The sequence below is a fragment of the Mesoplodon densirostris genome, chromosome 14, assembly GCF_025265405.1.
Source record: "Mesoplodon densirostris isolate mMesDen1 chromosome 14, mMesDen1 primary haplotype, whole genome shotgun sequence".
NCBI lineage: Eukaryota > Metazoa > Chordata > Mammalia > Artiodactyla > Ziphiidae > Mesoplodon > Mesoplodon densirostris.
Genome location: NC_082674.1, coordinates 79,609,658 through 79,726,696, shown reverse-complemented (window position 1 = coordinate 79,726,696; position 117,039 = coordinate 79,609,658). Strand labels below are relative to the sequence as shown.

The window sequence follows — 117,039 nt, the reverse complement described above, 5'->3', positions numbered from 1 at the left end:
CTGTTTCAGGGAATTCTCTGGTGGTTCAGTGGTTAGGACTCCACACTTTCACTGCCAAGTCCAGGTTCAGTTCCTGATTGGGGAACTAAGATCCCACAAGCCTCACGTGACCAAAAAAACAAAACAAAACAAAAAATAACAAGAAAATACAAATGATCTGTTTCATACTGAGCAAGTTGTGGTAGTCTGTGTTTTTGAGTAACTGGCTCATTTCAGCTAAGTTGTTAAATTTATATGTATAGAGTTGTAGTATTTCCTTATCTTTTTGATGTCTGCAGAGTCTGTAGTGATATCCCACTTAATTCCTGATATTGATAATTAGTGTCTTCTTTTATTCACTGTCAGTCTTGCTAGAGGTTTGTTAATTTTCTTTCACTGATTTTCTCTATTGTTTTCCTATTTTCGATTTTATTCATATCTCTCTTTATATTTACTATTTTCTTCCTTCTCCTTGCTTTCAGTTTATCTTTCACTTCTTTTCCTAGTTTCTTGAGGTGAGACTTTTCTTTGACCCATGTATTATTCAGAAGTGTGTTTAGTTTCCAAGTGTTTGGAGATTTTCCTGTTATCATTCTGTTATTCATTTTTAGTTTGATTCCATTGTGTTTGGGTAACATACGCAGTGTGATTTCAAATTCTTTTAAATTTACTGAGAATTGTTTTATGGCCCAGGATATGATCTACCTTGATATATATTCCATGGACGTCTCATAAGAATGCATATTTTGGAACTTCCCTGGTGGTCCAGTGGGTAAGACTCCGATCTCCCAATGCAGAGGGCTCAGGTTCGATCCCTGGTCAGGGAACTAGATCCTGCATACATGCCACAACCAAGAGTTCGCATGCCGCAACTAAGAAGCCCGCATGCCGCAACTAAGAAGTCTGAGTGCCGCAACTAAATAAGATCCTGCATGCCGCAACGAAGATCCTGTGTGCCGCAACTAACCCCAGTGCAGCCTAAATAAATAAATAAATAATAAATTAAAAAAAGAAACGAATGCATATTTTGCTGTTATTGGGTTGGTACCTATAGATGTTGATCAGATCCTACTGGTTGTTGGTGGTGTTAAGTTCTTTTATATCTTTGTTTATTTTCTGTCTAGCTGTTCTATCAACTATTGAAAGAAGGGTGTTGAAGTCTCCTATTATTGTGAATTTGCCTATTTCTTCTAGCTCTGGTAGTTTTTGTTCCACATAACTTGCAGTTCTCTTGTCTGGTGCATACATATTTTTAATTGGTATGTCTTCTTGGTGGATTGACCCTTTCATTATGATATAATGGCCACCTCTATCTCTGGTAGTTTTATTTGCTCTGAAGTTGTCTTTATGTGATATTAACATAGCTACTCCTACTTTCTTTTGATTAATGTTTGTATGATATCTTTTAAAATTCTTTTACGTTCAGTCTACTTATATGATTATATTTGACATGAGCTTACTGTAGACATAATATGGTTAGGTCATGTTTTTTAATCCACTCTGCCAATCTTGTCCTCTAATTGGTGTATTTAGATCATTTACATTTAATGTAATTAATGATATGTTAGAGCTTAAGTCTGCCATTCTAATTTTTGCTTTCTGTGTCTTCTCTTTGTTTTCTATTTCTCTGGTTTCTTTTTCCCAGACATACTGTGGATTACTTGAACTTTTTTAAAAATACATTTATTTATTTATTTATTTATGGCTGCATTGGGTCTTCGGTGCTGTGTGTGGGCTTTTCTCTAGTTGTGGCAAGTGGGGGCTACTCTTCATTGCAGTGCATGGGCTTCTCATTGCGGTGGCTTCTCTTGTTGCGGAGCATGGGCTCTAGGTGCGTGGGCTTCATCAGTTGTGGAACGTGGGCTCAGTAGCTGTGGCTCACGGGCTCTAGAGCACAGGCTTGGTAGTTGTGGTGTATGGGTTTAGTTGCTCTGCGGCATGTGGGATCTTCCTTGACCAGGGCTCAAACCTGTGTCCCCTGCACTGGCAGGCAGATTGTTAACCACTGTGCCACCAGGGAAGTTCCTACTTGAACATTTTTGAAGAATTACATTTTGATTGATCTATAGTGTTTTTCCCCAACTTTACAGATATAATTGATATATAACATTCTGTAAGTTTAAGATGTACAACATGTTGATTTGATACACTTATATATTGCAAAATGATTACCACTGCTATGTTTTTTTAATTACCTATGTTTAAAATTTTGGCAAAATATACATAAAACTTACCATATTTAATCATTTTAAATATGCAACTCAGTACATTCACTGTGTCGTACAGTTATCACCACTATTCATTTCGGTAACTTTTTCATCATCCCAAACAGAAACTCTGTATCCCTTAAACAGGAACTCCCCATTTTCCCCTTATCTATAGTATTTTTATTTTTATTTATTTATTTTTTTGCAGTATGCGGGCCTCTCACTGTTGTGGCCTCTCCCATTGCGGAGCACAGGCTCCAGACGCGCAGGCCCAGCAGCCATGGCTCACGGGCCCAGCCGCTCCACAGCACGTGGTATCCGATTCCTGGACCGGGGCACGAACCCATGCCTCCTGCATCGGCAGGCGGACTCTCAACCACTGCACCACCAGGGAAGCCCTATCTGTAGTATTTTTAATTTTACTCTTTGTAAATTTTTTTTTAGTGGTTGCTCTAGGTATTACATTATACATACTTATCACAGTCTACTAGTGTCCTTTTACCAATTCAAGTTAAGTATAGAAACCTTATCTCCCTTTATGTGTTGCCCTCCCTGTTAATATAATTGTCTTAAATACTTACTCTACATACATTTAGAACCACGTCAAACAGTGTTATAATTTTTGCTTGCACTGTAAATTTAGAAATTTAGAAAACCCAAGAGGAGAAGGAAAGTCTATAGTACATACCAATATTTTTGCTTATTATGTTCTTTCTTTCTTTCTGATGTTCCAATTTTCTTTGTTTGGAAAATATTCTTTTTGGTATGTCTGCGGGTGACAAATTCTCCTTGTTTTCCTTCACCAAGAATGCCAAGACTTCCCTTTCATTACTGAAAAATATTTTCACTGGACATAGAATTCTGCATTGACAATCCTTTCCTTTTAGTACTTGAAAAATGTTGTGCCGAGATTGGTTCAAGATGGTGGAGTAGAAGGACGTGTGCTCAGTCCCTCTTGCGAGAGCACCGGAATCACAACTAACTGCTGAACAATCATCTACAGGAAGACACCGGAACTCACCAGAAAAGATACCCCACATCCAAAGACAAAGGAGAAGCCACAATGATATGGTAGGAGGGGCACAATCACAATAAAATCAAATCCCATAACTGCTGGGTGTGTGACTCACAAACTGGAGAACACTTATACCACAGAAGTCCACCCACTGGAGTGAGGATTCTGAGCCCCACGTCAGGCTTCCCAACCTGGGGGTCCGGCAATGGGAGGAGGAGTTCCTAGAGAATCTGACTTTGATGGCTAATGGGATTTGATTGCAGGAATCCAACAGGACTTGGGGAAACAGAGACTCCACTCTTGGAGGGCACACACAAAGTAGTGTGCGCACTGGGACACAGGGAAAGGAGAAGTGACCCCATAGGAGACTGAACCAGACCTACCTGCTAGTGTTGAAGGGTCTCCTGCAGAGGCAGGGGGTGGCAGTGGCTCAATGTGAGGACAAGGACACTGGCAGCAGAAGTTCTGGGAAGTATTCCTTGGCAGGAGCTCTCCCAGAGTCACCATTGGCCCCACCAAAGAGCCAGGTAGGCTCCAGTGTTGGGTGGCCTCAGGCCAAACAACCAACAGGGAGGGAACACAGCCCCACCCATCAGCAGACAAGTGGATTAAAGTTTTACTGAGCTCTGCCCACCAGAACAACACCCAGCTCTACCCACCACCAGTCCCTCCCATCAGGAAACATGCACAAGCCTCTTAGATAGCCTCATCCACCAGAGGGCAGACAGCAGAAGCAAGAAGAAATACAATCCTGCCTGTGGAACAAAAAATTCATTCACAGAAAGACACACAAGATGAAAAGGCAGAGGACTATGTACCAGATGAAGGAACCAGATAAAATCCCAGAAAAACAACTAAATCAAGTGGAGATAGGCAACCTTCCAGAAAAAGAATTCAGAATAATGATAGTGAAGATGATCCAGGACCGCAGAAAAAGAAAACAGGCAAAGACCGAGAAGATGCAAGAAATGTTTAACAAAGACCTAGAAGAATTAAAGAACAAAGACCTAGAAGAATTAAAGAACAAACAAACAGAGATGAACAATACAATAACTGAAATGAAAAATACACTAGAAGGAATCAATAGCAGAATAACTGAGGCAGAAGAACAGATAAGTGACCTGGAAGACAGAATGGTGGAATTCACTGCTGTGGAACAGAATAAAGAAAAAGAATGAAAAGAAATGAAGACAGCCTAAGAGACCTCTGGGACAACATTAAATGCAACAATATTCGCATTATAGGGGTCCCAGAAGGAGAAGAGAGAGAGAAAGGACCCAAGAAAATATTTGAAGAGATTATAGTTGAAAACTTCCCTAACACGGGAAAGGAAAGAGCCACCCAAGTCCAGGAAGTGCAGAGAGTCCCAGGCAGGATAAACCCAAGGAGAAACACACTGAGACACACAGTAATCAAACTGACAAAAATTAAAGACAAAGAAAAATTATTGAAAGCAACAAGGGAAAAATGACAAATAACATACAAGGGAACTCCCATAAGGTTAACACCTGATTTCTCAGTAGTAACTCTACAAGCCAGAAGGGAGTGGCATGATATATTTAAAGTGATGAAAGGGAAGAACCTACAACCAAGATTACTCTACCTGGCAAAGCTCTCATTCAGATTCGACAGAGAAATCAAAAGCTTTGAAGACAAGCAAAAGCTAAGAGAATTCAGCACCACCAAACCAGCTCTACCAAAAATGCTAAAGGAATTTCTTTAAGTGGGAAACACAAGAGAAGAAAAGGACCTACAAAAACAAACCCATAACAATTAAGAAAATAGTCATAGGAACATACATATCAATAAATACCTTAAACGTGAATGGATTAAATGCTCCAACCAAAGACACAGGCTCGCTGAATGGATACAAAAACAAGACCCATATATATGCTGTCTACAAGAGACCCACTTCAGATCTAGGGACACATACAGACTGAAAGTGAGGGGATGGAAAAAGATATTCCATGTAAATGGAAATCAAAAGAAAGCTGGAGTAGCAATACTCATATCAGATAAAATAGACTTTAAAATAAAGAAGTTTACAGGAGACAAGGAAGGACACTACATAATGATCAAGGGATCAATCCAAGAAAAAAATATAACAATTATAAATATATATGCAGCCAACACTAGAGCACCTCAATACATAAGGCAACTGCTAACAGCTATAAAAGAGGAAATCAACAGTAACACAATAATAGTGGGGGACCTTAACACCTCACTTACACCAATGGACAGATCATCTAGACAGGAAATTAATAAGGAAACACAGCTTTAAATGACACAATAGACCAGATAGATTTAATTGATATTTATAGGACATTCCATTCAAAAACAGCAGATTACACTTTCTTCTCAAGTGCTCACGGATCATTCTCCAGGATAGATCACATCTTGGGTCACAAATCAAACCTCAGTAAATTTAAGAAAACTGAAATCATATCAAGCATCTTTTCTGACCACAACTCTATGAGATTAGAAATCAATTACAGGGGAAAATTTTTAAATACACAAACACGTGGAGGCTAAACAATACATTACTAAATTACCAAGAGATCACTGAAGAAATCAAAGAGCAAATCAAAAAATACCTTGAGACAAATGACAACAAAAACATGACGATCCAAAACCTACGGGATGCAGCAAAAGCAGTTCTAAGAGGGAAGTTTATAGCAGTACAAGCCTACCTCAAGAAACAAGAAAAATCTCAAAGAAACAATCTAACCTTACACCTAAAAGAGCTAGAGAGAGAAGAACAAACAAAACCCAAAGGTAGTAGAAGGAAAGAAATCATAAAGATCAGAGTAGAAATAAATGAAATAGAAACAAGGAAAACAATAGCAAAGATCCATAAAACTAAAAGCTGGTTCTTTCAGAAGATAAACAAAATTGATAAGCCATTAGCCAGACTCATCAAGAAAAAGAGGGAGAGGACTCAAATCAATAAAGTTAGAAATGAAAAAGGAGAAGTTACAACACACACCACAGAAATACAAAGCACCCTAAGAGACTACTACAACCAACTCTATGCCAATAAAATGGACAACCTGGAAGAAATGGACAAATTCTTAGAAAGGTATAACCTTCTAAGACTGAACCAGGAAGAAATAGAAAATATGAACAGACCAATCACAAGTAATGAAATTGAAACTGTGATTAAAAATCTTCCAACAAAAAAAGTCCAGGACCAGATGGCTTCACAGGTGAATTCTATCAAACATTTAGAGAAGAGCTAACACCCATCCTTCTCAAATTCTTCCAGAAAACTGCAGATGATGGAACACTCCCAAACTCATTCTATGAGGCCACCATCACCCTGATACCAAAACCAGACAAAGACACTACAAAAAAAGAAAATGACAGAGCAATATCACTGATGAACATAGATGCAAACATCCTCAACAAAATACTAGCAAACAGAATCCAACGCACATTAAAAGGATCATACACCATGATCAAGTGAGATTTATCCCAGGGATGTAAGGATTCTTCAATATATGCAAATCAATCAATGTGATACATCATATTAACAAACTGAAGAGTTAAAACCATATGATCATCTCAACAGATGCAGAAAAAAGCTTTTGACAAAATTCAACACCCAGTTATGATAAAAACTCTCCAGATAGTGGGCATAGAGGGAACCTACCTCAACTTAATAAAGGCCATATATGACAAACCCACAGCAAACATTATTCTTAATGGTGAAACACTGAAAGCAGTTCCTCTAAGATCAGGAACAAGATAAGGGTGTCCACTTTTGCCACTATTATTCAACATAGTTTTGGAAGTGCTAGCCACAGTAATCAGAGAAGAAAAAGAAATAAAAGGAATCCAAATTGGAAAAGAAGTAAAACTGTCACTGTTTGCAGTTGACATAATACTACACATAGAGAATCCTAAAGATGTCACCAGTAAACTACTAGAGCTAATCCATGAATTTGGTAAAGTTGCAGGATACAAAATTAATACACAGAAATCTCTTGCATTCCTATACACTAATGATGAAAAATATGAAAGAGGAATTAAGGAAACACTCCCATTTACCACTGCAACAAAAAGAATAAAATACCTAGGAATAAACCTACCTAGGGAGACAAAAGACCTGTATGCAGAAAACCATAAGACACTGATGAAAGAAATTAAAGATGATACAAACAGATGGAGAGATATACCATATTCTTGGATTGGAAGAACCAACATTGGGTAAATGACTATACTACCCAAAGCAATCTACAGATTCAATGCAATCCCTATCAAATTACCAGTGGCATTCTTTACAGAACTAGAACAAAAACTCTTAAAATTTGTATGGAGACAAAAAAGATACTGAATAGCCAAAGCAGTCTTAAGGAAAAAAAACGGAGCTGGAGGAATCGGACTCCCTGACCTCAGACGATACTACAAAGCTACAGTAAGCAAGACAATATGGTACTGGCACAAAAACAGAAATAAAGATCAATGGAACAAGATAGAAAGCCGAGAGATAAACCCACACACCTATGGTCAACTAATCTATGACAAAGGAGGCAAGGATATACAATGGAGAAAAGACAGTCTCTTCAATAAGTGGTGCTGTGAAAACTGGACAGCTCCATGTAAAAGTATGAAATTAGAACACTCCCTAACACCATACACAAAAATGAACTCAAAATGGATTAAAGACCTAAGTGTAAGACCGGACACAATAAAACTCTTAGAGGAAAACATAGGAAGAACACTCTTTGACATAAATCACAGCAAGATCCTTTCTGACCCACCTTCTAGAGAAATGGAAATAAAAACAAAAATAAACAAATGGGACCTAATGAAACTTAAAAGCTTTTGCACAGCAAAGGAAGCCATAAACAAGGCAAAAAGACAACCATCAGAATGGGAGAAAATATTTGCAAACCAATCAACGGACAAAGGATTAATCTCCAAAATATATAAACAGCACATGTAGCTCAATATTAAAAAAACAAACAACCCAATCAAAAAATGGGCTAAGATCTAAATAGACTTTTCTCCAAAGAAGACATACAGATGGCCAAGAAGCACATGAAAAGCTGCTCAACATCACTAATTATTAGAGAAATGCAACTCAAAACTACAATGAGGTATTACCTCACACTGGTTAGAATGGGTATCATCAGAAAATCTATAAACAACAAATGCTGGAGAGGGTGTGGAGATAAGGGAACCCTCCTGTACTGTTGGTGGGAATGTAAATTGATACAGCCACTAGGGAGAACAGTATGGAGGTTTCTTAAAAAACTAAAAATAGAATTACCATGTGACCCAGCAATCCTACTACCGGGTACATACTCAGGGAAAACCATAATTCAAAAAGACACGTGAAACCCAATGTTCACTGCAGCACTATTTACAATAGCCAGGTCATGGAAGCAACCTAAATGCCCATCAACAGACAAATGGATAAAGAAGATGTGGTACATATATACAATGGAATATTACTCAGCCATAAAAAGGAACGAAATTGGGTCATTTGTAGAGATGTGGATGGATCTATGTCATACACAGTGAAGTAAGTCAGAAAAACAAATATCATATTAATGCATATATGTGGAACCTAGAAAAATGGTACAGATGAACCGATTAGCAGGGCAGAAATAGAGACACAGATGTAGGGAACAAACGTATGGACACCAAGGGGGAAAAGTGTCAGGGAGAGTGGTGGTGGTGGTGTGATGAATTGGGAGATTGGGATTGACATATATACACTAATATGTATAAAATGGATAACTAATAAGAATCTGCTGTATAAAAAATAAATAAAATTCTAAAATTCAAAATAAAAAAGAAAAATGTGTCACTTCCTTCTGGCCTGTGTGGTTCAGGTGAGAAATCTGCTGCAATTTGTTTTGGTTTTCCCCTATACAGAATGGTGTCATTTCTTTCTGGCTGTTTTCAAGATATTTTCTTTTTCTTTATTTTTCAGAAGTTTAATTGTCATATGTCTTGGAGTAGAATTCTTTGGGTTTATCTAACAGTATTTGGTATTTGTTCAACTTGAATTCGTAGGTTTATATCTTTTGCCAAGTTAGGGAAGTTTTCAGGTATTATTTCTTTGAATACTTTTTTGTTTTGTTTTGGGTTTTTTTTGGCGGTACGCGGGCCTGTCACTGTTGTGGCCTCTCCCATTGCGGAGCACAGGCTCCGGATGCACAGGCTCAGCGGCCATGGCTCACGGGCCCGGCTGCTCCGCAGCATGTGGGATCTTCTGGGACTGGGGCACGAACCCCTGTCTCCTGCATCGGCAGGCGGACTCTCAACCACTGCGCCACCAGGGAAGCCCTCTTTGAATACTTTTTAAGTCTTCCTCTCATTCTCCTCTCCTTCTGTGACTACAGTGATATGATTGTTACTTTAAAAAACAAAACACCCCACAGTCACTGAGACTCTGTCCATTTTATTCCAGACGATTTTCTCTCTTTTGTTCAGAGTGGGTAAGTTCTACTGGTCTGTTCCTCAAGTTCACTGATCCTATCCTCTGCTATCTTCACTCTATTATTGAGCCCAAACAGCAAGTTTTTAATTTTACTTATGTATTTTTCAGTTCTATCATTTCCATTTCATTCTTTTAATAATTTCTATATCTTTGCTGAATTATTTGTCTTTAATTTGTTTCAAGAAAGTCTATAAATGATTGAAATTTTTTTTGATAGCTTTAACATAATTATCAGGTAATTCCACCATTTGATTCATCTCATTGTTGGCATCTATTGATTGTCTTTTCTCATTCATGTTGTGATTTTCCTGGTTGCTGGATGAGTAATTTAAAAAAATTGGATAGTGGACATTCTTGATAGCATATTAACAAAGCTCTGGATCACATTTCATCTTCGTCTTCTTTTTCCTTTTTCTTTAGCAGGCAGTCCCCTGTTGAGATTTAGCATATGGGCGGCTGCGTATGTATGTTTAGTTTCTCTCTAAGCCCTGCCAACACCACCTTGGCAAAAGTGGCGCACTGACTCACGCTGCCTTGTCACAGATAGGTGGGGTGGAAGTTCAGCACTCCCCTTGCTCCACTGACAACTTCCCAGTGAAATCGGGGCACCACCTCCCACTGTCTTGTTGCCTCTTAATGGGGTTGTAAGCTCAGCTCCCTGCTCAACGTGTTTGATACCACTTGCTGGGGGAATTGGAGCACCACCTGCTTTTGCCAGGCAGGAGATGGAAGATCAGCTTCCTGACTCAGCCCTGCCAAAACCATCCTGCAGAGCAATTGGAGTGCTGCCTGCACGTCCATGGATTAAAGGGTGTTGAGTGGAAAATTAAGTCCCTGCTCAGCTCTGCTGATACCATGCTAGGGGGAGAGGAGGCAGTTTTTTGTGTGTTTGGCTGGAGTAGGACGGATATTGCCAACAAAGTTTTCATTGTTAGGCCATTCTTTTTTCCATTTGTTGGTAAGGGCTTTTCTTGGAGCTTCTGTCTGTGCCTGTTTATGGTGCTGGGTTGAAGGCTTCTGCAGTGCCCCATCTGAGATATGAGAGGAAACCTGTGAATTTACCACCATGGCATTTCTCAAGTTCCAAGACCCCTACGCAGCCTAACTTCTTCCTACCTTTCAAAACATTCCTAAGTTTGTTTTCTGTGCTATGTCCAGAGTTTTTAAGGAACAGCCTGGAGGAATGGGATTACTTCATGTCTGTGGAACTGGAAGTCTTAAAAGGCCATTTTTAAGCACTTGCTTAGTTTACTATCTGGAGTCTCCCCCAGGTTGTCAGAAGTCATGAATCTTGTACTTCAACAATTTACAACCTAGACTCTGCCCTGAAGAGATGCACAGTAAGATACATGAACAGATGAATCAAACGTATACATAATAAGAGGACATAACGGCACCCCAAATTTTTATAGGGCTTCATGGTTTACACTTTCTATATATCTACATATACATATATATTCTTCTACATTTACTAATTACCTGTATACATTTACTACTGAAAACATATTTATATTACTTTATAAATAAATATATATAACTCAGTGATGTTGCAAGGTGGGTGAAATAGATATTGTTATTAAAAAAAAAAAAGGATGTTTGGTTAAGATTCTTACCAAAGAATCTTAAGTAGAAGTGTTACAATTTTTGTGAATTTTAGCCCTAGACTCCTATTACCTAACCACACTACTTAGGATAAATGATCTTTTGTTTTATTAGAAACTCCATGTTAACAAGTAATCATGGAGCATAATTTTGCTTTTTTGAGGTACACTGCTTATGGGTTTTGGAGTCAGACAGATTCAAATTCAAATTCCAGCTCCACTGTGTATTAGCTGGGTAATCTTCGAGAAATTACTTAACCCCTCTCTGCCTCAGTTTCTTCATCTGTAAAATATGGATAAAAATATTTACTTCAAAAGATTGCTTTGGATAATCACACATTTAAAGCAAAGTGCCTGGCATATTGTAAGCACTCAATAAATGGCAGCTATTATTATTACTAGGATAAATAAACAAAGCCAAGGTGGGTAAAAAACCCATTGCATTTCCATAATGAGGAAGTAATGATTCAGAATCAAAGCTTTCAGAAGCAGGGAGGGTGCACCTACCCATTCCTGTTCTGCTGTGTAGTACCTCCCATGTTGCTTAATAAACACTGACATCTCTGCAATTCTAGAACTGGAAAGGACTTAAAGGTCATCTATTTCAAGCTTCTCATTTTATATATAAGGAAACTGAGCCTGAGAGGGGTTGAATGAATTACTTCAGGGTTACAGCGCTAGCACCCTTCTGGCTACACCTGACCTGGTAAACCACACAAAAGAGTGAGCAGGAAACGAAAGTACAGAAAGACACCAGGATTCCAAAAAGAAAAAAGATTCAGACCAATAAAACTTGAGGGAGCAGGTCCAAAAGGTGTAAATACCTCCTTACGGGACGTCATATATGAGGGCAATGCCTACATATCATCCTCGTAGAGATCTATAAGGGGGTATCTAAACCAGAAGGCAACCAGTGAGTGGCTTACAGAAGGGGTGAAGGCTACATTGGGATGGGCTTTGCTGGAGAGAGAGGCTGTCTTCTACAAACATTACTGATGCTGAAAGAAGGTGGTAATGGATACAGAAAGAAAGGCATTATTGTCAACACTGCCTGTCCAATCCCTAACAGTAGGTTATTACGGCAGGCAAGTATCATCCATGTCGGCCAACAGGCATGTAAGTGGCCATATGCCCCAAACCACAGAGGAGATATAAAAGAAGTGAAAAACATTCAGATCAATATTTTTTGCTAGTAGCTATGCTTTCACCCATTTCTTTTTTCAAATTTTATTTTTGACTGCGTTGGGTTTTCGTTGCTGCTCGTGGGCTTTCTCCAGTTGAGGCGAGTTGGGGCTACTCTTCGGTGCGGTGTGCGGGCTTCTCATTGCTGTGGCTTCTCTTGTTGCAGTGCACGGGCTTCAGTAGTTGTGGCTTGCAGGCTCTAGAGCACAGGCTCAGTAGTTGTGGCGTACGGGCTTAGTTGCTCCGGGGCATGTGGGATCTTCCCAGACCAGGGATCGAACCCGTGTCCCCTCGAACCCGTGTCCCCTGCATTGGCAGGCAGATTCTTTCTTTCTTTCTTTTTTTATTTTGTGGTAGGCAGGCCTCTCACTGTTGTGGCCTCTCCCGTTGTGGAGCACAGGCTCTGGACGTGCAGGCTCAGCGGCCATGGCTCATGGGCCCAGCCGCTCCGCGGCAATGTGGGATCTTCCCGGACCGGGGCATGAACCCGTGTCTCCTGCATCAGCAGGCGGACTCTCAACCACTGTGCCAACAGGGAAGCCCGTGGCAGGCAGATTCTTAACCACTGCGCTACCAGGGAAGTCCACCCATTTCTTAAATTATTCTTAGTAGCAATTTCCAGAAATGTCCATGTGGAGATTATTTTTTTGACTTAAAAATGATGAAAATTGATGTTTAAAGAAATGATGAAAAGGAATGTTATTTTTTGTAATCCAGCATTTCATAATAACGCATTTTGTCAATTTAACCTTACTTTCATATTGGCTGTCAGCTAGAACAGTCAGTAAATGAGCAAGGTCTCTTTCACAAGGTCTGTTTTTTACAATTATAAACATAATCTTTCTTACTCATATCTGAAAGTGCATTTTGCATAAAAGCATATTTTTAAAGCAGTGTTTTTATAGATTCTCAAATCTGAAAGATCAAATTTTGACTTTTTCTGTCTTACCTCTGTCTAGTTTCAAGCTAAGAATAAGTCAAAATGAAAAGAATACATATGAGAATAAGGGTGAATGCTAAGTTATAGTTAACTATTAAACATTTCAAAAAGATGGCACAAGCAGTTCTAAAAACTTCTTTTTGTTAGAGAAATGTTAAGTGGACAGTAAAAGCGGTTTACAAAATAGTTACATATAACGAGAGCTACATATGGGTCTGTGTGTATACGCAGGAAAAACTCTGGAAATTCACCCCAGATGTTAAAACTGATTTTTTTTTTTCTGGGTCTTGGGATTTCACGGGTTCATTATTTCTGCTTACCTATTTGTGTTTTCTGATTTTCTTACAATGAACATGTATTTTGGTCATAAGACAAAGGGGTTTTTTCCCCTCTTCTTTCTTTCTTTGGATTGTTTTCTTAAATGTTACAGAGAAAGGAATCTGGAGTGGAGGGGAGGACCAATGCAAAGACCAGAATAATTGCAAATGAGAGGTTCTCTAGACTGAACAAAATATGGGGCAGGAGTCCATTTGATACTGGACGGGGTTTTTGTTTGTTGGCTGGTTGGTGTTCGTGTGTGAGTGAATTATTTTTTGTTGTGTGGTAAAAATGCAATCATAGAAAAATAATGTGCAGTTGTTCTGAAAATGGAATTTTTCGGTTGTTGCTTCTGGAGACCCTTCTCTGAGAAATCAAGGTTTAGGCTTAAAGCAACTGTGCACTGGGTAGGAAGGGCCAATACAAAGTAGGGAGAGAACATAAAGATCTCTGTCCTTAAAATTACTATTTTTCTCTCCTCGGTTAAATGTGAGGCCTCTTCTCTTCTTGTTTATTTTCTTTCCTTTAACAAATACCTAGAGCCCTATTTCTGTGCTGATTAAATCATAGGAGAGGAAAGAAGAGTCAGCCCTGACCTAGGTGCTAACAATTTAGTTGAGAAAACAAGGTACACACTGGAAAAGTTAACTAAACATACAGGGGCGGTATGCATTTAAGCATTAAATGACTGAAGAGCGAAGTCCTCCAGCAGTTAAAGGAGGGGCTGGTAACTTTATTATGGTCATGGTCTAGGTCAGTACTGTTCAACTGAACTTTCTACAGCAATGAAAATGTTCATACTGTGCTGAATTAACACAGTAGCTACTAGCCATGTGTGGTTACTGAGTAGTTGAAATGTGGTTAGTACAATTGAGAAAATGAATTTTAAAAAATTTTAATTAAAAAAAAATTTTTTTGCATTTCTGCAGGTTGCTTATTCCGTGATCATCATTTTTTTTACGTCTTTATTGGAGTATAATTGCTTTACAATGGTGTGTTAGTTTCTGCCTTATAATAAAGTGAATCAGTTATACATATACATACGTTCCCATATCTCTTCCCTCTTGCGTCTCCCTCCCTCCCACCCTCCCTATCCCACCCCTCTAGGTAAATAGCTACTTATGGCTGATGACTACCATATTGGGGAGTGGTAGACCAAGATCTGGAAGGTATCGATAGTGAAAGGTATCAATAGTAATAGGAACTGTCCTGTTACATGAAGAAAGGGGAGGATCTGAGTAGCTGAGAATAAAGAAAAGCATTCTAGAAGAAGAAAAAGCATGAAGAAGCTGTACTCAATTCACCTTGAACGTGTGAGAGTGCCCAGTGTTTGGAAGGGGGATTGTGATGTGTCACTATGCTGGGCAGACCATGCAGCTGAGAATTAGGATCTGAAGCTATAAGTCATGGGGAGTCGTGATTACTTCTGATCAGTGGATAATAATAGCTCTTATCATATGCCAGTCATTATTATATTGAGTGCCTTACATGGATTGTCTGATTTAATTCTTTTGTTTTTTGGTCTGATTTAATTCTTATAACCTTTTGAGGGGAATGAAGATTCACCTGGTGGGACTGTAGAGGTAAGAGATAAAGGCAGGTAAGAGAAGCAATTATAACCTTGGAAACATGTCAAAAGTACTAAGGGGGCTTCCCTGGTGGCGCAGTGGTTGAGAGTCCGCCTGCTGATGCAGGGGACACGGGTTCGTGCCCCGGACCAGGAAGATCCCACATGCCGCGGAGCGGCTGGGCCCGTGAGCCATGGTCGCTGAGCCTGCATGTCCGGAGCCTGTGCTCCGCAACGGGAGAGGCCTCAACAGTGAGAGGCCCGTGTACCGCAAAAAAAAAAAAAAAAGTACTAAGGAAGGTGAAGGATGCAGAAACTAAAAAGCCTCATTTAAGACATTAGGAAGTTAGACTCAACAGAACATGTGGAGGGTGAATGGAAAAGGGAGTGAGACAATCTTTATCCTTAGGGATACTGATGAGGACAAAATCCTGGGAAGCACCAATAATTCTGGGGTGACTGAAAGCAGCTTAGTAAACGGATCTTGAGAAGGATGTAGTTGGCAATGGAAACAGGTTAGTGGAGTCCAGAAGTCTGATGGGGAAAAGGTTTTCAAGAATCCTAGAGGTAAGTTAATGATGAGGATGGTGAAGTGACAGAGGACCATGGGAGAGTTAAGGTAATGCTGACAAAAACTGAGGAGTCAAGAGGAGGAAAGTCTGTTGTAGAAGGGGAATACGGATTCTGTTTCTGACATGTTGACTGGAGGTAATGAGTCCTCTGGATGATGATGTCTTGCTAGTTGGGGGGAATGTGAAGCTGGTTTATGAGACAGGTCAAGGCTGGAGAAGGGCAATTTTAATGTGTTCTCGCAGTATAGCAGGTAAAGGGAAAAGAGAAGGTTGAGGATAGAACCTGGGATGAATGCTCATCCACATAGGTGACTAAAGGGAAAAGAAGAGCCAGCAAGGGAGAAGGGTGACTGAACCATACCATGGCAATACCCTGAAGGTGAAGGAAGAATTTTAAAAGTGATGGTAAGTCACAATTTTCATGTGTTACAGTGAGGTCAAGGGAAAAAAAGAGTGAGAAAAGGGTGACTGAGCTTATCAAGGAAATCCTTGGAGAAACAGGAGGAACAAGTGCAGAGGATTTGTTTGGGCAGTTTGGCCATGAAAGGACTGAGAGGAAAAGGGAAACAGCTTGAGGAGGGTTACATGAAGGTTTCCCCCATGTCCCCAGGTCAGCTGGCAGCTTAGGAAGGGAGAAGGGACTCTTCCTCCTTTAGGTATTTGACAAGTTAACAAAATGGATGCTATAGGTAGACATACTTTGAGAAGAGTGGCAGAGGGTGCTGGAGTTGGATGTTTTTCACTTTCTCAGTGAAGCCGGAATCAGGGCCACCTGCCAAGAAAGGAGAAAGGAAATCGGGTTAGGTGGGGAAGAGAAAGAAGATATGTAACAGCAACAGTTGGGGCTGCCCTTGAGAACTACCAAGAAATAAAGGATTGGGTGCTAGACCAACATGATTCCATGACTTTAAACTGCCATCTCAGACTTACTCCTGGGAACTGACAACAAGAGTAACAACCACCATCACTATTTATCATGTGGTTATCAGGTGCTTCTGGGTGTTTACATAAATTATCTCACTTAATTTTCCTAACAATGACGTGAAGTATTATTAATGCTGATTATTTCCAAATTATAAAAAAAGGAAATTGAGGCTCAAAGAGATTTTACCTTAATTAAAAAAAAAAAAAAAGATTTCATACTATGTTGCCGGGCACTGTTCCAGGCACAGAAAAGACAGGCAAGGGGGCTGCCTTCGTGGAACTTTATTGAAGAGGTGCAGACAGAAAAGTAAACGAATAATTTAATCCGATCATTTCGGATTTTAATAAGTAGAGCAAAAAGAATAAAACTGGTAGTATAATAGGTATTATAATAAATGATATAGTTTATTATATCCAATGGAGGAGGGAGTGCGGGAGGGTAGAAGATACATTAGTGTGGTCGGGGAGGACCCTCTGTGGGACAAGTGAGCTAATGACAAGGTGGATGACAAGGTGGAAGAGCTTTCCAAGGCCAAAGAAAAGCTAAGTACAGAGGCCCTGAAGCAAGAACCAGCTTGGCTCCTCGTGCGGCTGCAGCTTAGTGAGCAAGCAGGTATAGGCCAAGGTTGGAGGCGCCATGGCAAGTCAAGGAAAGGATTTACGCAAAGGGGGTAACTCCATCCGATTCAAAGGAGAAAGGCGCCGAAGAGGCAGGGGCCAGGCCGTCAGGATCTCCGACGCGAGTTTGCATTCCGCGAAGCTGCCCTCATTAGACGCGGGGTGAGGCAACCGGTCAGGAGAGGCTCCAGGCCTAGGGGCCAAAGGGCCGAGGCCTGCGGGGGTGGAGGTGTGAGGCATGTGACCTTCCGGTGTCGCAAGAGTCGAGCCAGCACTGCGGACCGCGCCCGGCCAGCAGGCAGCCCCCCTCTCCCGGCCCAGAATCACCCCGCCTTTCATTCTCGTTAGCGACCCTCGCCTGAAGCACCACCCACCACTCCTGGCCAGGCTTGATTTTTCCTCCGGGGCGGAAAGTCCTTCTTCCAAAACTTCGGAACGACAGTACCCCCAGGAGTGATGGGGAGATGAAATAACTCAGGGCTCGAGCGAAGTCCTACGGGAAACAGACCTTTTTATTTCTGCCTTGTTTTCCCTCTTAGCTTTCTAGAAACGACTTGCTTCCCGGGATGCTCTCCAAGTCACCCCCTCCAACAGCGAGTCTATTGGTTTGGCCCCTAGTCTCGGATTGGCTGAAGGGTTACTCCTCGGCCAGGGATTGGAGGATTTTTGTTCCTTATGTATTCCCGGCGCCCATTGGTTCGTTTTCCCCGTTTCTGGGCGGAGTGGTTCGGGACGGTTTCCACCCTCTTGTTTACGGAGCGCGTAGTTGTAGCGCTCTCGGATCGCTGGGGCTGTCTTCAAAGTTCCCTATTTAGCTCTTCGGACCAATTGGGTCCTTGCTCCACCCTTTCCCTCTCCCTTGCACACCTCCCGCGTGGTACGGCCCACAGCTTTAGAGCGGCGGCGCAAGCGGATGCTCGTCGCGTTCCTCCGCCCGCGCTCGCCGGATTGCCCTCCCCTCGAGGGTGCGCTTGGTACGGCCCGCGCCTCCTCCTTCTCTAGCTGGGGTGGTTGCTTCCCCCTCGGGTCGGCGGCGCTTGGTGCCGCCCGGGAGAACCAGGTCATCGGTCGGTTCCCGTGAAAACAAAAACAATCGGCGGCGCCCCGGCTGGCATCCGAACGCGGGGAGAGGGGGCGCGGGGTCGGGTGGGACCAGCGAGCGGGAGCAGCGGCGACGCGCCGGGGTCGGGGCGCCATGGGGCAGGCGGGCACGGGCTTCGCCGGGGTCCCCCGGCGCCGGGGCTAGCGCGTCCGCCGCCTCGGCCGCCCGCGCCGCCCGCCTGGGGGACGAGGAGCAGGACGCGGCCTCGGCCGGGCCCGGGCCGAACGGCTGCGGACACCCGGGCGCCGGGCAGCCGAACGCCGCCGCTGCCGCCTCCGGGATGGATCAGTGCGTGACGGTGGAGCGCGAGCTGGAGAAGGTGCTGCACAAGTTCTCAGGCTACGGGCAGCTGTGCGAGCGCGGCCTGGAGGAGCTCATCGACTACACGGGCGGCCTCAAGCACGAGATCCTGCAGAGCCACGGTAGGGCGGCCCGGGTGGGCGCGCGGGGCCGGGCCCACCCGCCCGCGTCCCTCAGGCCCCGGCGGGCTAGGAGGGTGCCCTCAGGGGGGCCCGGTCCCGCCTTCCCCGTGGCGCGGAGACCCACCAGGCCCCTGTGACTTTTTCTCCTTCTCTCGCCCGATTTGTCTCGAACCTTTCCCCGTCCTCGTTGTTAATTACGAGTCAGCGCGAACCCACCCGGAAACCCATTCCGGAGCCACGGGCTCCAGCCCGCGTTAAACGGGGATAGGGGCCGGTCCTTCGCACCTGCAAACTGCTACCCTCCCGGGGTGGGCGCTCCTCGTCAATTGCCTTGGGCCCAAGTATCTGGGCCATGAGAGGGTCAGTGCAGCGAGCCCCCTCCTCCTCCCCCGCTCCGAACACTTAGCCTGGGGACTTACTTTCCTCGCCTTTCTTCCTCTCTGTTTTTTTCTTCTTTTTCTTAAATTAGAAACTCGAGTGTTATTCTTAGCTGTGGATTAAGGGAACAGCCGCTCCTGCAAGTCCATAATTTGACTCTGTGTAGAAGTAGCTTTTCTTCAGCTCCGCAGCGGCACCGACACGATTCCTAGGAAACTGGCTAAATCAAACTGTTCAGCTCTCCTAACGTAGCCTGCGAAGAGACAAGAGGCAGCTCTCGGGAAACACATTGTGACATAAGTTGTTAGTTACTTGCGTTACCTGGTCAAGTTTTTACTTGATTTCCTTTCAGAAAACAGATTTTCTCTAGAAGGTGTTTCCCCTATATTATTATTGCCCTGGGCCCTGGGGGCAGATACGTTGCCAGAGTTAACTTGTGGAAGCTGGTTGGGAAGGGTTTTGGGTTTTGGTTTTGTTAAAGAACATTAAAGGTCTGGTATCCTTAGATTAAAATATCCATAGTGTTGATTCCTTCTGAGCAAGAAGTAAAGGACTTTATTTAATGGATTTATTGAAGAGGTTGGGGGGCCTTCTCAACTCAGAGGCTGAACAGAAGTTTCTGACGAGGGAGGTTTGGTAGCTGGGGTGATGGCGATACTGTGGCAGGTGCGATTGAGGACAGTGGCAATAGCCGAGCTTCTCTCCACCTCTCCTTCCTTCTTGTACATCTTCCTTTCCCAGACTGCTTTCAGTTGAGAGTTAGTGCTCATCCATGGTGAGGGAGTCTTAACAGCAGCATCTCATCGTGGACACTGGCAGTCACGTTTGAACTCCGGGGAAGAAGCAAACCAGAGACCATAGTGGGGGTAGGACTTGGGATATGAATATGGAAAAATGAGCAGACCTAGACGGCTGCCTGTGATGGGGAAGGAGAGGTGGAGCGGGGTGGGACTCCTGGCACGGCTCTGGTGAACTTGATTTTGGACAAAGTTGGCCTTGAAAGGCCAATGAAGATCGCCAAGGGCGTAACGTCTACTGGTGGCTGAAGATGTATAGATGGAGTTTGGGAGGAAAGTAAGGTTTAAGATGGTTTCCTGGTGTCATTCCTACGGAGGAGAATGAAGGAGATGACTTAGGCTGCAGGGAAGAAAGACTCTAGGATCTAACCACAGCCTTGAACTCCTCTTGAAGAGCGGAGGGCCGGGAGGTGCCCCCAGAAGCAGAAAGGACAGGCTTAGAAAAAGAGGTTGGTCAACTGGTATTTGGCTATTGGGAGTCAGTGACCCTCTTTGCTTGCAGTTTCATAGAATTGTTAAAATAAACTAGGTGACTGGGAGTTAAGAAAAATAATGCAGATTGAGGGGTGAGGGGCTGCTTAAGTAATGGGGCTGAAGGTGTGCCCCCTCTGCCTTCAACTGGAGAGGAGATCTTTGTTTTGTTAAAGACTGAAAGGGAAGGAGTGGGTGCAGGGTGCAGACTTGGAGCGGTGGAAGGAACATTTCATTTTTAGGGACCAGGTCAGAGATTGAGGGCTTGGATAGGCAGAGCTTGAGAGGCAGAAGATGGAAAGTAAAATCCCTTTCTTCCATGAGAAGACAGAGGGCATATTAATTGAAGGGGAATGTGATTGTGAGCCTCATTTTAGGGGATTTGGGGCCCATCCCAGATGGATAAAATAATTTTGAGAACTTGCTGAAGCTTTAGACCTCTTTGCTTGGGAACTTTTCAAGGAACTTACGGTCAGCGGGGTATTAGCCACAGAGTTTGCTGTGCTATTCAAACAGTCTGATGTGGTGAATTGTGTGTGTTCCCTCTTCAGTCTCCTATTTTTTACCTTCTTGTCTACAAAATTGCAGTCTTAAATTAATAATCTCTTTGACTTTTAAACAAATTCTTTAGTAATAGGATTAAGTGACTAAAGGCAGCTATAAAACATGAAAGAAAAATAAGTACCACAAGCGCCAGGTCTAGTTTTCAAAATAAAGTCTACTTTCTTATGGTGTTCTTATGTATAAACACAACAAACATCATGCTTTATTATCTGGGTTATGGTATTTTTCAAAGCAGATAATTTCTAAAGTTCTCTGCAGGGTATTACATTGAATCTTAGATATACCCTTCTCAAAGTTATATCAACTGAAATCTGAATTTGGAACTCCATTTTCAAGTTTAAAGGGAAGTTTTCAAGGCTCTGAATGTACCTGTCTGGGCAAGTGATCTGGTGGCCTCTGGTGACCTGAGGGAGGGGCTCCAATTGGGACCCTCCATTAGGGCTTTGGATCTCATTCTCTGGGCTCATTTGTGGTGATATTCTTGTAAGAATGTGGTATGAATAAAGTAGAATCTTGGGGACTTCATAGATCCCCTAGTTTGCATCATACTCTTGGTGAGTGACTGCCTGATTTAGAAGTGTCCATTAGCGAGGGTCAGGGGATCAGGTCAGTTTTGGAGGCTGAATTACACTTTCTTATGTTTAAATTTCTTTTTTCTAAAGTTGTGAGCGGACAGCTATACCAAGTGAGGACAGTTAGGATGGTTTGTGGTAGAAACTGATCAAACATCAGTGGAGTTTAATTTGTAAGCCCATTGACAACCCAGGTCCACTCTCACCACTCTGATTCCAGATCGAAAACACTGCCCAAAGGGTGCTTGCCTGGCCTGCCCTAAGATCTCTCATTTGCTCTAAATTGCCCCATGTGGCATTTCCCCAACTCTGAGGGAAGAGGAGAGCTCTGCTGTCATTTAGTTGTATCAGCCTTTCAATGAGAGTTTCCCTGTAAGTGTGAAGTTTGGACTAATTTAAGATTCAGTATAGTTGATGCCGTTGATGCTGTTTGGTGATTGTTCACAGAGTGCCCTTGATCTAATTTGGGTGATGTGCTGGTTCTTCTCCAACTTCCCTCACACATGTGCACTCTTATTTTTCAAATGGATTCACAATTTCACTTAAGTAGATTTATCCCCATTTTAGGCAATGATATTTGTGAAATCATAGATTTGGTGTGTTAGGGATAATCAACTATGTATTGAAAATAAATTGGTAACTATTAAAATATTATTTCACATACAACTGAAGTCACCATTCACATCAGTGGTATTGGAACCACACTTTGGACAGCCCTTGATTAACAGATAAATGGTATAGATACATTTTGGTGATTTGACTTGTGATTATTTATTATCTTTTTTTGTCAGGTATATTTGTATTTTGTTTCTCATTGTACTTCTATGGTGAAAGGGAGAACATAAAAGAACTATATATCATGTACTGCTGATACTCTAAATTCATATTTCGTGATAGAAAATTAGGCTGAAACAATTGGGTAACAGTTTTATGACATGTATGTGGTATATTTGAAAAAAATCATAATCCTTGTAAGTGTAAAGGATGTACAGTATTTTTTAAAATTATTATTTTTAGGCTGTTATTAAAGGGAGTTCTAATATAGTTTCTGAAAGTGATTCTCAAGGAATTTTCTAAATTTAAAATTGTATTTATTTTGAGTAGATATTACATGTAAATGGTATAAATTCAAATGATAAAAAAGGATACCCAGTAAAAAAATCTCCATCTCAGTCTTTCTTATTCTTGGACCACTTCACAGCCAGAGATGCTAGTTTCCAGAAAAAATTTTAAGAGGATTCAGGGAAATGATAATTTATCACTGTTTATTTTTTCTTTGAGGCATTGGACATGTGGTTCTACTTACTGTGATTTAGGCTTAGTATTATCTCAATTTGCAAGTTGGTAAAGACAATTTCATTTGTGGGTGTGATCAATACATATTATCATCTAAAACTCCTTTTGTGTGTGTGTGTGTGTGTGTGTGTGTGGCCTGACGCTTAGTAATAAAACTCTTTTAAAGTATGATCCTCTATCTTTATTTATCTCTTTGGTGAATCAAAGAGAATTTAGTTACTACCTGCAGAATTGCTTCCTTTTTTTTTTTAATTTGAGGATGACAAATGAGAAGTAGGCAGTTAAACATGAAAGAAAAAACAAAATAGATGGTCATGTTTCAAGCTAATTTTTGTGGTATTGTGTCAGTAGACAAAAACCAGAGGTCCATGGTCGCACGTTAGGCATAACTTGGCATTCTAGAATTTGGTTTGTATATATTGCATACATATTGAAAAGTATGTTTATTTATATATGTAAATTCTCTGCTTTTCAGAGCCTACCAGTGTTGAGTGTACTGTGTTGAATGAATTGTAAAAGGATCAGGGTTTGGTGGACTGGTGCTTTGTCTATTTTATTCACCCTTATTCTTTGGTGTACTTCAAGTAGACTCATAGCTTGGTCTTCCTTTTGTTAATCAAACTTTTTGCTAGACAAGACACTCTTAACATTTTTTTTTTTTTTTTTTTTTTTTTTTTTTTTTTTTACGGTACGCGGGCCTCTCACTGTTGTGGCCTCTCCCGTTGCGGAGCACAGGCTCCGGACGCGCAGGCTCAGCGGCCACGGCTCACGGGCCCAGCCGCTCCGCGGCATGTGGGATCTTCCCGGACCGGGGCACGAATCCGTGTCCCCTGCATCGGCAGGCGGACTCTCAACCACTGCGCCACCAGGGAAGCCCCGACAAGACACTCTTGAGAGAATAATGCCTTTAAAGTTCTGAATTGAATAAAATTTGACATCCACGTTGAACATCTAGTCTGGAAGGTAGCAGATAAGTAGGTCAGAGAAGTTTGCGTGGATTAACAGTAGCCATTGTTCAAATACTCAAGGAAGAGAATAGACCAGTCACCAAGCTACTTGGGCCTATTTTATAGATGGTGAGAATAATAATAATAGGTTAGTGTTGGTGTTTCCAGTTGCGTTTAGAAGCAGTTGTAACTGTCCGCCATTCCTTTTCAAGCTCACTTAGGAGATAATCCTTTGTCCTTTGGCACCTTACTCATTCAGACTAGTATATTACTCAGGACCCTTTTGGTTGCAGGTGGCCGAATAGTTTTAATTAAGATGGAATTTGTTGACTCATAACTAAAAAGGCTGAGGTTAGGTCAGCGGCTCCAGGGGCACAGAGGGTGTCGTGAGGACTGGTTTTGTTCTCTTCCTCTCTCAGCTGTGCTTTCCATGGTTGGCTTCATTCTCAGCAGAGCTTTTTCCACATGGAAGTAAAGACGGCCAGTGGACTCATGTCACCCTTGTACTGCTTGTGTTCCCAGATACAGGAACTTGCCTGTTTTCTGTATTTCCAACAAAATTACCGGGGAATATCTTTATTGTCTTGGTTCAGGTCATAAACTTTTCCTGAATCACTAACTGGGCCCGGTGGGTGGAGTCCATTAGACACCTTGGGCTGTGCTTAGCAAATGTCAGATGTATGGCCATGTGATCCACCGTTGCTCAGAGGAGAGAGTTCTAGAAAGGAAGACTTGCACCCAGACAGAAGTGATAGATGTCTGTGATAGTTGAGCAGCTACACGTTACATTTGATAACAGTGCTCTTTTTTTTTTTTTTTTTTTTTTTTTTTTTTTTTTGCGGTATGCGGGCCTCTCACTGCTGTGGCCTCCCCCGTTGCGGAGCACAGGCTCCGGACGCGCAGGCTCCGGACGCGCAGGCTCAGCGGCCATGGCTCACGGGCCCAGCCGCTCCGCGGCACATGGGATCCTCCCAGACCGGGGCACGAACCCGTATCCCCTGCATCGGCAGGCGGACTCTCAACCACTTGCGCCACCAGGGAGGCCCGATAACAGTGCTCTTTGAGGTGGTTTCTTTATTTCTCAGCTTTTGCCTTGGCTCCTACCTGTAATGTTCATATAATTCAAATACTGAGGTGCTGGTATGACTTAATCTGTAGACTAGAGAGTACAACTCAATTCATGTTACCTTTGGGAACTTATTTGAAATTGCTTTAATGCTTGGTATAATAAAATAATTTTCCTAGGGTTCTCTTATCTCTTAAGTAGTTTCTAACTCTGGATAATAACATCGGTAAGGGGGAAACTTGCCAACACTTCTGTGACACTGTCGTACTAGAGTTAGTAGAGAAATCTCCATTGTTTTCATGTCTTAATCTTAGTAGTTAGAATAGTGAGAGTGGTGTTTTAGGCAAACTGCTATTCACTTGGGATATTAAAACTGTCTTGTTTTTATTTGGGGCCCTGCTTCTTGATCTGTAAAATCTTTGAAAATGACCCCAAAATGCAGTTGAGGGGAGAACTGTGTGGGGGGTGGGCCTGGCCCTGAGCTGTGTACTTGGAGTCCTGTGGTGCTCCATGTAACTCGCAGAAGTTGATAGATACCAGGGAGGTGATGCTCTTAACAGGGCATTTCGTCTGGCCTTCCTCTTAGATTACGTGCAGTCTAAAGCCTCAAAGAACAGAGACTAGAATCTCTGGCAGAACTTGAGGCTTTTAGAAATAAGCTTTCACCTTATTTGGGAACATTGTTCACGGAGTCCATAAGGCTTATGTTGCCAAATCTTTCTCCACTTAAGAGGCCTGGGCACAGTGTGTTATCTTTGATGAGTTTGTTGTATCTATGGAATCCATATAGATTTAATATCTTAGTATTGGTATATGAAGACATTTGGGAGGAGATAAAGAGAGACTTCTTTAAAAAGAAACATTGTATTCATGGCCTCAGTCCTCCAGGAAGGTGGAGGCTAGTTCAGGAGATAAGAGGATGAGTCTGCGCTTGTGGAGAAGAACATAAAGCTTTGTCTGTCCTTGAGCTCAGGAGGTCTGGATTTGAGTCCTTGTCCACCCACTTCACTGGTTCTACAATCCTGCTTAGCCTCTTTCCTCTTCAGTAGACTGGTAAGTTATATTACGGAGTTATGGGAATTAAATCGATGATATGAACTGGCTTTGAAATCTGTAAAACAAGGTTTACTTGTTATTTTTAAGGTCTGTACCTTTAAGCAGTGTTAAGCAGTGTTTTAATTGAGACACTCTGACTATTTAGTTATCTTTATTACTGGTGTTTGTTAACTACCATTCTGTGTCCAGTGGTCTGCTTAACACTGTAAGGCAGGGGTCCCCAACCCCTGGGCCAGGACGTAGCCGGTTAGGAACCGGGCCGCACAGCAGGAGGTAAGTGGCGGGCCAGCGATCAAAGCTTCATCTGTATTTACAGCCGCTCCCCATCACTAACATCACCGCCTCAGCTCCGCGTCCAATCATCAGGCATTAGATTCTTGTAGGCGCTCAACCCCTACTGTGAACTGCGCACGTGAGGGATCTAGGCTGCGCGCTCCTTACGAGAATCTAATGCCTGGTGATCTGACGTGGAGCTGAGGCGGTGATGCTCGCGCTGGGGAGCGGCTGCAAATACAGATCATCATTAGCAGAGAGGTCTGACTGCACAGAGACCGTAATAAATCAATGGCTTGCAGACTCATATCAAAACCCTATCAGTGAGTGGCAGGTGACAATTAAGGTGCATCTTACGCAGTAGACTGGACGTAAGCACCACACTTCAGATGTCGCTGTCTCCATCACCCCCAGAGGGGACCATCTCCTTGCAGGAAAACAAGCTCAGGGCTCCCACTGATTCTGCATTATGGTGAGTCGTACAATTATTTCATTATATATTACAAAGTAATAATAACAGACATAAAGCGCACAATAAATGTAGTGCACGGTAAAGGTAATGCGCTTGAATCATCCCCAAACCAACCCCACCCCCCGGTCCGTGGAAAAATGGTCTTCCACGAAACTGGTCCCTGGTGCCGAAAAGGTTTGGGGACTGCTGCTATAAGGAATATTCAAAAGGTATACAAAACAGAGTCTTCAAGGAGCTTTATTTGGATGATGAGGCCAGACTTTTACATTTGAGAGGGGAAAAAACCATGGCCATAGCACAGTACACTATACTAGATAACAGTGTTTCTGCTTGGTATATTTACCAGCAATTCAGAGAAATGGGAAGAGCGGACTCCTTAGAAGGAGCTGCTTGGAGGTGGGCTATTTCAGTTGAACTGTAGAGCCCTTGATCAGTAGTTATTGATCACCAAGTATATGTGGAACTAGGCTAAATCTTGTGGGAGTTACAGAGGACAAGCAGTCGTCTTCATCACACTGTAAGAACTTCCTGAGAAGTTGGGGAGATGAGCCCGGTGTTTTTACAACGCAAGGCCGTGTGTAGAGGATAGGCCACACGCTGATTGAATGGTACCAACAGTAGGGTAGGGTTTGAGACAGGGACAGACTCTTCTAACCTGTGGGAAGTTTCAGTAACAGACTGAATGTGGAGAGTGGGAATATAGGGCGGGGGGGCCAGGAGAGAGGTTGGCGAGAACAAAGGTGTGGAGAAGTGAGAGTACAAGAGGCGTCCTGGGAACAGTGAAGGACCAGAGTGGGGAGATACGAGTAAAAAGAATGAAAATTAAATTGGAATCAGGTTTTATAGAGTCATGGCTCTCAGGGAGGGCGGTAGCCTGGGAAGATACTGAATGACTTGGGGCAGGGGAGGGGGGTGCATTTTGAACAGGGAAGGGACAGGGACATGATCTGAGACCAGTTAGCATTTAAGTTGATCGGAGTTGGGAGTGAGGTTTGACTAGAGGCAAGAAGCCTAGTTAAGGTTTATTGTCAACCTCGATCTGATGAAATAGGCACCTGTTTTGGGGTAGTGGTGGTAGAGATGGAGACCCATGCGCGGGCTCTCCTGAGGGAAGGAGTTACCAGGACTTGGTGCAGAGTAGGAGAGAAGGGCTGGAAAAATCAAAGGTTAATCTAAGGTCTGAGCATGAATGACAGGTAGACAATTATAGAACCAGGAGGAAAATGGGAGGTTTAGGAGAGGGGAAGGTAGAAATTTGGGTTTGATTTTTAAATGTGAAACCCACATTCAAATGCTAAAAGAAGCCCTATCTGGTTCACTTATTCATTTCAGAGATAAATAGATGTCTAGAGATTAATTCTCTATATTTCTAATTTGAACGGAGCGAACAGGCTCTCTAAAAATATCTAGCAGAGGGGCTTCCCTGGTGGCGCAGTGGTTGAGAGTCTGCCTGCCGATGCAGGGGATGCGGGTTCGTGCCCCAGTCCAGGAAGATCCCACATGCCGCGGAGCGGCTGGGCCCATAAGCCATGGCCGCTGAGCCTGCGTGTCCGGAGCCTGTGCTCCGCAACGGGAGAGGCCACAGCAGTGAGAGGCCCGCGTACCGCAAAAAAAAAAAAAAAAAAAAAAAAAAAAATATATATATATATATATATATATGTATATATATATCTAGCAGACATTTAAAAACTTGTGCCTGCCTCCTCCTCCTCTTCTTCTCTGGGTAGTTCTTGCCTCACAGGCTACTGTAGAGCGTCACCGTTCAAACTTGTGCCCATCATGTTGGTCTTGCTCTCTGCTCCAGGAGCGCTGTTAGTCTGTACCATGTCACTTAGCTCTTAAAGATAAATTTTTGTGTTTTTGTTTTCGCCTGTGGTTGGTTTTGCAGCCCACTAGGCTGTGATTTGGTGCAGTGGATCAGAACACCTATCTGTGAATCTACCTTTCTGTTCAGAAAGGTCAGAGGTTGACCAACAAATACTATCCTTTACTTTGTACATTTGCCAGCTATTAACATACCAAAAAGTTTGTTTTGTTTTCAGGATGTACTGCCTCTAGAAAAAAAAATGAGTGTTTTCTCTTTGTGCCTTTTCCTTTTCCTCTGAGTAAATCTCTGTTGAGCAGCTGCTGTGTTCTAGGTGCTGAGGTAGCTCATAAGAAGCTCAGGACGTCAATAGGCCACAGTGTAGTTTGCTACTCACAGTATGAAGTAGCCCTTTTATTATTATTTTTAATACCAGCTTTACCTTTTAGAGTTTCAAGTTTTTCTATTTTAACATTTTGTAAGCACATCCATGTTCACCTTGTCAACAACTTCTTTAGAATCAGTCTTGGACTCTTATCCTTCATTCCCTTTTATTCCCATCCTAAATTTCTTTTTTTCTTTTTAAGCTTTTTTGTTTTTAGTCATGCTTACTGAGATAATATTTCATTTTATTTTAATTTGGTTTGGTTCGGTTTGGGCTTTTGGGATCTTAGTTCCCTGACCAGGGATCGAACCTGGGCCCCGGCAGTGAAAGTGCCGAGTCCTAACCACTGGACCACCAGGGAATTCCTCCCCATCCTAAATTTCTTAATTTGTATAGAACACTTAATCCGTACCCTCAACGCTGCTGACAAGGCATTCAGCACTCAAATGTTCATTGACTCTTAATGTTGTGATTTCTCCCTCCCCCTTTTTTTTTAAAATAAATTTATTTTATTTATTTGTTTTTGGCCGTGTTGGATCTTCGTTGCTGTGCGCAGGCTTTCTCTAGTTGCGGCAAGCAAGGGCTACTCTTCATTGTGGTGCACGTGCTTCTCATTGTGGTGGCTTCTCTTGTTGTGGAGCATGGGCCCTAGGTGTGCGGGCTTCAGTAGTTGTGGAACGCGGGCTCAGTAGTTGTGGCTCACGGGCTCTAGAGCACAGGCTCAGTAGTTGTGGAGCACAGGCTTAATTGCTCCGCGGCATGTGGGATCTTCCCAACTAGGGCTCGAACTTGTGTCCCCTGCATTGGCAGGAGGATTCTTAACCACTGCACCGGCAGGGAAGCACCCCTCTTTAATTATTTTTTAAAGGAACTAATCTAGAATGAATTCTGGAGTATAGTTCTGTGAGGTCTGAGTTTTCATTTAGGTACAGTTAGGATTATGTTTAGTAAATGGATTTCTTTCTGTTTATCTGTATTAAAACTTGTGTGCCATTTTGCTTTCCCCTTAATTCCAAATTTAAAATCTCTGTCCATTTTATGAAAGCGGAGTTAACTTTTAATAACTCAGAAGAGCTCAAATGCCATATATGTATTATTTATAAACTTGGATATTTAAATTTTTTCCTGCCTCCACAATATTCATAAGAACGTTAAGTCAAGTCTTAGTGATTTCTGGGGAGTCTTATTTATTTCTACCAAAATGTCCTAATCCTAGGTGGTGAGGTTTTCAGCTTTTTGGGAAATGTTAATAATTGTCATCATAGCAATACCTTTCTGTGTTGTGCCTCACCATCTTTTATAGAGTGGTCTCAATTATCATGAGTCTCATCTCTCATGTGTTTGACTCTTAGGCAGCATGTACTTTGTGGTGTAGTTGATACCTCTAAACTGCCTTTTATGGACCAAATTAGAACTTTTCATTATCTACTGATGAGCAGACATATCTACAGATGGCATTTGTAGAGCTACCTACCAACCAGCTGTTCAGTTTCAACAACACTTTCTTAACTGTGTGGGTGTAATTTTTTGTGTTTTTTTCCCTGGGCTACCATAAAAATAAGTGGCAAACAAAATTGAAAATGCAAACACTGAGTAGGGATGCAAGCTTAGTTTTCAGTCTTAATGATATCATTGTCTTGCTTGTATTAGGTGGCCCAAAATGATGAGTAAATCATGTCACAAAGTTGTTCACATGGCTGTTTTAAGCCATGTGACTAGTAATACAGGAAAATAATGGAACAAATATATGAGCAAAATGATCAAACTGTATTAAAAGTTATTTGTAAAACCAAGTTAAATTAGGAATTTTATATATATATATATATATATATATATATATATATATATATATATATTTTGGAGGGGGGTACGTGGGCCTCTCACTGTTGTGGCCTCTCCTGTTGTGGAGCACAGGCTCCAGATGCGCAGGCTCAGCGGCCATGGCTCACGGGCCCAGCCGCTCTGCGGCACGTGGGCTCTTCCCGGACCGGGGCACAAACCCGTGTCCCCTGTATCGGCAGGCGGACTCTCAACCACTGCGCCACCAGGGGAACCCAGAATTTTATAATTTTTTGCTTTGTGGGAACCAAATACCCTTTTTAATGTGCAATTTGTTCTACCTTCCTACATCCTGACTTTGGGTACACTTTTATAGGAACACATTATGTACTAAAGTTGAGAAGTATTTCATTTCTTTGGCAAGCTTTGGGATGATTTTCTTTTAGAAGCAAGGAAACTGTGGCTCAAAACACAAGCCTGTGAGTTCTTATTCCAAGTCTTCACCTACATGTGTAAGGGTTTTTTTTGGGGGGGTGTCGTTTTTTGGAAAAGAGAAGGAACTTATAACTGGGGGGGCTCTGCTTTGTGAATGTGTTTTATTTGAAAACTGGTGTGTGTATTGATTGGTGTATTTATCTGGTGTCTGGAACATTCAGGGTGCAGTGCTCTTGGGAGTAGTCCAGCCTCAGCATCCTGGGAGAGAGCAGGAGAGCAGCGAGCAGCGAAACGTGGACGGTTGGCAGCGAGAGGGCGTCGGTTCACAGTGTTGGTAGTGCCAGAGTTTCAGGGCTGGGCTTGAAATTGAGACTGTGTAATACACGATCTGTTATTTTTCTGTTCATTCAGTAAATAGTTATTGAATGCCTGATATGTGCTGGTTGCCATGCTAAACGCTGGAGATGAAACACTCATATTTTCTACCTTCAAGTAATTTCGTGGGGGTGATAGACAAATAAATATTTACAATGTAGTGTGAAACCCTGATAGAGAAGTACAGGAAGCTATGCAAACACATATTTTTCTAATTTACAGTTTCCGTGAAATTAATGGACGTAAATCCTGAAATGGCTAGGCAGTGAAGCTGAGGGCAGAGCTTGAAGTCTTCGCTGGGCTCTATAAAAACAATTTAGGAGTTAACTCAAATATGTTCAATTTAGTTTGGCAGATGTCTGATTTTGGAGGAGACCATGCCTATTCCAATTTCTGAGAATATCATGCTTAAAAGTTGTTTATAAAAGGTACTATTCTATTGCACTAAAAGAAAAATTATCTTTAACTTAGACCAACCATGTGTGTTGGTTCTTTGTTTGGATTTAAAATCTCTTACTGACATGCTAATTATTTTGCCTGTTGAATCAAGTCTAATAATAAAAGTGACCTGAAAAAAAAAGAGGTACTTTTCTGGTACAGCCACTTTGGAGGACAGTTTGGTGGTTTCTTACAAAACTAAACATTACTCTTACCGTAAGATGCGGCAATCAGGGCTCCTTGGTGTTTACCCAAAGGAGTTGAAACTTAGGTCCACACAGAAACCTGCACATGGATGTTTATAGCAGCTTTATTCATAATTGCCAGAACTTGGAAACAACCAAGATGTCCTTCAGTAGATGTATGGATAGGGAAAGTGTGCTTATATCCAGACAGTGGACTAAATAAAAAGCAATGAGCCATTAAGCTGCACATGTAGAGGGGCAACGTATATATGGAAATCTCAGTGCCTCCTCGCAATTTGTTGTAAACATAAAACTGCTCTCAAAAAATAAAGTATTAGAAAAAAAAGTACTCGTGGTGACTAAGTGGTGCGCACCGTCTCAGAACGATTTCTTTCATGTTTGTGTATGGGTTCTGAGTACAGGGAGGTTTATCTCATTGCCAGACACAGTTGGCACGGGACTCCATCCTGGGTAAAAAGTGGCCACTCCAGTGGCAAACCTGGAATCCAGCGTTCACCTTCATATCTGGTTTAGTTATGGTAAAGATGGCTGTCACAATAATTGCCCAGCTTTCCTCCTAGGAACTGAAGCCAGTTAGATTTCTTTCACAGAATTGTTCCCCTTGAAGCAGGTTTTGTTTTCAGACAGATAAATCAAAAGAACATTAGGACATTCCCTTTAGGACTTAGGAGTTTGGTCTCAGTCAGTTTGTTATTAGAGTGATTTTCAAACCTGTTTTTACCTTTGGCTGCTTTCCACTGAATCCATTTGAAAATGCATTAGTGGAATCCTTTTCTCTTAACAGGGCTTTCCCAAGGTTCTCTTTCAGATTATTCCATTATACTTTTCTTGTGCTTCCAAATAGTTTGTAGAAATTATTTTTCCTTGGGGCATACTGAAGACTCTCTCAGTGTTAATTAATTGACCTTATATTACTAGTATCTATCATTTATAAACTTAGCAAACTAAGTTGCTACCATTCGAAAATATCGATTGATTTCAAGGATGGGGCATAGAAGTTCAGCTGGTAAATTCCAAATGCCCTCTCTCCAGCTTGGGCTCTGCTTTTCTGTTCCTTAACCTTCTGCTTACTTTGTTGTCTACTGACTGTAGAAACAAACATGTCTGGATGGATAGGAGTTATGGTTTGCATTTTTTAGTTTTTTTAAAAAATTGAGTTAAAGTTCTCATACCATAAAAATCACCCTTTTAAAGTGTGTATTTCACTAGCTTTTAGTACATTCAGAGTTGTGCAGCCATAACCGTTATCTAATTCCAGAACATTTTCATCACTCCCAGAAGAAACCTCATATCACTAACAGTCACTCTCTATTCCACCCTTCCCCCACCCCCTGGCAACCACGAACCTCCTTGCCTATCTGGACATTTCATAGCAGTAGAATTAAAGAATTTGTGGCCTTTTGTGTCTGGCTTATTTCACTTAATGTTTTCAAGGTTCCTCCATGTTGTAGCATATATCAGCATTCCTTTTTATAGCTGAATAATACTCTGTCATATGGATTTGCCACATTTTGTTTATCCATTCATCATTTGGACATTTGGATTGCTTCCATTTTGGAGCCATTAAGTGCTGCTATGAACATGTATAAGTTCGTGTACGGACATACGTTTTCATTTCTCTTGGGTGTATACCTCGGAGTGGAATTCTTGGGTCATGTGGTAACTTTGTTTCACTTTCTGAGGAATGTTTTCTACCACTTTTGCACCATTTTACATTCCATCAGCAATGGATGTGGGTCTGAGTCTCTATATTCTTGCCAACACTTGTTGTTGCCCATCTTTTTTGTTAGAGCTATCCCAGTGGATGTGAACTAGTTTCTCACTGTAGTTTTTTTTTTTTAATAAATTTTATTTATTTATTTATTTATTTATTTTTGGCTGTGTTGGGTCTTCATTGCTGCGCACAGGCTTTCTCTAGTTGTGGCGAGCGGGGACTACTCTTCCTTGGGGTGCCAGCTTGGAGCATGGGTTCTAGGCACGCAGTCTTCAGTATTTGTGGCACTTGGGCTCAGTTGTGGCTCACGGGCTTAGTGGCTCCGCAGCATGTGGGATCTTCCAGGACCAGGGATCGAACCTGCGTCCCCTGCATTGGCAGGCGAATTCTTAACCACTGTGCCACCAGGGAAGTCCCTTTCACTGTAGTTTTGGTTTGCATTTCCCTGTTGATTAAAGATGTTGAGGACCTTTTCCTGTGCTTATTTGTATATCTTTTTTTTTTTTTTTTTTGACTGCACTACACAGCTTGTGGGATGTTAGTTCCCTGACCAGGGATTGAACCCGGGCCACGGCAGTGAAAGGACCGAGTTCTAGCCGCTGGACCAGCAGGGAATTCCCAGTACATCTTATTTGGAAAAAATGTCTATTCAGATTCTTTGCCCATTTTTTAATTGGGTTATTCATCTTAATATTGATAAGTTGTAAGAGTTCTTTGTGTATTCTAGATACTAGACCCTTATCTGGTATATGATTTGCAGGTATTTTCACCCATTCTGTGGGTTCTCTTTTCATTTTCTTGGTATTGTGTGAAGCACAAAAATTTAGTCTTGATGAAGTCCAATTTAATTATTTTTTCTTTGGTTGCTTTTGCTTTTGGTGCCATATCTCAGAAACCATTGCCCAATCCAGGATCAAGAATACACCCACTTTCTTCCAAGAATTCGGCAGTTTCAGCTCTTACATTTCAGTCTTCATTCCATTTTGATTTAATTTTTCTCTATGGTATGATTCTTTTGCATATGGATAGCTCGTTATCCCAGCACCATTTGTTCAATATGACTTTCTTTTTAACTTTTCCCCCCTTTACTTACCATCAATCCAAATACTTATATTAATAGTGCCTGCAGATGTGCAAGGCATATAAGACTGTGGAGTACACAGTTTACAATAAGAACTTGTCTTCCCTTTGGGTCTTACATCTAGTTGAGATTGATGGTGGCATATATACATGAAATCGTTAAATAGTGTATGATTCCGTGCCAGAGGAGTGGTGGAGAGAACAGAATTCATTAGGAACTGAGAAGACTGAGTGAGTCTGTGTGGGCAGAGAAGTGCATAGAGAAGATAAAGCCATTGACCTTAGATAAGGTTTAGATACAGAAAGACCAGAAATGGTCAGAGCAGAGCTTACTGAAGCAGTTAGATTCTTTTGGCCCCAAGTATGTATGGGACACCTTTTAGACAGATTTTAAAATTTTCCTGGATTACCAAGTATTCTCTTAGCCTAAACTGTGTTATTAGAAATTGGAAGCACCTGATATGTACTTTGTGCAGTTGTATTTAGAAGTAAGGGTAGTTTCTATTTTGGCCACCCCACATTGGATTGGGTACCTTACGGGCACTATCTCCAGTTTACTTATCTTTTTACTTCTCTCAGTGGTTGTCATTGAGCCAGACTTATTATATTCCCTCTTCACAGTCCCTACAGTCTTTGAGATTTCTTTTCTTAAAACTCTGGAAAAACTATTCTTGTCCTGGTCACTGATTACTTCTGTACTGTAGGTCAGTGGTCAGCTCTCAGTCCACATCTTACTTGATACATAGCAGCACATTTAACGCAGTTGGTTACTCCCTCCTCCTTGGCACATTTTCTTCACTTGGCTTTCTGAACACCATACTTCCTGATTTTCCTCCCACACCAGCGTTAGTATTTCAATAGTCTTTGTTAGTCCCCTCTTCCAGTTCTACTTTGTCTTGGTCTCATAAACTTGGAGTTCCCAGGACTCTCCCTCCTTTTATCACTTCTGGGTGTCTGCCCCGGCTCTCTCTTGTTGATTTCATTTAGTATCTTATGTGTATGTATGCCAGTAACTCACAAATTTGTATCCAACCTTGACCTTATTCTTGAACTCCAGGTTTATATATCCGACTCACTTTTACACATATGCACTGGGGTGACTACTCAACATCTCAGCTTTCACAAGCCCCAAACTGAACTCTTTTATGTCTCCCTCCCCTTCATAACTGCTCAGCCTTTAATCTTTTTCATCTGAAGACAGCTTTGTCTTTCTGGTTGACTTGGGGTGAAAACCTTGGAGTCATCTGTGAGTCCTTTCCTTCCCTCATACCCAGGCAAAATCCTGTTGGCTTTGCCCTCAGAATATGTCCGGAATCCGACCACTTCTCACCACCTCCACACCTAACACCCTGGGCTGAGCCACTGTTCTCATCTGGATTGCGGCCACAGCCTCCTGACTCATCGCCCGGCTTCTGTCTTGTACTCCTATCATCAGCCAGAATGACTGTATTAAAATGTTAGGTCAGTTTATGTAGCTGTTCTGCTCAGAACTTTGCAATGGGCATTCCTATCCCTCAAAGAAAGTAAAAGGCAAAGACTTTACAGTACCAGAAAGGCCCTACAAGATCAGGACCCCCGCCCTGGTCTCCTGGGCTTCCTCTCCTACTGATTTCCTTTGCCAGAAATCTACTTTAGCCACACTGGCCTCTTTGCTATTTCTTGAATAATCTAGGTATATTTCTGCAATAGGGCTTTGTCCCCCTCAGTCTGGAATGCTTTCCTCTGTAGGGGAGGAAAAATAATTTTCTTTCTACCCTTGCAAGTTCTTGGCTGAGAATACTATATTAAAAGACAGATTAACCAGTGAAAAACAGACAGTTTGTTAACACGTATACCTCATGTGTATGTGGGAGATTCTCAGGGAAAAATGAGTAACTCAAAGAGGTGGCTTAGAATTCAGGCTTAAATACCATCTTCAGCTAAAGACAAAAGAAAGGTTGGTATGGGGAGGCCAGTAATGGAGAGGTTACCAGGAAAAGCACAATAAACAAGAATAAGGTTTGTTATACAGATCTAAGTCTGAGCTGTCATCATGATAAAAAAAAATTTCTTTAGAGGTTTAGAGTCATTCTTCTCTGCCTGGTACATTGAGGGAGATACCCTTACAAATGGAGATTTGTTTTATAAGTTTAAATTTCCTTTACCAAAGGGTAACTTGTACTCTGTTCTCAGAGCTTCTGTGTCTGCTGTTTCTCAGAATAATCAGCTCAAAATCATTCTTACGCCAAAGAAGCTGTTTTGGGGTGGCATATTCTCCTGCCCTTCACCCCCCGAGGTATCCACGTGGCTAATTCCCTCGCTTCTTTCAAGTCTTTGCTCATATGTCACTTTCTCAGTGAGGCCTACAATGTCCACCTGTTTAAGATTACAATTGCTCAAGCCACATACACTCCCCACTTGTTTTACTCGGCTTCCCCCGACCCCTGCCAGTGGCACGTATCCTTTTTTGTCATACTGTATAATTGACTAACTTTGTGTTTAGCTTCCTCACCAGAAAGTAAGTTTTAGGGTGGAGATTTTTGCCTGTACACTTCTATACCTGTCACATAATTGAGTGCTCAATAAATAGCTGTTGAATGAATAAACATCCTAAGGCTACTGTACTTTCAGGCTTTTTTTTTTTTTTTTTTTTAACTTGGCTGCGCTGGGTCTTAGCGCAGCCAAATTTCTGATATAAATTAAAAGTTTAAGAACCACCAGTATGAGCAGGATTTCAGGAGCCAGGTCTGTTGCTTACAGGTATGGATGTGTAGATCTATGAGGTAATTGACAAGTATTACTGAATTTGTTCTCTCTTGGTTCTTCTCTTTCTCTTCCTCCTCCCTATTTCCTGAGGAAGTAACACAGGGAAAGAGGATGTAAACTGTAGTGACTTCCAGTTGATTAATTGCACGTGTCAGGGTCCCCAAGACTACCTTTAGGTTCTAGTGATTACCAGGAGGATGCACTGGACTCAGCAGGTAGTCATACCCATACTTACGGCTAACATTTATTACAGCAAAAAGATACAAGGCAAAAATCAGCCAAGGGAAAAGTCACATGGGGCAGAGTCCAGAGGAAACCAGGAGAAAGCTTCCAAGAGTCCTCTCCTAGCGGAGTCACACAGGGCACGCTTAATTCCTCTAACATCAAATCCTAACAAGTGTGAAGTGTTACCTACCAGGGAAGCTCCTTTAGAGACACAGTATTCAGGTGTTTACTGGGTACTTGTCATACAGGCACCCTCTGTCTAGCAGATACCGAAATTGCAGGGATGCCAAGAAGAAAAGTAGTTCAGCACAAACCACATTATACAAACAGTTGAGGCACAGTGAGCCATTCTTAACCAGTTAGGGTGGTAGGAACCCTCCGGTTCCAGGCCTGCTTGCAAGGTTGACCCTTGACTGGCATCTGGGAACTTGGATTTCAGGAGGGTTCCTACCCCCTAACTGGTTAAGAATGGCTCACTAGTGCTTACAGGTGGGGATATGTTAACTCTTTTCTGCCGTGTTTCTCTTTTCACTGTTTTCATCATGGTATCCAAAGAAGTTTGTTTTTTCTTCTTTATGTAGAACATAAAGCATTTAGATTTATCTCTCTTTAGGACATTTAGTAATAATCAAAATGTGAGAATGACTTGGACAGTTTAAGTGGATTGAATAAGTGAGTTTATTCATGGAGGCATAGTTTCTGGAAAATGCCTTCAAGTATTATTGTCTCCTGATTTTAGTAATTACAAAAGTGGTTTATTTCATAGTAAAATTTTAAAATTTATTCCAAACGATAAAAAATTAAAATAGCTTTCTTAGAATTCACTTGAAAAATATTATCTATGAATGTGACCATCTGTTCAAAGCAGACACTGATTTTTCTTCACTTTACTTCCATCTTTCATGTTCCAAAGGGCCAATTTGTAACTTGGCATCTTTGGATTTGCTTTTGGGAATAACCAATCTTCTTCCTTTCTTTCTTTTTTATAGGTCAAGATGCTGAATTATCAGGGACGCTTTCACTTGTTTTGACACAGTGCTGTAAGAGAATAAAGGATACTGTTCAAAAATTGGCCTCAGACCACAAAGACATCCACAGCAGTGTTTCTCGGGTTGGAAAAGCCATTGATAAGGTATGGTGTTGAGGGGAGTGTCTGTTGTGTTTTTTTTTTTTTTTTTTTTTTGCGGTATGCGGGCCTCTCACTGTTGTGGCCTCCCCCGTCGCGGAGCACAGGCTCCGGACGCGCAGGCTCCGGACGCGCAGGCTCAGCGGCCATGGCTCACGGGCCCAGCCGCTCCGCGGCATATGGGATCCTCCCAGACCGGGGCACGAACCCGTATCCCCTGCATCGGCAGGCGGACTCTCAACCACTTGCGCCACCAGGGAGGCCCTCTGTTGTGTTTTAGCATCATCCTTCATATTCTGTCACTGCTTCAATAACATTAGCTTTCTCAGATTATTTTATGTTGTTTCTTTTATCCTTGCTTTTTAATAAACTTCTGCAGATCTGGTTTTACTGTGTTATTCTTAAAGTTCCCTGTTGCTGTTATTTAAAAACAAAAAGAAAACAAACCAAAAACCTCTTTTTACAACCTTGTTTTCTACCCATTTGCTTAAATGATTACCGCTCCTAGTGTCATGATGAGTAAATTTCCAAGAAATTTTAACTTACTATGAGGGAGTTTGTTTATAGAAGTAACTTTTCCTACTTCCTGAGTAATTCCCAGGCCATGACTCTGTCTCTGTTATGGGATGATGAGGATGACACGCTTGCATCTGTCTCCCCTGCAGCATCGTAACTCTTGTTGTCTTCCTGTGAGCATGCTCGTCACTTTTCTCCAGTGTTGCTTTCTGTGTGAGTGGGTTGGTTGCTAGCTAGCAAGGCCTGTCACTTGTATTGGGTGATTTTTCTTTTTAAATTTTCATTGGAATATAGTTGCTCTTGTGACATCTCTTAAATCTTTAACTTGGTGGTTTACTTGTAAGCAGTTTTCACTTTTAGCCCTGGGCCAGTTTTGCCCTTGGCATTCATAGTCCTAGTGGCGACTGAGAGAAGTGGCCCAAGGTTACTGTGTGATACCTCTGACTCTTTCAGAGGAGTTTGAAATAGTCAAACACTGGGGAGTTTGTGACTGGTTATGGACATTTTTGTTCACACATTGTAAACTTCCGGGAGGGTAGGAAGAACTTTTGGGGAGAGCTGTTTGTAGTAAAACCAGTCTTATGAACTGCTCCATGTGTATACATGAGAACAGCAGCTGTAACGTAGAAACTCGTGGAATCCAGAGAGTGGCTCTAACTCGTGGGCAAGTCTCTTAAAAAGAATCCTACAGAGCAGTCGTATTGAACAGCTAGGCTCGAGGCAGCCTCAGTGAGCACTAGATGCTCGTAAGGAGACGTGGTTAACCGGTAGGTACGGTGTGACAGGACTGTGCGTGGTGGGGCTCTGGGGACTGTTGGGGTAGCTGTGCCTTCAGAAGTGTTAGTGACCTTTTGGAGAGCTCTCACCACTCCCACGGCACCGTGGGCTTCGCCTCAGCCCAAGAGGCAGAGGAGTGGTGTTGGCGGCAGCAACCTCCTTTTTGGGTCAGTGATGGCCGTTGCCAGCAGAGGCTGGGAGGGCAGCAAGTGTTCTCTGAAATAGCTTTGAGGTTGTGATGCCTGTTTGTTAATTGCAGGGGAGTGCACACAGCTTTGGAAGTGGCTTCAGCCTCAGACTTCTGGGGGCTGTGGCGCTGGATGCGGTCAGCTGGTACGTGAAGTGATCGTTGGCATGTACTGCTTAAAGACCTCCTGGAATGGTGATGGGGGCACTTTAGAGGGGGTCTTAAATCACTGTGGGTGAGGAACCCTCTGTTTCTTTAGGGTGAGGTAACTACTGGTGGTGTTTAGGAAGCTTCGGATTTTGGTGGCCGACAGTGACCAAGGCGTTCTAATGATGGTTCAGACCCCAGGAGGTTCCTGGAGGCGTTGACCACCAGGCTGCCTGCAGTTATGCCAGTGTCGGGGGACAGCAGGACCTGAACATGCCGTGACAGTGAGGGTAACTGACGCTTCCAAAGCAGCCAATCAGAGAAAGCGTCTGAGAAAAGATCCCAGATTCTGGGAATAGGTAGGGACGGCCTCAGCAGTCGTACCTCAAATGTGCGGACTACTGGCCGCCAGGACTTGGAACATTTGGGCACATAATTCAGGAGCTTTGCATTCTGCCACTGGTAGGGTGACCAGACGTCCTCATTTCCTAGCTTATGTCTTGTCCTGTCATAATTATCATCAGAACCCTCTTTTACTCTTGTCCCCCAGCTACTGGTGACTTGCTAAACATGTCTTCCTCCTGATCTGGCAAGTCTTTATAGATATTCATAAGGGTTATCATAGTTTGGCTAATCTTTGAGACAAAGCATTTAAATGTAGTTGGTGCTAGAAATGGATGTATCTTTTTGAGATTGGATAACAAGGGAACACATAGTGAGTAATCTATATTCTGACTGTTTTAGGGGGGATGTGTTTGAGGTGAATGTTGCTAATTAAATATTTTAATTTACTCATTTCTCTTTTGAATATATTTTTCAGGTACTTGGAAGTTATAAGGGCTTTTTCAAGTAATTTCTTTTTTTTTTTGGTAGGTTTTATGTTCCTGTGAAAGTAGTTTAGGTTCTAGGTGACCCGGATTCTCGATTCTTCTGATTTGTCATATGAATAAGATCATTAAGTTGATACTGGTGATATTTGTTGAATTATAGTCCTGGGGCACAGCAGAAAGCTTGGATCTCTTAGCCCAGTTCGCTAACATTTTCCAGTGCATTCTCTCCCCTTTTTTGGGGTGGGGGGGCATCTACTTAGCCTCAGCTGTAAACGAAGCTGTTACCCTGTTAGAACTACCTAGACCTTGTACATGAGCTTTCCATGCATATGAGGAACTCTGTGTTGGCTGTTGTTGTCTAAGACTCCATTGCCTTGTAAAGTCTTCCTGCTCTTCTAGTTTGCACCTGGTAAATATGTGCAAGCTTCTGGGGCCGCCTGCTATAAAGGCTGGGTGGACTTGTGTGGACTGGTAAACAAACAGGATGAAGCTGAAGCCATTGTGGCTGAAGCCTTTAAAGGCTCAAGCCTTTACACAACAAACAGCCTTGAGTAATAAACTGGAATGTCATCCAGCGGCCTGTGAGTACCATGTTATGGACACATGTTCCCACCCTGCTGAGAGGAGGACAGTAAAGAAGCCGGTGACTCCTTTATGAGCAGGTTGGTTGTTGAGTGAGGAACTTCAGTAAATTTTTGACATGCTTAAATGATTTATTTTTTCCTTTAATGTTTCAGTGCTCCTTTTAAAGTTCTTTAGTCATCACTTCGCTGAAAATGTACACAGAAAAGAAGTTTATGATGTTAACCAAGACTTTCTGGCTTTTAATTATTGCCAACATAAAAAGTTATTGAAGATTTCTGCTTCAACGTGTTGACTATTTCCAGATGCTTGTAGTATAATCATAGTTTATAATATATAATAACAACAACCATTGGGTTTTGTGGTAAAATTTCTTTAAAATGTGTTTTTATTATTTATTTTATAATTTTTAAATTCCTTCTCTATTTTAAGAAAATCTAGAATTCTCTCCGGTTTAGTGTATTTTATTTAGTGTGTTACTTAGTCCTTTGACTTTTTTAAAGTTTAATTCCTAAGAAAAGTCAATAAAAGCAATTATTGCTTTAGACTCGTGTGTGTGTGTGTGTGTGTGTGTGTGTGTGTGTGTGTGTGAGAAATAGTGCTAAGATTTTAAAGAGTCTAAAATTTGCTGTGGGACAGTGGAAAGTGAAACATACAGTTCTTTAGAAGATTGTGGTCTAGTTTGTTCATGTAAGGGTGCTTTTTGTACACATAAAAGAACTGGAAAGATTCCGAGGCAAGATAAAGTAAGTTTGCATAGGATGGACTCTGCTTACTATAAAAAGGAAAGGGAAGATCATTATGCTCTTGATTAATCAAAGGTTTCTGGAGTTGATATTTTAAATTTGATTTGGAAGAATGGGTAAGATTTAGAGCAGCAGAGCAGTGAGGTGTGGTTCTTCTGTGGCACCCAGAAAGGAGCTGAACAGCTGAGAAAATGCTTGACTCCCGTTAAAGGCTCTCAGGGACTGACTGGATTGGAGCGGCTGCCCTTGTCAGGACTAGGACAAGATCAGGCTGGGGACAGGCCGGTGATGGAAGACCTCAGGGATTTGTTCCAAGGAGATGAGGGGGAAAGGGAGGGAACGATGAAAGCATGTGAGGATTTGCTTGCCTTCGTTAGATAGGATGAAATTAGACTAAGGAGAGGTCAGGAGTAGGAAGATACAGGTCTCACTTAATGGAGTGTTGACCGTGTTCCAGACACTGAGCTGAGAGCTTTACATACATTTATAGCCCATGATGCAGGTACATTATTCCCATTTCACATATGAGGAAACTAAGATTCAGAAATATTAAGTAACATACCCCAGATGTACAGCTTGGAAGTGGCGAATTGATGTTTGGGAAAAGCTATCACTCAAGAGTTTGTTCTTAAACACTGTGCTGTGCTAGGAAATCAGGCCATTGCAGGGCTGGTAATGTTTTAAGGGGGAAAATCTTCTGCCACTAGATGGAGCATCTACACTGGTGAGGCAACATGATGACTGTTTAAAAAATGGAGTAAGGCTATAAAAAGTGAAATAGAGAATATTTTAAGATAGTCCTGGGTGAGCCGCTTGGAACTGCCTTTTATGTAGGTATGACTGGGGTATGAGAGGAGAAAAAGATACTGGCAGGAGAAAATTTGGGGGGTTTAACCTTAAAAAGTCATTTGGTTTGAGTGGGTGAGGTCAGATAAGTACTGGCTCTAAAGTTCTTACTATGTAATGGATAAATCCTTGTAGTAGAGAGACAGACGTCAACGAAGGAAGGAGATTAAGGAAGGAAATGAAGGAAATTAAAAAGGCTAGAAAATTTAGTCTAAGATGAAAAAGCCAAGTTTTGAGTTCTGAAATACAGGCAGATAGTTTGATTTATGTTTTGGGTGGAATTTTTAGAAATTATTGAAAAGGAGTGGTGAACAAAGTTATAAAAAGGCAACAGTGATTAGAAGCTAGGAACAAATTCCCTAAAAATAAAACATGTCAAACTAACTGCCTTCCCCCACTCCCCACCACCAATTACTAGCAAGGCATTTAATAAAAATCTCATATTTTTGTGGTCAGGATGGAAGATGTTCCTTTTTAAATTATGTGGTTTGAATAGGAGCAGCCGTGTTGATACCGTGTCCACTTCGGCCACAGTGCTGCATGGTGTGAGGATGGGCCTAAGCCATCCAGGCTTGGCCACCTTCGTTTGCTCCAGGGTGGGTACCTCAACGTCCTTCCCGAGGATCTTTCTCATTGGAGCCCTTATGGAAAGAAGGGCTGGAAATACGTGAGCCCTGGAGTGATTCGTAGCCCTTGAAAGAATCTGGTCTCTTGTGGGAAGCAAAACCACATGTCGCGAGAAAAGGGAAGGGACATCTTTGGAGACCCGTTTGTCCTCCTGTCTACCCCTGGTTACCTGTGTCTCTTTTTAAGTCCAACTTGCTTGGGCAAAAGAGATTTCTGTTTGTAGGAACCCAGAGTCCTGACTTAGGCAGCTAGTTGCTCTCCGGGTCTCTTCACTTGTACTGGGCTTCAGTTTCTGTGAAACGATATTGGTTTTGCCCTTTTCAGTCTGAAGATCATTCTCAGAAGAGAGGAGTTGAGTTCCGCTTTCTCTGCCACGTGTCCCATTACATTATTAGTTTTAGGCTCTGAGCAGAATGAAACTCCATTATTTAGTTGGTAATGATAATTATTTGTTGAATTACAGTCTAGTCCACAGAGGAAAGCCTGGACCTTTGCAGTCAGGTCTCAGATGAGGATACAGGATCAGAGAGCCCCACTGGATCTGGAGGGGGTACAAACCCACTTTTGCCTGAGTCTAGATGAAACAGCTTGCTTGGTCTAGCATCCAAGTTAGGTTGGGTTGAGAGGGGAAACAGACCCTATACCTATTAAGCTGTGCCAACTAATCCAGTCTGTAATTGTATTCAAGTGATTTTAAATTACTGAATTTATTATTAATGCCTCTGTTAAAGTGCTTTTGTGTTTTTATTTTTATTTATGTTTTCTAAAATGAAGCTCTTTTAAATGGAGAATCAAGATTTGGTGGCAAGGCCTGGCCCTCAGATTCAGCATCTGCGTTATTGAAGGCTTACCAGGGGATAGGTACTGATAGTAGATATCTTCATGTACGTTATTTAATTTAGTCTTTAGCAATACCTTGTGAGGTAGAGATTGTGGTCGGCACACACAGATGTGAAAACTAAGACTTTGGTTAAGTAACCTGCCTGAGATCACAGAACTAGAAAGCAAATGGAAGAGCTGGGATAAAAGCCCAGATTTTAAGACTTTGAAGAGCCTTTCCCAGCTGGAGTTCTTTGAAAAAATTAATTCCTAGTACCCTGAGGGCACCCACTATATGTATGCATTTCTGTCCTGTGCTTCTAGAGTGGTAAGAGGTGTGTGCCTCTTACCAGAATTAGTAAATAGTCGCTCAGATTTCTGTAGTTGGTTCAGATAAGGAGGAAGTTGACTGACCAGAGCAGAGAGGTATGTGAAATAACATGTAAAATAACTGTGAAGGATGGGGATGTAAATGTGACAGGTGGTTAGATTGTGGGGCATAAGGATCTTAAAAGCCCAGCAGAGTAGTTTGGCACATGTCTGGCCATGCCACATGACTCCCCTTTGTTTATAAAGAAATAACTTATCAGTGTGCATCCCCTAACCTCCCCCCACCTTCCTTGATCTGGCTAATCTACCTGTCTCTTAACTTTGAAAACTAAAGGAGAGGTATGAATATCATGCAGAGGAGAGACTGGAATGTCTAAAAGGAGCAACATTTATAAATGCTCATTATGAGACACTACTAAATTTATTTTCCAACCCATAGTTGGCAAAGCACTGCTGTCTGGTATATACCTACATATGGATTATTTTATTACAGGGCGTATACCTCATCATCACCTTTACTAAGTTTACTAGTAAAAATTTAGCAATTTTCCCCTAAAGGGTTTGTGTATAACAATGTATAGTCCTACTGAACATATATAACAGTTTCTGTTTCCTCAATTCCTACTTACACTTGGTATTATCAGACTTTTTTTTTTTTTTTTTTTTTTTGCGGTACGCGGGCCTCTCACTGTTGTGGCCTCTCCCGTTGCGGAGCACAGGCTCCGGACACGCAGGCTCAGCGGCCATGGCTCACGGGCCCAGCCGCTCCACGGCATGTGGGATCTTCCCGGACCGGGGCACGAACCCGTGTCCCCTGCATCGGCAGGTGGACTCTCAACCACTGCGCCACCAGGGAAGCCCTATCAGACTTTAAAAAAATTTAAATCAATCAGATGGATGTGAAATAGTATCCATTTGTGTTAATTTGCATTTCCTTCATCATCTTTGAAGTTGAGCACCTTTTCATATGTTTGACCATATGAATTTTCTCCTTTTTGAATTTCTTGGTTATTTGTCCATTGTTTTCTACTGGGTTATTTGTCTTTTTTATTGATTGGTAGGAATTTTTTTTAAAAATACGTCTTTTGGATACTAATCTTTTTGGGGTTGTAGTGAAGTAGGTATCTTTTCCCAGCCTGCATGGAACCAGAATCCAGGTCTTTTTGTTCTCTGTTAAATATTCTTTGCAGTTTACCTCTCACTGCTAAATCAGATTAACTGGGTGCTTAGAAGGGAAGTTGATTCCTGGTGGGTGCAACAGTAGCACATAGTTAGGTTCACAGGCCAATTTTTCTTCAAAAGTAGGTGGAGAAGTTTAAAAAAAATGAACAGTATTAAAGAATTGGCACTTAGGAATTAAAACAAATGCTGAGTTTTATTGTGTATGGTTATCACTACCTGCTCAATAATTATAATTTCATAAAATGTATTTCAGAAATGGATTTGTTTTGGATAGTGAGCAATGAAAGCCAGTCCTTAAATCTAACCAATTTGTAAGCATGTTCATGATACGGCAGAGAGGTAGGATGGTTTTAGATTTCATGGTTTCATAGTGATGGTCTGTTAAAGTTATTTACTCCTCTGCCTAGCTTCCAGATTTTAAAACTTTTAATCCATCAAAAATGTGAATGATACTAAAAGTACATGAGGTGGTGTACGAATTTATGTGTCCTGATTTCTCTTTTTAAGCCATAATATCTTTTCTAGGCGGACACACCCTTGGATGTATGCTTTTTTGCTTTTGATTCTTTTTTGAATCCTGCCTTCACATTTAAGAACATCTTTCCACTTTTTTTTTCTTTTCCTTTAAAAATATAAAAGGAAAAAGTATAGTAAAACAGAAGTGGTAATAGACAGATGTTTCTCTTCACTAGCCACTTCTTGGCTGGTTTGCGGTGCTGCCAATTTCCTGGGCAGCCATGCAAATGAGTTTGGTCACCTAGCAACAGGGGCTAGAACTGATCCTTGCTCTGATGCAACAGTAAGAATGTACAGTTAAAACGAAAGGAGTTCTGATACTATATTGCATTTCCTCAACCTTTTTTTTTTAATAATTTCAGCTTTAATTTTTACTGCATGTGAGCAGAAAATAAGCTATGAAAAAAATTTACTTATCGACCTCAGTGGTTTAAACTGGAAAATCAGAACGGTAGAAGGGAGCTCAGAAATTTTCATCGAATGCATTGCTTATTCATGCTTAGTTGTATTTTCCAAGACTAGCAAATAAGTTCTAGAACTTGAACGTAGTAGAGGTATCCTGAGGGCAAGGGTATTCAATTTTTCTTACCACCTGTGTAGTAGTGACCATGGTACACATGATAGGAATAAAGTTACATGAAGAGCATCATTGTAAAACCATCTAAATTTGTTTAAATGTTAGACTCTTTCATTTTAAAGTCATCAAGTTTTCTAGATGAACATTTACCTTTGGCATGTATAGTAAGGAAAGATTTAAAGGAATTGTTTTGTTTGATTGGAGCAGTTACTGTCTGGTGGTAGCTATTAAAATCCTGACTCAGTATATACTACCAAAAAAATTGTCTGTTTTAATGTGGTCTGTGCTTTGAGCTGACCATTGTGTCTTCCAAAGTTTTTTTTCTTTCTTTCCTGCAGAATAATAGACACCTGATAAATGTGTTGGGGGTTGATGCGGTTGGGGAGTAATCATTGAATGAATACGTAGAAATCCGAAGGTTGTGTTTGGAGTGAATGAGGTTGATAGATCCGTGAGGAACCTTAATTAGTCTCCGTGATTCTTGCTTACAGGGTGCATTCAGCCAGTTATACAGTTATAGGCAGATTTCTGAGTTCATAATAAATTCTGTCATCTTCTGATACCCATTCCTTTAGTCATTTGAATGGCCATTTGTCAGGGGAAATAAAATATGGGAGAGTGTACATCAGTCACCCTTCTAGGCCTGTACCTTAGTCCAGAAGAGGAACAAGATAGCACCGTCTTCACTTCTAGTGTTCTAGTTGTCATAGACAGCATAAAGATGTAATAATTTGCTTAAAAGTATTGATGAACTGTTATGAAATCATCTCTCAACAGGTGGAATCTGATAAGCAGATGGGAAATTAGAGAACCTTATCCAGACAATTCTGGCTTTCCTTCAGTGCTAGATAGTCTATTCAGTATGGGCATGGAGACTATTGCTGTAGCATCTAGATACCCTGTATTATTTCCATTCTTTAGATTAAGTACCAGGCCAAGAAAGAGGTCTATAAAAAGAAAATGAATAAAAATGAAGGCTCAGGGTAATTTTGCTTTTTGTTTTTGTCTGAGTAATTCCAAATGTTAATGTGCATATTTAGTTTTAGGCTACTGACTTGACATCTAAGAATAGATAGTTCTTTAAAGAAAAATGGGCTTACTTTTGGAGAGGAGAGCTCTCCTGCATTGTAGTGATCGTAAACGGTAGGTGGTTTGCAGTTCTATTACTACCTGTTTGTGTATGTACTGTAAAATAATCCTGTGTCGTGTGGGCTGTATTTAAGCAATGATTGACGAAGATTGTAATTTCAGTAAATCTAAATGATCTCGTCTAATTAAATTCATGTGCTTCCAAAAAAAAAAAAAAAAAAAGAAAGAGAGAAAGAAAGAAATGCAAGAGGTTTACCAGGGGGTAATGCCTATGAAAGATAAGGCGGTGGAAGTAAAATTGGGCAGGGAAAGCCTTCAGAGGTAGCTTTGTTTTTCCTTCACTCTTGATGTTCCGAGTTGTCTTCTACTAGTATAATTTCCCTTCTATCAGGAGAACTTTTAGCAATTCTTTTAGAGCAGGTCTTCTGCCAACAAATTCAGCTTTCCTTCATCTGAGAATGTCTTTATTTCACCTTCATTCCTGAAGGATATTTTCACTCGGTACAAAATTTGGGGATGACAGTTCTTTTCTTCTAGTACTTGAAAAGCGTGCCACTTTCTTCTGGTCTCCGTGGTTTCTATCGAGAAATCTGTAGTCATTTGAATCATAGTTCCCCTATAAGCAGTGCATCACTTTTCTTGATAACTATTTCAAGATGTTTTCTTTGTCTTAAGTTTTTAACAGTTTGATTACGAAGTGTCTAAGTGTGGATTTCTTTGAATTCATCCTTTTAGGAGTCTGCTGAGCTTCTTGAATCTCTAGATTTATGTCTTTTGCGAGGTTTGGGAAATACTAAAAACATTTTTTTCTACACTATACTCTTCTGTTGTCCTAGCACTCCATTGACATGACTGTTAGATCTTTTGTTATTGTCATGCAGGGCCCTGCGGCTCTGTTCTTTGTTTTTCAATCTTTGGTTATTCACGTTAGATAATTTCTATTGATCTTCACTGAATTTTGCGCTGTCGCCTCTGCTCTGCTGTTGAGTCCATGCAACAAGTTTTTCATTTTGATTACTGTATCTTGTTTCTTGCTGAGGCTTTCTGTCTTTTATTTCAAAGTGTTTGCCCTTCCTTCTTGAAGCAATTTTATAATTGTTCTAACGTCTTTGATGATACCAACATCTGTCATCTTTGCATTGTTGTCTGTTGAACATCTTATGTGAATTTAGATTTTCCTAGGTCTTCATATGACAAATAATTTTGGATTGTATTTTGGACATTTTTAATAGTATGTTTTGAGCCTCTGGGTCTTGTTTAAGTTCTATGGAGAATATTAATGTTTTTCTTTTAGCGGACTTGACCTGGTGGGGTTCAGGCTACTCAGTCTTCTCTGAGTTTTAAAATAGTTTCAATGTCAGCTTCGTTTCCAAAGCCATTACAAAGCTATTCAGATATGTTCTGTTTGTGTGCCAACCAGTGGCCATTCTGGGACCTGGAAACTAGGGCTCTCTCTTAGTTCAGTTTTCAAAGTCTGTGGTATGCTGCTGAGGGTCAGACCCATGCCTGTATAACTTGAGGGTGAGCCCAGGAGTCCATAAACAGCTTGCTGGGGGGATCACTTTCCTGCATTCCTTCCTCTCTGTGATCTCCCTCCTACTTTTTTTTTTTTTTTTTTTTTGGTATGCAGGCCTCTCACTGTTGTGGCCTCTCCTGTTGTGGAGCGCAGGCTCCGGGTGCTCAGGCTCTCACGGGCCCAGCTGCTCCGCGGCATGTGGGATCTTCCCGGACCGGGGCGCGAACCCGTGTCCCCTGCATTGGCAGGCGGACTCTCAACCACTGCGCCACCAGGGAAGCCCTCCCTCCTACTTTATGGTTCTTGGGGGCTGCGTTTTTAGTTATCCAGCCAGAAATCTGGGGCTTTACTTACCCTGCTCTCCTGTATATTTACCATAACTCTGCCTACATCTGGGGCTACAAGGTGTAAGGACAGAGAGAAAAGGTGCAAGAGGGGTTTTTGCCCCTCACTCTTGGGACCATAGTTTCTCTGACTGGAGAGGAAGGATCCCTTTCTAAAGGGATCAGAGTTTTAGGTTGCCTGCTGTGGTAGACAGAGTTCTAAAGGTCTCCCAAGATTCTTGTCCCATGGTTATTCAGTCAGACATAATCTAGGTACTGCTCTGAAGGGTAGAAATAGAAACTGATTTAACTACAGACTGCCTTGAGCTACAGTACAAGAAAAGGGAGGGGAAAAAAGCATGTGATTTCCCCCACTCTCGATGTGGTAGGAGAATACACTCCTGTTCCCCATGCCAGAACCGAAGGGCTTCTCCTGGAGCACTCCGTCGACATCCTGGGTGCCAAGTTGTGGGTTTTGGCTGCATTGCATCCAGGCTAAGAGATATTGGAGGGAGAAAAGTAGTAAACTCACTGCCAGTTCTTTGCCTTCCTCCTCAGTCCACTTACTACTGTTCATTGTTTTGTTTCCTCAAGTAGCTACTCCATTCAGTCCTGATTTTGTAACTGCATTCAGTGGGAGAGACAGGTTGGGTTTTTAAGGATTTTTTTTTTTTTTTTTAACAAATGGAGTCATAATTTTGTAGTTTTGTAGAAGTTGCTTTTTTTCACTTAAGGTGTTATGGACATTATTCCATGTTAGTAGATACAGAGCAATGAACCCCACTTCTTAATTATGAATAGTAGTACTAGCATAATAGCAACTACCATTTCACTGAACCAATAAGGAAGTATATTCATTTATGAGGGCTGCTCTAACAAAGTACCACAGACTGGGTGGCTTACACCGACACTTATTTTCCCGCAGTTCTGGAGACTGGAAGTCCCGTATCAAGGTGTGGCAGGGTTGGTTTCTTCTGAGGCCTTTCTCCCTGACTTGTAGATAGCCATCTTCTTCTTGTGTCATCCTGTGGTGTCTTCGTCTGCTTGGGCTACCATAACAAAATTCCATAGACTGGGTGGTTTGAACAGCAGAAATGTGTTTTCTCATAGTTCTAGAGACTGAGAAGTCCAAGATCAAGGTGCTGGCCAATTAATTCATTGCCTGTTGAAGGCAGACACCCTCCTTCCTGGCTTGCAGATGACCACCTTCTCACTGTGTCCACATGTGGTGGAGAGCAAGCGAGCGAGTCCTGGTGTTTGTTCCTTGTCTTTACAAGAGCACCAGGCCTACCGGATTAGGGCCCCACCCTTGGGACTTCATTTAACCTTTAGCACTTTCTCCCAGACTCTGTCTCCAGATGCAGTCACACTGGTTGCTGGGGCTTCCATGTAGGAATTTGGGAGGGACACAGACGTTTGGTCTGTAACACATGGTTTTCCCTCTATGCCTGTCTGTGTCCTGATTTCCTCCTGTTATAAGGATACCAGTCCTATTGGATTAGGGCTCTCCTTAATGACCTCATTTTAACTTTATAAAGTATTGGGAGTTAGGACTTCAACACAGGAATTGTGAAAGGATGCAGTCCAGCCCATAAAAGTATTTTTCTCTGCTTAAGATAAGGAAACCGAGGCTCACAGACCTTGAGTAATTTTGGCCAAGGTCACACAGCTAGTACGATAGAACCAGGATTCAAACCCAGGTAGATTGGCCCCAGAGCCTGTTCTTTGAACTATCTGGCCGTTCTCCAATCCCCAGTCTCCACCTTGGCATGGCAGTTGTTGGGATGTGCCATGGATTATTGAATAATCCTATGCTGGACATAATGGGTTTTCTTTTTTTTTTTCTGTTAGATAGTGCTGCATTGAACATGCTTTTACAGGGATCACTGCACACCTCTGAAAATATTGCTATTGTATAATGCCTAGAAATCAATTTATTCACAGAAGTCTTTGTTAAATTTATGTATTTCCCCAAAATACCCCCCAAAATTGTGCTTGTTTACCCTCCCAGCGATAATGAGTGAGAGTGGCAAGGTTTAGAAAAGAGCAATGGAAAAGCTACTTCCTGTCATAGGCGACAGATGAATTGGAATTGGGTACTTATTTGAGGCGTCTCAGAGTGAAACAAAGCCATTGTTTCTGTTAATTTAGGTGGGGCGAAAACATACCAAGTGATGTATCCTGGTCAATTCATGATTTGCTTTCTTGTTTTTCAGAATTTTGATTCTGACATTAGCAGTGTGGGAATAGATGGCTGCTGGCAGGCAGACAGCCAAAGGCTTCTCAATGAGGTGATGGTGGAGCACTTCTTTCGACAAGGAATGCTGGATGTAGCCGAGGAGCTCTGCCAGGTAACTGTGCCACCTGCGAGAGGATGAAACAGAAACAAGGGAAGTCTTTGCAGTTGTTAAGTCTTCTAAGCCATAGGCAGATTTTTACATTTTAATCATCTGGGCTGACTTCAGTTTACTAGGAAGTTTTGTTTTTTGTTTTTTTTTTTAAGTTGGTGAAAATTATAGTTCTAGAACTTGTTATTCAAATTATTTCCTTATTCCTGCCCCAGAATGTTGGTCCCAGGTCATCAATCAAGGGTAAGAAGTGATGCTACTTTTTCAAACATCTCCTCTTTTTTTTGTTTGTTTGGAATAAGTCAGGGCATTTAATTTATTTTTTTAATTAATTTTTTTATTGGAGTATAGTTGATTTACAATGTTATGATAGTTTCTGCTGCACAGCAAAGTGAATCAGCCATACACACTTTCTTCTAGAGTCTGTTCCCATATAGGTCCTTACAGGAGCACTGTATAGAGTTCCCTGTGCTATACAGTAGGTTCTTATTAGTTATCTTCTATATACAGTAGTATGTATAAAACATCTCTTTTAAGAGGGAAGGTTAGTATAGCAGAGAAGAAAAGGACAAAGAGGTTTATATTTGCTTTTCTCCTCTAGCCCAGCTTAAAGAACTTTGTTTATCAAATGAATTTCAAGCTAAAATTTACTTCAAGTGAGCAGCATTTGTCTTTTATTCCTATTAGACATGAAGTTAGGGGTCTCAGACCAGTTTACCAATACCACATAGTCATAATATTAGCAGCTGCCCTGTATTGAGTATTTACCACCTGCCAAGACCTGCCTTTATTCCTCACTGCAACCCTGTGAGGAAGAAATGACTGCTCCCATTCTACAGATGTGTAATCTGAGGTCTGGAGAACTAACCAGCCCAAGGCCATACAGGTTCTTAGTGGAGGAACTTGGATTCAGTTCCAATTCGTGTGTCTTCAGACTCTGTTCTGTGGCTTACATTCTGTGCTGTTGTATTTTCCATTTAGAAAAATGAAGGACTATAAGGATTAAATAAGGACTATAAGGATTAAATAATTTAAAGCCAGTCTGTAAACCAGACCTCTAATGTAAGCCTTTTCTGTTAAACACTTCAGATAAGCAATAACTCAAGTCTTTCTCTGTACGTTATGGGATTTTGTGTGTGTGTCCATATACATTTCCTAAAATAAATTGTGTCACTTAGGATTAAGTTTTGTTTACAAGTAACAGAGACCCAAAATACCAATGCCTTAAACAAGAATGAAGTTTATTTCTCTTACACAGAAATCGGAGGTAGTAAGCCATCCACTGCATATATGGTAGCCATGTGCCGTGAAGCTCTTAGGGACCTTGGCTGCTTGTAGCTCTGCTGTTTCTAAGGTGTCCCTTGTCCACATGGTCCAGGATAGCCCGAACCCCAGCTAGATATTTTGTATTACGGGAAGGGACAAAGAGGATATACTTATGTTTCATTGGCCAGAACTTACATTTTGCAAAGCCATGCCCAGCTTTATTCCATGTGGTTATGTGCCCAGCTAAAATTTGGGGTTTTACTATTATAGAAAAGGAGGAAGAACGATACTGGGGCTCAGTCATCAGTCTCTGCCAGAGAAATGCATGGTAAAAAGAAATTATCTTTAGTGATTTCCCTCACATTTTATAATGTAGAATATGCTTTCACCATATCTCTTTATTCTGATTACTGCTAATGAAAGTTCTTTCAATTTTTTCAGGAATCTGGTCTTTCTGTAGACCCAAGCCAGAAAGAACCATTTGTGGAGTTAAACCGAATATTAGAAGCGTTAAAAGTCCGAGTTCTGAGACCTGCTCTGGAGTGAGTTACTGAGTTTGTTTTCTTTTGAGTACTTTGAGAGAACTCTATAAGAAAATGGAGTCAGAAAACACATTAGAGATTTTGAGATTTTATATATATCTCACCTGGGGTAGACTTCAGAGGCATCAAGGGAGAATTATTTTATTTCTTTTAGCGAAGTGAGTTTGGGGGATATGCAATATGAGAAAATGGTTAGGGCTTATTTCACTTATCAGTTGGTCTGAATTCCCATGAGAGAAGAGGGTTTCCTCTAGCTAGGCTACACCTCCGCTTTAGACTAGCTTTATAACTGAAGGACTGTTGTTCAGATGGTCTGAGTTTGATATTTGAACTTCCATAATGTTCTGGGTTCGCTGCTTGCATTCTAAAAAAAAAAAAAAAAAAAAAAAGCAATTTAATTGGTTATTGGAACCAAGTGGTATACGTAAAGAGAACAAATATTGTTATGGAGTTTTACTCTAATTGCCGTCATAAAATAATTCACTGTGAACTGGTCATTGTTGTGAATTACACGAAATTACTGGGTTAGCTCTGATAAATATTATCCTAGTACAGAGTCAGCAGAGTTTTTCATAAAGGGCCAGGTAGTAAATATTTTAGGCTTTGCAGGCCACATAAGGTCTCCGTTGCATATTTTTCTTTATTTTATTGTACAACCCTTTAACAATGTAAAAAAACCGTCTTGACCATCTGGCATACAAAACAGGCAGCAAGTCCTGTTTGGCCGGTGGCCGTAGTTTGCTGACCCCTGTCCTAGAATTTTTTAATGTGAGAATTATCAGGTTATTTGTTTTAAAAAGAAAGAAAGGAGGAAAGGGAAGGAGGAAGGAAGGAAAGTTATAAAATAAAAGGAAGAAACTGGGTGATAGAAGCAGTGATATTATTTTGAGGTCACAGCCTTAGAATCCTGGGATTTTAAAACTGGAAGTATTTGATATCGTTGTTATCAGGAAAAAAAACAGTTGGGAAGATCCTTCATGAGTTTTAAAAAATACACTTCCTTTTCCTTCTACTAACCCATTTAATTTTTCATAGGTTAGTTTTCTGTTTCTCATCATTTCTCAGTTCTTAGAAAATTTTGCAGAGTTCTAAAACCAGCCTCGGTGAACAGGCAGAGATAGAGTCCTGTGTAAATTTATAAATATCAAATTTCTGTATAAATTGTAAATATGAGGTAACTCATTTATTTTATTTTCGTTGCTGCATGCGGACTTTCTCTATTTGCGGCGAGCAGGGGCTACTCTTCGTCGTGGTGTGGTGGCTTCTTGTTGCGGAGCATGGGCTTTAGTAGCTGCGGCACGCGGGCTCTAGGGCACACAGGCTTTAGTAGTTATGGCATGCAGACTCAGAAGTTGTGGCTCGCAGGCTCTAGAGCACAGGCTCCGTAGTTGTGGCGCATGGGCTTAGTTGCTATGCGGCATGTGGGATCTTCCCGGACCAGGGATCGAACCCGTGTCCCCTGTGTTGTCAGGCGGATTCTTAACCACTGCACCACCAGGGAAGTCCCTCATTTATTTTAATTCTTTAAAGATGTAAACGTCACTTAAGCAGCACCACTGTGTACTATGCATGTTACCTTTATAGTTTGGTTTTTTTTAGATTTTATTGTGACATCCCTGTGAGATTAAATTTAATCAAGTGCCTCTAATAACACCTCTTAAACAAAATATGGCAGCCATTCTTCTGTCTACTTTTATATTCCACCTAAATGATTAAACAGTTATAAAGGACAGTGAGGGAGCCTAAATATAAAAATGTAATGGGTTTCCCAGTTGTCTTATAGTGATTTAGAAATAATATATGAGTTGTTATTTGAGGTAATAGTCATTTATCCATTAATTTCTCAGGTTTGTTCTCAAACTTTTATTAGTGCTTATTATGTACCAGAGACTGTGCTGAGTATTTGGACTGCCTTAGCCCTCAAAATTCTCAAGGGCTTGTTCCTTTTGGAATGAAGAAAATTCATAAGACCCTTTTAACTTTGGGCTTTTTCTGTAAGATCTGTTTCTGACTGGTAACTATGGCATATATATCAATGATTTCTGTAAGTGTTTTCTGTTATTTGTAGCCTCAAGCAGTGCCTCTCAGGCAAAGGGAGGACTCATTCCACCCACTTGGCACTAACAGTGGAAACTACTGTACAGTAGTCCCTCGGTATCCGTGGGGGATTGCTTCTAGGGACCCCCGTGGATACCAAAATTCATGGATGCTCAAGTCCCTTATGTAAAACGGCCTGGTATCCTTGCCCCTCCGTATCCACGGCTGCGGAACCTGCGGAGGCCCTCCATAGCCGCAGGTTCCGCAACTGTGGATTCGGAGGGTCAACTGTACAGTAGAAATTTTCTCCTTTCGCTTTTCTGGGAATATTGCCATGTTAAGTATCTGCATATGGGGATGTAGTCATAGTTATAGTTGTCTCTTCTGGAGTGCTTATTATATGCCTAGCATTGTTCTAAGCATTTTATTTGTATTAGTTTATCCAATCCTCATAATAGCCCCCTGAAGTAAGTACTGGGTTTACAGAGGAGGAATTGAGCCTGGAAGTTGCTCCATGGAAAAAAGGATATGGAGTCAAAAGGTCAGTCGAGGAAAGCTTCACATGATATTCCCTAATATCCTCCTCTAAGAGAGTCACCTTAGAAGTAAGGGAGAAAGAGAAAAACGCACGAGAGTAAACGCATGTCACTCATTTCCCTGAAGATAGCCCCAAGATAGACTAGAAGAAGAAGGTATTTGTAAGCCTTTTTAAAACGCTGTGAAAGGTTGTAGTGGAATGTGCCGTAGGAACTGGAGAGAGGCATTTTTATTCACTATTATCAGAAACAGATCCCAGCCCAGGCTGGCAGGATGGTGAGAGGAGAGATAAACAGACCTAACCTGTCAGTTAGGTTTCTGGGAAAGAGCGGCTAGCTCTGAAGGTAGGATCTTGTTTTAGTTATTTTTGGATTAATATGGAAATTCTAAACATGGAGCGCTCACAGTGGGCCAAGTCTTTTCAGAGGCCTGACGATGAAGACAATTAACGCTTCCTGTTTCTGTGGGATAATTGCGTCGATGTGGGTTGCTTCTGACTTAGTCACCTAAGTAAGTAGTATTGTTTTGGGGTTTTTTAATGGAAGAGGCCCAGAAGGTCTCTCTAGTAGTCACTGCACTGGCAGTGAACAGAGAATTGTGACATAGGTGACCTTATTGGGTGTCATTGTTTTGGTCTACCGTGTTTCTCTAAACAAGGAATGGTTCCAAAGCCGGCAGGGCTCTTGGCACACATTGGAGATGTGGGAGCAGAATTTATTTTAGAAACCACAGTAAAGCTAATAATTTACCTGAATGTTTACATTTAGCTTGCTGGTTGTAGTATAGTGATCGTTAGTTTTTATAAAAATTAAAAATCAAAAGTTTTCTGCTAGAAATGCCATTAGCCAGAATACAGCACTTATTAACTGTTCACTTATTAACTGTTTTTTTGGTCTTTCTGTCATATGTCTTCTAGTGCTTTGTAGACAAGTAGATTACGTTTTTGGTGCCGATTGTAGTTTTGTGCTTTTGCAGTGTCGTGTGCTTTGTTGGTTTTGGATTTGTTCTTATCAGGTTAACTAAGGCTGTTCTACCCCTTATTCCTGCTCAGTGAATCAAACAGTCCAATATTCACTGTGAACTTCTAGCGGAGACAACTTCAAAAAATTCTGAAGGGGATTAACTGGTACATACTGATTCCCACAGAGTTGGTTCTGTAAAAATCAAAGCAGGGCTTTCCTGGTGGCGCAGTGGTTGAGAGTCCGCCTGCCGATGCAGGGGACACGGGTTCGTGCCCCGGTCCGGGAAGATCCCACATGCCGCGGAGCGGCTGGGCCCGTGAGCCATGGCCGCTGAGCCTGCGCGTCCGGAGCCTGTGCACCGCAACGGGAGAGGCCAATAGTGAGAGGCCCGCATACCGCAAGAAAAAAAAAAAAGAAGAAGAAGAAGAATGATACTAACATCTTCTACATGTTAATATGTTTAAAGAAATGAAGCAGTGCTTCTTACCACTTGCTTGCAAATCTGATTTTAACAGCTGGCTGATAATGCTTTTCTGCTTTAGTGCTCACCTTTAACTGGTAGTCCCAGCTCAAGATTGGTTATTCCAACTGTTTGTACTCTAGAGGCCTGCATCACTGTGCTTTGGATCATTCAAAACTGCATGTTGTTCTTTCCCTCATTAGCACTGTTTGTACAAATCTTTTTGGTGCTGTGTGTTGACACTATATGTTATTTACACAGCTTTATCTGCCTGATTAGACTGAAAGCATCTTGAGGGTAAATACTTATGATGACTGTTTTTAATCTCAAAGCACGTATAGCACCAAATCTTGCACCAGTGAAAGTTTAAACATAGATGTTCCCCTTCAGCATCTTGTGTTTCATTTATAAACATGCCAGTTTAACAGGAAAAGAGTAGTGGATCTAGGCAGTCAATAGTGAATCTCATGGCTGACACCTACTTCATAGTGTGGCCTTGTACAGTTCCAGAAATGTCAGAGACAGTCTTGTCTTGGTGTTAAACCTTATTAAATATGTAATTGTCATCTAACTTAATATTTTTTTCTTTCTTTCACTGGCTGCAGAGCATCTTTAGGTGTAGATTGTTTACTTTCTTTACTAAAGTCTCTGGGCCTAGGGCTTGATGTTACCACTGACTTCCACAGGATGGCAGACTAAACCCATTTTTTGGTGTTAGGTGTTTGAAACCATTTTTAACACACATGCTGGTGCTCTTAATTACTTTTTTTTGAAAAAAAAAAAATCTTTTTTGCTTTTTCTTTAGATGGGCGGTATCAAACCGAGAAATGCTCATAGCCCAGAACAGCTCCTTGGAATTTAAGCTACACAGGCTCTATTTTATTAGCTTGTTAATGGGTGGAACTACAAATCAACGAGAGGCATTACAATATGCGAAAAATTTTCAGCCATTTGCCCTAAATCATCAAAAAGGTGAGTCTAGAGTCAGCTGTTTTTAATGGTTGGGACAGGACCGTGGCTGCCGCTGGAATTTAAGTTTATCTTAACTAGATCTAAGATACATTTGCTAATAAACTGAAACAATTGTAGATGATACATCACCTAGTAAAAAAAGCTTCTTGGCTGGCTCTAGAACAAAAGTAAAGCATTAAACCTCTTAATTGAAAAGTCAGAGAGAGACACTGCATTTTGAGGGATTCTACATTAACCTAAGAGGAGACAGAGAAAACGTAAAGTATGCACTTGCCCCCGGCATCCCCCCACCATACTGCTGTTAGGGCCACGACAGAGTGTCTGAAGGTGCAACAGGGTAGCAGCAGTTACTCCCAGGTGTCAGTGTAGAGGGCCTGACTAGTTTTACAGCCAAAGATATGTAATGACCCCATTTGTGACATGATTATTACTTCTCTAGATAATGGTAATTATACTATGCTGTGTATAAATTATAAGTTCAATATTTAGTGCTGCCCTTTTCTTCTTCTTTTTCTCTGTGCTGTTTCTTTAATAGAAACCAAGCTTAAGTACCAGAATTTTAAAGGACATTGTCCGTAAGTTATTTTATGCCATGTCAGCTGGGGGAATTCTTGCCTTTTTCAATGTATTACTTGCAAGCTCTGTTTGGGGTGTGATCATTCACACCTCCAAATTGCTGCTGCTTTTGTTTAGACATTCAGGTTTTGATGGGAAGCCTCGTGTACCTGAGGCAAGGGATCGAGAACTCACCGTATGTTCACCTGCTTGACGCAGACCAGTGGGTTGACATCTGTGACATCTTTACACGAGATGCCTGTGCCCTCCTGGGGCTCTCCGTGGAGTCCCCGCTCAGTGTCAGGTATGGAAATTGTCCTGTTATTGCAATGTGCGTTGCATTGGCTAGTTCTGCGTAATTTGTTGTCTAGTTCTTGACGTTTAAAGCTGAGAGAACATGTGTCTTTCTGAAGAAGAGTACAGCTGGTATTTCAAGAGATCGTCACAATGGGCAGTGACCTAGTTCTAAGTGTGGTCTGTGATCCTTCAGGGGGTCTCCGAGAGCCTTTTCCACTGTGTTCACGTTGTGGGTGAAACTGCTCCAGCCTTAGCACAGATCGGGGCAGTGGTCCCAAACCCCACAAGGACTTGCTGTATTCCTCATCCACCACACACTTGCAGATATTTTAGTGTTACTGAAGAATGTTCTTGACGAAACGTTAAAAATCACTCACTTTATTAAATTTCGACCTTTGAGTATACATCTTTTTAACATTCTGTGTGCCCAAATAGGAAGCTCAGATAAAGCACTTCAACTCATGCCAAATCATGAGACAGAATGAGGATTGTCTCAGGGAAAAGCATCTGTATAATGTTTGAGTTATGAGCTAAAAACTACTTGCTTTTTTCCCGGAACACAGTTTTTACTTTTACTGTCTTAGAAGACAGACTATAGGTACTCACACTCAGGTTTTTGGCAGATATTTATTCAGATGAATGAAGTAATAAGCTTGTCACGTCAGGGAAAGTAACTGGTGGTATCTTTTGCTACAGTGGTAAAATTCAAGATTGTAAGCTAAAATAGAAAGTTGGGAAAACTTGAACCGACCACTGTAAGCTTGACAGTTCCCCAATGCTTAAAGACATTTCCGATGAGATTGGTGGTAATAATAATGAATTTGAATTTTTTGATATTACATAATGAAATGTGCTAACACTTGGAAGATCAGTAAGATATCACAAAATCATACATGAGTAAAAGATTCAGAGTATGAGACCATTGGATTTTAGTGCAGCAGGGTACAAAAAGTACAAGGGCAAGTATTCAGATTCCACTTTCCAACTAACCTTTAAAAAAAACTAGTACTTGTTGGGACTTCCTTGGTGGTCCGGTTAAGACTTCATGCTCCCAATGCAGCGGGGGGGGGGGGGGGGGGGGCGCTGGGTTCGATCCCTGGTCAGGGAACTAGATCCCGCATGCCACAACTAAAGATTCCACATGCTACAACTGAAGATCCTGCGTGCTGCAACCAAAGACCCAGGGCAGCTAAATTAAAAACAAAACAAAACTACTGTTTGTTGAGTTTTGGTGTGGCATTAAAGAAGAATATCCACAGTTATCTGAAAAGGCGGTTTAAGTACTACATATCTGTGTGAGGCTAGATTTTTTTCACTTACTTCAACCAGAAGAATACATTGCAACAGACTGAATGCAGAGGAAGTTGTAAGAATCCAGCTGTCTTCTGTTAAGCCAGACATTAGAAAGATTTGTAAAAATGTAAAACAATGCTGCTCTTCTCAGGTTTTTGGTTTGGAAAATACAGTTATTTTTTGTGAGACTGTTATTTATAACATGTTTTTTGTTTTTAAGTGATTAATCAATATTTTAATTCTCAGTTTTAATTTCTAATACAATAAATAATGATAGAATAACCCACAAAACTAAATGTTCTTTGAGATCCTTAATGTTTAAGCCGGTAAAGGGGTCCTGAGATCCAAAAGGTTTAAGAACCAGTTTTAAGCAATAACTGTTTGGGGACTTCCCTGGCAGTCCAGTGGTTAGGACTCTGCTTCCACTGCAGGGGGCGGGTTCGATCCCTGGTCGGGGAGCTAAGATCCTACATGTGCCTTGCGGCACGCAGCCAAAAAAAGAGCCTTTTTAGCTCTTCTATTTATTTGGCTCCTCCGGTGTTTTGAATCCCTGCTGTGTGCCAGGCATTGTGTGGGACACAGAGATGAATAAGGCTCAGCCTGCGTTCCATAGGGGCTCCACCTGAACGGAGGAGACAGACTCGTGCAGTTAAACTGTAAGGTGTGGTGGGGCTGCAGGTCTGGTTCTCTGGGACAGACTCTGAAATGAGCGGAGACCCACGTGCAGGAAGTGTACTGGGATCAGCCCCTGTGGGGAGTGAAGGCAGCAGGGTCAGAGGGAGAAGCTGGACTGTGATGCGGTCGCACCAGAGGCCTCGGTCCACCCCTGCGGAGCTCTGGAGCTGCAGTGGCCTGTGCAGTTGTCCCAGATGGGTGCAACTTTTGTATCCTCAGGTGGAGCAGTCATCGAACGTGTCCCTGGTCAGGTCGCTTTCTCCAAATGAGGACAGTCCTGAAGGGGGACTCAGTGGAGAGCTGACTGCCAGCACTTCTAGATGAGAAAGGTGCTTCTGCCCTGTACAGGGGTGATCTGGGTCTGGAAGGAACTGTGCAAGAAAATGTTTCAGAGTGTCATTAATGTTAAGAATGCCATTAATGGACTTCCCTGGTGGCGCAGTGGTTAAGAATCCGCCTGCCAATGCAGGGGACACGGGTTCGAGCCCTGGTCCAGGAAGATGCCACATGCCGCGGAGCAACTAAGCCCGTGCGTCACAACTACTGAGCCCGCACTCTAGAGCTCGCGAGCCACAACTACTGAGCCCACGTGCCACAACTACTGAAGCCCGCGTGCCTAGAGCCCCTGCTCCGCAACAAGAGAAGCCACTGCAGTGAGAAGCCCAGCCACTGCAATGAAGAGTAGCCCCTGCTCGCCCCAACTAGAGAAAGTCCACGCACAGCAACAAAGACCCAATGCAGCCAAAAATAAAATAAAATAAAATAATTTAAAAAAAAAGAATGCCATTAATGACTGGTAGGCAGAGCTTATTAAACCTGGTGGTTTTGTAAACTGTAAGACTGCGTGTGTGCGTGCGCGCACGCAAAATAGAGGGCTTTGTAATGCTTTGAATCCAATGGCCGGGGTCCTCTGCACATAGCATGGAGTCTGGAGGAGTTGGCGTTTCCTAGGACCAAGCTTTCTGACACCTGGCCTGGCATTAACATTTCCTCTTCTGCCTTCCCAGTTTCTCAGCAGGTTGTGTGGCGCTGCCAGCTTTAATTAATATCAAAGCTGTGATCGAACAGAGGCAGTGCACTGGAGTTTGGAACCAGAAAGATGAATTACCTGTGAGTGCCATTTTCTGTTAGTTATTACCTCTCCTGTCATTAGAAGAACGTGGATGTTAAGGATTTTCAATGCCTGTCTTGCCTTTCAATCAGGGAACATTATTGTAGCCTTTTGACAGGGGTCCTTTTATGTGTATGTAGACATGATTAAACAGTAGAAGTGGGGAGCTAGTACATTTTGGAGGCGCTGGAGGAGCTCTCTTACCATTTTGACTTAGCGTGGCAGCGACAGCTAATGAAGGAAAGCATCAGAAGTGGGGAGGGTGGATATACTGTAGCGTGTGGTATGTTCTAAGTGCAGTTGCTAAACCACTTGTACTGTGAACTTTTTAAAATATGAAAGCAGTGAGTCAACTCGATTTAGTTTTGTCTGAAACATGGATATTTATGAGATCACGGGCTTGTGCTGGTTCTATTTTTCTAATACCAATTAAAATAAGTGCATAGCTGTTAAAGGTCGTCGCAGTGACACGTGCGGTCATCAGTGGCCCTCCCGTGCTGTCTGTCCACTGTTGTCATGGACTGGGCCATGGTTTTAAACGTCTGCTCCAGTCACTTGCCAACTCTCTAACTTCTCAAAGCAGTAGTTTGTCCACCTCTGAAAGGGGACCATCCTTCTCTTTATGGGGCTATTAAAGGCTGAAGGTAACAGAGGGATGCTTAGAATAATACAGGACACGTAGTAGGTAGTCAGGTTTTGTTGCCGTAGTAGTTACGACATGGAGCAATAACAGAGGTCATCGTGTGTGTATGTTTCCATCAGGCCTCTGACAGGCACTGCAACTTTGACAGGGATTATCATTCCTGTCATGACTTGGTCACAGATCCTAAAGGGCTACAATATGCATTTGGCTTTTTGCTTTTTTTCTGCCGCCCCTGTGCACACGTTTATCTGCAATTACCCTGTTCTTCCAGCTGGTAACTGTCGGTTGGTTGCCCCAGCTTCTCAGAGATCTGTCCTGATGAAAGGCGCAGGTGCACTGCCAGTCCTGAGCGTGGTCGGGACACGAGCAGTACCCTGCAGGGCTGCCGCTCATCTGAGCAAGCGAAAGGAACTTGAGCCTTCACTCGCTTGGCTGAGGCAGGTGCCTGCAAGAACCTGGCAGTTGCCCAGGTGTACTGTCAGTATCTTTGACACTTGCACACTAGAACGAAGCACACTGAAATCTGAATTCACCCAAAGCCTGTGGGTCAGGGTAATAAACGGTTGCAGGGGGGCGGGGTGGGGGATGATCTGGTCATTTTTTCTCAGGATTATTGTTACACTTTGCCACCTTTCTTGAAAGAATCTGAGCAATAGACTTTTATGTTGATACAGCCATTTTAGATTTAAAAGGAAAGAAAACAGAAAGAACTGATGTTTGTGGAGCCTCTGTCCTGTGCTAACCACTGTGCTAAGGTGATTTCATAGCCTTTGTTTTGTTCACTGCAAAGAGAGATAGCCGATACAAGCGCTGTGAGCTCAGATGGATGGGTTGTGAATTCTCCTGCTGAACTTTAGTTTAAAGCCCTTGTTTCAGGTTGTTTCTCTGGACAATTACACATAAAACATGGAAAAGATCTGGATCTGAAGCCCACACAGCAGTAAACAATGTTTAGTCTGCCTTTAAAGGGATTATCACACTGAATTGTATCACCTAGCTAAGGGTCCTGTAAAAACAGTCAGGATTGCTGGTGGGTTTACTCTTCAATACATCCTGATGAATTTTCGAGAGTATTTGACTTTTAGAGCGTTGCCTTGCCTTTGACTCTTGCTCTCAGGCATCAGAGTTTGGGTTGATACGTAGTGTTAAAAATAATTTAGAATTATGAGGTAATACTTTGACTCCCAAAGACTGTCCATCTTTGGTTAGTTTAGAAGAGTGCTGTAAAAAGATACCTTCAGATGAGTAGGTTTGATAAATGTTCTTTGCTGCAGAGCACGTATTGACATGTGGATGGTTTTCTGTAATATAACTTGAGCCTTTTACCTTTTTTAAAAAACAGATTGAAGTGGACCTTGGTAAAAAGTGCTGGTACCACTCAATATTTGCCTGTCCTATTCTTCGTCAGCAAACAACAGATAACAATCCACCCATGAAATTGGTCTGTGGTCATATTATATCAAGAGATGCCCTGAATAAAATGTTTAATGGTAGCAAGTAAGTGTTTGACTTTTTCAATGGCAGTAAAAAAAAAAGAAACAAATAGTCTTTTGGAACTTAGTGGGAAGATAAGTAACAAGGATAAATAAATGTAGCTAGAATTTAGAAATAAATAGATTTCTTAACTACTTATTTAGTTTAGTGGGTGGTATCTTTTCTCAGTCTTTATTAGTCTTTGTTCGTGAATTTATTGATTAAATTTATAAGCATGATCTTTAACTCACCTTTTTGGGTGGGTGGTACATTGTCATCAAGGCTGTTCCCCTCCCTTTTACACAAATGGTAGCATACTATACACTGTTCTGAACTTTGCTTTTTTTCACTTAGTGATACACCTTGGAGACTTTTTTATGGTGTAGAAAGAGCCCTCATTCTTTTTTAAAGCTGTAGATTATTCTGTCATATGGAAATGTGATAATTTATTTAACCAGCTCCCTGATGATGAGCATTTAACTTTTGTTACTATGAAGTGAATTACCGTATCTATATGGGATTTATAAATTTGTAGAATTGTAATTCAACAGGTATAGACATTTATAATCTCTATACATAATGAACCCAAATTTAAAAGTACAGTCTCAAAACCCTATTTCTAGCTAAGGCAACTAGAAAATTTCTCATTGGGGTTCATTTCAGACCCATTATGGTGAAGTCTTCCTTTTAAGAGAAGGCCCTGAAGCTGTTCATGTTCTTCCCAGAAACCCTGGGAGTGCAGGTAGGTGGTGACTTGAAGCCAGAGCCTGATCTTGGTTCAGACCGTGCTGGTTTCATGTGCCACTGCAGGGTATTGTGTGCCACGACGGGGCATGTAGGCTGCTCTGGGTAGGCTGCACGCCTTGTAGGCTTAGCAGCTGGCATCAGATTTGCTGCATGTGAGTGGACTGTGACACCAGTACCTCTGAAAGTCATTTTGAGATAAAGTATAAGCTAAACCTTGGAGAAGAAAAATTGGATTTACTTCCGAAACCCCAAAAGCAATTTTCAGAACAGTTGTCTTCGTTTTCAAAATAGTCTTCACTGGTTTCCACTGAAGAAGAGCCTTGAAGTTTAGCGTCTGGCTTGGATGGTGTTTCTTTGTGACCCTTCAAAGCTTGGCCGTTACATTAAGGGAAAGCACAGTTAATCCTCAAAGCAAAAAACAGACGTGTGTGTGTGCGTGTGTGTGTATGTGTGTAATTGTTAAAGACTCTATGACTAGGTAAAAATTGAATGCTCAGTACGGATCCTGTTCCTTGATTTAATGTTTTCTTTCTTGTCTTTAGATTAAAATGTCCATATTGTCCAATGGAACAAAGTCCAGGGGATGCCAAACAGATATTTTTCTGAAGAAATAACTTTAGTTTGCAATTTGTAAGTGAAACTGAATCGAGAGAACGTTCCATTTAATGCAGCTAACCAAGGACTCCCATGTTTATATAAGCTAATGCTCCGGAAACTTTGCCAACATTTTAGTGTATACACACGGAGGGGAGTGCGCCAGAAGAATATTATCATAGGGCTTTATTATACTCTTGGTCTTCATTTCTGATCAAGTAAATACACCAGCAGTTGTCATTCAATGCAGGTTTTTGTACTTAATTATATGGTGATTTTTTTACTTTTTAAGAGCAGAAACAGAAATTTACCTTCCTGCCATGTGTTTAATATCTCTCCTGCTTTTACTTTTGTCATTCTCCTGATAACTGTAAGCCTTGAGAATGTTTGTGAAAAAGTTTTATTTCCTGTTACGTGTACATAATTAAATGAAAATTCTTCAGAAAAAGTTTGAAAAACTGAATTGTGGTCATGAAACTAATTTGCAGGGGTTTTTGTGCTCAAGGAAGAGAGCTGTGATAGATTCCAAATTTGCTTTTTGATATTTTCCTCTGCTGCAGCTCTCACCAAGAAGTCAGCAGACCTGCATCTGAGGTCTGCTTGTAGCCCCAGCAGGCTGCCTGTTATAAAATTCCATCACCAATTTATTAGCAGGTTGGTGTGAGCGGTCTTCCACTAGAACAGAGTGGAAGCAGTACTATTGTTTCTTTGCTTTTATTGCCAAGAGGTGCTTGTTTTAAAAGAGTGTTCAATAAAACAAAATTGTGAAGTTAGAAGTGTTCTTAAGTTGATATTTGCTCTCTTGGTCTTGGTAACCCTCTTCTCTAAAATCTGCTTTCAGGACTTGGCTGTTTATATTGCATTTGTATATCATTGCAGGCACAGTGTTGCGTGTATGTATATATATATATATATATATATATATATGTGTGTGTGTGTATATATATATATGTGCACCAGCATCAAACATTGTGTATCTGGAGGGGAAGAAGCATGTTCCAGTCCTAAAATGCAGTTACCAGACTCATCACTTTCAACCCTGAAACTTAGAAGCTAACAGATTTTCTGTAGTGCAGAATATGTTTATTGCTGTTTTTGTATTTGAATAGTATACTGTTCAATGCCTCTCTTCTGCAAAGCATATCATCTCATTGACTGTGAATCTGTATATTATTCTAATGGATACAGATTATGATCTTTTCTCTTGTGAGGTATCTTCATTTAATGCACTGTCCAAAAATAGCCATGTGTAAGAGTCTTTCTCTGTATGCTGAACTACATGGAAAAGACTTCTGTGGACATAATTCTGACTTAAACCCATGAAGTTACTTCATTTTGAGACGAATGTCGTATGGAAATCACCAAATACTTTGCAACTCTGTGTCGTCTGACACGGAACTGAATATCAATAGAGGAAAACTTTCATGAGAAAATGAAGAAAGAAGAATACACAGAAGCAGAGAGAAATGTGACGCTTCACATTTTAAACTGCAGATTGACTTCGTTTGCCGGGGAGGGAGATACCAGATTTGGTGCTAAGTTAATTGGAAACGGGCAACATTTGCTGTAGTGTATCCTAGCCTGGATGGTTTATCCTGAAATGTTCACCTGAGGGAACGGGGATTTGTCTGTAAAGGAAAGGGGTACTGCTTGATTGCTGTGTGTGATCAGGCTGATGGCAGGAGTCACTGTGTGCTGGGGGGCTTAGCCAGGGATCGATTGGCCTGCCGAGCCCCGCTCGCTGCGCCCAGCCTCCGGCTCAGCCTCATGGCTTTCCTGTTGGCACCCTCTGTCCACTAACACAGTGAGAGAAGGGAGCAGAGAGAAGCTCCTTGGACTCCAGGAGAAGGTAGAGAACTCCAGGCGACACTCTGGCCAAGGATGTAAAATTGCTTTATTATGTTATTTTTTCCTTTGAATGAAACCCAGAGTGTCTTTTTTTTTTTTTTTTACCTTTTTCTCACTAGGCCAGATGTAGTTTTAGTTTTAGTTACAACTTACTCTCACCTTTCCACCTCAAATACCTGCACAACATTTAGGCTTTACATAAGGTTGGAGCAATACAGACATTGCTCCAGAGGCTGGTGGTCAATGTCTGTTGGCGGCCAGACCCTTCACACAGCTGGCTCAGGCCAGTTTCAAGGAGGAAATCAGGAGAGAGCTCTGTTCTGTCCCTGTCCCCGTGTTGGAAATCCTGTTGACAGTTTTCCGTGCAGCTCATGAAACTTTAGACAGAATATGCTTTAATGGAAGCGTTCGATTTTACAGCTTCCTGTGCAAGGTCCTTGGGGTCCCCCTGGGCAGGGTTAGGGCCAAAAATTTGAAACTCTATTGACCTGACAATTTAACGTGCAAATGATGTCTTGTAACCTTCTTTAATTAAATGCATGGACTTAAAATTCACCGGTGACTAAATGTGAAGGGGAGAGGTGGATTTGAAGAGGCCAGGCCTTAACCAAAGATGCTGAACTAAGACGTGCCGCCCTTTCTGCTCTAGAAACACCTTCACTGGCGGTGTCAGAACCGTGTCATTACCGAGGCCGTGGGTCAGCTGTGCAGGAGGACGCGCTTCGTCGCTCTCTGTTTCCTCTTGCAAAAGGTCGTGAAAAAGAGCCAAGGTTTTTACAGTCAGACTAATTATGTCCATCGAAAACAGAATTTCAGAGTGGTTTCTTAAATTTCTTTAGGAAACCATTTCCATTTACCAGTCATGGACAAAGGCCATGGGACTCTGCTAAACCAGTAAAACCTTATCAGATTCTTAGATTCTGATTTAGAGCATCTGTGCTTTCAAGTACAGACCTGAAGTGCAGTGGCTAAGGTTGTCTTTTGACCTTTTTTTCTCCTTTGTGTGATCATCACAAATGCCATTTCTGTTGCTTTGGTGGTGATTATATGATACTTCTAATATATAAATGAACGGGTATTGGTGCCTCTTGATTTTTAAAATTTCGAAGAAAAGAGCCACCTCATATTCATAGGGTGTGTGAGTATTTTGTGAGTGTATGAGCATTTGATTGAAACTAAGGAGATTATGAAGTAAATCTTTTGTTTTGCTTTTTGTATAGCAGCTGATGTATACAGAGACGCTAAACCCCACGCCACATTTTGTGGGGGAATGAGGATCCTTCTTTCTCTCCAGGTAGTCCCACAGGTTACGCAGTTTAAGTTCAGTATATTTTACGCTGTGAGTTATTTTCCACCTCGGTGGTTTCAGCCTTTGGGACAGTAGATACTGCAAAAACCAAGAACTCTTGGTTTATCTGCACAAGACAAGCTGCTGGTAGACATTAGCCCTCTGGTTTTCCAGCTCAACCTCTGATTAAGTGGATTGACAGTCAGGCTGGCCAGTCTGCTTAGTCAGCTGACTCAGGTTATTTTCAGGGAAGGCATGGAGGCATGTTTTGGTTAAGTTCATCACTAGGATGTGTAAGGTAAAGACACAAACCAAATACCTTTAATTACTTTTCGTACATTATCTTTGGTAACACTAGAATGCTCTGGTGTTGGGGGAATGTTAGCAAGGAACACAACAGAAGGTTTGGCGCTTCATAAGCCTGTCCAGCTATGGCAGGTTTTATGTAGTACATTGGTGTTTACCATAAGCAGGTACAAACTTCACGAACTGTTCTTAACGATAATTGAATAGATACCAAAAATGGAATGACACATGTATTTTAATAGCAGATGAGGCAGTTAGTTTTAGGGCGAGTTTTTCCGCTGTTGATTTTACTTCAAGACATAGGGAGAGAAAACAGTTTTGTTTTCAAGACATCTCCCTCTACAGTTTGAAACTGTAGTGAGCATATGCTTCATTTACTTCCAAAGAGGCAGAAGCAGCTGGAACTGGCTTACAGCACATGCTTTGTTTCATGTTATGGGTGATGACCTACACTCTTATTTTAATGTTCTCCAGCAAGGCAGAGGTGGGGCTCACGAGGACTTAGTGCCTGATCTTTTCTTTTGGGAAGGGGTGGGAGTGAATGTATCGGGGACAGGAGGGAAGCTAGGAGAAGAAAATGGGAGCGTGAATGAGTGTGCATGTGTCTGAAATTCACCATTACCCCCACCTGTGTCTAGCAAGGAACAGGTATTTAATGTATTTTGCTCCTGACTGCAGTGTGCATGTATTTTTTTGCCCTCCTCCATGTTTTCTAGACTTATACTAAAAGGATTCATCAAATCATCTTGTTCAGATGGCTCAGGATTGTATTTCTTTTGCTTACCCTGTGCTCTTGGGTTCTATAGTATTTCTATAATTATGTAACAATAGTGTTGCACTGTAATCTATCATATAGAGCTATATGTATGGAAAATTTTGATCAGTTTTTTTAAGAAATGTATCCTGTTTGCAAAGGCACAATAAAGTTGCATCTTATAGACTATAGGCAATAAAGCTAACAATAAACCTTATTTAACACAAACCATATTCACATTCTCTGTTCATTTGATCTTGAGACAAGTCTAGCATATCCAGTAGTTTCAGGGATATCATTTTAACTTAAAAGGTTCTGATATATTTAATTTATAAATCTCAGACTGATATAATAGAGTTTTGGAAAACTATAAGAAATGCTTTGTTAATGTGTGTATTCCTATGTAAAACACATGGCTTCTCCTGTGTATATTTTTAAAAATTAAAAAGAAATGCACATTTGAAAAGTGTTTTGTGGAACCAGTCTGTATAAATGTGACAGGTGCCAGAGGTAGGAGGGAGGGAGTATGGAGGTAAGAGAGCATCGCTGTCTGTATTTGCTGCGGGTCTGCATGTAAAGAATTTAAGCAAATACCTTTGTCACCATCTCATCCTGTTTCTGGGCCACCAGCAGTGTGAGAAGAGGAGGTGGCTGGGCACTGTCCCCAGTTCCTAAGGGGGGAATTGGGTTAATGTTTACAGGTTCGTGCACCTCATACTCATCCTGTGGGTGCCTGGGACCCTCTGACCAAGTGAATAGCGTGTGACTGGGAAGAGGGGTCTGGAAACAGCTCTGCCCAGGCTGCTGCTGGAGTGGGGCATGAACACCCAGCTTTGCCAAGCAGGAACAGAGGACAAATTGTCTCGTCATTCACCGTGACACACTAAGGTGGCAGAGACCAAGGATCTATTTGTGCTGCTTCCGTATGTTTTCTCAGAGAGAAAGACTCATTCTCATCTGAAATTTCAGAATGTTTCTACCTAGGGGAATCAGGGTGGGTTCCACCCAGCCGCATTTGGAGATAGTGGTCCAGGGGGTATAGATGCGGCCTGGCATCACCACCTGTCCCTGCATTTGGGGCTCTCCAGACTCAAAGTGTGCTCGGTCTCTAGCAGCCTTGGCATCACCTGAGAGCTTGTGAGAAATGCAGAATCCCAGGCCTCAGCCCAGACCTGCTGAATCCACATCTGCATGCTCCTGAGAAGACTGGCTTCCCTCACAAGGAGCTTCTTGGATGCTCCCTTATTTTATGCAGTATCCTTCCTCTTAAATGTGGCAGGTAAGGATCACACGTACTGAACAAAATTTACCCCGATGACTAAGTCCAGAGTCATCAAGAAAAGTTAAATTGAGTGTGCTTTGAACTCTCTTTTAGTATGATTATTTTAGAAATCAGTGTATTTCTTTAGGCATCCAGGTAATTGAGGGAGTGTTTGTTGTATTCACAGCCTGGCAAAATGCATTTTCCACCCCTCTCCAAATGGGGAAGGTTGAGCACCAAAGATGTAAAATAATAGATTTTTGTCATGGCAGAGTAAAGACTGAAAATGTACCTTCAGATGAACAGCTTGATGCTTCTCACCCTCAACTCCCAGTAGAGAAGCTTGATGATAAACAATATCCCAGCAAACACAAATGTCACTTCCCAGAGGACACGCTTTCCTAACTATTTTTCTGGCACTCAGTAAGAAATTAATGTAACCCCGTATACACATAAAAGTTTATAACTCTGAAACAAGTTTTACAGAACTCTATATTTAATGCTTATGTGTGGTGTGCTCTGATATTTTTTATTATTTGGTTAATGCTCGTCAAGACAATTGATTTCATGACTCTAATGGGTCGGGATCCACTGTTCAAAAAAGCCTTGCACTGGGAATTCCCTGGCGGTCCAGTGGTTAGGATTCTGCGCTTTCAATGCTGAGGGCCAAGAAGCCGCGAGGCCCGGCATGAATGGATGCATGCATGCATGGATGGATGGATGGATGGCTGGGTGGTTAGGCAAGCCAGCCAGCCTTGCATTAAGGGACAATAGTGTAATGATCCGTTCACAAAGCTTCACTGAAACCTGTCAGTATGTATGATAGAAAGTATTTTTTCTTTTTCCAAAAAACCTTTTCCTTGCAGCAGGGTGTTATACTTCCGTGAGCCTTCCATGCTAGCAAATGTAATATTCCTGAACATTAGAAGCACTGCCTAAGCAAGGGCTCATGTGTGTCAGGGAATTTTCTATCTCCTTAGCTATGCTTCCTTCCAGCTTAGAAAAGTGCAAAGTGCTTCAAGCTAAATACTGGCTTGTGCAATAGAATCCATTAGTAACTTAAGCAGTTGTGTGCCTGTTAAATGCAGAAAGTATTGAACGTATCATGGAATGACACCTTCAGTCATTCAACACGGAATTTTTTTTTTTTTTTTTTTGCGGTACACGGGCCTCTCACTGTTGTGGCCTCTCTCATTGCGGAGCACAGCCTCCGGACGCGCAGGCTCAGCGGCCATGGCTCACGGGCCCAGCCGCTCCGCGGCATGTGGGATCTTCCCGGGCCGGGGCACGAACCCGCATCCCCTGCATCGGCAGGCGGACTCTCAACCACTGCGCCACCAGGGAAGCCCTGGAATTTTTTTTTTTTTTTTTTTTTTTAAGCACCAGGCACTAGCAGGAAGCAAGTTCCTGGGCCTCCAGGAGCTTATGGACTGCTGGTAGGTGCATAAAAGTAGAAAAGTACGAAGACCCTGTAGTGAGGTTAATTCCCACCAGTGACCTAACTACTGGAGGACGATGGGAGAGAAGAGACAGGAGAGGTGTAATGATTTGTGTGTGTGTGCGTGTGTGGGTTTTTTTTTTTGGCTGCACCCTGCAGCTTGCAGGAATCTTAGTTCCCCAACCAGGGATCGCACCCGCGCCCTCGGCAGTGAAAGCGTGAAGTCCTAACCACTGGACCGCCAGGAAATTTCCTGATTTGTGTGTCTTTAAGGTCCACTCTGGCCACAGTGGTCTGAAAGGTGTTTGGGGAGAGTTGGAGTTTAGACCCTGGGAGGCCAGTACAGTAGGTAAGGAAGCTGAGAGTGAGTTTTTCTCGAGCACTCTGGGTTCCGGGAGGAGGGTGGTGAACAAGACAGACTTGGTCTCTCCTCTCAGTGAGGGTGACCTGAGAGAAGTGTAGTGAAAATGCAGCACGGTGGTGCTTTGGTCACACACAGTGCTGCAAAATCTTTTGTAATATATAGAGGCATTGAAGCGTTCTTGTCTCTCAAAGCGATGGGACTCCTTGCTCTGGTGTTCTAGAAGACATTCCCATTTCTTTCTATTGTCTCCAGTTTCTAGGTGAGTTTCTGACTTCTCCACGCTCTGCTTACTTATACTGGTCCCCTACACTATGGGGGTTGTGTAATGACAGGCCAGTCTCCCGTTGGGACTGGGCTTTTTACTCCGTTTGAAGACTGCGTTCAGCCACAGAGCAACTGCTACCCTTCCAATGAAGGTCTTTGGTGTCCGTTCCCCCCTGAAGCAAAGATGTACCTTAAAAGGAAACAAGTTATTTGTTAGCGTTCGAGACTGTTTCGGGAGCTCTCCCCTTTTGATCAGGTTAGAAATGCATTTTAGGTTTCCTTTCATTCTTAACACAAGACTGTTGCTTTTAGTTATTTTAGACTTGTGAGGGAATCAGCCCTACAGAGGAATTTCACAGGAAATTATTACATTGTCGTGAAAGCTTTGAGAGGTGGTTCTGGAAATTTGGGCTGAGGGTCCGTGTCTGTGCTAGTGTGTATCAGTTAGCACCATGTGTGCTGCAGGTAGTCTGGGGTATGTGTGGTGGCTTCATGCTGTCAGGGGACCCAGGCTCCTGTCATTCTGCTCCACAGCCTTGACATGTGGCCTCAGTTTCACCTCTGATCATATCTGTGTTCCAGGCAGGAAGGAGGAGGAAAGGAGTGGGGAAAGAACAAGCTTTCAGCTGACTTAGCCCCTTTGAAGCCTTTCCTGGAAGCTCTACCCAGCGACTTACTAGCCACGTTTGGCTGCAAGGAAGTCTGGGAAATGTAGTCTTTGAGCCTGGCACATCGCCACCTGTAATAAAATGAAAGTTCTCTTGGGGAGGAAGAAGGGGAGAATGTTGTTAGGAAAGCAACCTGCAGTCTCTGCCGCACTTAACCGTGTATTTCAGCCAGGAAACAGGTGAAATTTGATTCACAGAATGGAATTAAGTCATCAGCACCAGTAGTCAATGCTTTCACCTGCCCTGAGACACTGGACAAATGAGGAGTGAGCTGTCAGTGCTATTCACTGACAGTACGTCTCCTTGAGCTGCATTTCTTGGCCCCTGGTGGTATTCAGAAGCAGCAACCTCGCCCTAACTTCTGACAGAACCCCTGTTGTACTCTTGTTCTAGAACATTCTTCCCATTTGTTGAATTTCAGAGCGGGTGGTGACCTTTGTTTTCTACCTTGGGCTGCATAGGTAAAAAAAAAAAAGTACATTTGGTTTTGAGATGCTTTTAGACGTTTAGAGAATGTTTAAGTGCTCTATAGGCAGACATCGTTTTATTGCACTTCAATTTATTGTGCTTCACGGAGATTGTGTTTTTTACAAATGGAAGGTTTGTGACAACTCTGCGTTGAGCAAATCTATTGGAGCTATTTTTCCAACAACATTTGCTTACTTCATGTCTCTGTCACATTTTGGTAACGCTAGCAATGTTTCAAACTTTTTCACTATTTTATGTGTTATGGTGGTATGTGATCAGTAATCTTTGATGTTACTGCTACGACTTGCTGAAGGCTCAGATGATGGTTAATACTTTTTAGCAATAAAGTTTTTTACAGTTAAGGTATGTGCTTTTTTTTTTTTTTTTTTTTTGAGGTACGCGGGCTTCTCACTGTTGTGGCCTCTCCCGTTGCGGAGCACAGGCTCCGGACGCACAGGCTCAGCGGCCATGGCTCATGGGCCCAGCTGCTCCGCGGCATGTGGGATCCTCCCGGACCGGGGCACGAACCCGTATCCCCCGCATCGGCAGGCGGACTCTTAACCACTGCGCCACCAGGGAAGCCCCAGGTATGTGCATTTTTTTAGACATAAAGCTATTGTACACTTAATAGACTACAGTATAGTACAAACATAACTTTTATATGCACTGGGAAACGAGAAAATTCGAGTGATTTGCTTTATTGTGATACTTGCTTTATTGCAGTGGTCTAGAACCGAACCCGCAATATTTCTGAGGTTTGCCTGTATTTGCCTAATTTTAAAATTAAAAACAGACTGTAAAATATTCAATATAGCAAAGCAGTTAAGAGTTTGGGCTATGGGATTAGACCTGAGTTCAAATCCCGATCCCACCAGATTCTAGTTGTAGAATCTTGGGCAAGTGATAGAAACTTCCTATCTATGCCTTAGTTTACTCACCTGTAAAGTAGAATAAAAGTTCCTACCTCATGTTTTTGATGAGGCCTAAAGGAGATACCTGGCCCCGGGTGAGTGCTGAGTAGCTATTATTTCGTTAAGTCCATGAAACATAAGACTGATGACATACGCGGGTCACAGCCAGCTCAGAGAGCAGAAAAGGGGAATTTGTAACTGGCATGCAAAGGTGAGATAGGCCTGCAGGGATGGGGCCTTCAGTAGATGCTGAGATGACCAACGGTCGGGCCCATCCTTTTCCCACTCTGCTGGCCTCAGCCAACTGTTCTAAGGATGGTAAGACTCTCCTGTGCAGTGGACAAGAACAGCCCCCACCAGCACAGGGAGGGTGGTGGCATTCAGGATGCCAGGCTGAAGGGAGCTTCACATCACACCGTGCAGAGGCCACGTCCGTCTGGGACTGAGCTCTTGTGAGATTTGTATGAAGGGCTGTCTTCCTCACACAGGGGTGGAGATCCCTGGGTATACTAGCCCTTGGATCCATCAGGAATGACTATTGTGTACCCCTTTTTGCAATAGAAATTGGAAGAATCAGACACGAGTGGCTGCATTCAGAGTGTAATTGGTACAACAGTAGTTTTGAGAAATTCAGCACAAGTTCCTTTTTGCAGTATACGTTTGTTACTATGTTCCAGGACCTGTTCTAGGCACTTGGAAAATACATATAAACGTGTGTATTCGTGCCAAGAACCTTTTGAGATAGGGACTATTGTTACCTTCATTTTACAAGTGGGGAAACTGAGGTATTGAGACGTTGTCGTTTGCTGGAGAACACCCAGTTAATAAGTAGCAGAGCCAGGAAGCTGCTTTCAGAGCCTCTGCATGTAACCTAATCTCAGGTTATCGTGGCCTCCTGCAGCTCCCTTTGGTGGAGGGGCACTGCTCAAACCTGCTTTTCGGAGCAGGTTAAGAGGTGCCGAGGTGCCTGTCCCTACCTGTTGTAAAATCGTGTGCAGGAAGGATTTGTATACAGGCCCAGGGCAGAAGGTAAGGGCAGCTTCTTGCTGGTTAAAAAAAAAAAAAAAAAAAAAGAGATCCTTCTCCCTGAGCCACTTGTTGAGAGTCGTGGGGAGTTTCCAAGCGTATGGTGGGCTCTCCTAAAAACAGTTTAAAAGCTGGAGAAAGAAACGACCAATTTCTCTGTTTTTTTCTTCCACAAATAGGATACATTTTGTTAAGAGAACACGCATGTTTGTTTAATGAACCACACTGAGGCTGGATTCTGGCCAGCTGATAAACAAGGGTACTGCCTAGGACAGAAGTCATTTCTCTAGTTCCTGTTCTTCAGGGTCCAAAAATGTGCTGTGGGCCTCTTTCACATAGGAGAATTTGTAAACCCAGAGCTTCAGGCTAGAGATCGGCAAACAAAATACGACTTGGACCTGAGGCCTTCGGCTTTGAACTGCAGGTGTAGAACAAGCAGGCTGGATGTCTGTGGTCTCCGGAGAGCCCTGAGCCTAGATTCGCAGCCCACCCCTAGCATGCTTTAGGCCTCGTGGTCTGCAGACCGGCATTCTGTTTTCTTCCTGGTCTCGAGGGCCAACTCTAACGAATGCTTTTTCCTATGTTGATGTTTTTAATCTCTAAATTGTTGTTTACCGTATTATTTGTGGTAAGTGAAACCCTTTTGTAGGGGGTATGAAAAAAAATCAGTAAGTATAATATTTAACCCTCTCTGGAGCCTCCCCAGTATGGCTCCCATACACCTGAGCTGCAGGTTGCCGGAGTCCAGCTCCAGCGAGTCCAGGGATACCTGAGGGATGGATAGCGTCGGCGAAGGAAATAAATCTATTACACTTCTTAAAGTATCAGCATTGCATGTTTCTCTCTCTCATCCTCTCCTTTATTGTTTACAATCACAGGTTTATATATTATAGTTGATTACATTACCAGGTACGTGGCCAAACAACCTTAGCACAATCAAATCTCAAAATATTCTATAAATTTTTTTTAAAAAAATATCCCCTAGTTTCTAGATGTCCTATTAAAATATTTCCCCAAGTTCCCATTAATCACAGGTTATTTCTTAGTAACCAAGCCAAGCAGTTATATGATTATTTTAATTGTAAAAGTTGGAGCTACTTGTTCCTATTTCTCTTCTTGCATAGGCAAACTTTTACAATGGTTCCACGAAAATATTTACAATATATCCTGCATGCTCTTTCTCGTTGTTTCCTTCAACGGAGACAGTGTTTTCTCCCTATCCTAACAACCAGTTCTGCTCTAGGCATTTGCTTTTCTATAATTAATCTTCCTTTATAATAGAACCATAAATTTCCTATGTCATCAGGAACTCCGGTCCATGGCCATAACTCCATACTAGAGGGTGTTTTTCATAAAAACATCCTCTTAGTTCCAGGCTCTTAATTCTTTACCCATTTCCCTGGGGCTTTAGTGGGTACTTCCCATTCTGTGGTAGTTTCAGGAGGGGGAGTCCTAGAGGAATTTTTCTTTCACGTGGAGCAACATCCCCCCCAAATTGCCCCTATATGTAAATTTATTATCATAAAACATAGCAACAGAGCTGTAGTCCACCTTCCTGGCACGGCGCTGCCTTGCAGTTTCGCCTTCCGTTGCTTCATGACTTTGTCACGTGCAATGGCTCCAGGATGGCTTCCAACAGCAGGTTGGAGAGGAAACGCTCTTTTCCTGGCCCTTCGCCCTGGCTCATGTTCTCTGACATTGGTGCTCCACGGCCATCCTCTCAAGTTAGTCCCATGAGGACAGCCATCCTTACAAGTTTCTGCCATGAGGAGAGGAGTGCCCTTTGTGGGATGCTTCTCTCCTCACCTCCTTCAGGGAACCCAGAGACAGCCCAGAGCCTGGCACCTGCTCCAAGCTGGGCCTCAGTCCCTGGGGTGGCCCCCGCCAACCCTGGTCTGGTTAGCTTGATATGTTCAGCAGGAGGGGTCAAGCACCAGGTTTTGTCTCAAAGGAACTTTGTCAGCTTTCATTTCTGCTTTTCCACACTCAAGATACTTTTTCCCCTAGAATTTTGTTCTCTAAAAGTAGACTGGGGCTTCCCTGGTGGCGCAGTGGTTGAGAGTCCGCCTGCTGATGCAGGGGACACGGATTCGAGCCCTGGTCTGGGAAGATCCCACATGCCGCGGAGCAGTTAGGCCCGTGAGCCACAACTGCTGAGCCCGCGCATCTGGAGCCTGTGCTCCGCAACGAGAGAGGCCACAACAGTGAGAGGCCTGCGTACCGCGACGAGGAGTGGCCCCCGCTTGCCGCAACTAGAGAAAGCCCTCGTATGGAAACGAAGACCCAACACAGCCATAAATAAATAAATAAATAAATTTAAAAACCTTTTTTAAAAAACTGACATTTCATTACCCTTAATTCTGTCATAAAGTTCTATATTTTAAAAATGTAGACTGTTTTTAAAAATTAAGGCTGTGGAAGGCAGTTTCTGGGGGGCAGGGAAAGTTCTCTTTCTGCCCTGGTGCTGGCTATGCGAGTGTTCATTTAGTAACGACTTGGAGCTGTATGCTTACGACTTGTGCACTTTTCAGTATGTATATTTTACCTGAACAACGGAAATGAAGATTTTGTGATTTATTATGAGAGGAGTATCAGCTCATCTGCTGCCAAGAAAGAACAAAAGGAAAGAAGATGATACAAGAAGAGATGAATCCATTTCAATTGATGTGAAAATGGGGGGGTCCAAGGTGAAAGTGGGCAGTGACCCAATAATTTTAGGTATTCCTCCTAAAGACGTGTGCAGCATTTTAGTAGTGTTTGTTATTATAGTAGTGGAAAATTGAAAACAATTAAATGTCAAGTCATGGTTAAATGATGGCACAACCAAAAATGGAATGAAGTATGCCATAGGACTTCCCTGGTGGTCCAGTGGTTAAGAATCCGCCTTCCAATGCAGGGGATGTGGGTTCTATCTCTGGTCGGGGAACTAACATCCCGCATGCCATGGGGCAGCTAAGCCTGTGCACCACAACTACTGAACCCTCACGCTCTAGAGCCTGCGTGCTGCAACTAGAGAGAAGCCCGCACGCCACAACGAAAGATCCTGCATGCCGCAACGAAGATCTCACGTGCTGCAACTAAGACCCGACGCAGCCAAGTAATAAAAAAAGAGTTTGCCATAAGTGTTTGTTTATTAAAGCCACTTATAAAAGCATAGTGCAATCCCATTTTTTAAAAGTATATATTATATATATATGCATAGAAAATAATCAGGAAGAATGTACACCATAATATTAACAATGGATTATTCCTGAGGTAAAGAATTATGGGTGATTGTTATCACCTTATCTATTTAAGTCTTTTCTTCCAATGAGCATGCATTTCTTCTATAACACGGTAAGAGAGGAAATGCGTGTGTAGGGCTGCAGTTTGGGCTCTTAGCTTCCTCACCAGAGTCTGTCTGCTACGTTCCCACATCTGTTGGTCCGGGGGAGGGCAGGGCCTGTACCAGCTGCTGTCAGAATTCTGCCTTTACAAACTATAAAAACTCACCCATGATCCCAGGAGCATGTTCAAATACAAAATCTCAAGTTTAGAGAGAGCTGACTTCCATTCAGCTTTCCTGATGCTCAAATCTTGTTTGCAAAGGGCAGCCTCTCCTCTTTCATGGGTCCCTCTGCAACGCAAGGGCTGGGAGAACCATCCTGCCTCCACTTTGGGATTTCACAGAGGTTTTCTTCAGAGGTCTAGCTGTTCATTTTCCAGGATTCAGTTCACCCCTTCCACTTTATTTGAGGAATTCCTGTTATCTGTATTGTTTCATGCTTGATTATTAAAAAGTCTGATCCTGTTCAGCTACATCATAGAACTCTGTCAAGTTCTCTTGTCTTATTTCATTACCTCCTCGGGGCTCTGGGCACAGTAATGGGTCTATCACAGGTGCTCAAAAAATCACTTGTTCTCTTGAGGCTTGAGACACAGCTCCCCATTCTGAGACAGAGGCCTCCAGAAGAGAGATCTGAACTGTGTGGAGGTCGAGACCTGAGCCCTGCTGGGACTCTGATGCAGCTGCTCCCCATCTCTGGGCTTTTTTTAAAAATGGCTGGGGAAGAGGTTGGGGCTGAGTGGGTGCCGAGGCCCCCGCCAGCCCTCACAGCCTGGTTCTGAGAACACAGCTTGCGGTAGCTCTGGCCTACCTCCCCTTTACCCCAATATGGGAGCACAACGGTATTATAACCCTTGCGGTGTACCGTAGACATGGTACAGTCTCGTTTTGTGTCAATTAAAGTAAACACGTAAAGAAAAAGTTAACCCTTCCCACCCCACCCCCAGGAAAACAATAATAATGAGAATGAATACATATGGAAGGAAAGAAGGCTGGAGAAACCGAAAGGGAAGGACTCTTGCTCTCCCTGTCCGGAGAGTTCTCAGTTTGAAGTCTTGTAGTGACTGTCACGCGGGGCCCGTCGCCATGTTAGGTGTATCTCTCTGAGGGGCTGGGCTTGCCTCCCTGTCTGACCACAGGCCTGGAAGAGAGGCAGGTGACCATCACTGCAGCAAGAGCCCCTGCAATGCGATGCAGCATCCACCCGTGTCTACCCACCCCTCACCAACCTCCCAGCCTTCGTGGGGGTCTGAGGACTTGTCCCTGCGGCACCAGCATGACACTGGGTGAATGACCTCAGCAACCCTGCCAAGAGCTTTCCTTGTGCCATCTTGGTTAATCCTCATGGCAACCTGAGGGGTAGCCACCAGGGATGAGAAGTTAGAGAACGTGCCCAAGGTCACATAACTAGGAGGTGGTGGAGCCAGGACCTGAAGCCAGTTAGCCTAGCTTCTTAGAGACTTTGTCAAGGTCCCCATGGAGGTGAGAGAAGCAGGCTGATAACCAAGCCATCATCTGACTTGATTCTCAGCCCTCAGGAGGATCACAGTGACAGGGGAGGATGTGAAAGAACCACCATCGTCAACCAAGCAGAGCTACTTTACCTGAAAGTCCCTTTGACAACCCAAATTTGACGCTGCACTAAAAATGTGTTAATTCAGTACTGGGCTGGCACCTTCTAAATGGGCTGATTCATCGTGAGTGTCATGTCTACACACACCATCCTCCAAAACCTCTGCGTTGAAGCTGACCTGCCCTTGGTCATCACTGAGTTTATTAACTCATGTGTGAGTTCCTCATATTTTTATGCAGATTTTTAATCTGCATAGCTTTGTATTTCAGGGCAGAGGTTTTTTTTTTCTTTTCTTTTTTTTTTTTTTTTGCGGTACGCGGGCCTCTCACTGTTGTGGCCTCTCACGTTGCGGAGCACAGACTCTGGACGTGTAGGTTCAGCGGCCACGGCCCACGGGCCCAGCCGCTCTGCGGCATGTGGGATCTTCCCGGACCAGGGCACGAACCCATGTCCCCTGCATCGGCAGGCGGACTCTCAACCACTGCGCCACCAGGGAAGCCCAGGGCAGAGTTTTATTCTCAGTTGCTCATTTCAAAATGAGAATTTTCAGAAAAGATAGAGATAAGGGACGATTCTCCTCCAAAAGCTCCCAACTGTACCCTGAATGTTGAAATTGCTAAAAATCCTTCTCTGCTTTTAAAGAGTCTTTATCGCCTTGGTATATCACCTCTAGTATATGCATTGGAAATTCATTACATTTCCACTGTTAAAAATAATGATGTATAAGATAGTGAACTTGGGTTCCTGCAGAGAAATAGCAAGGAGTGTGAAATGCAAACCCCAGGTATAAAACATTTTCACCTACCGAAAGGAACTGGTGAATATAGTTGGTTATCGTTAACGCCCTCTGCCTCGGCCTCCAGCCACAGAGAGGAGCCTGGGCTTTGAAGAGCAGTTGCAGCTCTGCTACTTGCTAGCAGTATGGCCTTGGACAAGTCACTGAATGTCCTAAGCCTCAGTCTCCTCGTCTGTAAAATGGTGGTCACAGTAACTATTTTAAAGGTTGTTATGGGGCTTCCTTGGTGGCGCAGTGGTTGGGGGTCCGCCTGCCGATGCAGGGGACACGGGCTCGTGCCCCGGTCCGGGAGGATCCCACATGCCACGGAGCGGCTGGGCCCGTGAGCCATGGCCGCTGAGCCTGCGCGTCCGGAACCTGTGCTCCGCAACGGGAGAGGCCACAGCAGGGAGAGGCCCGCGTACCGCAAAAAAAAAAAAAAAAAAAAAAGTTTTCTTAAGAAAAACACAAGACCCAGCTGGAATCATCCAGATAAATAGACCTCAGGTCCTTGGAGGAGCTAGGATTAATTGGAGGAATTCTTCAGATGGGCTTTCTGATACTAGGCCAGATAAGACAGACATTTCCTGAAGTCATACTTCTCTCCCCCTAAGCCCGACCTGGGCCTCCATTTTCTCCCCAGTGTCAGCCTTCTTCTGCCTCTCTGTTCAGGCGCTATGCTGACGCCCTGGCCCCCAGCACTCCACTGCCATGGCCTCTCTCTGGGAAAGGTTCCCACCATCTGCCGCTTGGGAAGCCAGGACCTGTGTCCAGGGCTGCCTGGGGTTAGCAGGCCCAGAGGTTATAAGAGACTCACCTGGGACATTTGCAGACGCGTCTTCGGTTCCCTGGATAAGGAAAAAGAAGGGATAAAGTGACTATCCCATCACGACGAATAGTTCCCAAATATGGTTTCTCATTCACTTTTCCTATTTATTTAGGATTATAACTTTTTTTTTCTAGTGCGGCTATGACTATTTTATTTAAAGCAAACAATAAATACATTGACATTATAAAAAAGACAAACTTGTAAAATGACATTAGTGCATAATGATGATTGACATTGTGAAGATTAATTTATATTATAAAGAAATAAGCTGTAAAGAAAGCATGATATAATATTTATATTTTATGGTTTTAATAGTTATGATTAAAATTTTAAAAAATTGTATAGTCGGTTTACAATATTGTGTTAGTTTCAGCTGTACGGCAAAGTGATTCAGTTATACAAATAATACGTATATATTTTTTCAGATTATTTTCCATTATAGGTTATTACAAAATATTGAACATAGTTCCCTGTGCTATACAGTAAGTAAGATTATAACTCTTGAGAGTCCAGGTGAGGGCTTCTTTCCTATCCCTCTTTGTATCAATTTAAAAAACATTACATATATACACTACCAAATGTAAGATAGATAGCTAGTGGGAAGCAGCCGCATAGCCCAGGGAGATCAGCTCGGTGCTTTGTGACCACCTGGAGGGGTGGGATAGGGAGGGTGGGAGGGAGACGCGAGAGGAAGGAGATATGGGGATATACGTATATGTATAGCTGATTCACTTTGTTATACAGCAGTGAATATGTAACACACCATTGTAAAGCAATTATACTCCAGTAAAGATGTTAAATAAAAAACATTGCAAATACAGATGTGGGTGAACGTGGGTTAGTACAATCACCTGCGTGGGATCCAACACGGGGTGGGGGGCTCGCAAGCAGGGGGACAAAGGATAAACCACTGCCTGTCGTGGTTGTGACCCAGCCCTCCCGGGCACAGGTCCCAGGGCCACAGAGCACCCCCCCCGCGCCCCCCGCCCCCTGTCCCAGGCGTTTGTAATCAGCCCAGACCTGTGCGCTTGCTACAGGCTTTGCCCATGGAACATCCCACCCCTGCTGCCGCCGCTCCGGGGCACTGTCTTCCTAAAAACCTCCCGGAGAGTGGAAGGAGCAGCGCGAAGGGGTCTTCCCGCGTTCTCTCTCCAAGAAAGACAAAGGCTGCGCCTGGCCCTGCGGAGCAGCTCGGAGTCCCAGGAATTGCAACTCCGACTCCCGGCAAGGGCTGCCTAGAGCGAAGCCGCGCAAAGGGCGGGAGTCGGGCTGACTCTCCCCGCCGCGATTCCCTAGGACTTACGACGGTGGCAGATGACCGTGATGACCAATATCAGGAGAAGGATGGCGCAGGTCCCGGCCAGGGGTGCCCAGATGTAGATATCGCAGGAGAAATCCAGCCCCCTTGTGTCTACTGACGACACAGAAGACGCCGACATTTAGGAGCGGGCCCGGGATCCCTCACCCCACCCAGCCAGCCGGGGCGCTTCCTTCTCCCGGCTCCGTCTCTCGGTTTCCCCACCACTCGGGCTGCCCTCGGCTCCACCTGCAGGATCAGGGCTGCCCCTGGCGAGGGCTCTCGCCGCGCCCGCCTCACCTGCGCTGCCCGCCGAGGGCCGGCACACTTCTGGGCGCGGAGACACAGTCAGCAACGATTTGCTGGGCGCCCGCGTGGATGGTGGCGTCGCCGGCGTCGTGGTGGGCTTCGCTGCGGGAGCAACAGAGAGTGGTTAGGGGCCGGGCTGGAGCTGTGCACGCGAACCCTCCCCACCGCTCCGCGCGCCTTGGCCAAGTGGGCGCCTCCTCCCGATTTTCCGCTGGAGGTGCCGTAGACCGCCGCCCGCGCGGAGCTCTGCGCTCAGGGCAGGGGAGATGCGGTGGGACCTCCTGGTCCGCGAACCACACCCGGCGCCTCGGACGTGAATGCAGGGCCCGCTCCCCTCCGCCCGGCCTCACTCCAGGGCCCCACCGGAAACCTCGTGGGCTTGGAGGTGATACCCGCATTTTACTGACCAGCAAAGGGGGGCTCAGAGAATTTAAGTACAACTTGCCCAGGATCACACAAGCCCGGAACTCGAGCCCAGATCAACCGGACCTAAAAAGCCATCTTCAGTTCCTGTCCAGTCGCCAGTTCCTATCCAGTCGCACTCTAGCCCCTAGCCTCAGTTTCCTCATCTGTGAAATGGGAACAGTATCTAAGTAGCCCCGAGGGGCGCTAAGAGGCTCGAAGCGTGTGAAAAATGGACTGAGACTGCGCCCCAAACCCCACACCGAGGGGTGCCACGCCCCGGGCGCCCGGACCTGGCAAGAAGACAGGCACGAAGTTGCTGAAGTACATAACCGAGTTGCTCATGAACGAGCAAAAATAGTAGCCTTGGTCCTCCTCGCGGAAGTGGTGCAGAGTGAGGTGGAAGTTGGCGCCCTGGGCCTTGGCGCCGGAGATGTAATTGGTGTCCAGCCCCTCGGCCGGCTTGGACCGCGTGCTGGAGAGGTACATTAGGAAGATGGGTCTGGAGGCGGCCCCGGGCTTCTGGTAGAGCCAGGAGCAGCTCGACGTCATGCTGGACTGCAGCACCTCGCAGTGCAGCTTCACCGTCTCGCCCAGGCGAGCCTGCACCTGCACCGGCGACATCCGGAACGAGAATGACTCGAGGGCCGTGGCGGCATCTGCGGGGCACAGGCAGTGAGGCTGAGCCGGGAGCCCCGCGCCCCCCGCCAGCCCCGGCCCCGTCTTCCCCAGGGGTCGCCAACTCACGGAGCAGCAGCGCCAGCGGCAGGAGCAGGGCAGTCACCGGCGAGGCCATGGCGCGCTCCCCGCGGCGCCGCTCCGCTAGCGGCTCGAAGCTGCGGAGGAGCGCAGGAGCCAGTGGGACGCCAACCCGGGAAGTTGCGCCCTTCGGCCGGCCGCGGAGCCGATTTCGCGTTCGGAGGATGTGATGTCACGTGAAGCCCCGCGGAGGAGAGAGTCGCCCTCCTTTTCGCGGTTGTCACCTTCCAGCACAGAGAGGGGGCTGGGGTCCGTGAATGGGGGCCGTCGAGGCAGCCTTGACGGGAAGCAGGGAATGGTTGAGAACCACGGGTTTGAGGACAAGGGCTTGGAAGTGGCCCTTGGAACGGCTCTCCTGTGGGTGTGACAGCGGCAGAGGATAGAGATGAGAGGTTTCAAGAAGGGAGCGTGAGTGAGCAGGAAGGAGAGAGAAGTGTCCACTTCCTTTGCCCTCGCTTAAAGTGGCCCTAGCACCCGCACCTTGGGGCTTTGGGGCCGTAAAATGGGCCCTGAGGGCTGAAGAGGAGTTCGTGACTGGCCCACTCCTCCGGAACTCCAAGGGGCAGCAGCCACTCAAGCCTTGTGTGACCTCTGCTGACCATACCCTTCAGGCTTTCCCCAGCAGCTGAACCCGTCCACACAGCCTCATTCCTTCCGGGGTCCACTCAGCAGCCTCCACCCACATCAGCCCCTCTCCTGGCCAGTCCCCCAGCCACCCTGCTGTGAACATTATTCTCCGAAAGGCGATCTGATGGTGTCACTCCCGCAAACTTCCATGACCTGCAGGACTGCGTGGCAGCTCAGCCCTGGGTTGGCTCGGCTCCGAGCCTTTGGGTGCTGGTTCCTCCCAAGCCTCTGCCCTGGTCTTTCCCATCCAACTACCACTGCATTCCCACAGGGCCTGAGATTATCTAAATGGTGGGCTCCTCTTGCCTTTGCTGTTCCCTATGCCTGGAATGCTGTTCTGTTTCCGCCCTGGACCCAGCTCCCGTGCTAGGGGACTTGGACCTCACTCCTCTGTACCTCTGGCTTGCTTGGTGGGGACAAGTGTGCAGCCTGGGTGAATGCTTGGGTGGAGACAGTTCTCCCTGTCTGAACCTGACACACACTTGGCCGCTTCCTTTTTGCCTGCTGCTGTCCGGAAACCTTCCGCCCCATAGTGGCTGCCCTCTCTCATTTCTTCAGGGTCTTCCCACTTTGCATCCCATAGTGGGTGCCCTTCATGATGCTGCTGCCTGATTCTAGAGACAAGCTACCTGGCATTATCTGTTCCATGTGTCTGCCCCACTCGTGAGTTCTGCCCCGCGGCAGTGGCGAGAACTATGTTCCAGACACCCCACCCCCGCCCACCCCCACCCCCACCCCCCCGCGAGGTCGCATGTCACATCACAGCTTGGGCTGAGCTGTGTTTGCAGAACTGTACTCCCCTCGTGCGGTCTGAACCTAAGTGTTGGGTGGGCTTCTTTTTTTTTTTTTTTCACTTTGATTTCAACCCTCTCTCCCCGCCCTCCGCCAAAGCATCCAAGGTGCTTACTCTAACGTGGACCATTTATATTTAGACATGTTTTTTAAAGTGTCTTTTAAATTACAAAAGTTATATATTCTTGAAAAACTTCAGACAATACAAAAAAGAGTATGGGGAAATTTCCCTGTCTCATCTCTCCTCACCATCATCCATTCTCCAGAGAAAACCACTGTTAACAGTTACATGTGCTCCTCAGATATAATCTATGCATAAACAGCTGTTTATACATCATTTTTGACACATGGTTGTACTATGCACATATTTTTTGCAACTTGCCTTTCTTGTCTAACAGCAGAAGAAAGCTTTCCATGTCAGCACCTGTAGATCTACTCCATATTTCTAAAGAGGCACATTTTATATGGGTGTTCCCTAACTTAGCTTTCCTATTAATAGACATTTAAGCAGTCTCTCAAGTTTTGCAATTACTAGTAAGGCTGTAGTAGATACAATGTATCTGTGTCATTGAGGAGTCACTCATGCACATGTAACATTTTCAGATGGAAGACAGGCAGGTTGGGGAAGGAAAACTCTTTGTAACTGTAAATATGACTGTGGCACACAGCAGTGGGTCCCTGGCATATCGATATATGTGTGTGTGTGTGTGTTCCTGGCTGTGTAGACACAGTGCTGTGCCTTAACTTATATCAATGAGGGTGACAAGGAAACAACCAAGTCCAGATAGGCCACTGACAAGGCAATCCTCTTTTTAGATAGTTTCCCATTTTGCTTCGTCTCTGTTCCCACTGCAGGAATGTTAGATGGCCCTTCTGGCCAAAAGATGCAATCAGGAGGGTGGTGAAGAGGATGGTCAGCCACAAAGGCATACCTTGTTGGTGGAGGAAGCATTGGAGGGGAGCCAGAGTCAACCTGCAGATATTTGGATCTTGGGAACAAGGTCCCTGAGTATGATGATGGCCAGATTCTGGGGTACAAGACTTGAAAATAGAATCGTCCTATCCCAGTCTCCTGGAAGTGAACTGCAGCTGGTTTGGAGGTCTTCCAGCCTTGCAGTTAAGAAAAGTGTCAGCCGTGTGTGTGGCAGCCCCTTTTGTGCAGAGCACGACAGAGGATGGGGGGATGTCAGGGCAACATGTCAAACCCACCAAGGAGGCTTTGCGACCCCAATGATATTTTTCACAGAACTGGTAGATTCTCAATGAAACCACAATGACATCCGCCCTGCAACAGACAGGAGAACAGATGCAATCGTGCAAGTTCTGGGGATGCTTGTTTGCTGCAGGGCCAGGTGTGCGGAGGGCTGGGTGGGACCTGCCAGGTAAGCTTCCACATCCCACACTGTGTGGCAGTCACCTGGGGTGGATGAAGAAAGGGCAACAGCAGCACTCTGTCAAATAAACTCCTTATTTTTAGATATCCAGAGAGAGAGAGAGAGAGGGTAAGAGAGTAACCCGTTTCTATGCTGAAGTTAAACAGGTCTTTGTTTTTTCTCAAGGTATATGTTCTTAAGCCATGGAAATACTTTTTTACATTCATTAAAGACTATTCAGAACGCATAACTGCGCAGGGCAGTGGTAGGAAATTAATCAGCTCCTAAGACACTGACTCAGGGCCAACCTGGAATCAGGGTGTTGGAAGTTGCCTGCTGTGTCCCCTTGCCGGTCCAAGAGATGTTACCATCTCCTTGGAAAGAGTTAGCTTGTTTGGGCCTGGAAAGGCCTTGGAACTCCAGAATTATCAGAGCCTTGCTTTATCTCAATCACAAATACCTGTTAATTCTACCTCACTTCTGCCATTTCTACTTTTCCAACCCCCAGACTCCCAAGTTCAACAAGGCTACTGTCATCTCTTGTCTGGACTTTTGCAGTGGTCTCCTAACTGGCCACCCCACTTCTACTCTGGTCTCTTCCAGTGTTTCTGGCCCCTTTCAGTGAAAATCTTGTCCTGCCAACCCTGCGCTCCATCCTGCAAGGGCTTCCCATGGTCCCTAGGAGAACACTGGGGGATCCCGGGTGTTGTCTGAGGCCCTGCACACCCAGCTCTGCGGCCCATCTTCATCCCCTCCCACTTGCCTCCTTCACACGTCCTCGGCTTGGTGCCTCTCTGTTTCTCAAAGGAGCCTTGCTCCTTTCCACCTCAGCGCCATTGCCTCCATGCTATTCTTTTAGCCTGGCTTGTTCTCAGCTCTGCTCTCTGCTTAGTAAACTCCTCTTCCTTGAGACCCAATTCAAGCATCTCCTCCTCATGGACTCAGCCCCTTGCCCCTTCCCTGTGCTCCCAGGCACTACAGACCATATGCTTCTCAGTGTCACCTGGACCTTGGGCGTCCCTGGACTGAAGCACTTATTCTGCACAGCAATGGTTTGTTTGCTCATCCACCTTGATGACCAGACCCTTGGTGTCTTGAGGAAGTGACCTTGTATTGTTCATGTTTATATTGTGGTACCTAATAGGCCATGGTACACACTTGGTCTTCAAGAAACCCTTGTTTTGTAAAAGCTAAATGCAGCATAGAGCAGATCAGAGGAAATAGAGATTGCTCATTTCAGGTAAGAGTGCTCAGGAAAGGCTTTACAAAGTGGCTGGTTTGTAGATAAGGTAAGAATTAGGAGAGAGGTTGCTTAGAATGAGGCACTTGACTTCTAATCAAGATGGTGCTGATACCATGTTTTAATACGTAGTCATGGTATGGTTGAAGGTAAAAGAAGGAGACGGAGGAAGGAGAGAAGATAGATGCATTCAAAAGCAAGGCGAGTGTCATCCTGGTTGTAGGGGTGGAACCAGGGCTGAAATCTGGGGCCATCTTGTTGGGATCTGTTCTTGAGTCTGTGTCTTGGGTCAGGATTTCTCTTGGTGAAAGTCTGGAGAAAGCTGTGCGCTTCTCCGTAGTCATGGCTCACATAGGGCTGCTCCCGTATAGTGTCAGGAGGGCAGGCCAGAGACTGGAGCTGTGGCAGTGTCACCACTGGACAGGAGCCCAGAGCCATCAGAATAAGGCCTGGTTCTGACTGTGGGTCCTGAAAAAACCCAGGAGGATGCAGTATAAAGAGAGAGAGATTTTTTAAAGTTCCCATTCAAGATGAGATTACGTAGACACTCAAAATTCAAAATATATGTAAAGATATTTAACTAAAATTGGGATGGGAGTTCACTCCAAAAGAGATGCAAATTATAGAACAATCTGAAAAGGGTTTGAAACAGAGAACAAGAAGGTGTAGAAAATGCAGAAATTAAACAAGAACAACTGAATAAATAGTGATAAATACTGAGCATATTGGAAATGAAATCTATATATAGATTAGATATAAACTAGGATACACTCTAGATTAGACATAGTTGAAGGGACAATTGGTGAAATGGAATTTAGCCTTGAGGAATTCACAGAGACTGCAATGCAAAGAGATAAAGACAGAAGCAGTTTGAAAAGCTATTGAGATGTGAATCAGCACTGTGAAATGTTTAATGGGATTTCAGAAAGAGGAGAATAAAGGGAGTATGGAGAAGGAAAAATGGAAGAGATCATTGCTTATGATTTTCCACAATTAAAGACACAAGTGATCAGTTCAAAAGTGCTCCCAGAATGCCAAATAGGATAAGTAAAACTATGTCCATCTCTGAACATATCAAGATGAACCACAAGACTTCAAAAGCAAAGAGAGGAAGGCAACCCAGGAGGCCAGAAGAAGTTGAGATGATGTTTAAAATATGCTTGGGGGAGCCTTAGTCACAGTTTGGATGGGGTGAAGAGAGTAAGAAGCTGATCTGTGATGGGAAAACCCCACATATCGGTTGACAACTTGTATTCACGCCGTGTCATTCTCCTCTCTTGGTGCAGACACACATTTGCTGTAAAGTTGCATCAACTTGCTACAGATCTTAATGCTGAGAACAATCAAACAGAAGCATCCTGAATGCAACTGGAGAGCCAGAATTTGAATTCAAGTGAGGGGCCAGGGCTGGGGAGGCAGCCTCTGCGAGGGGGTAATAATTTAAGTTGTGAGAGTGGGTCTGATTGCAAAGACAGGTAGAGCGGAGGGGAGGGGCAGAAGAGGATATTGAAACTTTAGGGAAGGCGCATATTTAAGGAGAGAGAAGAAAACACTGGCATTAATTCAGGTGGTGTAGGAACTTCAGGATGGGGCTTGAGAAGTTGTTGAGCCTTTATGGAGAGGTGGCTGCTGCAGGTGTGGGCTATAAAGGAGCTTTGGGAGGGCATTCAAGCTTGGGACAGCTTGAATACAGCCTGTAGCAGGAAGAGATTGTAAGCCTGTGTTCAGTGCTTGGTCCACTTAAGGACATGCTTATCAGAGGAAGACTCACAGGTAAGGAGGGAGGTGGGGGAGGAGGGTAGGCTGGGGAGGGTAGGGAGTTGGAGTAATGTTGGATGAGGTGACATTGATGTCTGTACCTCATTTATTGTTCATTCACTTAAATGTTTCTTCCATTCCCTTTTTTTTTTAAGTTACGAAAAAATAGAGCAAATAATATAAAACACTCACATGCTCCTCGGAAAACACCCCTCAAAACTAATGTGTTAGCATTTTGTCATATTTGCTTTAGATAAACGTTACAGATACAACTGCAGCATCCTCAAATAACTTGCCTCCTCCCCAGAGCAAAAATTGGGTTTTTGTCTATCAGTTGTGAAAGAAGGATGTTACATTTCCAACTATGATCCTGGATTTGTCTATTTCTCCCTTTAACTCTGTCCACTTTTTGCCTTGTATATTTTGAAGCTTTGTTGTTGGATACATACACATTTAAGATTGTTCTGTTTTCTTATCAGATTGACCCTTTTATCATTACAAATTGTCCCTCTTTATCTCTGGTGATACCTTGTTTTGAAGTCTACTTTGATATTCATATGGCCACTCTAGCTCTCTTGTGTTTTCTGTTTGAATGATATCTTTTTCCATCCTATTACTTTCAACTTGCCCCTCTCTGTTTTAATACCTTTACTGTATATATATATATATATATATATATATATATATATATATATTAGCTGTATATAATTTTTGAGAATGTTTCAATATACAGAAATATTATCATATTGAATGTCTTTGAGTTTGAGTTATGCTGAGACGTAAATTTAGTTCATTTAACTTAAATGCTGTATAGTAGTACTACCTGGTGAATATACCACAGTTCAGTAGTTCTCAATCAGGGTCTTCATACCTCTGGGGGGACGTAAAGACTGTCCTTAAGGATACACATAACTTAAAAAAAATTTATTCCATTGAAGTATAGTTGATTTATAATGTGTTAATTTCTGCTGTACAGCAAAGGGATTCAGTTATACATATACACATACATACATTCTTTTTCATATTCTTTTCCATTATGGTTTATCACAGGATATTGAATATTGTTCCATGTGCTATACAGCAGGACCTTGTTGTTTATCCATTCTATATGTGAGAGTTTGCATCTGTTAATCCCAAACTCCCAATCCATCCCTCCCCCACATGCCTTCCCCCTTGGCAATCACAAGTCTGCTTTCTATGTCTGTGAGTTTGTTTCTGTTTCATAGATAAGTTCATTTGTGTCATATTTTAGATTCCACGTATACGTGATATCATATGGTATTTGCCTTTCTCTTTCTGACTTACTTCACTTAGTATGATAATATCAAGTTGCATCTATGTTGCTGCAAATGGCATTATTTCATTCCTTTTTATGGCTGAGTAGTATTCCATTGTATATATGTATATATACCACATCTTCTGTATTGATTCATCTGTCGATGGACATTTAGGTTGTTTCCATGTTTTGGCTATTGTGAATAGTGCTGTTATGAACATAGGGGTGCATGTATCTTTTTGAATTACAGTTTTGTCTGGCTATATGCACAGGAGTGAGATTGCTGGATCATATGGTAATTCTATTTTTAGTTTTCTGAGGAACCTCATACTCTTTTCCATAGTGGCTGCACCAATTTACATTCCCACCAACAGAGTATACACATAATTTTAAGGAGTTTGTTTTCCATATCCCGAAAGCCTGTTTATCCTTTTTCCTGAGACAGATCTGCCCAAGAACAAATGCATTTGTCAAGTTTTCACACAGATTCTCCTTCCCCACCCCACATTTCATACTTGCTCTTTTCCTGCTTTAAAACAAAACAGCAGACTTCCCACCCTCCTGTACCTTACTGTAGTGCAATCAAAGAGAAACACCCAAATATTTTTCATTTAGTATCCATCTGCTTAGGAATTGCCAAAGAATGCATTTCTCCTGAGTAGAGTCCCTGAGATGCTGGAAAACAGGGCATGCGGGAGAATACTAGAGGCAGAGCTCCCCAGGACGGACTCCTAAGCCTCATCACTCCACCTGCCTCTCCACTGTAGAGCTGGAATTCAGAAGCGAGACAGTTATCACGGGATGCACATTAACATGTTCATTAGAATTGCAAAAGGAATCAGACTTCTTTTTTTAACAGAACGGAAGCCTGATTTGCTAGTTGGTTTGACATTGAAGCCTTTGCCAATGAGGTTGGCTGGCAGTCTTTTTATTTTCCATGAATCCCATGAGGGAAACCTTTAGCTCCAAAGTTGCCGTGAAAACAAAGTGTAAAGCCTTTGATAAGATAAAAATATGTTATCAAAATATAGTTTTGGTAAATTTGTATGGTAATTAAAAATATTTCTATTTCCCCAACCCTTTCTAAGTTCATCAGGGTAGGCAAATGCTTTTGGTGAGAGAGGAACAATGCAGTTGATAGCTACTTGATAAGCTGTAGTATAAAGCCTATTTCGGTGGATTCCAGAAACTGAGAAGTGAATAACTCTAAAGATCATGACCAATCCACATGCAGGTCAGTGCTCCCTGAGTCTTGCCTTCCAACATAATTGGAAGAAGACCTACTAGAGCTGGCAACTGTTAGAGATTGAAATGAGTCTCCCCACCCCCCAAAAAAATTTACATATGCTGAAGTCCTAACCCCCAGTATCTCTGAATGTGACCTTATTTGGAGATAAGGTTTTTACAGAGGAAAACGAGTTAATATGAGGTCATCAGGGTGGGTCCTAGTCCAATATAATTGGTGTCCTTATAAAAGGGGAAATTTGGTTACAGACACATAGCCAGGGAGAACATTAAGTGAAAATGTTGCCAGATCTCAGCTTCTCTGTGCACCGATGCTGAACAGAAATACCGAGACAGAGATTTTGGAGGATGAGAGAGATGGCTTTATTTTTCTTTACCAGGCAAAGGGAAGACACGGTAGGCTAGTGCCCCAAGAACTGTGCCCCCACTCCTTGGGGGACTGGAGAAGATTTTATACTGGGGCTCACAGGAGGGGTATGTGATAAGGATCAAAATAGTGAAGGTCTTGCATTCTTTTTCCTTTGCATTATTTCAAAACAGTCATAGCTGGTGTCAGGCAGCCCGGTAATTGGGGTCCAGCATTCTGGTAACTGGGACCGTTTGTCTCTGGTTCATCCGCCGGCAATCTTCTTTCTGAAATGCAGAAGCTACAGGGAGTGATCTGTTAACCAGGGGGCATAGGGAATGTAGTGATAGGCACAGGATGTAACTCACACAGAGTCAGGGGTGATTGGTGCAGAATGTAATTTACATAGTGTGAGAGAGTGAGGTTAGTTTTGTGAAGTACAAATCTAGTTACAGACACTACAGATTAGTAACAGTTAAAATAAAACTAGGAGTGATTAACTCTTTCAGGCCAGGTTATGTTTCTTCTCTGGCCTGTTCACTGTTCTCTTTGTTTTCCTTGCTCTCAGGAGAAGGAAAACTTCATTTCTATTTTTGCTGCAACACAAATAAAGACAGAGATAGGGGTGATGCTTCTACAATTCAAGGAACACCAAAGACAGCCAGCAACCCACTAGAAGCTATGAGAGAGGCATGGAACAGATCTTCCTTTCAGCCCTCAGAAGGAACTAAATGCAGTCAACACCTTGATCCCGAATTTCTAGCTTCCAGAACTGTGAGACAACACGTTCCTGTGGTTTAAGCTACTTAGTTTGTGGTACTTTGTTAGTTGCAAAATAACAAAGCAACTAATAGATCATTAAAATTACCTTCTGATGATGGGTCACTACTGTGGGGTGATTGGGGTTTTTTTTGGCCGAAAAAATTTTGGAAAAAGTTAAAAGATTTAGTGACTCTGCTGTACCAAAACCAATTGTTTATTTATGGAAACCAGATTTTTCGGTGCTTACTTGTCATGAACAAAACAAAAACAAACAAACAAAAAAAAGGAAAATAATTGATGCTGAACTCCGTCTCATTCTAACGATATTATCCTGTGGGTTCATTAACTAATTGGACTCTATCCATCTCATTAAGAGCTGAATTTTCCCTTATCAACTTAAAAAAAAATGCACAACATGAGAGGAGCGAGTTAAGTTTTATTTGGGGCAAAATGAGGACTGCAGCCCGGGAGACAGCATTTCAGAGAGCTCTGAGAAACTGCTCCAAAGAGGCGGGGGGAAGATCAGTATATATGTGATTTTGGTGAAGGGGGAATACATGCAATCAAACACATATTTCTTACAGAAGGTTGCTGCTAGTCTTGTGCAGGTTACTGCCAGCCAAGAAGAGCAGACGTCAGTCACCATGAAGGATTTTAGTGCTTTTCTAGATATGAGGAGATACAAGAATTGGGCTCATAAAATGGGCTCCTGAAAATGTCTAACTATCTGAAGCCCTGTTCTGCCAGTTTTTCCCAGAGCACAGAGTGCCTCATTTCTGCTCTCTACCTGAACTCCTTTCAGGGGGTGTTGAAAGTCAGCAGCTGTAGCAGCTCATGATTTAATCCTTGTAGAGGTCGATGGCAAGTGCCAATGGGAAATGCCAATTCGTAGTTGACACCCTCAAAGTTACTTTTTTATAAAACTTCTTATTTTGAGATGATTACAGATTGACACTGCAATTATAAGAAGTAATATAGACAGATTCCAAGTATCCTTCATCTACTTTCCCCCAATGGTAACATTTTGCATAACTGTAGTACATTAGAACCAAGGGTTACTTTTTATGTTTAATAATTACTTTTTAATAATTTAAATTTTTATAATTTAAAATTAACTTTATTTTAAATTTGTTAGTTTTGAACAGTTGTGTACTACTGATAGTTGCAATGATGGCATAATCTAAACTTTTAATACTTAGAAATTTATGATTGTAGGAAATTAAAACTTCAGTTTGTATGCTTATTTTTTTTGGCAGAGAAGTATGATCAATAAAAGATCTTCAAGCATAAGAACGTATTATATTAGAATAAATGTCTATGGAGGAAGTGGGATAGAATTCATAAGTTTGAGGAAAAAAAGGAATGATGGAAAATTTCCAAAAGTTAAAGAACTTGTTCTTGTATTTTTAAAATGGGTGATGGTGTTGCAGCAAAAAATAGAAACGAGACTTTTCTTTTCTGATAAACAAGGAAAATAAGGAAACAGTGAACAGGCTGGGGAAACAGCCCATAAAGAGTTAAGCAATCTTGGTTGTTCTTTAGCTGTTACTACTAACACACACTTGTAGCTAGACTTGTCCTTCACAAAGCTGATTAACCTCTGACTCTATCCAAATTACCCTTTGCACCTGGCATTTCTTCTCCCCCTGCACTCCCTTGTAGCACTCTTCATTTCAGAAAGAAGTTTATGGGCCGATAACTTCAGGGACACCAGACGAGGTTCCTTCGCTGGTTGATGCCAGCTTTGGCCATGAATTTGCAGAAGAAAAGAAATGCAAGACCTTATTTACTTTGAGTGTTATCACCTACCCCAGACCACGAGCCCTGGGCTACAAAAGCCTTTCCCTATTCCCCGGGGGGGGGGGGGGGGGGGCACAGTTCTTGAGGTGCTAGCCCACTGTGTTCCCTCTTTGCGTGGCAAATAATAAAGCTACTCTTTCTCATTCCGCCAAAACTCTGTCTCCGTATTTCTTTTTGGCATCGGTGCACAGAGAGCCAAGATTTTTGGCATCAATGGTTGAAATAAAATTGATACATCAGCTGTTTATATTCTATCAGAAATAAAAAGAGTGATGTGAAGTTTTATTTTAAAATACCAATATTTACAACACATTGGAACTTATATACTTTACAAGTATACTATGATGAAAAGTGATGTCAAGTTGAAACTGAGTGAAGAGGTACACCACATTCATAGCAGCAGCATTCACAGTAGCTAGAATGTGGAAGCAACCCAGATGTCCATTGATGGGTGGCTGGATAAACAAAATGTGGCATATACATACAATAGAATATTATGCAACCTTAAAAAGGAAGGAAATGTTGACATATACTGTAGTCATGGATGAACTTTGAGGACGTTATGCTAAGTGAAATAAGGCCGTCACAAAAAGACAAAGACTGTATGCTTCACTTACACGAGGTGCATAGAGTAGTCAACATCAGAGACAGAAAGTAGAATGGTGGTTGTCAGGGGCTGGGGGGGAGGGGGAATGGGGAGTTGTTTAATGGGTATAGAGTTTCAGTTTTGCAAAATGAAAAGTTCTGAAGATGGAGGGTGGTGCCAGTTGGACAACAATGTGACTGTACTTCATACCACTGAGCTGTGCCCTTAAAAATGGTTAGGATGGTAAATATTATGTGTATTTTACCACAGTAAAAATCGTCTAAATGCGTGGAGCACATAGTCTTTCATATTTGGGGGGTGATACAAGAGAAGTAAGATTTGATGACAAATACCACTGTTTACTTCTCTAGTCCTCTGTTGATGGACCTTTTGGCTGTTTCCAGTTTTTGCCATTATAAACAATGCTACGGTGAACATCCTTGTACATATACTTCCTAGAGTCCATGTACAAGACTTTCTCTAGGGTATCAACCTGGAAGAGGAATGACTTAAGGGGGACACTGACCTTGAGAGGAATGATGACTTGAAGCATCTTCTTCTCTTACCCCTATAGCTACTGGCAAAGTTCTCTCCAAAGTGATGGTACCCACTTACACTCACACCAGCTATGGATGAATTTCCATTTATCCACATGTTTTCTAATTCTTGGTTTTGCCAGTGTTTTCAATTCGGCCAATCTGATAGGTGTGAGTTGGTATCTTACTGTTGTTTAAACCTGCATCTCCCTAAACAAGGATGGGTTGAGCGTTTTGTCAGATGTTGGCCATTCAGCCTCTTCTGAAAAGCGCTTGTTTGCTTTCTTTGCCTTCTTTGAGTGTCAACAATGTTAGTAACTTCCACACACCAGGTGCTGTCCCTATCTTCCAGAACTCACATCACTTAAAATACAAATTTCATTGGTGCTTAAAGAACATGCTTTCTTGCCAGTCAGTTGTTCACTACTAATTTCAACAACCAAATGAGGCTTCAGCTCTTTTCTCTGTTCAGACTGTCCTGAGTCTTACGGTATTCACAGTTCAGGCTCTGACAAAAAACTCTGCAAGGCAAAATAAACTATCAAAAGGCCAAGGCTCCTTTCTTTCCCCTCGCCTTCTCCCTCCTCCCCTCCTTTTCCTCTTTCACCTCCTCCTCCTTCTTTTTTGGTGAGACAATTTGTCGTCTTGAAACCGTTTACCCAAAACAGAAACTTTAAAAAGTCAGTGGAAATTTTTCTTTTTACACAAGAGGGTTAATTTTTTTGATTTGGCCGCTGGTGGAGCATCCATGAAGTAACCTCAACTCAACCGTAAAGCTTTTCAAGCTCACATTTTACAAACTATGACAAGCCCCTCATGCAACTTTCCAAGGGGACCTGAGTTGTTGCCTCCGGTTACCTGCGGGGTGAGCTGTGGAAGCCGGAGGAGGCAGAAATGGAAACATTGCAAGAGGGGAGAACGACTGTTTCCACGGCTAACCACCAGAGCCAGAGGGCGGGCCCTTTAAAAGCGCCCAGCAACTCCCGTAGGACGGTGACCCATTTATCAGAGTCTTCTCTGGGAAGAGGAGGAGGGAGGTGTGGATCCTGGCAGAGGAAGGAGGGCAGAAAAGGCGGAGCTAGGGAAGGAAGGAATAGACGAGGGAGGCCAAAGGCTTCTCCCTCCCTTCTCGACTCGTCCGGTTCCTCCCACCCACCGCCTTGGGCGGGGGCGGAATGGTGGGGCTTAGAGGATTTCTCAGGGTGGCTTGCACCTTCTCAGTTGAGCAGGAAGGAGAGAAATGAGCTGCTTCTTTCACACCCCGGACACTGCGGTAAACTGCCCTTCAGGAATGCTCCTGGCTGTGCTCAGAGGCAGAGGCATGAAATAGGATCTCCACGCAGAGACCCCCAAGCGATCGCGCAATGGAGAGGAGCTACAGGGGGCTGGGGTGCGGGACTGTTGGGGGGGGGGCGTGCCGTTGCCGTGGGTGTCTCTTGCCGTCCGGGACACCGGCTAAGCAAATGGGGACAGACAAGGGAACACGTGGTACCACGATGAGGGTGCCAGGATGTGGTGGGTGCCGCCGCGGACAGGCGCACGAGGAGCCCAGCCTCCCGCCGCCCTCAGCCGGTGGGGTGGGGACTGGGGAGGGCGATCAAAGCGACTAGAGCCAGCTGGGCCCGGATTCAGTCTTCCTGGAGGCGAAGAAGCAAGCGTGATGGGAGTGGGGCGGTCGGGTGGCGAGCCAGGCTGAAGGCAGGCGGTGCTGCCGAGCTACGGTGGCCCGAGGCGGGGCTGTGGAGGCAGAGTTGATGCCGGAGAGGAGTTGGGGGCCGGTTGACACTCCTTCCCTTCTCGTTCTGCACAATTCTCTCGGCCAGACTTGGGCAGAGGTCTCAAATATCCACCCCGATTGATCCAAGGCCTGGATTCTCCTCCACCGTGTCTCACAGAAATTTTTTCTGGGGACAGCCAGCCCTGATCGGAGCGGGCAGCACGTCTCCCACTCTTACCCCAGGAAAACAGGGGCCCCACACGAGGGGCAGGTGCTGGCCTTCTGCAGCTGCACGCACAGGGCACAGAGCTCAGCCCGCAGCACTGGGGTAGAAACTGGGGTGCCGTAGCGGGTGGGCAGGACCTGCGGGGGGCGGGGCGGGGCGGGGGGGAGGCAGGTGAAGAAGCGCCTGCGGGCCCCTGGCTGGGGGCGGGGGGGAGGAGAAAGGAGAGTGCTAGAATCCGGACCTGGAAGTGAGCTCAGAGAAGATCCGATCCAACACATTTATTTTATAGAGGAAGAAAATCGGAGGCCCAGGGAGGGTGAGCCTAGAGTAACTCAGGAGGCCAGGACTGAGCCGGGACCAAGTACCACGGGACGCTCCTCCCCGCTCCAGAGCGCTGCCTGCCTTGAATAAAATCGAATGCCCCCTCAGTCCAGCAGGAGGCGATGTTGCTCTAGTTTGGGCCTGGTTGGCGGAGGGGCGGGGCGGGGCGGGGAGGGAGGAATTGTGAATTCAGTCCGCGCGTGCCCACAAGCAAAACTGAAGCCGGTTTACGCTCCCTCCCAGCCCGCCGGTGCCCAGCCCTCTTCAACGACCCCACCTAGCTGTTCCTCGGCTGTGGCTTTGGCCTTGCTCTTCTCAGGATTCCCACCCCGACTCCCAAGAGTCCTATTACAGGCACCTAGAGTTGTACTTTTCTCCGGCGACCGAGGGTACATTGGGGGATGGAGTGGCGTGGGGTGGAGGGCAGGAATTGCATTTGACTGGGGATCAAAAGACTGGTTGAAGACGGAATTTCTGGCCCAAGATAGGGCGGGGAGGTATCTCGGATAGACTCCTAACCTCCCCCCATCCCTCAGTATCTACCAATGAATGCTAAACCATCTGTGCGATGCATCGTCCGTAGAAATAAAATGTCAACGCTTTAATGGTGGAGAGGAGTCCCCCATTTGAGAACCTCTCTTTGTGCCAGGCTGTGAGTTCTCCCAACTCTCCTTCCCTCACTTGTCAAAAATGAAAAGGGACCGGATTGGAGATCCTGGGCCGTCGCAAGCTCCGGGAGCCCCGCCCGGGGCTGACCCAGCAGCTGTCTGCTGGTCCCTGGCGCGAACGGCGGGACCCAGGCGCGGAGGGGAGGTCGACAGGTTCCTCCAGCTTGCTCATCCAGACCAGCAGCCCCGAGAGGGGGCCTTGGGCCCGGAGGGAGGGCAGGAGGGGTGCACCAGGCAGGAAGCGGACGGGGTCGGGGAGCTTGGGATGCCCTGGGGTCAGGTGGAGCGGCCGGCCCCTGGTTTCTCTCGCGCAGGGCGCGGTGGTCACTGTGCAGGGTAAGGTCCAGGCGGCGGGTCGGGTCTCGCCCGCACTGGGCGCGGGCGGGTCTGGGAGAAGGGAAAGCCTCGGAGCACTAGGTGGGAGGTTACAGGGGCCAGGGCCTCTCTGAGGTTCCTTGGCCTATTCACCGATTTTGTTCCGCTCTTGGTTTTAGTTTATGTGGAAGGCTCAGCCCCGCACTGGCCCAGGAGGTGCTAGGAACCAGAGCCCCTTGGTCAAAAATTTTGAAAACTTGAAAAGAAAAAATAATTGCTCATAGTGCCAGTATGGAGCTATAACCTCTCAACATTTTGGTGTATTTATTTTGTTTTTGTTTGTTTGTTGTTTTTTTGGGGGGCGTTTAAGCCTTTTTTTGTTCGAATCCTATACTTATATATTAAAATTTTTTATCCGTCATTGTCATCATATCTCCTCTTCAGGTTTCCAGGCTGCTTTTTACAATTCTTGTATCGCACACAGTTCTCTTCTAACATATTCTTCATGAGTCTCGCCTGATATCTGCGTAATATTCTGTTTATAGTTTGACCAATTAGTCCCCAGTTAGTTGGACATTTAGGTTGTGTACTTTTTCGTTATGATACAGTGGTTTCCAAATAGTATGTAATTTCAATTTTTGTGTTTTAATTATCCTAAGCGTTCTTTAAAAATGTTACTTTTTTTTAAATTAAAAAAAATTTTTAAGTGGATAGATTTTTTTCCCCATTTGTTTTTAATTTTATTGTCCTGTGGTCTGAGAATGTGGCTTGTATTTATGCTTTTGGAATTTACTGAGCTTTTGATAGATGGTCAATTTTTAAAATACCTTTAGGCATAGTTTTGAATGAATGAATAAAATATTCTATATATTAGATCAAGCTTAGTAAATATGTATTATCCATATTTGCTACGTTCTTTATTTTAGTCTACTTGATGGGTTAATTTTTGAAAGAACTGTAATTTTTCAAAATATGTTTGTGGATTTGCCATTTCCTTTTTATATTTCTAACAGATTCTGCTTTACATATTTATTTATTTAAAAAATTTTTGTTCGAGTTTTATTGGGATATGATTGACGTGTAACATTGTATAAGTTTAAGGTGCACAACGTGATGGTTTGATATACGTATACATTTCAAAATTATCACAATAAAGTTAGTTAACACATTTATCACTTCATATAGTTACATTTTTTTCTGCGTGTGTGAGTTGAGAATATTTAAGATCTACTCTCTTAACCACTTTCAAAAGTGCAATACAGTATTGTTAGCTATAGTCACCATGCTGTACATTACTTCCCCAGAACTTACTCGTCTTACAGCTGGAAATTTGTACCCTTTGATGGTTTTATTTCTGTACTTTAAAGTAACATTATAAGGTGTAAAAACCACGTGGCTGTTGAGATGACAAACAAATACACTCATTGGCATATATATCTTTTTATGCATTTTGAATTATTTTCTTGACCTGGATTTTCAGAAGAAAATGGCCTTGAAAGCCAAATTGGCCTCTTAAGGATTTGACAAATGCACATTGTTGGCTTCCACATGGTCAGCAAAAGGTATAAAAAGAACACAAACAAACAAGATGGTAAGAAATGGGGATACTTTAAAAACTTTGATTTTTATTGAGGTTGACCTTTTTTCTGTAGGTCTAATCAGTTGAATTTTCTTTTTTGTGTGTGTGGATAGTCTGTTCTCATCTTTTTGTGCTTCTGTTTTCTAACTTTTAATTTGTGGAGATTAATCTCTTCCAGCTCTTATATTCTAGGAATTATGTTTTTGTTTATTCTACCACAAAACACCTTATTGAAAGAGAAAAAATCCATCCCTTCAAACCAGACACCTTGAATTCACCCTGACTGCCTCTCTCCCTGCTACCTGAGCAGATCTTTCAATGTAGCACACAAAGCTGATAGGGGTCCTGTGGAACCTAAAACTTATACAGTTGGGGGGAGGGCCTTCTTTAGCTCTTTTTTTATAGTGGTGAGATTTTAGGGTAACTGGGCTGAAATATGGGAAAAGTGACGTCTAATGAGATTACATGATTTTCCCGGGATTGATAGGTTCCTGTTCCAGTGTCCCTCAAATAAAGGGGGTGTGGTGAGAGGGAGGGTAGAGTAAGCTGTGGGGAGCTGGAGTCCTTTGCTTTTTTTTTCAGCACTAAGAAAGAGGAGGAATGGCCCAGCTTGTCATACACAAGTAGCTCCACTGATTTACAGTATTCCTTCAGTATACCTTTAATGTCCACACTATCAGTAGATATGACCCTACCTTCATTTCTCTATTAGTAATTTGTGTTTGCTCTCTTTTTTCCTTGGTTGGCCTGGCTAGAGATTTATCAATTTTATTGATCTTTTCTTAGAATCAACTTTTAGTTTCATTGATTTTTCTCTATTGTTTCCCTGTTTCCAATTTCACTGATTTCTGCTCTAATTTTTATTTCTTTTCTTCTACTTGCTTTAGGCTTAAATTGTTCTTCTTTCTCTCATTTCCCAAGGTAAAAGCTTAGGTTATTCATTTTGAACCTTCCTTACTTTTTAATATGTGCATTTAATGTTATAAATTTATGTGCAGTGCCTCTAAGCACTGTCTTTGTTGCATCCCACAAATTTTGATAAGTTGTGTTTTCATTTTCATTTGGTTCAAAATATTCTTAACTTTCTACTGAGACTTATTCTTTGGCCCATGTGTTATTTAGAAGTATGTTGTTTAATATCCAGATATTTGGGGATTGTCCAGATATCTTTCTGTTATCTGATTGCTAGTTTAATTTCATTGTGTTCTGAGAACATACTTTGTATGGTTTCTATTTTTTAAATATTGTTAAGATGTGAGTTATGGCCCAGAATCTGGTCTATTTTGGTGAATGTCCCATGTGAGCTTGGGAAGGATGTATATTTTGCTGTAGTTTGACGGAGTATTCTATAAATGTCAATTAAATCAAGTTATTTGATAGTGCTGTTCAGGTCAATTAACTCATTACTATTTTCTGCCTGCTGGCTCTATCAATTACTTATAGAAGGGCATTGAAATATCCAACTATAATAGTGGATTTGTCTATTTCTCCTTGTAGCCTCAGTTTTTGTCTCATATATTTTGATGCTCTGTTGTTAGGTGCATCCACTTTAAGGATTGTTAAGTCTTGGAGAATTGATCCCTTTAACATTATGTAATGCCCCTTTTCAACCCTGATAATTTTCTTTGTTCTGAAGTCTGTTCTGTCTGATTATTCCAGCTTTCTTTTGATTAGTGTTAGCATGATATAGCTTTCTCCATCCCTTTACAACTTACCTGAGTCTTTACATTTAAAGTAGGTTTCTTATAGACAACATAGGGTTGGGTCCTGTATTTTTATACTCTGACAATCTCTGGGCAGTACTGGAGGAAGGAATGAGGGTGAAGTATGAACATTTATTTCTTGAAATAAAAAACTGAAGCAAACTGGAAAAATGTTAAATTTTCTAAATCTGACAGTGGTCCCTGGGCATTTATGATATGACTTTCAGTACTTTTATTTGACATATTATGCAATTTATTTTTTATTTTTTTACATCTTTATTGGAGTATAATTCCTCTACAATGGTGTGTTAGTTTCTGCTTTATAACTAAGTGAATCAGTTATACATATACATATGTTCCCATATCTCCTCCCTCTTGCATCTCCCTCCCTCCCACCCTCCCTATCCCACCCCTCTAGGTGGTCACAAAGCACCTAGCTGATCTCCCTGTGCTATGCGGCTGCTTCCCACTAGCTATCTATTTTACATTTGGTAGTGTATATATATATGTCCATGCCACTCTCTCACTTTGTCACAGCTTACCCTTCCCCCTCCCCATATCCTCAAGTCCATTCTCTAGTAGGTCTGTATCTTTATTCCTGTCTTACCCCTAGGTTCTTCATGACATTTTTTTTTCTTATATATGTGTTAGCATACAGTATTTGTTTTTCTCTTTCTGACTTATACCCTGAGCAAACCATAATTCAAAAAGAGTCATGTACCAATGTGTTCATTGCAGCTCTATTTACAATAGCCAGGACATAGAAGCAACCTAAGTGTCCATCAACAGATGAATGGATAAAGAAGATGTGGCACATATATACAATGGAATATTACTCAGCCATAAAAAGAAACAAAATTGAGTTATTTGTAATGAGGTGGATGGACCTAGAGTCTGTCATACAGAGTGAAGTAAGTCAGAAAGAGAAAGACAAATACCGTATGCTAACACATATATATGGAATCTAAGACATATTATGCAATTTAAAGCAAAAATTCAAAAACTCTGTCCTCTTTTGAAGTTTTTTATAGAATAATTACATATAACAAGTACCTGCTGTGTCCCAGGCACAGTCTGAAGTACTGGAATTCGCAAGGTTAATGAAACATCTGTTTCCTGGCCTTAAGTCGGGGTGGGATTTAGGCCGTTCAAAACTAGCCAGGGAAATCATGTATATGAGAAGGGGTTAATATCCAAAATATATAAACAACTCATACAACTCAATAGCAAAAAATGGAACAATCCTATTAAAAAATAGGCAGAGGAACTGAACAGACACTTTTCCAAAAAGACATACAAATGGCCAATTGGTACATGAAAAGGTGCTCATCATTACTATTCATCAGGGAAATGCACATCAAAACCACAGTGAGATATCACCTCACACCTGTTAGAATGGCTATTATCAAAAAGACAGGAGATAACAAATGTTGTGGAGGGTGTTTGGAGAAAAAGGAACCCTTGTGCACTGTTGGTAGAAATGTAAAGAATTAAAAATAGAATTAAAAATAGAGCTACCATATGATCCAGCAATTCCACTTCTGAGTATTGATCCAAAGGAAATGAAATCACTGTCTTGAAGAGATATCAGCATCCTCATGTTCATTGCAGCATTATCGACAATAGTCGAGATATGGAAACAAGTTAAATGTCCATAGATGAATGGATGGATAAAGAAAAAGTGGTGTATATAAACAATGGAATATTGTTCAGCCACAGAGAACAAGGAAATCCTGCCATTTGCAGCAACACGGATGGACCTTGGGGGCATTAACTGAGTGCAATGAGTCAGACAGAGAAAGATAAATGCTGCATGATCTCGCTTATATGTGGAATCTAAAAAAACTGAACACAGAGAAACGGAGAAAAGATGGGGGGCGGGGATGGGTGATGGGGATCAAAAGGTGTAAATGTCCAGTTATAAGATAAATGAGTTCCGGGCATGTAATGTACAGCATGGTGACTGTAGTTAGCAACACTGTATTGTATATTTGAAAGTTGTTAAGAAAGTAGGTCTTAAAAGGTCTTATAGGCGCTTCCCTGGTGGCGCAGTGGTTGAGAGTCCACCTGCCGATGCAGGAGACGCAGGTTCGTGCCCTGGTCTGGGAGGATCCCACATGCCGCGGAGCGGCTGGGCCCGTGAGCCATGGCCGCTGAGCGTGCGCGTCTGGAGTCTGTGCTTCACAATGAGAGAGGCCACAGCAGTGAGAGGCCCGCGTACCGCAAAAAAAAAAAAAAAAAAAAAGTTCTTATAATGCAAAAAAAAATTGTAGCTGTGAAATGAGGGACATTAACTAGACTTAGTGTGGTAGACATTTCACAATATGTATATATCAAATCATTATATCGTACACTGTAAACTAATACAGTATTTTGTTAATTATCTCTCAATAAAACTGAGGGGAAAATAACCAGGATCACTTGCCCAGGGTCACACAGCAGCCCAAGTCTGCCAGACGCCAGCCTCTGTCCTGACCTCTGAGACATTCTGTCTGCCCCAAGAGCTCCGACCACCCCTCCTCCAGCCTCACCTCTTTTCCTGAACCACGCTGTGTAGCTGGAGTTAGTTGATTTGAAAAGACCAACTTTATTCTCAAATAATCCAATAACTCAGACTTTTATCAGGTTACACAGGCTTCTTGCAAGTTTTTCTCCAAACTCACCTGCTTGCTGCCCCTGAAAATCTTATGGAGCGGCTGGGCTATTTCTGGGATAAGTGGAGAGTGGGTAAGGCGTTGGAGCTAAGTGTTGCATAGTAGTGCTCCAATTCATTAAATGCTGTGTGATTTTGATCATGGTGGGGAACCTCTCTGAGCCTTGGTCTCCTTGCCTGTTAAAGGGGTCACTAATATCTACTTTAAATAAGGCTGTTAGGAAAGTAAAGAAGAAAAGGAACGCACAGATCTCAGCATAGTGCTGGCGCCTGGGAGGCACTCAGCAGATGGGAGCTTTATTATTCTTCTTCATCTTGTGGTGAGGAAGCAGCTGGGGTCTAGTCCTTGCGCACTTGAGCTGAGACACACTGGGGATCCTTCATGCCCCGGCCCACGCTGAGATGCAGGGTGAGCTGGGGTCGCTGCTGTAGGGCTTGGTAAACGAAAGCTGGAGGATTGTTTTTAAGCCAGTGTGGGCCCCCAAGTGGAACATCTTCCTTCCCAGGGCAAACCCCTTCAGAACCCTTGGAAAATCCCAGTTTCACTTTTAGCAAGACCCTGCCGCAGCGATGGAAAGCCCCCACTGTAACCAACCTTCTCCAAAGGCAGAGTCCCCTTGGGGGGGGATGTGCTCGTTCTGTGCCCCTTGCTTCCTGCACCCTTCTCTTCCCACTGCTAATGCATTAGCTCCATCCCATCTTGCCTTCTGTATCCTTTTGCCTTTTCCAGTTCTGCTTCTCTCTCATTTTGGACAGCTACTGCACTGCTTTCAGGTTCTGGATTGTCCATCTGCCCTCTGCCTGGACGAGGAGTCTCTGCCCAAGGACCTCAGTGAAGCCTCTCTTACTGTCTCCTCAAGCAACTCAGTGTAACCTTGTACTTAGGTTACCGCTTCCAAATAATCCTGCCCTAATTTGCCTCCAGGCACAGGGTGGAGTAAACCAGGTACCCTCCCTAGGGCTTTGAGTTCCTGCAGTGTTTCTAGCATAAGCTCTATGCTTTAGGTCTATAAACACAGCAGGAAGGTCTGTGTACTACAAGGAAAGCTGTTCCACTTGGGAAACACAGAGTTTTAAAATGCTGCATTTTTCTAAGTCACGATCCGTGAAAGAAGTAACTGACAAGATGGACTTCATTAAAATTAAAAACTTCAGCTCTGCTAAGACAATGTCAAGAGAGTGATAAGACAAGCCACAGACCGGAAGAAATATTTGCAAAAGATACATCTGATAAAGGACTGTTATCCAAATTATACAAAGTACTTTTAAAGCTCAACAATAAGAAAACAAACAACCTGATTAAAATAAGAGCCACAAGCTTAACAGACACCTCATCAAAGAATATACGAAAATGGCAATTTAGCATAAGAAAAGATGCTCCACATCATATGTTATTAGGGAAATGCGAATTAAAACAACGAGTTACCACCACACACCTATTAGAATGACCAAAATCCAAAACACTGGCAACATCAAATGCTGGCAAGGCTGTGGAGCAGCAGGAATTCTCACTCGTTGCTGGTGGGAATGCAAAATGGTGCCGCCACTTTGGAAAACAGTTTGCCAGTTTCTTTCAAAACTAAACATACTCTTATCGTATGATCCAGCAGTCATACTCCTTGTATTTACCCAAAGGAGTTGAAAACTCACGTCCACACAAAGAACTGCACAGAGATGTTTATAGTAGCTTTATTCATAATTGCCAAATTGGAAGCAACCAAGATGTCCTCCAGTAGGTGAATGGATAAATAAAGTGTGGTACCTCCAGACAAGGGAATATATTGAGTGCTAAAAAGAAATGAGCTATCAAGCCATGGAAAGACATGGAGGAAACTTAAATGGCATCTTACTAAGTGAAAGAAGCCAATATGAGAAGATTCCCTCTATATGACATCTGGAAAAGGCAGAAGCATAGATACAGCAGAAAGACTAGTGGCTGGCAGGGGTAAAGGGGAGGGAGAGACGGACAGGTGGAGCACAGAGGATTTTTAGGGCAGTGAAACTCCTCTGCACGATGTTATAATGATGGATACATGCCATTATACATGTATCCAAACCTATAGAATGTTCAACACCAAGAGTGAACCTTAATGTAAACTATGGACTTTGGATGATAATGATGTGTTCATCAGTTGTAACAAATGTACCACTCTGATGGGGGATGTGGATAAGGGGTGAGGATATACATGTCTGGGGGCAGGGAGTATATGGGAAGTCCCTGTACCTTTTCAATTTTGCTGTGAACCTAAAATTGCTGTAAAAATATAAAGCCTTTGAAAAAATGTGGCAATCGTCTAATACAAAATCATACCAACACTGAAAAAGTATTTCCCACCTATAACCCAGCAGGGCGATAAAAACGTGATAACCTTTTTTATTGTGGGTGAAAGTGGTGTAAAACTGGTACTTGCTGATGGCCTGGAAAGCAATTTGAAACCAAGTATTAAAAGCTACAAAAATATGTATACCCGTATGCTCAGTAATTCCAATCTGGAAAATTCCTCCAGTGGATATACTCTTAGACTTGTCACAGTAGGGTATGAACAGAGATGTTGAAGGTTGAAAGCAATTGAAATGTTCATAAATAAAGGGTCATTTAAGTAAACTATGATAATCCACTCAATACAATCTTAAACATTAAAATCATGAATTGATGGGACTTCCCTGGCAGTGCAGTGGATAAGACTCCACTCTCCCAATGCAGGGGGCCCGGGTTTGATCCCTGGTCAGGGAACTAGATCCCACATGCATGCCGCATGCCGTGCAACTAAGGAGCCCCCCTGCCGCATGAGAGCTGGTTCAACCAAATAAATAAATAAATAAATCTTTAAAAAAAATTATGAATTGTTGTAATTATGAAAACTATGTAAGAACAAGAAAAATGCTTATAGTATACTTAATAAAAATATGCACTCAGCATGATTACAACTAAAAATGTTTTTAAAACATTAGGTGAAAATACATCAAGATGCTTTTTCCTCACTCTTTTTTCTTGTTTCTAAGTTTCTGCGATGTATATTACCACGATTATATTACTTTTACAAATGGAAGACTTAAAAATAACTCACTTCCCCTCCCGGGGAGCGGTGCTTTAGTGCCGAGCTGCACTCTGCCCGGAAACAGCCTTCAGAACTGGCCTTCTTTCTGGGGCTGAATCAAGTAGTGTGTGTGTGTGTGTGTGTGTGTGTGTGTGTTGTTTTCTGTTCCATATCGTCTGTGTTGTGTATTCCTATGTCGTCTCATAATTTTCCAGTTTAGTATGTTTATGTCTTTCCCACAACTATTAACATTTTCAAAAACTGTGGCAAAATGTATATAACATAAAATTTGCCATTGGAATCACTCAGTGTACAGTTCAGTGGCATTAGGTACATTCACATTGCAATATCAGTGGCATCCATCTCCAGAACTTTCTCACATTCCCATCAAAAACTTTCTCACATTCCCATCAAAAACTAACTCCCCCTCCCAACATTCCATGTTCTGTCTCCATGCATGTGACAACTCTAGGAACCTCATCTATGTGGAATCATATAATATTTATCTTTTCCACCATCATTTTTAAAGCTCTCTAATGATAAGGACCAAGTCTCCGATTTATTTTCATTTTAAACGTAATGTTTATTTGCTCATTTATGTCCATTTCACAGTGCTAGGCAGAGGGTTCAGCAACGCTCAAGAAACGCACGTGTCAGTCTCCGGGGCTGACAGTGCAGTGGCGCAGAGAGATCAAGGGAAAACAGAGAAAGGACACAGCCTGAGAAGGACACTGAGTGTGGCGACGGAGAACCGCAGGGGGCTTTCTGGAAAACCTAAGTGTTGTCGGATGAGTGGAGGAAGGGTCCTGGAGGGAGGTGAGGAGGAGCCCTAGGGGGTCCAGGCAGAGGGAGGGGAACACAGAGTATGAGGATGAAGGGGTCTTTGCGCAGGGCGAGTGTGTGTGTGTGTGTGTGTGTGTGTGTGTGAGCGCGCGTGCAGGCAGGAGTCCTGGGGGAGATGGCAGGCCCGGGGGCTGGGGGGGTGCAGGAGTGTATTTTAGGTGTGGTGGTAGGTGTGGAAGACCTGCTTCTCTCTCCCCCGGTTGAGAGGAAGAAGTGCCCCAGGCTTGGCCAAGTGCACAGCCAAGAGCAGGAACCAACGCCAGGATCTCGTGCGGGGTGCTGACTCTACCACACTCTGTACCCGCACGACCTCCCGGGCCAGGTGCCAGGGAGCCCCGTTTCCCAGACACCGAGGCCGAGGCACAGGTCAGTGCAGCCTCTCACCCAGCACGGCCCAAGCCCGGAACCGCCACTTTGCTCCGCATCTTGGTTTATGGCTGGGCGGCTGTGGGTACAGTGCCTGCGGTACGCAGACAGGCGATTGTTATCTCTAAATTTGTAGAAAACAGGTGAGGGACCAGAAGCCGCCCGCCCAAGGTCGAGGAGCAAGTGAGTGAAGACTGAATAAGTGATTGCATGAAAAAGCGAATGAAAAGAGAAAAAAAGAGTCCTACGCCCCTGCATCCCCTCCCTCATTCCCTCCTAGGGTCCTGGGGGAGGGGGGTTTCATCACTCCACTGGGCCTGGGGAAGACAGAGGGAGGCCTGTGGGGGGAGGAGGGGAGAGGAAGGGGGAGCAGGGCCCACCACAGAAGATGAAAAGAAGATTCTAGACTCTTCAGAGCACACTTGGGCGCGCTTCCTTCTGCTTCTTTCCTAAAGCCTCGTCTAGACCTTACTTACTGTAAATGCAACGTTATGTCCTGTTTTTCCATTTCTTATTTGCATAAACATTCTCTGAGCCTCTTACAAAATCTTTTTTTTTTTTTTTTTTTTTTTTTTTTGCAGTACGCGGGCCTCTCACTGTTGTGGCCTCTCCCGTTGCGGAGCACAGGCTCCGGACGCGCAGGCTCAGGGCCATGGCTCACGGGCCCAGCCGCTCCGCGGCATGTGGGATCTTCCCAGACCGGGGCACGAACCTGTTTTCCCCTGCATCGGCAGGTGGACTCTCAACCACTGTGCCACCAGGGAAGCCCTTACAAAATCTTTGACAATTGTTGAGCGTTGAATAATTGTCTGCCAAGTAAATGGACGACAATTTATGAAAATTTCCTCTTACTGTCAATGATTTACGTTGTTTCGATAATTTCTAAAGTCCACAAACAATGCTGTTAAATAATTCGAATAACACCAAGAGTCACCTTTCCTGAGACTGATCTCCAGACTGGGTTTCAAAGGTCTGAGCAGTTTCTTTGGGCCCTGTCGGTTTTGACCTTTCAAGGTACCTAAGGTGTCTGTGGGCCTTCCACAGAGGTCAGAACCGAGACACTGCATCTGTGCTTGTAAGTGAACTTGTTCCTCAGCCCAAACAGCTGCTGGAGGGGGGCCGCCCTATATAACGTCCCCACATAAAAGGGGCAGGTGTGCGGGTGGGACCCAGGCAGCAGCTCTGCCTGACTCCCCTTTCTCATGGGGGTCCATTGCCTGCCTCAAGCATCCCCCAACCCCTCCTTGGGCCATTCCCCCAACTTCCCTTGGGAAAGAGTCCAGAGTACAGGAATTCTTGCACGTTTTAATCTGACCTCATCTGAAAGACAGCCTCAGAGTCCCTAACTGTTGCAGCAGACCCCAGGCACACAAAGACAGAGGCTTGTGGCTGGCTTGCGGTTGCTGTGATCACAGGCTGAAGTCAGAACGGCAGCCCTGGCAGGCACCACTCGGCACTTCTAGGAAGGAAAGCTCTGTGCTAGTGGATGGTGTCCTGAGGCCTTGGGGGAGACCCTGCCCTGGGAGCCTGGGCTCCCGCCAGCTCAGCCTCTGACTGGCTGATGCCCATGGGCCAGACACCTCTGGCAAGAAACCGACAGAACATACAAGGGAGAAGAAAACTGCTGAGACCCGTTCTTGGTACCACCTCCAAGTCCGAGTGCTCAGCAGACCATCTCCGAGGTGTGGGAGCTTTCCAGAAAGGACCACCTCCTTCCTGGTCGGCTTATCTCCTGCCCATCCACCGTCACCCTTTACCGCCCTTACCTGCCTGTATCAGGCCCAGTGACTCAGCAGGTGTCTGTCAGCCACCCCCAGAGAGGCACGGAGGAGGGCAGCCGTGACCCTGTCCTCAGGGAGGGGACACCATTTGGTCCCGAAGGGGAACACGTACCTGAATGTGTGGACGTCGCCGGCTGGAGCTCTTGGAGGAGAACATCCAAGACCGTGCCCCCCAAACTCTGATAAATCTGTAGACCCAGTAGACCGAGGCACCCGTGTTTTTAGGTGGTTTTTTAGAAAGTCTCATTTTTCTTGTACTGATATGCCCTTGAAACCCTGGGAGGAAGTGAGGTCTTGTGGGGAGCACTTGCCGTCGGAGGAGTCCATCTGGGCCATGCGAGTGAAGGTCACACTGTCCCCTGCTTAACCAGCGACACCACCTGGCAGGCTGGCAGGGTGAGGGAGGTATGAACAAACATAAAGTGGTGACTTTCTCACAAACAATGGAATATTCAGAGCATCTGTGATGTGTGGGTTTGTCAATGAAGAGGAAACAGGAACCACTGCTCAATTCATAGTGATTCAATTGAAAGTTGCAGTGGTTCTGGGCGAGGGGAACACCAACAGATGTGCTGGGAAAGCAGATGAACTCAGGAAGGGTGGCGGCACATCTGGGGGCATCGCCTGAGCCCTGTCACATGGAAAGGACCCCAACTCACCCTCTTAACCTTCTCTGTATGGGTACCTTACCGTGCCACGGCTGGGTGTGAAGAGTGGCAATTAACAATACCCACTTCCTGAAAAACAGGAGAGCAGGTTCAAGATTATTCCTGAAATAGAGTGTCACTTGCATTGTCGTCAGCTTCCTTGAGTGGGCTAGAAAGGGATGAAGTGACAGCTGGCACGCTGGGCATTCGCCATGGAGATGGTCACTCACAGATATCACTGTGAATTTTGTGGCAGCACAAAGGTCACCTTGGTGCATTCGTGATTCAGAACTGCCATCAAATATCAGTCATTGAGTAGACTTGCTTTTGAGCGGTTCTTGGAAGCTTGCAGGGACTTCCTTTGAGAAAAACATTTTCGAGTGGAATTAGTTAACTGTGAACTGGGTTGCCCAGAGAATGTGAGTTCCATGTCACAGGAAGTATTTAAATGTGGGGATGAGGGTCGAGCTCTTGGCAAGGTTGTAGTAAAGGGTGTTGAAGTGTTATTTTGGAAGCTGAATTAGATAGGCTTTAAGTTCCTTTCCCAACACAGAGATCTATAACTCTAAAGGATAGGATTTTACCAATTGCAAAGATTTTCGAATTTTAGTTGCAGTTTGCTGCTGCTCCAGCCACAAGGAGAGTAGGGAAAAGAGCCCACGGGATGCCTTATAAGCAGAGATCATGAACTGTGGGGTTTTGTATGGTGAGAAGACTAGGTAAGCTTGTGCAGGACCCAAGATTAAACTGCTCTGGCTCTAGTCCTCACGGGTTGGGGTGGGAAGAGGGCATCTCACCAGGCATCACTGGGTGGTGGTATTCCTGTCTCTGCCTTTTGCTTTCCAGCCCGGGGACTTGTTGGAGTTTGGGCTTAGCATCCTGCTTATAAAATAGCAAGAACGCATATGTGCATGAGGGGTTAGTTGAGACAGTGCAGGTAGAACAGGACGGTACCAAGCACATAATAAGTGCCTAATAAGTGGAGATGGTGGCTGGCAATTGAGGTCGAATCGAATGTCAGTAAACAGTGCGTGAAACAGTGCGTGAAAGTGTGGGTCATCTGGTTTTAAACTTTTATGAGATTAGAGGCAGGCCACCCTTCTCTGAAAACAAGTAGAAATGTGTGTGTGTGTGTGGTCAGACCCACGGACAACTTTAAAAAATAGATGCATAAAGTAGAAATTTTAGATTTCTTTTTATTGTTTGTTATGTGATGATGATTTTTTTCCTCTCAGAGGAGATTTTGCAGCTGCAGGGAATGCTGTTGTTGAGCTCAGTTTGGAGGGTAAGATGCCTTTCTGACAGCCATGGACTCAGAGATGTGAAATCCTCAGGGTAGCTAGAGAGGGCAGATCTGTGATGTTCAGAGCCAGCATGTGAGTGTGAAGTTCTGTATGTTTAAAATGGTTATGTTTTAAATAGTTACAGCCGGAAAAACATTATTTTCAAAGTCATGTGTCTTTTTAGAGAAAATTTAGGATATAGCAAAGCAAAGAGAAGAGGAAAAGAAAACATTCATGCAATTCTACCCCACAGGTATAACCGGCAACCTCTGTTAGATCACCTTCCAGATTCTCTCTTTTAAAAGTGGAGCCAGGACTTCCCTGGTGGTTCAGTGGTTAAGAATCCACCTGCCAATGCAGGGGACACAGGTTTAAGCCCTGGTCTGGGAAGATTCCACATGCTGCGGAGCAACTAAGCCCGTGCGCCACAACTACTGAGCCTGAGTGCCACTACTACAGAAGCCCG

The 117,039-nt window shown here is 43.3% G+C and overlaps 2 protein-coding genes and 1 non-coding gene across 3 annotated transcripts; 1 reads left to right on the top strand and 2 right to left on the bottom strand.

The window, feature by feature from the left end:
* Positions 1–18,630: 18,630 nt before the first annotated feature.
* Positions 18,631–71,844, top strand: RMND5A (required for meiotic nuclear division 5 homolog A). Its single transcript, XM_060117490.1, has 9 exons — positions 18,631–18,901; positions 38,969–39,111; positions 52,932–53,066; positions 54,771–54,871; positions 59,673–59,839; positions 60,533–60,698; positions 63,667–63,769; positions 65,756–65,910; positions 67,176–71,844. The coding sequence occupies exons 1-9, from the start codon at positions 18,760–18,762 to the stop codon at positions 67,237–67,239; spliced, it is 1,176 nt and encodes a 391-aa protein (XP_059973473.1). The 5' UTR covers positions 18,631–18,759; the 3' UTR covers positions 67,240–71,844.
* On the bottom strand, positions 29,272–29,343 carry TRNAE-UUC (transfer RNA glutamic acid (anticodon UUC)). Its single transcript has one exon. It is a non-coding gene; the product is annotated as a tRNA-Glu (tRNA).
* Positions 71,845–82,237: 10,393 nt separating the features above from the next.
* On the bottom strand, positions 82,238–87,150 carry CD8A (CD8 subunit alpha). Its single transcript, XM_060117627.1, has 6 exons — positions 87,081–87,150; positions 86,627–86,992; positions 85,923–86,033; positions 85,629–85,739; positions 84,314–84,344; positions 82,238–82,289 (listed from the first exon to the last, which is right to left on the bottom strand). Exons 1-6 carry the CDS (start codon positions 87,127–87,129, stop codon positions 82,238–82,240), a joined length of 720 nt encoding a protein of 239 aa, XP_059973610.1. The 5' UTR covers positions 87,130–87,150.
* Between the last annotated feature and the right edge of the window lie 29,889 nt (positions 87,151–117,039).

What these genes read in the sequence shown, in the direction of transcription:
- RMND5A (XM_060117490.1), top strand. Translation starts at nt 18,760, where the DNA reads ATGGATCAGTGCGTGACGGTGGAGCGCGAGCTGGAGAAGGTGCTGCAC. An exon ending in TAGCCGAGGAGCTCTGCCAG is followed by an intron (nt 53,067 to 54,770) that starts GTAACTGTGCCA and finishes CAATTTTTTCAG; the next exon opens with GAATCTGGTCTTTCTGTAGA. An exon ending in AAAATGTTTAATGGTAGCAA is followed by an intron (nt 65,911 to 67,175) that starts GTAAGTGTTTGA and finishes TCTTGTCTTTAG; the next exon opens with ATTAAAATGTCCATATTGTC.
- CD8A (XM_060117627.1), bottom strand. Translation starts at nt 87,129, where the DNA reads ATGGCCTCGCCGGTGACTGCCCTGCTCCTGCCGCTGGCGCTGCTGCTC. An exon ending in GCCGCTGGCGCTGCTGCTCC is followed by an intron (nt 86,993 to 87,080) that starts GTGAGTTGGCGA and finishes TGTGCCCCGCAG; the next exon opens with ATGCCGCCACGGCCCTCGAG. An exon ending in CGCGTCTGCAAATGTCCCAG is followed by an intron (nt 82,290 to 84,313) that starts GTGAGTCTCTTA and finishes CCTCTCTTCCAG; the next exon opens with GCCTGTGGTCAGACAGGGAG.